The 120,756-nt window shown below is 64.4% G+C and overlaps 2 protein-coding genes across 9 annotated transcripts; one reads left to right on the top strand and one right to left on the bottom strand.

Annotated features, from left to right (window-relative positions):
* The first annotated feature begins 4,587 nt into the window (after positions 1–4,587).
* Positions 4,588–46,320, top strand: CERK (ceramide kinase). The gene is made up of 13 exons (XM_051828131.2): positions 4,588–4,846; positions 25,674–25,787; positions 26,005–26,127; positions 29,442–29,567; positions 30,604–30,667; positions 31,253–31,398; positions 36,794–36,868; positions 37,697–37,849; positions 39,714–39,819; positions 41,362–41,438; positions 41,982–42,187; positions 44,312–44,520; positions 44,769–46,320. The coding sequence occupies exons 1-13, from the start codon at positions 4,705–4,707 to the stop codon at positions 44,839–44,841; spliced, it is 1,614 nt and encodes a 537-aa protein (XP_051684091.1). The 5' UTR covers positions 4,588–4,704; the 3' UTR covers positions 44,842–46,320.
* Positions 46,321–48,067: 1,747 nt separating this feature from the next.
* Positions 48,068–119,853, bottom strand: GRAMD4 (GRAM domain containing 4). Of its 8 annotated transcripts, none has more exons than XM_070053056.1 (19): positions 119,633–119,853; positions 84,232–84,442; positions 80,702–80,822; positions 66,433–66,553; positions 62,434–62,501; positions 60,603–60,735; positions 60,159–60,184; positions 59,633–59,724; positions 57,883–57,974; positions 56,958–57,006; positions 56,121–56,192; positions 55,796–55,839; positions 55,597–55,706; positions 53,436–53,590; positions 52,106–52,250; positions 51,460–51,553; positions 51,130–51,214; positions 50,353–50,421; positions 48,068–50,023 (listed from the first exon to the last, which is right to left on the bottom strand). In XM_070053056.1, exons 1-19 carry the CDS (start codon positions 119,638–119,640, stop codon positions 49,919–49,921), a joined length of 1,800 nt encoding a protein of 599 aa, XP_069909157.1. In that variant the 5' UTR covers positions 119,641–119,853; the 3' UTR covers positions 48,068–49,918. The 8 variants fall into 8 exon arrangements, with proteins under 8 accessions (XP_069909157.1, XP_069909156.1, XP_051684087.1 ...); XM_070053055.1 differs by lacking the exon at positions 119,633–119,853 and adding an exon at positions 119,509–119,527; XM_051828127.2 differs by lacking the exon at positions 119,633–119,853 and adding an exon at positions 118,829–119,009.
* Positions 119,854–120,756: the final 903 nt, after the last annotated feature.

The following is a 120,756-nucleotide window of genomic DNA, read 5'->3' as shown; positions in this document are numbered from 1 at the left end:
GCTCTCCGCGGCTCCTGTCCGGCGCAGTTTCTGGTAGTGAGGCTGTAAACTTCCCTAAGCCTGGATCATGTGCTCCTGTGCCTGCCAAGGTCGCATTGTCACCTCCACCCAAGGAACGGCGGGTGAGGCCCTGCTGGCTCCTCCCACTCAGCGCTCCAGGGCCCCTGGGGACCTGAGGGTGTTGGAGGAAGGGTTCATGGGGTCTTGCTCAGGTTTATCTCGTCTGGTTGTTGGAAGAGTTCATGAATGTCTCCACGTGGTTCTCCAGGTGCTGGTGTGGACACAGAAAGTGTGTCCACTCCCAGCTCCAGGAAGGGACTGTCCCTCAGGGCCTCAGGCTCCTCACCTGCAAAGTGGGACAATTCGCTTAATCCCCAAGGAAAGCTGCGAACTGAGTCCCTCCAAGAGGGACAAGGAGGAGGGCAGCAACTGCAGACAGGCCATCGTGGTCAGCCCGTGGGGCAATGGGGGTGCGTAGCAGCTGCAGGCAGGCCATCGTGGTCAGCCCCTGGGGCACTGGGCTGGCGTGGTCAGCCCCCGGGACACTGGGTGGGGGGGCTCTGTTTTCTGGCCGAGTGAAACACTTTCTTCTAGAGCTTCAGTTTTTTTTTTCCTTTAAGATTTTATTTATTTATGTATTTGAGAGGCAGAGTTACAGAGAGAGGGAGAGACAGTGAGGTCTTCCATCCGATGGTTCACTCCCCAAATGGCCGCAATAGCCAGAGCTGGGCCAATCCAAAGCCAGGAGCCAGGAGCTTCTCCCGGGTCTCCCACGAGGTGCAGGGGCCCAAGGACTTGGGCCACTTCCACTGCTTTCCCAGGCCATAGCAGAGAGCTGGATCGGGAGAGGAGCAGTGTCTTCCCACACCAGGATGGCCCTGTGTGCACTCGAGGACAGAGCAGAGTGGCCTGCTAGGTGCCCAGGAAGCAGTCCCCACTGGGGTGCAGCTGGGGCTCAGCCATCTTCTGATCTCCCCTTCCAGACTTTCCTGCAGTGGTGCAGCCCCTCAGCCTGAGCAGGCAGCCTGGAGGGCCGCTCGTGTAACAGCCTTTCTGTCCAACTGGGGCAGCTCACTTTCATCCCGTGGGTCTGGGGTAGATGATACCCATTTCCAGTGGTGACTGTCGGGGTCACACGGACAAGGTGGGATGTTTGCTTTGTCAATTATCAGCTCATTCTCCATTTCAGGCCCAGGACATTTCTTCCAGACAGTCGGCCTTGACAGGCAGGAGCTTAGAAGGCTAGAAGTTTCCTGCTGCAGGTAGGGGCAGAGGGCAGAGGGCAGAGGGCAGAGGTAGCATTCCTGGCAGCCAGCGTGCAGCTGGTGCTACACCCTGACTCCTCCCCCCGAGCAGTATTCTAGTTTTTGTCACCCTCAGGCAGGTAGGATTGTCACAGCAAATGAGGCCAGGGATCCCAGGAAGAGAAGGAAAGAGTAGGTCAGAGGCTATGGAGAGTATTCTAGAAGCTGTTGGTGCCAGGTCCCTGCTGGCAACCAGGGCTCTGTGGGCAGGTGAGGCTGAGGGGTCTCTGGCCTGGATGGTCCAGGGAGTGGGCCACTCAGGGATGCTGGGTAGCGTGGATGGGCCTAGATGGACCTGACAGCCCAGCACCCATGTGTGAGAGGACCTGGATGCCCGGGGGGCTGGTGCTGGCCTTGCAGGCCCCAGGTGGCAGCAGCCCCAGCCTGGAGACTGAACACACAGCAGGTGCAGGTGCCAGGGCAGAGCCTGCCCCATCTGTGCCCAAGCTGTCGGGGCTGAGCCATGCAGCTGGCTCACCTGGTGGCTCTGGACACAGGCAGCTCTGGTAGGAATGGAGCCAGCTGTGCCCAGGCCTTGCCTGCCACAGGCTGGGCCATCAGTGGTATAGTGGACAGGGACATGGCTGGACACGCCACGGGGTGAACTGCCAGAGGACTGTGGCGTGAAGAGACATGAGTTGAAGGAGTGTGATTTTGGCCAGGACCCAGCATGGGAGAGGACCTGCCCGGGATGAGGTGAGTGAGTCACATGGCTGGGCAGTCACTGGGGAGCCGGAGCGCGTCCTAACACGGGGCCCAGGATCCGGCTGCTCTGCCAGACGCCTTCACAGGTGCCTCCCAGCAGGTCCTCCTGGGCTCTCGCACACCGCAGGGGCCTGGCAGGGGCTCTGGGCGACACTGCTTCCTTCCTCCTACTCCCCCAGTGCTGTATCAGTCCTGGCACCACAGCCCCTACGTAAGGCCCGAGCCACATCCAGCTCACCTGCAGGAAATGCATCCTTTGAAAATGTGGCCTTTGGGGCTGGCGCTATGGCGCAACGGCTTAAAGCCCTGGCCTGAAGCACCAGCATCCCATAAGGGCTCTGGGTTCAGATTCGGCTGCTCCTCTCCCAATCCAGCTCTCTGCTATGGCCTGGGAAAGCAGTAGAAGACGGCCCAAGTCCTTGGGCCTCTGCACTCCTGTGGGAGACCAGGAAGAAGCTCCTGGTTCCTGGCTTAGGATCAGCACAGCTCTGGCCATCTGGGAGTGAACCAGCGGATGGAAGACCTCTCTGTCTCTCTCTCTGTAACTCAGTCTTTCAAATAAATAGACTAAATCTTAAAAAAAAAATGTGGCCTTTGGTGGTGTGGCATAGGAGGTTAAACCACCGCCTGTGGTATCGCCATCCCATGTAGGCGCTGGTTTGAGTCCTGGCTGCTCCACCTCTGATCCAGCTCCCTGCTAATGAGCCTGAGAAAGCAGCAGGGGATGGCCCAAGTCCCTGGGCCCCTGCACCCATGAGGGAGACATGGTTGACAAAGCTTCTGGCTCCTGGCCCAGTCCTGGCCATTGCAGCCATCTGTGGAGTGAACCAGCAGATGGAAGGTTCTCCCTCTGTAACTTTGCCTTTCAAATAAAATAAATCTTTTCCTTATGGCAGTGGCACCATCAGCACCTGCCTCGCGCGGGCCTGCAGCTCTCAAGGATGCTTCCTGTCCACATTTCCCCAGGCTCGGGAGGCAGGAGGCAGGCGCGGTCACTGCTGTCCACCTCCTGCTGGGAGATCAGGTCTGGCTTGCCCAGGGGTGTGGCAGGGACTCTGGTTGGGCCCTGTGGAGGCTGCAGGGCTGTTTGGCTCTCCAGGCACCTCAGGTGATGGGGGCTGGGTTCCCAGGGAGGAGTGACTCACGGCTGTCCCCACCCTGTAGACGGTCCCAGGAAGCTGGCAGGCTAAGGCCTGGAAGTGTAGCCACCTGGTACCAGGCACAGCAGTAGGGCCACGTGGACGCAGAGGGCCCCACCTCCAGGGCTGGGCAGGCAGCTCTCAGGCCAATCCTGAAGCCAGACCTGGTGTGTGTGTGTCTCTGCTCCATCCTGCTGGAGCCCCGTTCTCCCAGGCAAGTGACTTCTCTCCCAGGCCCACGTCCTGTGCTGATGTCCACCTCACCCTGCAGCCAAGTGCGCCCCACCTGCAGGGCTGCTTCCTGCACAGGGGACAGCAGTGTCCTCGGGGGCTTACACAGAGGGGGACACACAGGCTCCGAGAGTAAGGCTGGGGTCTCACTGTTGGGGGGGTTTCCTTAGCTGGGTAACCCAGGGGCCTCTCCGAGGGTCCCCCAACTCTGGTAGCAGAGCCCTGGGTCCTCGGACCTGCCCATGCGTGGGCTCAGCTCTGACACTGCCCCTCTGGCCACTGTCGCCCTGTTGGTGCAGGTCAAGCTCTCCCAGGCCCCCAGAAAGACCCCTGGCTTCAGGTCCCTTCCGCCTGCACTTGCCAATCTGCTGGAGCCATGACGCCCACGGGGAGGGCGTGGCCTCTGCCAAGCCCTGCTTCAGCCACCGTCAGCGCCTAAGACGGGCCCCAGGAGCTGACCCCCACTGGGCCTTCTACGGACTCCCGGACCTCTTAGGGGATGCAGCCTGCCGCCCAGAGAGCACCCCTGGGCACTCCGACCAATCTCCATCGCCCCCTCCCCCGTCTTGCTCCAGGCCCCTCTTCCCTCCCTCTGTCTCCCCCTCCCGGCCCCCTCCTCCATCCCTAACCAGGTCCCCCACCTTCCCCCCTCCCCCTCCCCTCCCTCAGCCTCCCCCGGCCCCCTCCCGGCCCGGCCCCCTCCCCCTCCCGTTCCCTCCCCCTCCCTTCCCTCAGCCTCCCCCGGCCCAGCCCCCTCCTCCTTCTAGGGAAGGACCAGGTCCCCCACCTTCCCCTCCTGCCCCTTGCTCAGCCTACCCCAGCCTCCCCTGGCCCGGCCCCTCCCCCCTCCCTCCCCCTGCCTTGCCCCTCCCCCAGCCTCCCCTGGCCCGGCCCCCTCCTCCTCCCCTCCCGCCCCCTCCCCCGCCCCTTCCTCAGTCTCCCCGGGCCCGGCCCCCTCCTCCATCCCTAACCAGGTCCCCCACCTTCCCCTCCTGCCCCTTGCTCAGCCTCCCCAACCCGGCCCCTCCAGTTCTCTCAGCCTCCTTCTCTAAGTCCCTCCTCCGACCCCGGGACCCTCGGTCCCCGCCCACTCCGTGCTCCCCGCCTCCTCCCGGGTTCCCCCCGCGGCCCCCTCCCCTCTCCCCGCCCCCCGCCCGCGCCCGCGCCCGCGTGCTGCGTGCCCGTGACGCAGCGCCGCCTCCCGCCCCCCGCTCCCGCCTCCCGCTCCCGCGCCGCGGCCGGGCGACTGCAGGGGCCGCTAACGGTCCCGCGCCCCTCGGCGTCCGCGCGCCCCCCGCCCGGCGGACGCGGCGGCGCCGGCGGCGATGGGGGCGATGGGGGCGGCGGAGCCGCTGCGCTCGGTGCTGTGGGTGAAGCGGCAGCGCTGCGCCGTCAGCCTGGAGCCCGGGCGAGCGCTGCTGCGCTGGTGGCGGAGCCCGGGGCCCGGCGCCGGCGCCCCCGGCGCGGGTGAGTGAAGCGGCCGCCCGGGCTCGGCCTGCGCCGCGGGAGCGCGCTGGGCCTGGACCGGGGAGGCGGGGGGCAGCCCGGGGAGTGGGAAGAGGCCGGAGTCGGGGCTTGGGGAGGCGGGGCGCGGCCGGGGCGAGGAAGAGGCCCGCAGGGAAGCGCCAGGGCCGGGCAGGAGCCGAAGGACCCGGGGCCGAGGCCAGTGGTGCGGGCTTGGGTCTGGGGCCCCACCTGGACAAGGCTGACGGGATGGCTCCCGGGGGTGGCCGGCGCCTCCCCCCATCCATTTCTGTTCCGCTCCAGGACTGGTGCTTTCCGAGGTGTCTTGGAAGTTTAGGGGCTCCTGGGATGTGGTGGCGTGGGCTGCTTGCTGCGGGAAGGGGCGTGATTTGGGGGCTGCGGAGTGGCCGCAGGAACCTGAAGTGCGGTTGATACAGCCCCCGCAGACGCACCCCTCCCTGGAAGGCCCCGAGCAGGGCTGGGCTGCGACCAGGGTGCCCATGTGGCTGTCCTGAGGCCCTGGAGCAGGGCTGTGTGGTGGCCCTAGCTTAGGAAGGAGGTGTCACTCATCCTGGGAGGTGGGAGGGGTGTTCATGCTGACCCAGGGTGGGTTCCGGCTCACTGCCTTGTTTGCAAGTTTTTATGAAGTGCCCGGTGGGGATGGTTCGGGCGATGTCCCTGACAGAGTCCCCTCTGAGAGAGGGAGTGGAGGACTGGGGGGGGGGGTATGTCTGATGTGCAGGCAGGTCCCTGTGGGAGCTGGGAGCAGTCCTCAGGCACACGCTGGGGTCTGACCAGAGACCTGGAGAGAGGCTGGACGCTGTGCCCATCAGCAGGAGGCTGTGTGGCGGTGGGGTGGGGGATGGGACCCAGGTCCCCCTTAGCTTTGCGGGGAGGTGGGGCCCATCCTTCTGCTGTGACTGGCATGAGAGCCCGTGGAGGGTTTCCTGAAGCTTGGTTGTTTTGAAGGACTCCTGTGGCCTCCGCGAGGAGGACGGAGTCCAGATGACTGCTGGTGGGCACTGGGCATTGTCCACTGGGGCCGGTGCCCTGTGCGGGGAGGGGGTCGTACTTGGTGGTGGAGATGAGGTTCTGTGGTGAGTCTGGGGTGCCTTGTGATCTTATAGGCAGGAGGGTTCCACGTGGTGCTTTCTGACGCTCAGCTGGGAGGCTTTTCGGGTGGGGTGAGCTTGGGGGCCCAACCCCGCGGTTTCTGGACCGAAGGTCACCTTAGCCTTGTGTTCAGGAGGCCTCCTGGGGCCCAGCCAGATCTTTTCCTGGCGTCCCCTTTGGGAGAAACGTCATGCCTCAGACATCAGCCTCGGGCCTCCTGGTGCCAGGTCCCCAGCAGGCTTCTCCTTGCCCCATCCTGGCCCCCCGGGGGTTGGAGCCCCGCTCCCCGCACATCCAAGGCTCGAGAGTGACACGACACGGTGTCCTGGAACACTTCCCCGAGCTGGGCACCCGCTCCTGTCCTGCGTTGTCCTCTCCCCTGCTGGGTTCCCGAGGGTGGACTGAGCTCCGGGGCGTTTGCATCACAGGTGCAGCCGGGCTTGGAGGCTTAGTGGGCCCGACCGCAGCTGCTGTGCGTGTAACCCTGGGGCAGCGCGGCCAGGTGGATGCCCTGCCTCGCGGGATGTCCGGCAGGGAGGTCACGTGGTGCCTGCTGTCAGCGCCGGCACCCTTGGCCAGCTACTATTAGGGTTTCCGGTCACCGAGCGCGCGGGTGTGGAGTGGCGGCGGCATCCAGTCTGCTTGTTTTTGCTGGAAGCCGGCGGCTTCCTGGCTGCTGTGCTGTCTGTTGGAACGGTCATTGTTCCACTCTTCCGAAGGGGAGGCGCCCTGGTCTAGTTTGTCCAGAGCCACAGGCCCGGGGAGCCCGGAGATAGACGGGGCCCTCCTGGCGAGTCGGGCTGCTGCGGGGCTGGGGCTGCGAGTGGGCTTCCCTCAGGAGGCACAGGTGTGGGACCCTGTGAGCAGCACCTCTCTCTGTGTTTTCCTCCTGGTATTTCAGCCCTAGAAGGAAGGGGCCCGGGGTGGATCATTTTGTGGTTCGAGGTCAGTAGGGTCAGTTGGGTGGAATATGAGCCAGCTCACAGGACGGTTACCTTGGGAGCAGGTGCATTCCCAGCCCCCGCTGCTCTCCAGGTGTGTCTGGACACACCTGGATTGACTGGGCCCGGGCAGTGGGAGGGGGAGGATTGTGCAAACACAGGCTCCCTGAGGACTGGCTGAGGAGGCAGAGGGCAGCCCTGGGACTTGAGGGGGCAGGCGGGACTGGCCAGGGCCAGCTGCTTACTCCATCTGCTAGCACTCCTTCATTGTCTCCTCTTTGCAGACACGAGACCTGGAAGCTTTGAGTTGGCAGCGCCCCCCCCCCTCCTGGGGGGGGGGTGCCTGTGACGCACAGCAGGGAGCTGGCTTTGCAGCCAGGCCCATAATTTTCCTTGTGGGTCACCATGCTGGGGAAGTGTTAAGTGCCCAGAGGCCCAGACAAGCACCAGATATGGGGGGAGGGGGTGTCTGCGCCTGGGGAGGCCGCTGCTCCCAGGCCGCGGGCGGGCGGGCAGAAGTGGGGCAGGCCGACTAAGGAAACCCAGGGAGGCGTCTGCAAGTGGGTCACAGCACTCGCGCTTGAACCGGCTGAAGATGCTCTCTGGGCTGACTTTCTCCTTCAGAGTTGGGGGTCTGGGGCTGGGAGGAGTGCGCGTGTGTGTGTATGTGTGTGGTTGAGGGGTTCCAGGAGGGGTGTGGGACCACTGTGGCTCCCCTGTCCTGGAGGACCCCCTTCCTCCGCCAGCCCCCACCTGGGATGCACCAGCACTTCCTACAAGGGGCCCAGCAAAGCCGCAGGAACTTTAACACTTTTTTTTTTCTACTTTCAAAAGTAACTGGTGTTGACTTAATGAAATCTCCAGGTGGGCACACAGGGAGAAAAAGTCAGCTCAGTGGTTCACTTAAGAAACGAGCCCTACTGGGTCCTTGTGGTTCTGGACCTACACACGGAAGAAAAGCGGGGAAATGCGGTGCGGAATGTTCTCCACACTGCTCTTTCCCCGTAGACGTCATTTTAAGAGGTCGATTTTGTAGGGGTCTGCTTTGCCATCCCGAGAAGGCAGCTCAGGGAATTTTGCTGATTGTGTGCACCTGTGTCAGCAGCGCGGGCCGGAGAACCTCCCCACCAGCAGCCGGTGCCTGCTCTGCCTTCTGGCCGGCGGGCGGGCCAGTCTGGCTCTGCACCTGCCGCTCGTCTGTGCTGACTGCTCATGTCCTTGGTTTTAAAGATTCATCACGTATCCGTGGCTCGTTGTTTGAGAGAGCGAGCAGCGTTGCATTGTGTGAGTTTACAGCTGACCTGCTGATGCGCCCCTGGAGTGCTTCCAGTTTGGGGCAGTGCGGACAAGAACACCACGGTCCCTTGGATGCACGTTTGAGAGCGGGAGGCTGGGTCAGGGGACAGCGTGCGTCCGAAGATGTGCGCGGTACTGGTTGTTCAGTGTTCTGTTGTACACACATTACTGATGCCTGTTTGTTGATGAATGGTAGAAAGGGCCTCATAATTAGTTGCAGTGGATGCAAGCCTTTCATGTGAAAATAAAATCTGATGAGACTGTACAGGGAAACTCACAGCTGTGGATGGGCAAAGACCTTCCTGGCCTAGGGTGGAGTTTAGAAAGAATATGTAGAAGGGTAGATTATTTGACAAGATAAAAATTTAGGCCGGCGCCGCGGCTCACTAGGCTCACCCGGCGCCGGCACACCGGGTTCTAGTCCCGGTCGGGGCGCCGGATTCTGTCCCGGTTGCCCCTCTTCCAGGCCAGCTCTCTGCTGTGGCCAGGGAGTGCAGTGGAGGATGGCCCAGGTGCTTGGGCCCTGCACCCCATGGGAGACCAGGAAAAGCACCTGGCTCCTGGCTCCTGCCATCGGATCAGTGCGGTGCGCCGGCCACAGCGCGCCGGCCGCGGCGGCCATTGGAGGGTGAACCAACGGCAAAGGAAGACCTTTCTCTCTGTCTCTCTCTCTCTCACTGTCCACTCTGCCTGTCAAAAAAAAAAATTTAAAAATTTTATTTTGCTAAAAGACTATACATTCAGAAGGTGATGGGGAGGGCTGGATGTTTGGCTTGCCTGCATCCCACGCTGGAGCGCCTGGGTTGATGCCCGGTTCCCGTGCCTGGCTCCAGCCTTGCAGGCCCCCGGAGGCCGCAGTGACGGCTCAGGCTCTCAGCCGTGACCCGGCCCAGCCCTGGCCCTTGCAGGCATTTGAGGACTGAAGCAGCAGATGGCAGTTCTCTTTTCCTCTGGGATTAAAAAGAACAATGATAGCAATGATATTTGCTGCAAACACAATAACCAAAGGGTTACACTTGTGTGACAACGTGAACATTGATAGGAGGGCTGCAGACGCTCGTGGGAGACGTGACAGCCACGTGCACCGTCTGTTGCTGACGGGAGGAAACAGCTCAGCGGGGGTGATGAGCACCCCGCCCCTGCCAGTCAGGGCTGGGGCAGTCGCGGCGCCTCGGGGAGTCCCCTGGCCCACAGCCCGAGTGGGTGATTCTGAAAGGCAACAGGTGGATCGTCTGACACTCAGGACTGCGCGGCGCCCCAGGGAGTGAGGCGTCTTGGTACTTTGGAGGATGTGTTTTCTGTTAAGACGCTGCCAGTATTTTTTACTTTCTGCTCCCCCACCCAGTGTAGATTCTTGCATGGCAGAACTTTCTGGAGCGCGCGGTTGCTCTCTGCCTGTCGCGTTGGTTACTTGGTGACCAAGGAGCTGGCCCCAGGAGAAGCAGGGTTCAGCTGGCTGTCTCGTCCTGACCTTGCCATCTCGGGGGACCTGTCCTGACACTTGGTCGTCTGTGTTGATTTCCCTCGAGCGTTGGCTCCACATTTCTAACTGGAGACACTCTCTGGGCTCTGCACAGCTCACGCCCTCCCCCCGGCCAGCTGCCGTGTCCTGGATGGCCCAGCTGCTTCCGACCTCGTGCCCCGCGACTCTCCTGGCAGCTGGACGTGGCTCTCTTTTTGCCACTGCCCTGCCCCAGTCCTCCCCTCCACCCGTCCTCTCACTGGTCAGTCTCCTGAGATCTAGCACACCTCTGAATGTTGACCCCTTGGTGGTCAGGGCCCAGGTGTGGGGCGCACGTCCAGGTGGAGACCTGCCTCTGAGCTCCTGTCCGTGCTGAAGCCCCACACCACGGCAGTGCAGCTTTGCCCCGCGCTGGGCTGCTGCTTGCTGGCTGGCCGGGCTCCCCACGGTCTGGCGCTGACCTTCCCCGTGCCCTTGGCCCACCTGTGCTGCTGCTGATGTGCCTCTGCGCACCTATGCCTTCCACCTGCTCACCGTGGCCCCCTCTGCTTGGAATGTCTGCCTCCCGTTTCTTCCTGTCCAGCCCAGAGGACTCACCTGATGCCTGGCCCTGAGGCCACCTTTTCCTTCTGATTTTCTGCACAAACCTTTCTGCTGGCCATTTCTTTCTACTTTGTGTTATAGGTGGTTGTTTTTTTTTTCTTTTCTTTTCCCGTGTATTTGTTCCGTCTCTCCTGCCTTCCCTGTGGGGCAGAATCCTTGTTGGATTCTCCCTTCCTCTCCATTCTCCGGGAGCTCCCCAGAGGGAATTGAATAAACTTCCGAATGGGTGAGGGTGTGCAGGGCAGGTCTGGCCCGCCCTGGCTGGGTGCTGGCATGAGAGAGCCAGGCTTGGTGTGCGGAGGGCTCAGGCCGATGACGCCAGCCTGTTGCCGTGAGGAGCAGGATCGAGGGGCTGGGGTGCTCTTTAAGCACCTATACTTTTCTCTAAAGGGATGTGGCCTGAAGCTGTGGGAAGTGGCAAGCCAGCCCCGTGGTTTGTATAAAGCCCTCAAATCCTACGTGATCCTGTGAGAAGCCCACAAATTCTCAAGTGTTGCCTGTGCCATAGGCATCTGCCATGTGCCCTGAAATACCTACCCGCTGTGGGCTGTGATATACCCACTGTGGGCTGTGACACCTGTTGTGGGCTGTGATATACCCACTGTGGGCTGTGACACCCGCTGTGGGCTGTGACACCCACTGTGTGCTGTGATATACCCGCTGTGTGCTGTGATATACCCACTGTGGGCTGTGACACCTGTTGTGGGCTGTGATATACCCGCTGTGGGCTGTGACACCTGTTGTGGGCTGTGATATACCCACTGTGGGCTGTGACACCTGTTGTGGGCTGTGATATACCCACTGTGGGCTGTGACACCTGTTGTGTGCTGTGATATACCCACTGTGGGCTGTGACACCTGTTGTGGGCTGTGATATACCCACTGTGTGCTGTGATATACCCACTGTGTGGTGTGACATCTGCTATGTGCTGGGACACCCGCTGTGGGCTGTGACAACCACTGTGTGCTGTGACACCCGCTGTGTGCTGTGATATACCCGCTGTGGGCTATGACACCCGCTGTGTGCTGTGATATACCCACTGTGTGCTGTGATATACCCACTGTGGGCTGTGACAACCACTGTGTGCTGTGATATACCCGCTGTGGGCTGTGATATACCCACTGTGTGCTGTGATATACCCACTGTGTGCTGTGACACCTGTGGGCTATGACACCCGCTGTGGGCTGTGACACCTGCTGTGTGCTGTGCAGTACCCACCCACCATGTGATGTGAGAGTTTTGTTGCTGCCCCATATAAAGTCAGTATGAACAGACAGACCGTGGAAAGCTAGCGGCCTGCCTGTCTTTGTACGGGGGCAGCTCTGTGTCTGCTTAGGAAGCCGATTGCAATCCTGTTTCAGACACAGCCCGAATCCCCTCCAGATTTGCATCAGAGCCAACCGAGAAAGGAGAAGTGGGCGGCCGCCTTGGGCTGTGGTGTCAGAGGTCAGGGCGCCACGGCCCTCCCTGTGGCGTCTTGTTAGGCTTTTTCCTTACTGGGAGCCGACATCATTCAGCAGGAGTTGAACAGGGTCATAAAACATTGTAATTATCCCGACTTGATTCCAAGGTTAACCTTTGTTACCGTGAAATGGGTCAGCAGATATTTTCTTAAAGGACCAGCTGGCAAATATCGCAGGCTTCATGGGCTGCGTGGTCTTTGTCACAAGCGCGGAACCCCGCTGATGCAGCACACCAGCACTGGGAGATGGCACGCAAGCAAACGAGCGTGGCTGTGTGCCCATAAAACTTCGCTTACAAAGGCAGGTGGCTGCTGGCTTTAGCCCACGGGTTGTAGTTGGCTGGCCCCTGCTCCCAGGCGTTACTAGTGAGGACAGAAAAACAACCTGACGTATTGTAGAAGCAGCTGTTCCACTTGGCTAAAAATATTTTGACTTTCCAAAAACTGAAAAATAATCCGGCATCTGGAAGCATTGCCGCTGTAGTTGGGGAACAGGCCCGTTTGGAAGCCTGACCCTGCTATGCGCACGCCTGCAGGACGCCCGCCAGGCAGGGGTGGGCGTCAGCCCCTCTGTGGAGCGCTGTGCACATCTGTCACTGACCAGCTGCCTCGGGAGCGGCCCAGGTCATCTCTTTAGAACCAGCCTTGTAGCAAGCTGCCCATGTCACCCAGTGCGAAGGTAGCTCAAGACAGGACACGCGTGTGGCAGCCACGTGGCCGCTGGGAGAGCTGCGTGATCTGTGGCCGTGTGGCCCAGGGTTCTGTGTGCCGATGGGGCCCTGTCACTGCTGGTGGTGTCAAGATTCTCTCCCCCCTCCCCCCCACCACAGCTGGTGTCAGAGAGAGGGGGTTAAAATGTCCAAATATAACTGGACTTAGGGGTTTCTCCTTTGAGTTCTACTGGCTTTTATTTTTTATTTATTTATTATTTTTTGACAGGCAGAGTGGACAGTGAGAGAGAGAGACAGAGAGAAAGGTCTTCCTTTGCCCTTGGTTCACCCTCCAATGGCCACCGTGGCCGGCGCGCTGCGGTCGGCGCACCACGCTGATCTGAAGGCAGGAGCCAGGTACTTATTCTGGTCTCCCATGGGGTGCAGGGCCCAAGTACTTGGGCCATCCTCCACTGCACTCCCGGGCCACAGCAGAGAGCTGGCTTGGAGGAGGGGCAACCGGGACAGAATCTGGCGCCCTGACCAGGACTAGAACCCGGTGTGCGGCGCCGCAAGGCGGAGGATTAGCCTAGTGAGCCGCAGCGCCGGCCACTGGCTTTTATTTTTAATTAATTAATTAATTTGAAAGAGTTACAGAGAGAGGGGGGAGAGAGAGAGAGAGAAAGAGAGAGCTTCCATCCGCCAGGTCAGGCTGAAACCAGGAGCCAGGAACTTCAGCCCGGTCTCCACTTGGGTGCGGGGGGCCGTCCTCAGCCGTTTCCCGGGCGCACTAGCAGGGGCTGCTCTGGAAGTGGAGCAGCCAGGACTCAAAGTGGTGTCTCTCTGGGATGCCAGCACTGCAGACCGGGCTTAACCGGCTGCGCCACCGCGCCGGCCCCCTCTCCTTCCTCTCTGTGGATGATTCAAATGCTTCTGAGGATTTCACTTCCATTTCTCTGCTTTTTAACCCCCACGTTAGTGTTCAGACTGTGTTAGAGTAGCCGATGTCTCTGTTCACAGTCTGCCTGTGCTTGCCGTGCGTGTCCCCTGACCTGGGAGGGGCTCGCCCAGCCTCTGCGGTGGTGCTGGAGTGCAGCACGGAACCCTCGTGTCCCCGTCTCGTTTATTCCTTCTACGGGCGCTCAGAACCGCATCGGTGCTATTGTCCACAGCCCTCGCGCCTCGCGTGGAAACCTCCGGAGGTGGCGGAATGTCTGGAACACCTGTGCTCACCCTGTGCCACGTTTCCCTCCTCCAGGCTGCCTCATCTCCTCGTCTTTCTGTGTCCAGTTCTTGAGCCGTTCCCCTGGGCGAGTCTGCTGGCCACAGGTTGTCTTGATTCCCTTTGTCTGGGGGACATGTTTGCTGGAATTAGGATTCCAGGGGGACAGTTCTTCCCTCACCACTTAAGGAATGAGCCACTGCCTTCAGGGCGACACAGGGGAAGAGAGAGAGAGACAGAGATCTTGCAACCATGATTCACTGCCCAAATGCACAGAGCAGAGCCCAGAACTCCATCCTGGTCTTCCACGTGGGAGGCAGGGGCCCAAGCACTTGAGCCACCACCTGCTGTGCCCACTAAGGGGGGGGGTGAAAGAGCAGGACCAGGGACCAGGCACTTGGGGGCGGTGCAGGGACTAGACACTCTGGGGGCGATGCAGGGCAGGGACCAGGCACTCGGCGGGGCGGGGGGGGGGGGATGCAGGGCATGGACCAGGCACTCGGCGGGGGGATGCAGGGCAGGGACCAGGCACTCTGGGGGGGGGGGGGGGATGCAGGGCAGGGACCAGACACTCTGGGTGGGTGGATGCAGGGCAGGGGCCAGGCACTCTCGGGGGGATCAGGATGCCCTTGCAGCATCTTCCCTTTGTGCCACAGTGCCAGCCCCAGGCCCCATCTTTTCTCCAAGCTGGATGATTTCTGCTTTCTTGCCTTCCGTCCTTCCATGGAGCGCACCTGTCTGTCCTCTCTTGGCTTGCTGCATGTTTGAGTCCTGAGCCTTCGGCTTGCTCTCCCTGCCATCTCCTTTCTTTACCTGGCCTCTCTGCGAGGCTTGCTGGCGCCGACCTCCATTTGTTTCAGGTGGATTTGCCATTGCTTGTGAAGCACGTTCCTGCCGGAGAGGGCCAGCGTCCTGGCCACCGTGGTGTAGCGTCCGCTGCTGGTGACCTTCCTGGTTCTGGGTGTGGTCACTGATTTCCTACTGAAGTCTGGACGTTTGTAGAACGACCTGAGACTCCAGCTCTCACATGAACCTTGTTTCAGCTGCGGTCTGTGATGCCGCTGCTCCCTAGAAGAGGGGGCCCTGGCCTGGCGGGGGTGGGGACTGGCTCCCCGCTAGGCCTCCATGCCTTGTTGCTGCTCCCCAAGGTGTGGTGGTGAAAGTGCTGAGTCTGCGGGGTCACCCGGGGGAGGAAGAAGGGAGGGAGAGTCCAGGCTGCCCTTTGGTGCCCACTGACACCTGGGGAGGGAGGAGTGAGGCCTTGGCCGGCTGCTGACTGCTTGGCTTAGCACAGCCCTGGCAGGGGTTGTCGGGCGTCTCAGCACAGCCTCTTGAGGGTGGGGCTGGGCTACAGCCGGACGTTGCTGACAGGGGCGGAGGGAGATGGGCCCGTTGCTCTGAGGAGGCTGCCCCTTTCCTGGGCCTTGGCTCGGGACAGCAGGTGCTTGCTGGGTCTTCTGTTTGCACCCATTGGCACTGGGGGACTTCAGGCTGCTTCAGCTCCAAATCCAAGACACATGAGGCCAAAGGAAACCCAGGGCACCCGCACCGTGTCCTCTCTCAGGTCCCCAGGTCCCGGGGCAGCTGCCTCCTCTCCAGCTTTGCAAGTCTCGTGCTTGTTTCATGAGTGGCGAGCACGTGGTCCGTTTTCTCAGAAGCAGTCCCTGTGCATTTAAGACACTGTTTTCCTCTGTGTTGCTCAGAGTGGAGGAGAGGATTCCGGTTCAGCCCGGCTGCCCTTCCTGTGTCTGCTCCAGCGCGGAGCCCGCCCAGCGATCTTCATTTCAGATACTGACCTTCCCAGCCCTGAGTTTCCATTTGTTTGTGTTTTTGGTATGATTTGTTTATTTTACTTGGAAGACACACACAAAGAGAGATTGAGATTGTGATCTTCCATCTGCTAGTTCACTCCCCAGATGGCCGCAGCAGTGGAAGCCAGGAGCCTGGAGCTCCATCTGGGTCTCCCCTGGGTGCAGGGGCTCAGGCACTAGGCAGTCCTCTGCTCTCCAGGGAGCGAGCTGGCAAGTGCAGCAGCTGGACTGTAAGGTGTAACATGGACAGCTGGCCTGACAGTTCCTCTTGTGCTCCTGAAACCTTGTATCTTTCCGTCTACTTTGAGGATACCTAAGTGAGCAAGTTTGCAACAGTTACCTAGTAACAGACACCTAAGCGAGCATGTTTGCAACAGTTTTTTTGAAGGTTTTATCAGATATGGCCAACATCCAGGTCACCCTAGGTTTGTCTGGTGCCCACTGGTTGTTCCCCTGAGAGTGTTAGTGTTTTCCGGCTCTTGGTGTGTCACTTAACTTGGAATTGTATCCTGGACAAGACAGAATCCTGTTAAAATACTTCAGAGAATTTTCCTTTTTTTAAAGCCAGCACTCAGCCAGGCTGGGCAACAGTGGCAAGTCTGGTGCCGGGAGGGAGTCCCTGGGTTTCTCTCCTTCTCGGGGGCCCTGGCCCTGCCGCTGTGCCGCCTTTGGCCAGGGGAGTGGGTTTTCTGTTTTCCACGGTCTGTACCCGCTCTTCGTTGCCTCTGCTGCCCGCAGCCCCTGGTGGAAATGGAGGAAAGGAGCAGCCCTGAGACTCGGAGCCCCGCCTTGCGGCTCCTCCCCGGTGCACCTGCCACGGCTTCCGTGTCCTCGGCTGGTCCCCTGTTCTGTCTTGTGCAGGGTTGCTGGTTGTGTTCAGTGGGAGAGAGGCTGGCCAGGACCGGAAGTCCAGGATGCCGCTGCGCAGGCCGGCACGGTGCCTGCAGGTGGGGTGAGGAAGGAGCATACCATTGAGCAGGGCTCAGCCACGTTCCCCGCACAGGTGGCCTGAGGCACTGAGCCATGTGCATCCTTGGGCCCCGGCCCGTGTGCGGGATGGGAAGGCTGGGCAGGATTCCTGTGGTCCGAGGTGTGAGGGCAGCCAGGTGGGTGGGCTTTCTGTCAGCCGAGGTGCCAGCCAGCAGAACCTGGCTCGCCGTGTTAGAGGCCAGCACGTGACTGACAGGCCTTCTTCAGGATCCGCCCTGTCCTCTGGAACCTTCCAGCTGCGAGAAGGCCAGCCCTGAGGACCAGTGGGCCTGGTCCGCATGCCACAGCCCTCCCCCGAGAGGTGGGTGATGGCCTCAGGTCCAGGCCCTCTCGAAGTCTGCGTGCTGATCCTGTCCTGGGCAGAGGACGGGGCTGGTAGGGCTGGCTGGGTTTGGGCTGGCGCAGGCTGTTGGAAGTCCAGCACCTTAGGCGGCCACTGAGGGTTATCCTGGAAGTGTGGAGGAGGTCCCTGGTGCTGCAGCTGGCCTGAAGGCACAAAGTGCTTTTGAAAGCTTGCAGGAGGAGCCGGCATTGTAGCACAGCTGGTTAAGCTGCTGCCTGCAACACCAGCATCCCACTGGACTCTAGTTCGAGTCCTGGCCGCACCAGTTCTGATGCAGCTCCCTGCTAATGCTCCTGGGAAAGCATCAGAAGAGGACCCAAGTGCTTGAGCCCCTGTACCCACGTGGGAGGCTCAGATGACGCTCCTGGCTCCTGACTTCAGCCTGGCCCAGCTCCAGCTTTTGCAGCCATTTGGAGGAATGAGCCAGCTGATAGAATGTCTCTGTTTCCCTCTCTCCCTCCCTCTCTCCCTCTGCCTTTTAAATCAATCAATCTGTAAAAAACAGAAAAAGCAGCTGAGTCAGAATGCGTCCTCCTTCCCCCGGGGCACCGGTTGGGGGGTGTTGACCTCTGCCTTCCTGCAGCTGAGAGTGAACTGACAGCATCGGGACATCTGTCCCTCCTGCTGTCCCTGCTCAAGGGATAAGTGAGTGTGTGGAGGTTTCTGGGCTGAAAAGTGCCAGCCCCCAGCCACCCCCCCCACCTTCCCTGCCCACTGGCTGTTCGGGCGTCCCCTGACAGTCCACTTTGCTTTAGTGACAGCCTCGGACTGCCTTCTGCTTGGGAAACAGAGGGAGCAGCAGGTTTGTGGGGCTCTGTGTGCCATGACACATGTCTCACCCCTTCCCCGGGCCCTCCCTGCACCCCACCCCTGCCCCAGCAGGCTGTCCCTGGAGGGGCTGAGCATCGGAGCAGTTCCCTGCACAGGGTCCCTGGTTGGGGCTGCAGGTCCACGCAAGCGGCCTCCTGTGTTCCTGTTCTGCCTAATGGTCTGACACCAGCGCCCAGGCTGCGTGCATCTGCAGCAGCTCGCCCCGACTGTGGCTGGAGCGTTTCCCCGAGACCTGGGGGAGGTGGGTGGCCCTAGGCCTCGGTGCCTGTGACTCTCAGGGGTGTATGCCTTGAGGCGCTGGGCTTGGCTTGGCTCTGCCCTCCTTTGGGCGCCAGGGCTGGCAGGCGCAGGCTCCATTGGTTTCCCTTCCATGGCCTCTGGTGCCTCCCGCAGGAGAGGCAGAGTCCAGCCCTGCATTCTTCAGGCTCCCGCCCTGACTCATCCTCTGGCCTCACCCTTCTCTGCGCCAGTCCCACTTGGCTGCTTGGGCTCCTGAGCCTGGCAGAGGCCTGGGGCCTTGGGGACTTGGCACTGCCTGCACCGCCTCTGAGCTCTTCCCCGTGACTGACGGTTGTGCACCCTGTACCTGCCCGCACACCCCCAGCCCAGTCTGGGTGAGTTGTGAAGTCAGCAGTGGCACTGCCCCCTGGTGGGGGTGCTCACGGCAGGAGGCGCAGCTCCCTCCCCGTCTACACCCGTCTGCCCAGTGGATATTTACTGAGTGAAAGGTGCTCACTGTGTGCTGACGGAGTGGAGGCTGGGCTCCACTGCCTGGGATGCTGTCTGAGCACCTCGGGGTCACTCGGATCCTTGTGACTCACTTCAGAGTCCCCCCTAAAAGCCTGACGCCTCTGATAATCAGATGCCCTTTCATAGGAAAGTACATCTTGAAACATTGGCATGAAAGAATGCCTAGAATGATCTGGAAGGGTGACGCGCGAACTTGCCGCCCACGGAGTCTCGGTGTGCCCTGGGGTGCCCAGTCCCCGCCCCCTCATCTTGCACAAGAACCTCGCCGCAAACCTCACTGCTGCCTGTGTCAGCGCTGGCTGGGCTCTGCCTTCCCTCCACTTCCTCCCGGCCGCCTCTGCCTGCCTCCGCGTGAATTCTCTCCGAGAGCAGGTGCACTTTGTAGCACAGTGTCCCACGTGCACAGTTGAGTCGCAAGGCGTCGCTGGCCTGGGTGAGAGAGCGAGTGGTGCCGACAGCGAGCTCCAGCTCTCAGCACGTTGCCTGCGATGATCCCTGTAATTCTCACGCGTTGCCCTCTTGCAGACAAAGTCACAGAGGCACGGAGAGACCAAGCAGCCGGCCCAGGGTCGGACGGGGGAGCAGTGCTGGAGCTGGGATTCCAACTGCAGCACTGTGCTCCCATGGGGCTGCAGTGAGGGCAGAGGGCTTGGCTTCGGGAAGGGTGGGGAGCTGCGTGCAGGTTGAGGAAGTTGAGGCAGAGGCTGTGAGAGACAGTCGTCCTGGCAGGGTCCATGGGCATCTGCTGGTGCGCCACGGGGACAGGCAGAGGTGGGCAGGCCACAGGACCCCGTGCTGGTGTCCTGGGGAGGGGCTGCTTTAGGGGGAGGAAGGCTCTCTGGGGAATGGACATCGTGTCCTCAAGACACGTGGAAGTGCTGCCTAGTGGTGTATAGGCAAGGGTCAGAGGTCACAGTTCCCTGGGAAAGACAAGTGCACTGCCTGTGGGAAGGACCCCCTGTGAGTGGCAGGGGCTTGGGGGCTAGCGAGGGTATAGCCGTGGCTTTACTATTAAAACAAACCACTAAGGAAAAGATGGTTCCAGCCGGAAACCTGCCCATGCAGAGCGCGACCCGGAGGCAGCCCCTCTTCTAGCCTAAGCAGCGTCCGCCGTGGGCGGGTCTGGCGGCTTTGTGGCTGTGTGTGGTTCACAGCCAGTGACAAGGAGCCGTGTGCCTTTGTTTGCTGATGGAAATCGGATCTTGTCTTCCGCCCTCTGTGTCAGGGTGGGTGGGGAGCGTGGCTGTGGTTGGGGCTTACATGTCTTTCGACCTCTGTCTTTCTGGTCAGGCTCCCGGGGCCAGGAGATAGTTCCTTGTCAGACCTGCGCGGTAAACTTTCTTCTCCTCATTGAATTGTAGCCGACATTTTTAAAAAGATGTCTTTCTTTATTTGAGAGGCAAAGTTAGAGACAGAGAGGTCTTCCATCTGCTGGTTCACTCCCTATATGGCTGCAACGGCCAAAGCTAGGGCTGATCCAAAGCCAGGAGCCAGGAGCTTCTTCCAGGTCTCCCACGTGGGTGCAGGGGCCCAAGCACTTGGGCTGTCTCCTACTGCTTTCCCAGGCCGTAGCAGAGAGCTGGATCAGAAGAGGGACAGCCAGGACACAAACAGGCATCCATAGATGCCAGTGCCACAGGCAGAGGCTTTAACGTTCTGTGCCGCAGTGCTGGCTCCAGTAGCCAACATTTTAAAACCAGAAGATTTTACGTAAAAATCCAGACTCAGGGCGTGTCTTTGTGTGACCACATCGACGTGCAACCCGTGGTATTCTCAGTGGTAACCCAGTGGGCCCGGCCCTCGGGTCGCTGCACCTGGTACCACCCACCCACCCACCTGCTTTGTGGGAGTACAGCTCCGAAAGTGGGGGCTGCTCGTGTCTGGGGAACTTAGGGTCGAGTCTGGGTAACACTGAGAAGTAGGGCAAGTGTGTGACTGAGTCGGAGCAGTGTTGTAGAAGCTCCCAGCACAGTCTGGAGGCATGCAGTGGCGCTTATGTAGTGCTGGCTCCCCCACACCAGGGGCTGCCTTCCCAGGTGGGTGCTTGCCGAGGGACATGGGTTGTTCACATTGGCAGGGTCCTGGTGCCTTTTTGGAATCAGAAAAGTACTTTGTGCTGTAGGTGACGCCCCAAGAAGCGAGGGCCCTGCCAGACCCAAGCGGGTGGTGATGAGTTTGAGGAGGCCGTGGCGACACATCAGGGCACCCCAAAAAGCTGCTGCTGCTCCTGCTGAGGTTGGGTCGAGTCGGCTCCGCGCCTGGGGCAGCCGCCCCTCGGTGCTGAGCCGCTGGCGCCACGGGGCGTCCCTTTCCCACATCCTGTTGTGTCTGTTGTGCGACAGATGAGTGCTGTGCCGGGTGTGTGGCACGCATAGTCTGCCCGCCCCCAGGCCGATGGTTTTCGGCTTGGTATTTCTGAGTTCTTCATGCCAGGTGTGGGCACAAATATGGGTTTTGGTCTTTCTTTTCTAGGCAAGTGCTTACCTTTCAATTCTCACCAACAGCAGGTGTTTGTACAGCCGCTGTTTATGGAGCAGCGTGTTCCCAGGCTGTGTGCTTGTGTTGTGTGCAGCCACGGGGGAGCTGGATTTGCTGCAGACGCAGATCTCTCTCTCTCTCTCTCTCTCTCTCAAGATTTCTTTATTTGAAAGGCTATTAGGGAGAGATTTTCCATCTGCTAGTTCACTCCCCAAATGGCTGGAGCTGGGCCAGGCTGAAGCCAGGAGCCTGCAGCCCCATGCAAGTCTCCCATGTGGATGCAGGGACCCAAGCACGTGACCGCCCTCTGCTGCTTTCCCAGACCGTTAGCAGGGAGCTGGATCGGAAGTGCCGCAGCCGGGACTCGGCTCTGAGCTCGGGGGTGCTGGCACTGCAGGGGGCAGCTTAGGCCAGTGCACCCGATGCCTGCCCCGTCTCGGATCTCCAGGGGTCTTCACTGGTCGGTGCTCGTGGAGGTTGGGCATTTGGGGTCACAGCAGCCTTGTCGTCACCTACCAGCACCCGTGGGGTGGGCCATGACCACCTCTCTCCCCCAGCCCCCTCACCCACTCCCCCGGGACGCTTGTGGGTGAGAAGTATCATGGGGAACGGTCGCAGCCGTGACTGAGCTGGCTTAGTCCCACGTCCCTGCCTGGGGCCTCCTGGTGGCTGTGGGAGGCCCGGCTGGCAGCGCTCCACCGCCTCGACCCCGGCCCTGTCCTGTGTGTGGGTTTGTGGGAGACCTGACCAGGTGTGTGCAGGTGAGGGTCGGCAGGTGGGGGCACCTGAGTTAGGCAGGCTCTCGTTGCAGGGGGTTCCCGGGAGCCGGCCCCGTGCTGCTCTTCTCCGACTGTGTCTTGGACACATTGTTTTCCTGCTGAGTCTCTTCCTCCCGGGTAACAGGAGCCCTTGCTCCTCCCTCACGGGTGTCAGGCGGACGTAGCACAAAGCTGACCCTCGCATGTGGCCTCTGGCAAAGCCGGTGAGGCCATGTGCGAGCCACGTGGCCGGCAATAAGGAGACCAGGGCTGGACTCGGGGCTGGCCGGGCCCTGGTGTGAGGACATGGCCAGGGTCACGTTCACAGCTCTGAGCAGAGTGGGCGGGGCCCCTCTGAGGTCAGAGAGAAGTGGTCCTGGAGCCGGGCGGGGTGGGGGCCGGGGCTGCAGGGCTCTCAGAGCTGGGACCGTGTTTGGGGGTCTTGGGGCTTCAAGATGAAGGCTGGGGGTTGGAACAGACCCTGGGTGGGGGGCTGTGTGACTTGCATGGTGAGTGGGACACTGGTGCCCTGGGTGGGGTGGGGGGACAGGCAGACTTCAGTGGGAGACACCACTCACTGACAGACCCAGACAGGGGTGACATTTGTCACCCACGTTTGTGTTCTGTGCATGCGCTGGGCTTGCGAGGGGGCATCCTGGGAGTGGGCGCCAGGGGAGCGCTGGGGGAGATGCCCAGGAGGGCGGGGGCCCAGTGTGGGGCTGGTTCCCCCTGAAACTCAGTTGGTGTTAGGTGGGGCCTGTAGAGGGAGGAACCCAGTTCCCTTCTCACGAGGTGGCTGCCGGCGCCGGGCGCGGGGGTGCAGGAGGAGCAGTTCCTGCTGGGGCCCCAGGGGGGTGTTTACACAGAGAAGCGTGGTGTGAGGAGCTTGTGGGCTGTGTTGGGGCTCCCAGGCCTGCTCAGGGACACGCCACACCCGGAGAGGCCCTTCCTTCCCCATGCCACCGCGTGTGTCCCGGGACTGGCCTTGCGTTTGCGTTTGTGTTTCTACTTAAATAAGGGGTTGCTAAGTACACATGGTCACTCCTAATATGATTGCTCTTGACAAGGGGGGCATGAAGCTGCCCCCAGGAGACTGCCGACCCTGGCCATGTCGGGGAGCTGCCGGTGCTGGGCGGTAGGGGCCAGGGCTGCTGCTCAGCCTCCCAGGGTCCAGGGTGAGCTGGGGCGTCAGCGGTCTGTGGTGCTGGGGTGAGAATCCTGGTCTAGGCAGTGTCCTGGGGTGTGGGGACCCCACCCCACCAAGAGAAGAAGAGCATCTGTCGCCAAGGTTGGCTTAGATAAGCTCGGCAGGTTTATTGATAGAAGAAGGGCACCCCCAGAGCTTCAGCCCCTGCACCCTCTGTGGACAGACACCACCAGCCACGCTGGGGTCAGAGCTGGCCACGACGCTGCCCTCTGGACAGACACCACCAGCCACGCTGGGTCAGAGCTGGCCATGACACTGCCCTCTGTGGACAGATGCCACCAGCCATGCTGGGGTCAGAGCCAGCCACAATGCTGCCCTCTGGACAGACACCACCAGCCACGCTGGGTCAGAGCCGGCCATGACACTGCCCTCTGTGGACAGATGCCACCAGCCATGCTGGGTCAGAGCCGGCCACAATGCTGCCCTCTGTGGACTGATGCCACCAGCCACGCTGGGTCAGAGCTGGCCATGACACTGCCCTCTGTGGACAGACACCACCAGCCACGCTGGGTCAGAGCTGGCCATGACACTGCCCTCTGTGGACAGACACCACCAGCCATGCTGGGGTCAGAGCCAGCCACGACGCTGCCCTCTGTGGACAGACACCACCAGCCACGCTGGGGTCAGAGCTGGCCATGACACTGCCCTCTGTGGACAGACACCACCAGCCATGCCAGCGTCAGAGCCGGCCATGACACTGCCCTCTGGGGACAGACACCACCAGCCACGCTGGGGTCAGAGCCGGCCATGCGCTGCTCTCTGGGGGCATGCTCGGGGAGTGCCAGAGTAGAGCCAGGAAGCACAGACTGTTTAAAGCTGGCCCTGCCTTGGGACTTTCCTGGATCTCCCCCCACCCAGCAGGTGCTCCCTGGGTCCCGTCCCAGGGGTGTGGAGGCAGCCTGCCGCTAGGGCAGCTCACCTTGTCCCTGCACTTGCAGCTCTGGTGCTTGGGGCCACGTGGCACAGGATGCAGAGCTCAGAGAGACGTCAGTGCCCCTGGCTCCCGCCTTCGCCCTCAGCCCTGCGGGGTGTTCTTCCTGTTTCCTGCCCGGGCCTCTGCCTGTGTGCGTCCAGCTGACTGGTGGAGGGCAGGGTTCTTGGGCCTCGGCGCCCCCTCCCCACGGTGCCCATGACCTCATAGGAGACAACCTGGGCTCTTTGCAGGCTGCCAGTCAGTGGCCCCTGTACTCCCCACCGTAAATTCTGTTTTCCTGGATTCCTGGTCTGGTTCTTGGTCTCCCACTGAGGACTGAGGGTTTGGGACTGAAGGGGGCTTCGTGCCTGGTGCGCAGTTGTGGCTCGAGTTGTGGGAGTGAGCGCCTTCACAGTGAAGGGTTCTCCTTGGGGTAATGAGGGGCTGGGGGGGCGGGGGAGGCAGAGTCTTTATGATGGGACAGGAAGTGCTGCTTAGGGAACACCTGTCGCGTGCTTGAACCCTTGGTTTAGCTTTCTTTTCTCTCTCTTTTTTGAAAGACAGAGTTACGGGGGAGGGAGGGAGTAGAAAGAGAGCGAGTGAGCTCTTCCCTCTGCTGGTTCACTCCCAGATGGCCACAACAGCTGGGGCTGGCCAGGCAGAAGCCAGAAGCCAGGAGCTGCATCCTGGTCTCCATACGGGTGCATGAGCAGGGAGCTGATGGGAAGTAGAGCAGCTCAGTTCCCTTTCTGAAGTCCCCGTCAGCTTGGGGCGACAGTGAGACCCGGGTTCCGCCCCTGCCTGCCGTGTACGTCTGACTGCTTGTCAGCCCTGTTGAGTTCCCAGCTGAGTCGGTGAGGACGGCGTCTGTCCTGGGCATCCCCCAACGGGCGTAGTCACAGGGTTTCCAGTGCTGGGGATGGGGAAGGCGAGGCCAGCATCTCAGGCAGTGACGGTGGTGCCGAGAAAGAGCTATGCCCAGCAGCTGGTGGCGGAGGTGGGCAGGTGTCAGGATGCCCAGGGTCAGTGCCCACCTGCAGGCAGGGAGGATGTGGGCAGGGCTGCAGCCTGGAGCTGTGGGTCTGGGCTTCTCAGGGTGGGGCGGGGCAGGGAATAGGAACTGGGTGGAAACTGCATTTTGGAAAAACAGTGACAAGACAGGGAGCCCAGGAGGGAGGCCCCTCTGCCCTCCGTCCCACACCTGTGTGCACAAGCGGGCTCTGCACAGCTTTGTGGATCACCTGCCCTGGGCAGCTGGACTTCCTGCCCCTCCACGGAGGACCCTGACCTCCCTGCAGGCATCGGAAGCCCAGTGCAGGCACGGCCTCCCCAGGCTCCGTGACTGGGCCCGTGGGCAGCGACTTTAAAGACGGTGCACAGTGACCACAGGCGCACGGCGGGGCGGTGCTTGTTTCCATGTAGCCGTTGCAGAAAGAGCCTTAGTGACGTTCGGCCGTCACTCCGGGAAGCTAACGGCGAGTTAGTGTTCACAAACGCAGACACAAAAGGCCCTGCCGGCAGCTTTCGGAGCTCGGCCGTTCCCAGGGGTCCTCCCGGGCTCCGGGCGCAGCCTGTCATTCCCACGGCTGCCAGGGCGACCGGGGCCGAACCTGCCTCCTCCTGGGTTCCTGCCTTAGACAATGTCGGGCGCTGTTGTCCCCTGTGCTCCTCTTGTGTTAGATCTTTCTAGAAACCATCCCTCATCCCCGCTGTGGTTGGGCCCTGACTCTGATGCGCGCCCCCCTTGCTGTCCTGTCAGGGACACGTCTCCCCAGGTGTAGCACCTGTAGCCGGCCTGCCTGGGGGGAGGGGACGTCGCACCTGCCTCTGTTGGGGAAAACGCCATCATCTGGAACCCCGGGGAGAACGCCGGCCAAGGGCCCCCTTGCGTGGTTTTCGGTGTCCGTGGGGACGTTGGGCAGGGTGGGCCCTGCTCCTGGTGGGCGTGTTTCTCCGTGAGGGTTCTGACGGCCGTCCCTGAGGCTGTGCTGTCTTCACAGATGCCTGCTGCGTGCCCGTGTCGGAGATCATCACCGTGGAGGAGGCCGAGGTGCGCGGGAGGCACCACCCCAGCGGCCGCTGGCAGAAGATGGAGAAGCCACACGCCTTCACAGGTGGCGGGGCCCCGCCTTCCCCAGGGCTCCTCGCGGTCACGCGCTGGGCTCCGTCTTCGCGGGATCTTTTCCCAGGACCCCCTCTCAGTTAACCTTGTGGCTGCAGCCACCTCTATTTTTCCCGTGGCGCAGAGGTCTGAGAAGTAGTTTCCCGCTCACGGAGGAGCAGGGGGCGATGGGGGCGGGGCACCGCGCTCACGGCCCATTGTCTCTGCAGTTCACTGCGTGAAGAGGGCGCGGCAGCACCGCTGGAAGTGGGCGCAGGTGACGTTCTGGAGCGCCGACGAGCAGCTGTGCCATCTGTGGCTGCAGACCCTCAGGGAGCTCCTGGAGAAGCTGAGTATGTGTGGGCAGCGGGGTGCCGGTGACGAGGCGGCTGCTGTATGGGACAGCACGGGCTGCTTGTACAGCTGCTGCCGTGGGGACAGCACGGGCTCAGGCCTGTGACCCGGCATCGGGCCGTGGGGATGAGGCAGCACCTGAACCGTCCCGGCCTCGGGCTCCTCTCCCGAAGGCGGGGGCGGTGTGCCTGTGACATCTGTGCCGGTGAAGGTCCTGTGGCAGGTGCACGGAGGGCCACGGCTCTCACGTCCGCGGGCGGTCGCTGTGTACTGAGTGGACGGCAGGTGCCGTTCATCCCATGTCTCCCACGTTGCACAGGTGCTGGGTTGGCGGCTCAGCACGGCTGAGGGAGGGAGGTAGTACACGTGTGTTGGGTGACTTTGGTGTCTGAGTTACTTTGGCATCTGGGTGGAACGAGCGAGTGGCGATGTATCCGGAGAAAAACGACCTCGCTTGGAAGGCACTTCTGCTTTCCGCCGGGGCTGGAGGACCTGGCTCCCGGCTCTCGGCTTGCCCTGTGGAGCTGGCGTTGGCTGCCTGCTGCCGTGGCAAGCCGGTCCTGCCGTGCCCGCTGCCCGGACCGCAGGGCGCCCACCCTCCCTGTGTCCCAGCAGCAGTCTGCTCGGAGAGCAGCCTTGCTTTCTCCTGCCCTCCTCTGGGTTCTCCCCGCCCACCTGCACCTGTCGGGGTGGTCATCGTGAGCCTTCCGGGTGTGGGGTGCGGGGCCGCTGGCTCTGAGGGTGCAGGTGTGTTTCTGTGTGATTCATAGAAAAACTCGCAGTGTTGTGCACGAGCCGTCATCTGCTAAAGATAGAAGGGTGTTATTTCTGCTTTGCTGGCTGAGGTTGTAGTGAAATGGAAGCGGCACAGGGCAGTGACTTCTCACACCGAACTCCACCAAGCTGCGGGCCTGGTCGTTGCTCCCCAAAGGGCAGCAGCCGTCTGACCTCTAAGCAGGCCGCTTTGGACTCTGGTGCGTGTGGCTTCGGGGCCCAGCACCACGTTGGTGTCGTCCGTCTGTGGCATCGCGTGTGGCTGGCTGTAGGTTGCTCGTGGTTGGCTGCACGGTGTCTGGTTCCTGCCGATGGCCAGCGGGTGAGCGGCCTCCTGGTGCGCCGTGGCGAGTGATGGCTGCTGCAGGCGCTCTGATGCGTGTCCTGGACGCGTCTCCATTTCTGTCAGAATCTGGGGGCTGTAGAGTGTGCCTGTGTCCAAAGCCAGTGGCCAGTGCCAGGCTGTTTGTTGAGGGCAGCGCCAGCCGACACTGCAGCCGCGTTCTGGGCGCACGGCAGACCCAGGCCCCTCACTGCAGCCACTGCGGGGCGCGTAGGTTGTTCTACGCGATGGCTTTAATTCGCATTTCCTGGATGGGGACACACTTGGGAAACGCACGTGTCTGTGGGCCGTTTGGGGCCGCTTAGTCTTTCAGCCGCCGTGGTGGTCCCTCTCCTTAGTGATGTGTGAGCTCTCACCCCGTGGACCTCCGCACCCACTGAGCCTGTGAATTATGGGTTGCTTCCCTCCCCTTGGCTTGCTCTTCATGGTCTGATTGGATCAGCGTCTTGTGATGAACACTCTTCATTTGAATACAGTTCATTATTTAACCCCGTGGGTTAGACGCCCTAAGACATCTGCCCACTCCGAGGTCATGGAGGGGCTTCCTTCTCTCAGCTGCACGTCTGACCGTTCACGGTTAGCGCCGCAGCGCGCTCCGCCCGGATCTTGGCTGCGCGGTGAGTGAGCCCTGGAGGTTTGCTGTCTTGGAGCATGGGCATCCCTGGGCCTTGTGCCCGGGTGGGCCAGGCCGCCCTTGTCCCCGCTGTCCTGTTTTCTTGCTGGGATTTTATATTTCATCTTGCAGCCAGTACCTTGCTAAATCCACTTCCCGTTTCTAAGAGTTTGACAGTGGCTTCTCAAGCGCGGTCCTGTCGCTGGGCACGGCAGCCCGCTGCTTCCGGTCAGTGCTTCCTTTCACAGCTTTTCTTACGTTTTGGTTGGATCATCAGGGCGGCAAGGACAGATGCCGCATCTTGTCTGCTCCCGACCCCAGGGGAGAGTTGCTAACGTTCTGCCCTTGAGAATTAGGTCTCTTAGGTTCTTGATAGATTTTTTAAATCAGGTTACAAGAATTCCTTTCTTCTTTCTTCTTTTTTTTTTTTTTTTTTTTTTTTTGAGGTTTATTTATTGTTATTTGAAAGGAGTTTGAGAGAGAGTTCTTCCACCCGCTGGTTCATTCCCCAAATGGCCACACAGTTGGGACTGGCCTGGCTGAAGCCAGGAGCTTCTTCCAGGTCTCCCACGTGGGTGCAGGGGCCCAAGGACTTGGACCATCCTCTGGTGCTTTCCCAGGTGCCTTAGCAGGGAGCTGGATTGGCAACTTAAACTGCTGCTCCACAGTGCTGGCCCCTGCTCCTGGCTTTTTGAGAACCCTGGATTTTTACTCCGAGTGGGCGTGATAACGGCCTCCTCATCTTCACAGATGGCTGTGAGGGTCTCTTCTTTGAGTGGGTGCTTTGAAATCCTGGAGCGAGCCCCTCTGGGTGGAGCAGTGTTGCTCCCTGGATGCTGCTCGCTGATCCTTGCTTCAGGGCGTTTGGCCCCAGGTTCGAGAGAGGGCTGGGCCCGTGTGAGCCTCGTGGTGGCTCCTTGTCTGGTTCTCCTCCCCAGCTGCAGTGGCCTCCCCCAGCTCAGAGGAGCTGCGGCCTCTCTGGGCCCCAGAAGGGCTGGACGCTCATCCTTGAACATTCAAGAGGGTTTGGAAGTGGAGACTCCAGGCCTGGGGTGCCCGCTGCCGGCAGGTTCTCACTCACAGCCTCCCTTGAACTGGCCAGAATGGAAATGTGGAAGTTGTTATAAGAAAATAAGGGTGGCTGCCCCAAGGAGCCCGGGTGGAGTTCAGCAGGGCCTCGGCAGGGACTGAGACCAGGACTGGAGAAGCCTGTCTCTGCATCTGTCTGTCCGTCTCTGTGTCAGGCCCTCTGCTAACGGGCCTGCCTGTCCGTCTGTCCTCACACTCCGTTCCATGCATCCATTTCGCCGCTGTTCTCTGAGCGTGCAGAAGCGCGAGGCTGCCTCGCAGAGTTTACCCCTGAGGCAGCCCCGCGTGAGCCTGTGTCGGCCGGCAGGTGTGCAACGCCTCTTCCGTTCTGCCCACCTTTTGCTTTTTACTTCTCGTGGATTAGAAACTCCTGATCAGTGTTCTTCCCGATCCAGAGACCACGCAGAATCCTAAAACCCTCGGAGCGGAGTTTAATTCGAGGATCTGATTTTGTGAGACGTGGTGACTGATGCGTGGTCGTTCTTGCTCTGCAGCGTCTAGGCCGAAGCATTTGCTGGTTTTTATCAATCCGTTCGGAGGAAAAGGACAAGGCAAGCGGATATACGAGAGGAAAGTGGCGCCGTTGTTCACGTTGGCCGCCATCAGCACCGAGGTCATCGGTAAGGGGCACATTCCCCGGCTTCTCGGTCACGTTTGCAGGGGTCAGCCTGAGCGTGGTCCAGGTGCTCTCCCTGGAGGAGGCTGAGTTGCACAGTTTTTTTTTTGTTTTTTGTTTTTTATATTTTTGACAGGCAGAGTGGACAGTGAGAGAGAGAGACAGAGAGAAAGGTCTTCCTTTGCCATTGGTTCACCCTCCAATGGCCGCCACGGCTGGCGCGCTGCAGCCGGCGCAACGCACTGATCCGATGGCAGGAGCCAGGTGCTTCTCCTGGTCTCCCATGGGGTGCAGGGCCCAAGCACCTGGGCCATCCTCCACTGCACTCCCTGGCCACAGCAGAGAGCTGGCCCGGAAGAGGGACAACCGGGACAGAATCCGGTGCCCCAACCGGAACTAGAACCCGGTGTGCTGGCGCAGCTAGGTGGAGGATTAGCCAAGTGAGCCGCGGCGCCGGCCAACAATTTTTATTTTTTTAACTTGAGATGGAGAGGCAGAGACAGAGCGCGCTCTTATCGGCTGGTTCATTCCCAAAATGTCTGTAACACCCAGGTCTGCACCAGGCCAAGCCTCCAGGAGCTGGGAACTCGGTCTGGGTCTCCCGTGTGAGTGGGCAGGTCCCTGAGCACTCAGCCGTCACCACTGCCTCCTGGGGTGTGCCACCAGCAGGACTGGAGGCGGGCCTGGAACCCAGGCACTCAGATACGGGGTGCAGGCTCCAACTGGCGGCTCAGCTGCTAGGCCACCTACCTGCCTTGGAATATTCTAAAATTTTGGAAGTAATTCCTAGAATAAGGGAAGACCGTAAGATAGAAGCTGGAGTGGCTTTCAGAGGCACCAGTGTTTGCTGGCATTCACACGCCAGAAGGTGGCGGCTCCCGCGTGGGTGCCCCCCGTGGAAGGGGGAAGCAGGTGCAGTCCCAGAAGGGACTTCTTACGGGAAGTCCTGCTCGGGGGCTTCCAGGGCCCTGGTTTCTGGGTCGTTCGCATAGGGATTCGCAGGTGTGAATGAGCGTGTGCTGTGCTCCTGTTTCCCGCAGTCACCGAGCGTGCCAATCAAGCCCAGGAGGCTTTGTACGAGATGAACCTGGACAAGTACGACGGGTGAGTCTGCTGTCTTGCACCTGGGTCAAGAACGGCACGTTCCAGTGGGATGCCATTCGTGTCCCTCCCGGCCCTTGAGTTTCTGCTGGCCAGACGGTGACCCAGGGACACTGACCGCGCACCCACCTCCGTTGGAGCGGGGCAGGTGCCGCACTGTGCACTTTACTGAAGCTGCTTTGAAACCACAGCCCTGCGGGGGCGGGCCGCCCCGGGGCAGGGCGCAGGCGTGGAGGGCACGGGGTGGAGCCCGGGCCCCACGAAGAAGCGTGTAGGTGAGACCCTCACCCCCAAGACTGCCCCGGCACCCACACAGCTGGACACGCTGACCGCCTCACTCAGATGCCAAGGCGCCCCTCGCCCTGCTCGCCTGTGGCTGAACCCCCGACCCCGCCTGCCGCCTCCCTGCTGGGCTCCGGGTTGCCACCAGCCACGAGGTGTCCTGTGAACCCGAGACCTGCCCTCTGCTTCCCCTCCACGACACGGGGGACGCAGCTGTTTCCGTGCGGGTGTGCACTCGTGGGCGCCCCGGGGCAGGGCGCAGCCTGCAGCCTCCGCGCCCTGAGCGGCCCGTGCTCCCCTCCGCAGCGTCGTGTGTGTGGGCGGGGACGGCATGTTCAGCGAGGTGCTGCACGGCCTCATCGGCAGGACGCAGAGGAGCGCCGGCGTCGACCAGAACCACCCTCGGGCCGCGCTGGCGCCCATCGCCCTCCGCATCGGCATCATCCCCGCCGGTACGCCCCGCCCCCGCTGTAGCAGCGCTTACCTTCGCGTGGGTGAGCCCTGGGGCCGCTCTGGGGCAGCCATCCTCCGTTCCCAGAGATGGTGTCCGTGAGGGACCTGGAGCCCGGCCCTGCTCCTGGGCTCTGCAGACCCCGCCCCCAGGGGCCTCTGTTGGGAGGAGGGGGCGGGCCCTGGGGCCCAGTCCTGGGTCAGGAGGTGCCTGGTGCCCCGGGTGTAGGCTGGTGGCTGGTCAGGGTGGGTTTCTGGAAGAAGTGACCTCAGCTGATGAGCAGGAGCTGGGAGTTGTGGGGCAGAAGGAAGAGCAGGCCTGGGGTCAGGGGCGATGGTGAGGGGTCGCAGAGGGACAGGCAGGTGCAGAAGCTGGGGCCGGGTCCTGCTGCCCGCGGGGGCCGGGCTCCTCCCACACGCGCTGGTTTGGCCAGATTGTTCTTGGCGGCTCTCCAGGAAGCACCCAGTTCTTTGAGAACCCAGTGTTAAGTCGAGCAGCATGAGGCCTGGGTGTTGCTGGTGCGCGGCTCTGAGGTCCCCTTGGCGAGGGGGAGGCACCTTCCTTCCTCCCCCGCCCGCCTGCCCAGGGGTCTGCACCTGACCAGCAGCGAGCGGCTGGCGCCAGCTGTAGTGGCTCCGGGCCACCTCGTGGAAGCTGCTCTCTTGACTGCGCTGTGGCGCGAGTGCCACACTACCCCCACTCGTGATTGAAGACAGGAGGCCCGGGGGGGCAGAGGGGACCCAGAGGTGCAGCCCAGAGCCCACTGTGCCTTGTCAGGGGGGCCCGGAGGTGCAGCCCAGAGCCCACTGTGCCCTCATCAGGGGGACCCGGAGGTGCAGCCCAGAGCCCACTGTGCCTCGTTAGGGGGGCCCGGAGGTGCAGCCCAGAGCCCACTGTGCCTCGTCAAGCTGCGCTGTTCCGCCCTGTGCTGCCCCAGCTTCTGCACCCTGCCCTGTCTCCCACAGGCGGTGCTGCTGGGAGCATCACTCGGGTCACCCTGTGCACCTGCCCTGTGGACCCCCAGTCAGTGACGGACCTCATGAGCTGTGCCACAAGGCCGCTGTGGGGCTCAGTACAGAGCCTCGCTTTTAGGGGGCCGGCGTGACGTAACAGCTTGGGGGTCTCAGCACAAGCAAAGAGGTGACCAGGAGCAAGGTTTTTTTTTTTTTTTTTTTTTTTTTTTTAAGATTTATTTATTTATTTGAAAGTCAGAGTTACACAGAGAAAGGAGAGGCAGAGAAAGAGGTCTTTATCCGCTGGTTCACTCCCCAACTGGCCGCAATGGCAGGAGCTGCACCAATCCGAAGCCAGGAGCCAGGAGCTTCTTCCAGGTCTCCCATGGGGGTGCAGGGGCCCAAGGACTTGGGCCACCTTCTACTGCTTTCCCAGGCCACAGCCTAGAGCTGGATCCGAAGAGGAGCAGCTGGGACTTGAGCCAGCGCCCATATGGGATGCCGGCACTGCAAGTGGCGGCTTTACTCGCTACGTCACAGCGCCGGCCCCAGGAGCAAGGTCTTAATGACACACCGAGGGGCACTGTCTGTTCTGGGTCCCTGTGAGGCCCTCAGCGGGAGCTCTGATGCGACGGTCTCTGAACCATGGCTGCCGGGGAACCTCGGCGCCCGAGCCCCGAGGGAAGCAGTGGCTCTTAGCAGTCATGAGGACCCCTGTGGCGGGGTCCCCACCGACGCCCTCCTCCGTTGTGGGTCTCCCGTGGTTGCTGACCTCTCAGAGAAGGCAAGGGCAATGGGAGGGGTCCCGGGCCCCGGGTGACGCCTGTCGGCTCCCGTCACAGCGGGGAGGCCCCACCCTGGCATGGGTGCCCTCGGTGGTGGTGGGGTGAGCGGTGATGGCGGCTGTGTGAGGTGCACAGGCTGTGCCGGTCTTGCTGGCTGGTACGGGTTCGCAAGGCCTCTGTCTGCCGACAGCTCCTGTGCCATGGGGAACGAGTGGATCCCCCACTGCCCCTCACATCTGTCCCCCGTTACTCTGCTGTGGCTTCCACACTTGCTGAACACATGGGCATCTGCAGGGTGGCCCTCGGGGGCTGCATGCCATGGTTTCCTTGGGGTTCCCTGATGTGGGGTCTCTGGGTACGAGCCCTCCCACACAGGCCTCGACATGGGGTCTCTGGGCCTACAAGCTCCCCCACCCACACAGGCCTCGACGTGGGTTCTCTGGACCTATGAGCTCCTCCCACATAGGCCTGATGTGGGGTGTCTGGGCCTGCGAGCTCTCCCACATAGGCCTGATGTGGGGTGTCTGGGCCTGCGAGCTCCCCACACAGGCCTCCTGGAGCCTCTGGGCCTGCGAGCTCCCCACACAGGCCCCGTCCGTGTGGCCCACCACGGGCAGCGAGTCTGCGTTCCCTCCTCTCGGGTCTGGTGGGCAGAGCACCTGCTCGCTCTGTCTCTGCGTTCCTCTGCTTACCCTGAGACTGCTATGCCTCCACAGATGGCTGCTGCCATCCGTGCTTCGGTGACCCTGTTTCGGCGCCTTGTCTTTTCTGGGTGAGGGGTGGGGGTGGTCAGGTTGGTGGCCACGCCGTGCAGCCTTGTTCAGGTTTGTCAGCCCTTTGTCCCTCCACCGTGTGTGTGGTGTGTTGTACTCTGGGGTTGGACGTCTCCATGTCTGATCCATTTCTTTTTTTTTTGACAGGCAGAGTTAGAAAGAGAGACAGACTGACAGAGTTATAGACAGTGAGAGAGAGAGACAGAGAAAGGTCTTCCCTCCATTGGTTCACCCCCCAAATGGCCACTACGGCCGTTGCTGCGCTGATCCAAAGCCAGGAGCCAGGTGTTTCTCCTGGTCTCCCATGGGGTGCAGGGCCCAAGCACTTGGGCCATCCTCCACTGCACTCCCAGGCCACAGCAGAGAGCTGGCCTGGAAGAGGGGCAACCGGGACAGAATCCGGCGCCCCGACCGGGACTAGAACCTGGTGTGCCGGCACTGCTAGGTGGAGGATTAGCCTATCGAGCCATGGCGCCAGCTCTGATCCATCTTTCCTTCATGGCTCTGCCTGCCTTTTAGCAGCATTCGCCCGTGGCCAGGCCGGCGCCTGCGACGCTCAGCTGTCAGAGCTTGGAAAGCGCGCGCACACGTGGGGGCCGTTTGTGGTGAGACCTCAGCCCGCGGCCTGTGTGCAGGGGAGGACGGTGGACCCCCTCCTCCGCCCCGGGTATGGGTGCCGCCAGGCGAGGCACAGGCGCCCTGAGAGCTGGCGGACGGCGCTGCCGCGGTGACAGACGGACTCCGAGCTTCTGAAGGGCCGAGGCCATGCCTGGTGTTCCCGAGTTCCGAGTCTGCGGTGGCGCCGAGTCTGGGGGGCCCTCTATCAGGCCTTGCCCTGAGTGCATCCTTGCCTCTGAACTCCAGCTCCAGCCGCGTGAGTGAGGCACAGTCTGTGGTGTGAGGACGCTGGCTGCTCTGCTCGCCTGGTGCTCAGGGAGGGTGGGGTGTCCTCGGGGCTGGGAGGGGCTGGGAGGAGTGGTGCGGGCTGCAGGAGGGGCAGGGGCGACGCCACCCCGCCCGGCTCTCGGGGACACTGCGTGTGGCCAGCACCACGGCCAGCTCTGTGCCTGTAGACCCACGGGCATCTGAAAGATGACAGTGCCGTCCGAAGGCCAGAAGAATGGGATGAGATGAACTTGGGAGCGGTCGCTGTGCATTCGGGGACAGCCTGGGCCTCGGGACGAGGGCAGCAGCGAGGGTGGCCCTGGGTTTCTGGGAGAGTGGGGCCTGTGGCGTGCAGGTAAAATACCCACTCTGTGGCCTGCTCTTCCGTCCACAAAGACCTGAGCCTGGTGGAAAGCACAGCTTCGTGCCGCAGCTCTGCCCGGCGTCCGCGTCGTCCTCAGCCCGGCGGCCCCGGCCCTGCCTCCTGCACCTGTGCCCCGTGGCAGGCATCTAGCTCCTTCCCACGGGGTGAACTTGGGCTGTGTTGGTCCGAGCCCCGGCCCCTGTGCCCCAGTCCTCCCAAGCCACAGTGCCACGGGGCCGTGGGACAGCTGGTGACACTGGCCGCTGGTCAGGGCCCTCCCGGCTGCAGCTGTACACCCAATGGCTGTGAGCAGCCGTTAAGGCAAGGCTGGGAGCGGTGGCTTCCTCCAGCACTGAGCGCTGGCTCGGGTTCCTCTGTGACGCTTTGTACTTCCCATGGCATCTGTGTGAGAGCCGTGAGGTCCCAGTCAGCTCCTCCTGTGTGGCCTGGGCTGCAGGGACACAGGGCGGGAGGAGGGGAGACCCCCGCTGCATCGTCCTCACTCGGGGGCGTGGCTGTCTCTGCTGCCAGAGTTGGCGGAGTGTAGGGGTCACGGCCGACCAGCAGCAGAGGACGTGGGCCTGGAGGTGGGTTCCGGGGCTGCGGTCAGTGGGCCCTGGACACAGTGAGGAGTTCTGGGGCGAGAAGGGCTCGGGGGGGGGGGGGGTATGGGCGTGGCTCAGGCAGTGAAGCAGCTCCCGCTGTCTGCTCAGAAATGCTGACCCCTGTTGCCTGGGAGCCCTTATAAAGATGGGGCCGCGGTGACACCACGTGGCCTTCCGTGGACACGCTGATGGCACTCTAAGAGCTCATGGAAGCCGAGAGGCCCTCAGCGGTCGCCCGTGCCTGGCAGCCTGTGGACTGTTCTGGGGCTTCTGTTGCTGTCAGCACCGGTGGCTGCTCCCCATGCATGGTTCTGTGTCCATGGCGGTGTTGTCCGGTGTAGACGTCACCACCTGGTCTATTCCAGGGGCCCCTGGCCAGGGTGGGCTGAACTCAGCGCCCCTGTTAGGTGGTCGGCTGGCTCAGAACAAGCGCCTCGCGGTGTGCTCAGTCCACTAGCTCCATGTGACCCACGGGAGACGCGGCTGCCGGCGCTCACTGCCGGAGGCCACGCTGCGGTCGCCCCCACTTGACCGACAAGGAAGCAGAGGCTGGGGGCTCCGAGTCCCGTGGCGGCCAGGGTGGCGGCTGGGGATCCGAGTGAGTGCCGTCAGCCTGCATCTCCTTGATGCTGCTGAACGCGGGTCCTCGTGGGAAAAGCCTGATGTTTCTCCCGTGGCCTCCGTGGGTGGCCTCGCCTTGGGCACTCTCCCCGCAGGCTGCTCTGTGTGCATTCCCGCGGCTGTCGTGGTCGGGGCCACAAGGTGCACCTGCCATGAAGGGTGTGGCTGGAGCTGCCCACGCTTCTCCGTGGCCCCACCCCAAGGTGGGCTTCCGGAATGGCCTCTGACGCCAGCGGGCTTGCCGAGAGCAGCCCTGGAAGGGGCCGTGTGGTGCTGTCTGCAGGCCAGTCCCTGTGCTCCTCCGTGTTCCCTCCGGGGCCTGGGAGAGGAGGAGGAGCGGATTTCCCACTCGTGGCCGTGCCTGTCCCAGTGCTCGGTCCCACAGTGACGTGAAACCTTGTGTCCCGCAGGGTCCACGGACTGTGTGTGTTACTCGACAGTGGGCACCAATGACGCCGAGACGTCAGCTTTGCACATCGTGGTGGGTAAGTCCCCGCTCGACGAGGCGGCCCTGTGAGGCCCCGAGCCCACCGCCCCTCTCTGTCGCACCTGAACAGCGGCGTGGGCAGTGCCTGTGACTGGCCAGGCCTCGGGCCTGCCTGGCCTGGTCCACGTCCCTGGGCCCTGGCTCCAAGCTCCCACCCTGAGAAGTCATCTTCACTCAGCCTGGCTCAGCTCCGCCGGCTTCTTAGCACGGCCCTGAGGGAGGACGGGCCCAAGGTGGGGACGGGGCCCCCTGGTGGGACACCAGGCACCTGTCCCTGCCGTTCTCTGTGGGGAGTCTTCCTGTCTGCCAGGCTCTGCTCACATCACCTTGACTTCGCGGCTCCCCCTCCCCTGGGCGCCCAGTGTTTCTCGCCTGGGTGGCCAGCAGTGCTGGGGCCACCCGCGTGGCCTCTGCTCTCTCTGACATGCCCGCCAGGCCAAGGGCGTTGACCCCCTTGGGCGAGGGCCACCCGTTCCCGGCCCGGCCTTGTGGTGTGACTGCTGTCCTGAAGTCACACAGTTTGACTTGGAACGGCCGCCCCCTGGTGCTTTGTGTTTCACACCCCCACCCCCACCCTGTGCCTTTGCTCCTCTCCCCAGCCCCCCACCCCCACCCTGTGCCTTTGCTCCTCTCCCCAGCCCCCCACCCCCACCCTGTGACACCGCCGCAGCCTCACGGGCGCACTCTGGCGCCACCTGCTGGTGCCAGGCCTGTTTTAGTCCAGTTGTGTGGTTTGAGTGGAAGGGCCGGCCCGTGGCCGAGGTCTGCCCAGCGCTGTTTCCCGCGGGTAGGCGAGGCTTTGACTCCGTGTCTGCTGTTCCCGCAGGGGACTCGCTGCCCATGGACGTGTCCTCGGTCCACCACAACAGCACGCTGCTGCGGTACTGGGTGTCCCTGCTGGGCTACGGCTTCTACGGGGACATCATCAAGGACAGCGAGAGGAAGCGGTGGATGGGTCTCATCAGATACGACGTCGCAGGTGACGCGGCTCTGTCCTCACGCACACTGCAGCCCAGGCACGCCCTCCCCGCATGGCCGAGGGCTGGACTGAGCCTGCACCGTGGCGGCACAGTCCCAGGCAAGCGGGCTGGACGCTGCCGACGGACAGGCACACAGCACACTCCAGGCTGTCGGTCACCTGATCTATCAGGACGGAGTCAGCTGCCTCAGACAGCTGCAGGTTTTAGCCGGAAATCAGTCTGCACGTATCAGTCCGAGCGACAGGACCCTCAGCCCCAGGTGTCCGTGCGAGGGCCTGGCCCCAGCGAGGCCTCCCGTCACCGTGCTGAGGTCAGCGGGAGCTTGCATTTGCCGAGTCGGGCCTTGCTCTGGATGCGGGGCACGGGCCAGTGACCCCAACAGGCAAGACCCTGTGTCTGCGAGCCGGGGCTGCTGTGGCTGTGGGGTGGCCGCGGGGTTCACTCTCCGCAGCTGAGAAAACCGGCGCCAGGCGGCTCCCGCACTCACCCCGTCCGAACTCACCTCGTTCTGGGTCAGCACGCAGACTTGTGTGGACACCCACACCCTGTGCATGGGGGCGGGGTGGCTTGTGGGAACCCAAACCTGGCCCCCCCGGAGTTCCTGAGGCAGAGGTGTGGTGGGCCTGGAGGAGCACATGTGTAGGACTCCCGGGCGCAGGTGGCGCCCCTGAGGCAGGCAGCTCTCCTTTCCCTTGAGCCCAGAGCTGGGATGGAGGAGACCCGGTGCCAGCTCGAGAGGACGGCGAGGACGGCGCCCGCACAGCGCAGGGCGCGCTGCGGTTTCGTCCCACCAGCCTCCGAGGGTGGGGGGGACCCTGCAGAGACCTGGGGTTCGACATTGTTGCTCGGATGAACGCCTCTGCTGTGTCGTCTCAGGATTTGTGTTTATGTGGCCTCTGCTTTTTATGGTTGGCTTTTGAGTAGACCTATTGACGAGAATAATTCCAAATCCTAAAACGTTAACACTTTGCTCGTGAGAGAGTGGAATGGTAACTTGGGAAGCTCCGCGTAGCTCTAAGATCCGCTTACATTAAAAACTGCAGTGTGAGGTGGAAATTAAAACAGGAAACGCCGAAGTCCGCTGGCCTGCCCAAACCTGGAGTGGGAGCAGGGGCCGAGGGGCCGGGACAGCTGTGACCCCGGCAAACCTGTGCTGCCGTTCCCTGGCTTCCCCCACAGCACCGGTGGGCTGCGCTCTGCCAGACCCCGGGGAGCTGCCCTGCGCCTTCATGCTCTCGTCTGTCCCCTGTGGGTCACCGGCACAGAGCTCGGGTCTCTGCCCCGCACCCGCCTCCCGGACCCCAGTGCGCTGTTGCCGGGGACAGGGCGGCAGCGGTCAGGAAGGAGCCGTGCACAGGGTGCTCTGAGTCTGAGGCGGACAGAGCAGCCCGGGCCCGTCTAGGGGCACGCAGAACCGGGGACGGTGGGACGTGGGAGGGCGCCTCCGGGGGAAGCAGCCAGCCCTCCCCACTCCCTGGTCCGCTTGGTGGCTGTCCCGGTCCAGCAGGCCAGCTCTGTGTGCAGGGGACACGGGGCGCACCACGGGCCGCCCAGCACAGTGGGCCTGAGGGACAGCCTGGTGGGGCCACGCACTGGGGCAGGCGGGGCCATTGTGATGACCTTGAGCTGCGGGAATATGCAGGCTGTGTCCAAGGCTGTGTCCCTGACCCCAGTGGTGACCAGTGCCACCAAGCCCCCAGCCGCCCCCTGGCCACTGGGTCTTGGGAGGGGCCGGCACTGGCACCATGAGCAGAGATCCTGCCCGCCCCCGCCCCGTGCTCCCGCGGGTGGGTTGATGCCGCGTCGTGGTTTCAGAACCGAGCAGTGACCGTGGCTGTTTCTCGGGCTGCGGCCTGTCCTCAGGTGTGAAGACCTTTCTGTCGCACCACTGCTACGAGGGGACTGTGTCCTTCCTCCCGGCGCAGCACACGGTGGGGTCTCCGCGGGACGGGAAGCCCTGCCGGGCAGGGTAAGCCATTCCTGTGGGCGGGGCTGTTGGGGTTACTCCTGGAAGCAAGGCGAGTGCAGAAGTCACCTCGCAGGCAGAGGCTGAGATGGCGGCGGCCTGCGTGAGCCGCCTCCGGCCCTGTGACGGGAAGGGCAGCCGCGCCACACGGGCCATCTGGGCCATCGGCAGGCTGCTCCTTGTGGGGTCTGCTCTGCCCTCCGGGGCCTGACGGGTGCAAGGAGGAAAGGCCAGGCAGCCATGTCATCAACCGCGGCACTGGGGCCACCGCCCGGAAACGGCCCCGTGCAGCTGGACTCGGGTCCGAGTTCTCGGCAGGAGGTGGATGTGGGGCCCTGGTCCCACCCTGGCAGAGAGCGTGCCCACTCTTGCCGCACGCTGCAAGGCGGAAGCTCTTCCTGGGTCAGGAGAGCCCAGGAGGGGACAGAGAGAAGGTGGCCCCGTGGGGGAGGGGAGTGAGCAGCAGCCCAGACGCCCAGGACCCTGCCCTCGAGGCTGCTGTCAACCTGGCCAGGGCGCTCTGTGCGGGTGGGGGCTGACAAGGACCCCACCTCCTATAGCTGGGGCCTCCCCCCAGTATCCGAGCAGTCTAAGGATCACAAGTAAATCCTAACCTCCACTGCCCTGGGCTGTGTGGCCATGCCGCTGACAGTGGAGATGGGACAGTGGAGACAGTGATAGTGGAGATGGGGACAGTGGGGACAGTAGAGACAGGACAGTGAGGAACAGTGACAGTGAGGAACAGTGACAGTGGAGACGGGACAGTGACAGACGGGGGACAGTGGGGACAGTAGAGACAGGACAGTGAGGAACAGTGACAGTGAGGAACAGTGACAGTGGAGACGGGACAGTGACAGACGGGGGACAGTGGGGACAGTAGAGACAGGACAGTGAGGAACAGTGACAGTGAGGAACAGTGACAGTGGAGATGGGACAGTGACAGACGGGGGACAATGGGGACAGTAGAGACAGGACAGTAGGGACAGTGACAGTGGAGAGGGGCAGCAGTCTGCGGCTTGCTCGCCGCATCCTTTCCTTTAAAACTGGGCGGGCTCCGTAAGTGAGGAGGCCGTGACGTCCGAGCGCTGGCGGCAGGGGCTGTTGTCCGCAGCCTGAGCACTTGCGCCGTCGGACAGCGTGAGGATCTCAGTCCCTGGGCCCAAAGCCGCGCTGCAGCTGCCGGCTGAGTTCCGAGTTGTTCATTCATCGTTACTGACAAGGACGGACAGCTGTCACGTCGTTTATCTGAAGTAAATGAGCGTCACCCAGGCACCTGTGGCTGGAGCTGGTGCCGAGCCGCGTGTCCCAGCGGTGCCCTGGCCGTCTCCAGGGCGACACGCTCGTGTTTGAGGGGGACGTGGCGACTTATGTGAGGGTGAAAGTAGGCCGGATTTGGAGGATGCAGCTTAGCATACCCAAGCAGCACTTTCGGTTGAGCCTCTGGCATGGAAATCTATCACACGGAAAGAGTGTCGGGACCTTCCTGTGTGCCAGGCCCGTGCGCCGCACGGTTAACCAAACGGCGGTCGTGTTCCTGTCTCCCAGGTGCTTTGTGTGCAGGCAGAGCAAGCAGCAGCTGGAGGAAGAGCAGAAGAAGGCGCTGTACGGCCTGGGAGACACCGGTAAGGCCACGCAGCCGTGGCGGCCCGTCCCCTCCCTCTCCTCGTCCTGCCTCGAGTCCCGCGTCCGCTTTCTCTCTGCTCCGGGCAGCACGCGTCTGTGCCACTGCCCAGGCATTGGCGGCGCGGCCACCCTCCTGCTCTAGGGTGCGGGGTCGGCGGAGACCCCTCCGGCCTCCCCCTCTCTGCACGGCAGCTGCGGCCCCGTGTGCAATATGTAGATGAGCGGTGAGGCTGCCTGCCCTCAAAACCTTATTTCTGGATACTGAAATCTCAGCAAATTTTCAGAAGTTCTTGTGACTTCTCTCAACTGTTTAAGAACGTGAAGGCCGCCTGGAGCCCTGAGCCCTGAGCCCTGAGCCCTGAGCCCTGAGCCCTGACGCAGACAGGCGGCAGAAGTGGCTCGCGGACTCCGCGCGTCATGCGCCGGGGCAGCACACACGAGCCCGCCCTGGGCAGCGGCCCTGCGTCGGGAGCCCTCAGGTCCCCACGGCACGAGAGCGCGCGCCCTGCTCTGTAACCGCGGGCCTGCTTCTCTCTCCTCAGAGGAGATGGAGGAGTGGCAGGTGGTCTGCGGGAAGTTCCTGGCCATCAACGCCACCAACATGTCCTGTGCCTGTCCCCGGAGCCCCCGGGGCCTCTCCCCGGCTGCCCACCTGGGAGACGGGTCCTGTGACCTCATCCTCATCCGGAAATGCTCCAGGTTCAACTTCCTGCGGTTCCTGGTCAGGCACAGGAACCAGGACGACCAGGTGGGTAGGGCCCGGCCGTCCCCAGCTCCTGGCCCCTGGATCCCACAGTGCAGTCAGGATGGAGCTGTTCGCTCTGCTGCTAGTCAGTGACTCCCGTCTCTGCCCACACACACACACGCAGGGACGCCCCCTTTCCATCGGCCAAAATGTCAGAGAATTCCAGAAACAGTTGGGTACAATGAGATGGAGAGACAGACTCAGATGGCGCCTGTTCTAGCATGCTGTCGTCATCATTGTCACAGCCCCTGCAGTCACCTGGGAGAGACAGACCCGAGTCCAGTAGCACGGGGGGCTGGGGCTGTTTTTCATCATATATATATATATATATATATATATATATATATATATATATATATATGAAGTTGTTTTTTTTTAATTTTATTTAAGAGAGAGCTTCTATCCGCTTAAATGGCTGCAACAGCCAGAGCTGGGCCAGGCCAAAGCCAGGAACCAGGAGCTTCTTCCGGGTCTCCCACATGGGTACAAGGGCCCAAGCACTTGGACCACCTTCTGCTCTCCCAGGCCATAGCAGAGAGCTGGATTGGAAGTGGAGCAGCCGGGCCTCGAACCAGCGCCCATATGGGATGCTGCAACTGCAGGTCGTGGCTTTACCCACTACGCCACAGTGCCAGCAAGCTGAAATTTGTGATCACAGTTTAATTTTAATGAAGCTTTGCTCTTTAATCATTTATCTGAGAAGCAGAGAGCAAGCTCCCTTCCAGGGGCCGGTGCTGTGGCGTAAGCAGGTAAAGCCACTGCCTGCAGCGCCTGCATCCCATATGGGTGCCTGTTCGAGTCCCGGCTGCTCCACTTCTGATCCAGCTCCCTGCTAATGTGCCTGGGAAAGCAGTGGAGGATGGCCCAAGTGCTTGGGCCCCTGCACCGACACGGGAGACCTGGAAGAAGCTCCAGCTTTGGACTGGCCCAGCTCTCACTGTTGCGGGAATTTGGGGAGTGAACCAACGGATGGGCGATCTCTCCCTCTACCTCTGCTTTTCAAATAAATAAATACATCTTTTTTTTTTTTTTTTTTTTTTTTTTTTTTTTTTTTTGACAGGCAGAGTGGACGGTGAGAGAGAGACAGAGAGAAAGGTCTTCCTTTTGCCGTTGGTTCACCCTCCAATGGCCGCCGTGGCCGGCGCACCGCACTGATCTGAAGGCAGGAGCCAGATGCTTCTCCTGGTCTCCCATGGGGTGCAGGGCCCAAGCACTTGGGCCATCCTCCACTGCCCTCCCTGGCCACAGCAGAGAGCTGGCCTGGAAGAGGGGCAACCGGGACAGAATCCGGCGCCCCGACCGGGACTAGAACCCGGTGTGCTGGCGCCGCTAGGTGGAGGATTAGCCTATTGAGCCGCGGCGCCGGCCAAATAAATTCATCTTTAAAAAAGGGTGAGCATGGCTGGTGTGTGGCTCACTAGGCTAATCCTCCGCCTGCGGTGCTGGCACCCTGGGTTCTAGTCCCGGTTGCCCCTCTTCCAGGCCCGCTCTCTGCTGTGGCCCGGGAAGGCAGTGGAGGATGGCCCAAGTGCTTGGGCCCTGCACCCCATGGGAGACCAGGAGGAAGCACTTGGCTCCTGCCTTCGGATCAGCACAGTGCGCCGGCTGTAGCGGCTATTTTGGGGGTGAACCAACGGAAGGAAGACCTTTCTCTCTGTCTCTCTCACTGTCTAACTCTGCCTGTCAAAGGGTGAGCAAACGAGCCCTCATGCACTGGTTCATTCCCGAGATGCCTACGGTAGTGAGGGCTGGGCCGGAAACCAGGAATCCCACGCAGGTGTCACACGTGGGGAGCCTTCATCTGCAGCCCTTCAGGGAGCTCACGAGCAAGAAGCTGGGGCCAGGTAACTGCTAAGTGCCTGCCCCCGAAAGCTTGGGGTTTTTAACCTGTATTGTACTCAGGGTGTAGTCCAGTGTTATTTTTTGTGGCTTTTAAAGAAGTGCTTGATTTAAAAGATGGAAAGCCATACAGGTCACTAACTTACAACCAGAATTCCGTGGAAAGCGCTCGGCCCCGTGGCTGGGCAGTGGTTTCCGGAAGTGTCGGAAGCGGCGTGGCGAGCGCCTGGCGGGGGGCGCCCTCCCCGTGCCTCCACGGGCAACCGAGTTCCACCCTCTCCCCCGCAGTTTGACTTCACCTTCGTAGAGGTTTACCGGGTGAAGCGATTCCACTTCACGTCGAAGCACGCCGAGGGCGAGGACGGCGACCTGCAGGAGCGGGCCAAGCAGAGGTTCGGGCCGCTGTGCAGCGACAGCCCCGCCTGCTGCCGCTCGGCCGCCAAGAGCTCCTGGAACTGCGACGGGGAGATCCTGCACAGCCCCGCCATCGAGGTCAGGTGAGCGTGCGCCGGCCCGAGGCCCCGGGCTCGCAGCCCCTCCGCTCTGGGTGCTGCTCAGCCCCCGGGCTCTGCCCTGGCAGTCCCTCTCTCGTCCTAAGGATCTCAAAACCAAACCGATGGAACCTCTCAGGGGTTAGGAGTGCGTGTCCCTCAGTCGGCACCTGCTGCCCCCCCCCCCCGCCGGGGCTTGAGGTCAGCCGTGCGGGGGGAGGGTGCAGGCTTTAGCCAGGGCTCTGTCTCCGCAGGGTCCACTGCCAGCTCGTTCGGCTCTTTGCCCGCGGCATCGAGGAGGAGCCCAAGCGAGAGGCGCACAGCTGAGACGCCATTGCGTGGCAGGCGTGACGGTTACCAGGACACCGACTGCAGCCCGATCACGGCGATAGATTCGTTTAAATGTAGAAATTTATTTTTGATAGCCACATCTCCGTTTTAGGAAAAGTCCCTTTTGTCAGCCGCTCGCCGTCCCTCTCGGGCTGTGTCACGCGGGCTCAGCCCGGCGGTGGCGTCCCCGCGGTGATTCTAGGGACTTTAGGCCGAGACCCACTGTGTGACGGCTCGGGACCAGGTTCTGGGGAGGAGCTCGACTGCCGTCCTCCAAGCTGGCGATCCTCACTGTGGGCTGCAGCACCACCAGCCACACGGGGACGATCCGGCTGGGCGGGGGCTCCCGAGACCACAGGGGGAAGGGTTGTAGCAGAGCTGGGAAACACAGCCGCGTATCCATTGATCCATCGGGAGAGAGGGTGAATCCAGTGTTGGCGCCACGCCTAGCCCCCACGGTGCGGGGAGCCCAGGACACCCCGGGCAGCCCGGCACTCAGCACGCCCGCCCTCGTGCTGCGATTACTGACGCCTCGCTCCTGGAGATCCGAGTCGTGTACGCGGTGTCCTCGCTGCTGGCGCCGTCTCTGCTGGTTGTAGACTGATGCGTCCTGGGCACTCAGAGATGCCCGTGTTACACACATCACAGAACACGCAGCTGAGGCTCTGGTCCGCAGGGCAGGGGCGGGGAACTTGACTGTTACGAGAGCAGCTGCGGCCCGTGCAGCACGCGCCGTCTCCCGCCTCTCCTTCAGAGCCACCCAGGCGGGGCAGCCTGCACGTGGTTTGTTACCGAGGGAGGCGGGCTGGTCGCCAGTGGCTGCTGCGAGGGGGGTTGGCCCGGCTGCTTCCCTTCGGCGTTGGGCCTGGGTTGGAAGACCACAGACCCAGCACCTGAAAGGCAGTGTAGCCCACGGGCCCGCAGCACCGCCCTAGGCTGCACCCCTCCCAGGCTGCTCCCGTGGGGTGGAAACCGGGCAGCTTCATTTGTACGCTTTCCCCAGAGACCCCTGAATCTGCCCTGGCCCTGGGGAACGAGGCCCACGCTCTGGTCTGTCCCGAGACCGCCGCCGACTCTAGAGGCAGGGACCAGGCAAAGCAGGCCCCCTGCGCCTGTCAGAGTTGCACGCTGGTGCTGTCTCTGGGGCCCCGGGGATGTAGGTCCCGGGCAGGGGGCAGCACGCACGCATTCCCACGGAACCTCAGCTCCTGAACCTCAGGGTGCTGGGGACAGAGGTCAGAGGTGCTGGTTGGGTGGTGAGCATGGTCCCAGCCGGTGCTGGGACTTGCCTGGCGGCTCGCGGCACACTGCAGGCGGGCAGCATGGGTCCCAGTTCGGGGTGGGCCCCCTGTGTGACTGGGAGACACCGAAAGGCTGGATTCGTTCTCTTTCTAATCTTGCTGGTTTCAAGATTAGAAGGTGGCATATTTGATCTGAAATGTTTGAAAAGACAAAATAAAACTACTTTGGGCAGAATTTGGCATTTTCTTCTTCTACACAGTCCACGAAAAGGCACAGGCTCAGCTAAGGCACAGGCTCAGCCGGGCCCCAAAGCTTGCGCTGGGCCCGGGGCCCCGTCACCTGATGGCCGCTGACCCTCGAGGGACCGGATGTTTGCTCGAGTGTCCAGTCGGCTGAGACAGAGGTCGGCTCCCAGGTGGAACAGTGAACGCCAGGGCCAGGGCCGTCAGAGGACGCAGCCTGGCTTGTGCTGCAGGAGGCCCGGTGTGGACTTAGCGCTGTCAGGGCACAGTCACGAAGGCACGAGGACCACGCAGGCCGCCCCACAACGCCCGTGCCCACGCCCTTACCTTCTGTTCACCTGAGAGTTGGGCCTCCCACCTGCTGGCTCGCTCCCCAGGTGCCTGCAGCCGGCAACTCAGTCCCTGTCCCCTCCATGGGGCGCCCCCCACCCCGGAAGTAGCACCTGGGCGCTGGGCTGCGCGTCAATCAGGCTTCAGCCTGCCAGGCCCAGCCCCCACACCTGCCGGGCTTTATACCTTCCTCCACCCACTCGTTCATTGCAGCCACCAAAGCCTACATCCAAGCTGCAAGGAGACTCTGTGACGAGGGCTCCAGGTCCAGGAGCACAGAGCTTGATTTTCCTGTGTGCTCGGGTCTGACCCCCACGCCATGGTGACTGACCTCTCTTGCGATCTGTAGCTGGAAAGGCCCCAGGGCCTCTGCTGGAGCTGGTAGCGCTGCCCTCGCCACCAGGCAAAGCCAAGAGAAGCCCTGGGAGATGCGTCCCGGGCTGCAGGGGAGAGGTGCTCTGTGACACAGGCGGGCACAGGCTGCCTTCCTGACAGTAAGCCCAAAGCAAGCAAATTGCAAGGCGCTTAAAGCAGGCTGAGGGCTGGGCGGAGGCGGGAATGCCCACCAAAGTGTCCCGCGTGGGGCCTGGGAGCCTCTGCCGCCCCCAGCCCCCGGACCCCGCGGCACCTGCTGTGTGCTCGCACCCCTGCAGCCTCTCCGCCTCCCTGAGCCAGGTGAGGAAGGCAGCGAGGATGGCGCAGGGGCGGCCCTGTGGCTGAGCAGGGGCAGAGCTGGGGCCCAGGGGGATGAGGAGACAGAGGAGGGCGGGACAGCACGAGTGTGTGGCACCCTTGTCCCTTCAGGGACACGGCCCGGCATCCAGCGCAACCTGCAGTGGACGGACGGACGGCCGCGCAGACGGGTGGTGGGTGGGTGAACAGGAAGAGACTGCAAATGACTGACCTTGCAAGGCTTGCCGCCTGGCCCGGTCCAGGCCTCCTGGGGGCTCCCGGGGGCTGGGGCTCAGGAGGCCACGCCGCCTCAGGTGCACCTGACCCCAGCGACTTTGGAAGGCAGGCAGATCCAGTGCTGACATCTTCCCTGGCTGAGCCACAAGTGTCCCTGGGCAGCCTCAGCTGGGCAGAGCCCAGGCCTGCACCACAGACCCAAGGCGCTGCCCCGTCTCCAGAGAACCCACCGCCCCCAGCCCAGTGCCAACCCTGGGCACGCCTCCCTGCCCTGCCCTCCGTCCTGTGGGACCCAGAGCCTGCCTCCTGCCCCCAGACTGGCAAAGCCTGTGCCCAACAGTGTCCCCCTCGGCCCCACCCAGTGCCCACTGCCCGGGCACCCACTTGCCTGGCAGCCATGGTGTCTGGACCCCTGGCACTGTCCAGCGCTGGTCACCACAGGCACCCCAGCTGCCCACAAGCCTCACATGACCATGCCAAGCAACTGGAGGGCCCTGAGCCTTAGCACAAAGCATTTTAGGTTTATTTAAATAAAAATTATAATTTATACAAGACTTTTTCTTTTAACAAGGTATCCTTAAAAATGTTACAGAGGTTTTCTTTGTTTTTTTTATCGGTTCTTCAGAATTCTGTTGAACAGGAATCACACTGGTAACAACTATGTACAGATCCAAGACAGACCAGCGCGCCAGCCTTGGCCAGACATCCACCCTAGTTCACGATTAGTCGCAGAATGGAGTCTGCCCGGTTCCCGCCAACGGGGCCCTGCTCTGCTCCTGGCCCCCTGGGGCCCCGAAACGGGCCTGCTGCTGGCCAACCTGGGCGGGCCCTGCCGCCCCGCCCCCCAGTGTGTGGTCAGTTTTCATCTCCCTTTCTCCTTAAAGGGACTCCAACGTAACCACCTGCCCTGCTGAACCCCCACCCCTGTGCTTGGGACAGTTTAGTGCCTTACCAAAGGCACAGACCCGGAGCCCCCGGGCCTGGGGAGGAGCGTCACCCTGGCGGCCATCCCTGGGGACAGGTCAGGCCCACCCAGGGGCTTCCCGGTGGGCTGCGTCTCCCCCAGGTGCACCGAGAGCTGACTCGCCGCTTAGCCAGGGTCCCACCTCCATTTACGAGGCTGATGTGCAGAATCTGGAAGACTGGCAGCTGCACGGCCAGGACGTGTGCGCCCCCCCATCCCTAGCCCTGGTGGGTGACCCCCGGCCCCTGTGAAAGGCTGACCTGGGCCCGCGCCACAAGTCTCCCCCACCCTGGATGAGGATTGGAGCAAAGGTACAAATCACATCTGAAAAATGATACAAAAATAAGAAAAACAGCTCGCTCTCTGTAAAAAATATAATCTTCTGTTTCTTCAAAAAACAACAATCTAGTGACACCCAAAGGACTGGGGACAAGCGGAAGGTGTGGGAGGGCCCCACCGCGGAGACGGGCAGAGCGGGAGGTGCCCGCGCCAGTCTCCACCCGGCTTCCTGCTCACGGCAGAGCCACCTGCAGACGCCCCAGGATAAACCCGTCACACGTGCTCCCGCTAGTGGGCATCCCCCAGCACTCGGCCACTCCCCAAAGCCCGTGGGGAGGATGCTCCAGCCCCCACCCCAGCCACCCCCAGGGCTGCTGCCGGGGGCGGGGTCACTTGAGCACAACCAAAGCTCAGAGCACCCCAAGAGCCCCTCAGTGTCCCCCTGGCTTGTCCAGAGAGCACAGGGGACGAAGCTGTGCTTCCACCCTTCGGCCACCGACTCCAGGGTCCCATCTGGAGAGGCCGGACTGGGGGAGGGCGGGCCACCCAGCATGCCCAGTGCTCCCAGCAGCCTCTCTGCTCCCGCAAAGGTGCCCCGCCCCACCCCCACACCACGAGGACAGCCAGAGGAGGGTTGGGCTGACGGAGGTGGGCTGGCTCGTCTCTTGGCGGGCAGTCAGGGCCTCCGTGGGGCTGCTCGCTGCTTCTTAACCCCAGGAGGAGGGGCCCGCCACGCGCCTCGGCTATGGCTTTGGTGGCGGAAGAACTTCTGGCCTCTGGAGGGCCTGCAGGGTGACCCTCCCCTGCCCCCAGGCTGGGCCGGAGGACACGGTCGTGTGCTTGACAAGGCCAAGGCAGTGCGTGGCCACAAGTCCCGTGGACGGCCCTGGGGCTCCTCTGCCCTGGTGTCACTCGGGCGCCTGCGGTGCCATGCCCGGGCACCGCCGTCGGGAGCCCCAGGCCCCTCGTGCCAGGTCCGCAGAACGCAGGGATCGACGCAACCAAAACCGCAGGGCAGGGGAGTTATTGCCGAAGGTCAGGAGGATATCCACGGTTCTTCCACGACCGGAGTGTTTCAAAGCCCCCGCCACGCCCCGGGGAGTCAGTGCTAGCTGTCGCCACCGGCGGCCGCCGCTGCGGTGATCTTCATGTACTGGCTGAAGATGGTCTCGAACGCTTCGTCCCTGTGCACCATGGCGCCGAACACGAGCGGCTGCCAGGGAGGGAGCGCCGGCGGTGAGCGCCACAACCGAGCCCCGGGCCAGCCGCAGCCACGCGGGCTCTCGGGGCCAGACGCAGTTCCCACCCGGAAGTGCCCTCCTGAGCCCCCCCACCCCCCCGTCACCCTGGGCCTTGCCTCCCTGAGGGTCCCATGACTGCAAGCCCCACCACCACCACCAAAGGCTGCGATCTCGACACGAGGTGGGTGTTGCCACAAGGGCCGGAGGGGGCTGTGCCCAAGCTGCCCGGCCTCTAGCCCCGAGCTCGTCCCAGCCAAGCCCCAAGCCACCCCAGCCCCTCAGCCACCTGCCAGGCACCTACCTTCTGGGTCGATGGCGTCGACACGGCAATCCCCATGCCCGAGCCCGGGAGGACAGACAGGACTTTGTACTGGAAGAAACGTCACAGCCGTCAGCATGGGTCTTCCCGGCACGACCCAGAGGGCCTGGCGTGCAGAAGAACCCGAGTAACCTCGCCCTTCGGGCTGAGAGCGCAGAGCCGCCCGGGGCCTGTCCCGCCCTGCGCCAGCTGCCAGCCTGAGCCCAGGGAGGGCCGACCCCCAAGGACACCGCATGTGGGGACGCCCACTCCAGAGCCTGGCGCCCATGGGGCACCCTCAGTGCTGCCAGCGTCCCGACCACGAGTGCGCACCATTTCTCCACAGGGGGAGGGAGGGGTGGTCCCCCACAGTCCAGGGGCGGGCGGTGGGGGTGCACCCACAGGCATGTTCCTTGTGCCGAGCCACACCGGAGATCGGCTAAGCAGCTCCCGGAGCACTGGCGCTTCCGTGCCCCGCTCTAAGCCACACCGTGGCAGCAGCCTGGGCCCTGGGCTAGCAGGGTGGTGGGCACAGCGGAGCCCACCCGTAATGGAGACACAGACCTCACTGCCCCGTCTCCTCATCTGTACCACGGGAGCCACAGTGTCACCCCACACGGACGTGGTGCCCCGAAGGGGGCTCCATGTGAGCCCTCCACAGATGAGCCCTGCTCCGGGCAGCAGCAGCCTCCAGATGGCCCCCCAGCTCCAGGCCGCACTGCACCCTGGGAAACCCTCACGCTCCCCTCCTGCAACCCAGCAGGGGTCAGCGGCGCCCACCTTCTGGATGTCGGTGATGTCCAGCAGCTTGATGACCTTGTTCCTCTTGGAAGACCCGGATTTGGAGCTTTCAAAGCACAGGTAACTAGGGGGGGGCGACGGGAAGGGGACAATGCAGCGAGCGAGGTGGGCGTGGCCCCGGCCCCCGTGGAGGACCCCCCCTCCATTTCAAAACCACCGCTCGGCGGTGCTGAGCTAAGACTGGCTCTCGACATTGGATCTCCAACAGGAGACGCGGGAGTCCCTGAGGCCTGGCTGGGGGTCTCCAGGCACAGAGGGAGGCTTCCCAAGGCGCTGGGGCAGGCAGCCCCCAGCCCACGCGACACTCACTTCTCCGTCACGTACAGGACCCCGTTCCTGATGTAGTCGGTCGGCATCTTCCGGTCCCTGTTGATGAGGCAGCAGCGCCAGCCGCTCTCACACACTGCCCGGGAGAGACCCAGCCTGTGACGTCGGCCCCCCTGCAAACGCCCTGGAGCCCATCAGCACGGGTCTCCCCGCCACAGAACGTCCCGGCGCGAGCGCAGGAACCCATGGGGGCCTGCCAGGTGCTGGCTTCCTTGTGGGAAGCTGAGGTCGCATGGCGGTGCCCGACATGCCACACTGCAGCCAGCAGCCGCCGTGGCCACCCGACCCTAGGCCAGCCCAGAGCATGGGGGCACAGCAAAGCACAGGTTCCCCACCCCCTCAAGCTCCAAGTCTCCCGCTGCAGGGGGCAAGGCAGGAGTTTCATGCGAGGCCCTTCCTGGAAGACAGGCCACAGACCACCTGCCACGAGACAACAGCTCTAGCGCCACAGAGGGCCAGAGGGCCAGGGCCTGTCTGGGCTGGGCCGCAGGCCTCAGAGCTGACGCGGGGCTCCCTCCAGCCGCTGGGCATCTGAGTGTCTGCTGGGGAGGCAGGGAGGCCAGGGTCGCCCAGGCCGGCCTCCACCCTGTCCCCGTGCCCGGCCAGGCCGCAGGCCCACCACACACACCTGCCAGTGGCCGCTCGTTCTCGGTCAGGTTAAAGATCTCGTGGAAGTTGCCCTTCTTGGTGGTGTGGCAGCGACCGGACTCTTCGTCCTTGCTCAGGCCAGCCGGCGCACTGGACACGTAGCTCCGAGACGTGGCCGTCTGCAGCTGCCCACAGCACATGAGGCCCCAGTCAGGCCCTGGGCAGGGAGACTGGCCCACAGGCCCCCCCAGCCACACTGCTGCCACTTCTGGCCACTGACAGACACCAACGCCCCTTGTGCAGGCTCTGGGCCAGCCCACACAGCGACACCCCGCCCCCAGCCCCGCCAAGCCCACGTGGTCCTCGGGGAGGCCGTGATGGCTTCAACGTTTCAGGAATCAAATCCAGCCATGGGACAGGCCACAAAGGAAACCACAGCACAGCACAGGCACGGCATCGGCTCACAGCAGGCCGAGGGGCTGCACACGGACACCGTACCTTGTCATGCCCAGACAGCTGGCCAAGAGGGAGACAGCAGACACACGTATGACCAGGACAGGACACAGAGCGGGTGGGCTCGGGGGCGGGAGGGCGGTCAAGTGGGAGGAGCCTTGCAGCCTGGGGGGGGTGCCTCGGCCCTTGCTCTCTCCCCACCTCGGTGGCCTGCACTAAGCAAACTTGAGCCCCGGGAAAGACCCTGCCCGAGCCACCCCAGGGCTGACTGGCCCCTTGCCTCCTCCCTCACAACGGGCTGGGGCAGGGGCTGCCTGACTCTGGGGCAGCGTCTGTCTGTGGGCCAGGCCATCAGGCCAGCTGGGCTCAGCTTCCCGACAAGCTCTGCTGTGTGGGACCCCCAGGGGCACCCGTGGGTGGGTCCTAAGAGGACACCCATACACAGAAGGTGCTCCAGGCCCCCTTCCACCTGGAAGCCCTCCTGGGCCTTCCCAGGAGCCCTGCTGGGACCAGAACTTCCCCTCCCACCTGAGGGACCCCAAGATCTCCCACATCCTGGCTCAGGGCCCTGGGCCCAGCGCCACAGGACTCACGACTGGCCTGTAGCTGGCCTGCGCCCTTCTCGGGGGCTGCTCGCCCTCAATGTCTGAGCCTCTCAGTCAGGAGCAGAGCGAGGTGGGTACCCCGTCCCCAGGCTCCGGCTCTCAGCAGCACACCCTCCTGCCCCGAGCTGGCTCCGTGGGGACCCCCAGTCCAGCCCAACTGCCGCCCGTGGCAGTGTGGTCCCAGCAGAGGACCAGAGATGGCAGGGGACAGTTTCTCAATGCTTTGAGTTGGTGGTTTCAAGGCCACCCCCCAAAATACGAGAGCTGCCCACTTCCCAAGGTGCCGGGAGGGACGGGTGGGCTGCGGCTCACCCTGCGGGACACGGCGTTGCCGGAGCGCTCCTTGAGCTGCGGGTCGGTGGGCAGGCTCTTCCAGATGATGTAGGGCGTGTCGTACCTGGCGCGCAGCCGCGGGCAGCGCTTGAAGATGAAGTCGATGAGGAAAAACTTGATGCCCGCGTAGAGCCCTGGAGGGGACAGAGTCCCACTTTGTCCCGAGCTCCACGGGGGACAGGGAGAGGCCAGGGCCCCTGAGCAGACGCCCAGGGCAGGTGGGGCTGGGGCCAGGGCCCTGGCGTCACGCATGCAGACATGCTGGTGCACGCCATCTCCGCGGCCCTGAGGTCTGACCCCGCCACAGCGTGGGAACTCCCATGGATTCCCACCGCACCGCGGTGACAGGGAGCGCACCCCGGTCAGTGGCTCCGCGCCGGCCCAGGTGCCCGTAGGTGCTACTGGCACAGGTTTTTGTCTTTGTCCCCACAGTGCATGGGCCCCCAGCCTGCTGCCCCCCGGGAGGAGACTGAGGACCCCTCAGGACATGGGGTGGGGGGGATACAGCACTGGGACGGGAGGCCGCTGCCCCAGTGTCCCTGCTCGGGCCCAGCTGGGACACGGAGTGACTCGGGGCACGCTGGGTACAGCTCCCTGGGGATGGACCGCGACCTTGGCCTCATGGTTCCTCTCTTAACTTCTTAATGTGAGCAGGGCCACCCAAGGGGCTGGACACAGCTAAGCTCTCTGCTTCCCCACTCTGCTGAGGCCCCCTGCTCAGAGCTTGGGACCTCTCCCCACGCCGGGGTCTCGGGCCACTCCTGCAGTGGGATCACAGCCGCCGCCCCCAGCTCAGCCCACTCCAGCCATGCTCCAGGGGCTGCTAGGTGTTCCCACTCACGCAAGCCTGCACCCTCCACCACCCCCTCCCCAGCCCCACCTCCCCTCCCCGCCAGGCCACCACCCGGGCTCCCCGTGGCCTCTCAGCACCCGCAGCCTGAGCCCAGTGCAGCCAGGAGCTCCCAGGTGGGCTCCCAGCCCCAGCCGCAAGCTCCCAGACGGTCATCAGCCCCGCGGGTTGAGCTTCCGGGCGAGGGCTGGGTCCTGTGCATTCAGACCCAGGGCAGGCAGCACCACTCTGCACGCCTGGCCCCCACCCCCGCCAGAATCAAACCATCATCTCCCTCAAGCCTCAGCTCACCACTGGCACCCGCCTTGGGCGCCACTGCCTGTGCAGCAAGCCAGCAGCCCCTTAACCCCTCCCCCTTGCCCATCTGCCTGCCTGCAAACCCCTGGCTCTGCCTTCCCAGCAGCTCTGACCCACGGCCAGGGCCCCTCCGCCCCAGCACACCCACTCCCACAGGCCACACCTGCCCTCGGTCTCACCCGCCAACAGGTAAACCAGCAAGAAGCACAAACCCAGGTAAGTGCCGGGAAGGGCACGTGTCCAGTGATGAGATGGAAACGAACTCTGGCATCCAGTCTGGGTGGCAGGGACGGAGCCACAGGAAGCCACCAAGAGGGCCCGTCCACCCGGGACCTGCCACCCACGAGCTCCTGCTGCCGCTGGAACTCGGCTCTGTGATTTCCTTGGGGACTGTCCCTCCTGCTGCTGTGGGGGCAGGGCTGGACGCTGAGCGAGCCTGCAGAGCCTGGCCTGGCCTGAGGACTCCGGCACGCAACTGCCCCCCACCCCCCACCCCCGTCTCCACTGCTCATGTCCTGGGAAAAGCATCCTTTGTGAACCCCGCAATTCGACCTGGCCCAGGAGGACAAGGCCCGCAAGGCCCAGCTCCTGTGGTGTCCACTCCCAAGCTCCAGGCCCCACACATCACGGTCCTCCCTGCCAGCTTCCAGGAGACCAACTGGAGACACAAGTGCTTCAGGCACACTTGAACTTGGCCTCACACGGCAGCTACCACCCAGCTCGCTGCACCTCAAACCGGGCTCTCGGCCCCACCCAAGGCCCACAAGCGCTTGGAGACTCCAGCTGCAGGCACCCAGCGTGGGTCCCCGAGGGACGGGTGGACGGGTCCACGGGCACGACAGGAGCCAGGGGGCGCGAGAAGCTGAGGACGGCGCTTTCTGCGTGCCTCTGGCTTTCCGGCAGGCTCTTCCCCGAACACTGGCAAACAGCAGAGGACGGCAGGCCAGGGTGAAGCCGGGCCCCTCCGAGCCTGCACGCCGCACCGCGTCTTACCTACAGCGAGCCCCACCAGGCGGTAGGGGAAGAAGCAGGAGGCCAGGAAGGCAGCCCACAGCGCCACGTACAGCTTCTGTGTGATCTCGGGCTGGACCCACATGAACAGGCTGTGGGGAGATGGGGAGGTCAGGCAGGGCGGGGCGCGGCGGGGCGGGGCGGGGCGGGGCAGGGGTGTGTGTGCTCATCAATCACTCACTTCTTGATCTTCTCCAGGATGTCCGCCATCTTGCCAAACAGGTTCTGTGCGAAGAAGAAACCGGGGACGGCCGTCAGTCACGGCGCCATGCGGGAGGGCCTGGGGCCCCACTCACTGGAGACCCAGGCCACGTCTGGATTTCCGCACAAGGCCCGGCCCACCAGCCAGATTCCACCAGGAGAGCACCCTGCCCCTCAGGGTCGCTGGTGATGACCGCCCGCCAGAACGGAGGAGTGTCCAGGCCCGGAGCCCAGGCGTGCCGCCCGGGCCCACCACGGGCACTGGACAAAGCGGGAGACACCGAGGGCCTGGCCCGGCGCGGTACCTGAGCTTTCTGGGCCACGTCCAGCACCAGCTGGAACTTCTCCGACACCGTCAGGTCCTCCTTCGGGGGTTCCTTTAATCAAATGGGAGAGAGAATTTTCCACCGGAATCTAATGGCACGCAGGCTCCCAGCCCCAAGCACCTGTGGTCGCCCTAATGTCCCCGCATGGCTGGGAGAGTGGGTGCCCAGAGGCGGCCCTCGGGGGCTGAGCCAAACTCTGACTCATTCTCAGGGCACCTGCGCCCCCTCCCCCTTACAGGCGGGAGACCGAGGCCCACCCCATCCCGATGCGAGTCACTCATTCAGCAAGCAGCGCTGAGCAGGCTCAGGGCCGCGGCCGTCCCTGCCGTCTGCACGTGGACGACCTACTCAGACCTCGGATGAGGCTGGGACCCGCCCCACTCGGCCCTGCCCACCCCCCGCCCCCGGATCTCCCTCTGGAGCAAACAGCTGCACAATTTTTGGCTTTTCCAGCCGTGCAGCCTGAGTGCAAAAGCAGCCACGCCAGTGTGCAGTGTGCGCCGAGCAACCACTGATCAACCGGGCAGTGGGGAGGACGTGGACAGAGTCTTGCGTGAAAACACAGCTGCTCGTCCAGCCCTGCTCGCCTCCCACCTGGCCCCTCGGGTCAGCACGGCCAGCCCTGCTGGGGAAGGCAGCCAAGGCCGCCCGGGCAGGCCACGGGCTTCGCCTACAGCCAGGCTTGGGCCGGAGGTGATGCACCCCCCACCCCACCGGCCAGGGCTCCTGGTGGGGTCCACACAGGCTCAGCTGAGACCTCCGTGAGGCCTGACCCAGCAGAGATGGGTGAAGGGACCCTCTGCCTCCAGGACTCACCACGGCCTCGGACACCTCCGGCACAATGCTCCACTGTATCCGCCAGCCCCTGCCAACGGAAGCACCTGCGTTTTAACAGCAGCGCTGTCTGCACCTGCGCTCCCTGCCTCAGCGCAGGGCCCACGACGCCGGGCAGACTCAGAGAAGGGGCTGCTGGGAGCCCCTGCCTTTGGCCTCCAGCACCGCCAGGACCACTCCCAGCTCCGAGTGGGGGTTCTGTGTCCCTTCCCCAACAAACCCCTCCCCTGGAGACCCCCCGGTGGAGGGCACAGACCTAAAGCAGCAGGAGGTGCACGGGCATCAGCTGAGACGCCACGTGTGTGGGCGGGCCCTGCCCAGGACTGGGGCTGCCGACCCGTCCAGGGCTCTGAACGTCGCCCCTTCTGCAAAGTCGCCCCCAGGAGCCGGGCACGGAGCAGGCTGGAGGAGACCGGTGCAGCTGAGCGAGCACCAGTACCAGGCTCCCCGCCAGCCAGGGGTGAGCTCGCTCTGGGGCAACCGCAGGACAAGGGTGCATCCCAGCGTGCTGGCTCCCCGTGAGCCCCTCCCACAGCCTCCAAGGGAAAGGGGTGCTCAGAAGACCCGTGGAGTGGCGCAGACGTTGACTGGGGCCAGTGCCTGCCAACGTGCGGCACACAGGCTGCCCTCCCCAGCGCTCTCGCTGCACCCCAGCACCTCCGGCACGCCCAGCAGTCACACCTGCCCCCTGCTGGGTGACCTTGACTGCGGGTGATTTGGGGACTACCCGCCAGCAGCTCCAGACAACCAGGGCGGGTGGCTGTGCTGCCTAGGGGTCCTGGAGCCTACCAGAGGACACCTGCAAATGCCAGTGCCTGGCACATCCTGTGTCCTGGTGGCGTGACACAGGGAGGCGGCACAGCCAGGCACACGGCGGATGAAGCGGCTGCAACACCTGCTCACCTACCTGGCGATGAGGTAATTGAGGGACAACCTCAGAATTGCCAGAAATAAGAACATGGGGATGGCCCAGCCGTGCCACACGGCGTTCATGTACACCTGTGGGTGAGAGCGGGCAGGGGAGGTTAGGGCAGCGGGCCTTTGGTTCAGGGCAAGCTACCGCCCTCCCGCCGCTCCCTCCACTAAGAGAAACCATGGGGCTGGCGCTGAGCACAGTGGGCAGAGCTGCCGCCTGCAACGCCAGCATCCCATCCGGGCACTGGCCCGGCTACTCCATTCCTGATCCAATGGCCTGGGAAAAGCAGTGGAAGATGGCTCAAGTGGCTGGGTCCCTGCACCCGTGTGGGAGACCCGGATGAAGCTCCTGGCTCCAGGCTTCCACCCAGGAAGTGGGAGTGAACCAGTGGGTGGAAGCCCTCTCTCTGTCTCTCCCTCAGCTGGGATCGGAGGAAGAGAGCAAGACCCCCGACCAGGCGTCCCCCCGACTCCAGCTCAGCACCAGTGAACCTGCAGGGGGCCACTTCAGTCCGGCCCACCTGTGTCAGGCACGGGGCTGAGGACACACAGCAGATGCCTGGAGGGGCAGGAGCTGTGGCCGGGAGGTGGGTCGGAACTGCACGCAGGGCCTGGGCCCAGGCAGCGCTGGCCTCAGGGAGTGGTGTATTGAGGTGGCAGAAGGCACTGGTGGTCAGCTAAAACTGGCATCTCCTGCCACACCCGACCAGCCAGTGTGCAAAGACCCGCTCTCCCAGCCAGACCGGCCTGTTGGGGGAACTGCCCAGGGACCCGGCCTATTCAGGGGACCTGCACCCCGGGACCCGGCCTGCTGGGGGACCTGCCCAGGGACCCGGCCTGTTCAGAACACCCGCCCAGGGACCCCGCTTGTTCGGGGGACCTGCCCAGGGACCCCGCTTATTCAGGGGAACTGCCCAGGGACCCGGCCTGTTCAGGGGACCTGCACCCCGGGACCCGGCCTGTTCGGGGGACCTGCCCAGGGACCTGGCTTGTTCGGGGGACCTGCCCAGGGGCCCGGCCTGTTCGGGGGACCTGCCCAGGGACCCGGCTTGTTCGGGGGACCTGCCCAGGGACCCCGCTTGTTCAGGGGATCTGCCCAGGGACCCCACTTGTTCGGGGGACCTGCCGGGGATGGTGCTGCCTCCTGGAGCTCTGTGGTGCCCGAGAATGCAGGGGTGGGGGTGGGGGTGGGGGTGGGGGCAATGTGCATCCTGGTCCTTCTCACACCACAGTGCCTCCCAGCCCTGGGTCCCGGGGCCCCGTGGAGCACCAGGTAGGGGAGACAGAGAGGAGCAGCTGGGAGCTGCTGCAGGACTGGCAGGTGGCCGGGCCTCCTGTCTCCAGAGCTGCCAGCAATGCCAGCCCCACGTCCCCCTGACCCTCCCAGGTCCCGTGGCTCTCGGAGGCCAGGCCGGGGCCCCAGGGTCACCGGGCACCTGTCAGGAGCCCCCTCGGCTGCTCCCGCAAGCTGGCGAGCAGGCCCCGAAGACCCCTCCCGGGAACACTGCTGCAGGGACCTGCCTCTGCACACAGCGACCACCACACGCGTCCAGGGTCCCAGGTGCCACACAGGACCACACCCAGCAAATCCGAGCTGGTCCTCCAACTACAGCAGCTCCGCTGTGCCCACTTTACAGGTGAACAAACTGAGGCTGCGACTGTCTCTGATGCTCAAGGAAGTGCGGCTGGGGGCAGGGGTGGGGGGAGGGTGGCTGCAGGGCCCCACCCCGGGGAGCACTCACGGTGAAGGCGATGGCAGAGGTGTAGATGGAGTACCAGTCGGACAAGGCAGACAGGTTCTTCACAAAGTTCGTGACGGGCTTGGCACCGCGCTCTGGGGACAGAAAAGGCCGCAGCGCCCAGTGGGTCAGCCGCACAGCCTGCTGGCTGCACTCGGCGTCGGGCCAACTCCCCGCCCCCGCCCCTGGAGGGGACGGAAACCAAAGCAAGCAACCCAAGACCAAAACTGGCATCAGCCAGCTCCCGCTGTGCCGGGCCCCGGCCTGGATGCTACCCACTGTCCCCGCGGGGAAGTGCCCTCTGACCTCACGCCCAAGGGGAGGAGTCACGGCAGTGACCACTGCCCACCCCAAACACCGGAGGACACACTCTGCACTGACCACAGGGCAGCAGTGGCCAAGGAGGGCCCCACCCTTCCTCGGCCCCCAGATACAACGGGCTTCCTCCCGGGGTCGGGGCGGTGGTCCCAGGCAGCTCAGGACCCTGCCCCCCCGCTCCCGCCCACAGCGGGCCCGGGCCTGTACTCACTTAGTCGTCTCATGTTTTCAGTTAGCCTGAGAGAGAGGGGAGAGACACGAGTGCCCGGGTCAACTTGGCGGCCAGCTGCCCACCCTTGACCCACAGCCCCTGGCACCTGTCCACCTGCAGGCAGGGATGGCCCTGGCTGGGGCCTCCTGGACAACGGGACCACCCTCTGGCCTCCCACCCGTGCCCTGCAAGACGGCGCCACGTGTAGGCGGCCCGGATTTACCGACCAGACCCCTGAACCCCAAGCTGCCCACCCAGTGCGGGGGTGGCCTCTGGGCAGTGGGCGCCCGGCCTTGAGCCTGCTGCGCTCGGGCAGTGACAGAGCAGGCGGGGCGTGGCCGAGCCGGCTCCACAGCCCCCGGGAGCCGCGCCAACAGCTCCGCATGCCCGGTGAACACCGAAACCTCGGGGCAGGGGCTCTGGGCGCCCTGGCTCCCCCGCTACCTCCGGGCACTGAGGGGCTCCTCTGTCTCCACGGTGCTCTCCTCGGGCTGGAACCTGAAGTCCTCCACGTACTCCCCAAACTTGTCGTAGAACCACTTCTGGACGCGGGAGGGCACCCCCTGGCCCCGGCGCTCTGTGGGGACGAGGCAGAGGCCCGCGATGGGGTGGGTCCCAGGATCTCGGGGCACAGAGAACTGAAGGCGCAAGTGCAGGCCAGAGCCGCGGACGCCGCGCGCGCCCGGCCAGGCCTCTCCTCGGCCCCCTGCGGTCCACGTCAGCCTGCCTTTGTCTCTGGTTTGTCTGGGAAGCGGCTGGGTGGGCTCAGCACCCCACACCCTGTGGACGCTGAGGACAGCCAGGGGGAGATGGAGGAGTGTGTGTGGGCGTGTGCACACGCCCAAGCCTGTGTGAGGGAATGAGTGTGCAAGCATGTGTGATGAGTGCAAGTGTGAGGCTGAGTGTGTAGTGCAAACGAGTGTGTGACTGTGTGCAGGTATGTGCATGCGGGGGGCATGTCTGAGAGGTGGGGGACGCACGTGTGTGTGTGCTGTGTGTCTATGCGTGCTTGCTGTGTGTGTACGAGCGTGTGAGCCTGTGCACATGCGTGTGTAGAGGGCACATATGTGAACATATGCACTGTGAGGGCGTGTGCATGCTGTATGTGTGGGGACGTCTGCGCACGTGTATGAGCGTGCGGGTGTGTGTACACGCATGTGCTGAGTGTGCAGTATGTATGTGTGTGCTGTGAGCATGTGTGTACACGTGCGTGTGTGCTGTGTATATGTGCACTGTTATGTATGCAGTGTGTGTGTGAGCATGTGTGCTGGGGTACACATGTCTATATGAGCATGTGGGTGTGTATACATGTGTGCAGTATGTGTATGTGTGTGCTGTGAGGGTGGGGTGTGCATGAGCGTGTGGGTGTGTGTACACGTGTGTGTGCAATGTGTGTATGTGTGTGCTCTGTGTGGGAGTACATGTATATGAGCATGTGTGGGGTGTGTACGTTTGTGCACGCCGTGGGGGGTGCATGTGTATGAACATGTGGGAGTGTGTACATGCGAGTGTGCTGAGGGGGGTGCGTGTGTACAAGTGTGTACATGTGTGTGTGTGCGCCGTGGGGGGTTGCGTGTGTATGCATGAGCGTGCATGCATGGATATGTGTGCGCCCCCTGTGCGGCTGCGTGTGCATGTGCACACGTGAGGGGCTGCGTGCTGAGCAGGCAGGGCCCAGGGGGCACAGGGCCGGTGCAGGTGAGCTCATGGGGACCCCAACCCACACCACCAGGGAGGAGCCCCCGCACGTGGTCAGGAAGTCCTCTGGTTGCCCCCACCATCTAAAAACCGGGAAAGATGTTAGAAACGTCAAACTCTGCCAGGCCACGCCCTGGGAGAGGTCCAGCCCCGCCCCCAGCCCCGCCTCTGTTTCCCGACTCCACACCAGGTGGGGCCAAGTCCCGGGACCCAGGGCCCTGGGCTCGGCTCTCCAGCCCCTCCCAGCACAGGCAGGGGTCCCCATGAATGGTCACCACGGGGAGGCAACGGGCCTGCGGCCGAGACACTCCCAGACCGCAAGGCGCGCAGTGCTGCACAGGACGAGCTCAGCGCCAAGGGCTCCGCTCCGTCCCGGGGCTGAGCCACGTCCTGGCCGCAGCTCCCGGCCGCCCACTCAGGCCCTTTGCCGGGGACCCAACGGCCGCCGTTTGCTCTGAGGACCCGGCAGCTCGGCAGCTCGGAGAGAAACGCAGGCCCAGCTCCAGACTCCCGGATGTGCACGAGGTCCTGGGAACAAACCCACCCCACCGCCCGCCCGCCCGCCCATGGCGCCTACCTGCCCCGTTGCTGACCGGGGCCTGCCCCTTCGGTGCCTGCGGAGACTGTGCCGTCTGCTCCTCGGTTCTTAAAGAGACGGAGAGAGGGCGAGAAGCCGGTCAGTCCCACCGACGGCATCCGTCAGGCAGGCCAGTGCCGCACGCGGGCTGCGCGCCGCACACTGCTGGGGTCAGCCGGCTCCCCGGCCATCCCTGGTGACGGCGGCAGGGCCCGCACAGAGATGTCTGACGGCACACGCGCTGTGTTTTCACCAACAAGTGAACGGTGCGAGCTGCCAGAGGCCTCTCTTTCTCGCCAGGCTCACGGTCAATGGCTGACGACGTCCATCGGTCTCTTAATGGAAAGACACGACACGCACCCCGCAAGGCCCAGGCTGGACGACAGCCCGCCAGCTGCCTGTGCCTACGTCCCAGCTCTGGGAGGGGCCGCCTGCGGAGCGCCTGAGCACCTGCCAGACCCTCCCCAGCGGTGATCCAGACCCTGCCCTCAGGTGCCGCGGCCTCCTGTAGCCAGCCGGCCCAGGCCACCGCACCGCAGTGCCCTGGGCGACAGCTGCGGCACAGCCGTACCGGCTCCCCACAGACCTGGGGGGGGGGCTGGAAGTGGCACAGAGGGACCAGGAGGGAGCGTGGCCCCCCTCTGCTCACGTCGCAGGAGCTCACACCACAGCCCCAGGAGCCAGCTCGGGCTTGCGCCTGTCACTGTCATCTGTGGGGACACAGCGGGACGGACAACATGGACAGCGGTGGGCAGGGCTGGCACCTGAGTAGCAGGCGGGGGTGGAGTCCCAAAGTGGGGAATCATGTCGTGAGGAGGGGCCAGGCCTCCACGCGCCCACCCGAGGCTGCTCAATTGACCACGCCCAGGGCGACCTGCCAGGAGGCGGAGTCGCCGGGGACAGGACCAGGGACCAAGGGCGCGCAGGAGACTCAGCAGCCCCGCTGGCTGCCCTCGGCTCTTGGGCAGGTGGGCCTGGATGAGCTGGGGGTTCCGGGTGAAGCAACTCAACCAGGAAGCACGAACACTGGCTCCTGCCAAACCTGGGCCGGTGTCACAGCGAAGACGTGAGCGCGACCACACCTAAGCCACAGTGGTCCTGGGGGTGGGGGGGGGGACGAGTGCCGAGCCGTGGCTGGCCCGGCTTGCTCTGTGTGCAATAACAAGGCCCGGTCACTGCTGGGTGAGCCTCGCCAGCACAGCCACCTGTCGGGGACGGGCACCTGGCCATGCAGGTGCTCGAAGGGGCCTGCAGGGGAGGGGCTGCCCCTGGGAGCAGGTGCTGCAGCTGCAGGGGCGTCTCCCTTCCGCAGGGGCCCAGCACAGGTGTGTGCGGCAGGCTGGCTTCTCACAGAGAGTGACACGCTGAGAACAGGAGGTCCGGTCACCCAGCAAGCGGGCCGTCAGAGTGCACAGGCGTCTGGGAGCCACACACGCTTACCTGGCCTCGATCAGGGGGAAGACCAGGAGCTGAGCTTGGCTCAGGCCTGCCTGGAACCCAGGGCCTGGGGCTGGGGGGCACCGACAGCCGGCAGGGTCTCCTGGTTCCCACACTTGGCCCCTCCTGCTGAGGCCCTGACCCTGTGAGCCCGCTGAGGCAGCCAGACCTGGCCAGCTGCCCTCTGGTCTCCCCCAACCTTCCCAGCTCTGGGGCTGTCAGGGGCAGGGGGCCAAGAAACCACGGGGGGGGGGGGGTGGTGACCCCAAGATGGCCCAGGCAGGTACTGGGTGTGGCCGGACCAGAATTGGAGAAGGCCTGTGCCGCTAACAAGCAGGCTTGACATGGGGAGATTTTCCAAATAAAGGTTCCGAGTGTGATGTGTGTAGATGCAAGGGCATGTATGTGCATTGTGGGTCCTTGTGTGTGCGTGTGTTATGCACACACATGTGCACATGCAGTGGGTGCGTGGTGGGAAGTCTGGGGTAACTGTGTGCATGGTATGATGTGTGCATGTGTGTGCACGGTATGACTGCACATGTGTGTGCATGGTATGGTGTGTGCGTGTGTGTGCCTGGTATGGTGTGTGCCTGGTATGATGTGTGCATGTGTGTGCACGGTATGACTGCACATGTGTGTGCATGGTATGGTGTGTGCGTGTGTGTGCATGGTATGGTGTGTGCATGCATGTGCATGGTATGGTGTGTGCATGTGTGTGCATGGTATGGTGTGTTCATGTGTGTGCAGGGTATGACTGCGCATGTGTGTGCATGGTATGGTATGTGCGTGCGTGTGCATGGTATGGTGTGTGCCTGGTATGGTGTGTACGTGCGTGTGCATGGTATGGTGTGTGCGTGCGTGTGCATGGTGTGACTGCCTGTACCTGCAGGCATGTGAAGTGGCCCACAGCCTCGCGGACGGGCACCAGGGAAAAGCAGGTCACTCCACCGAGCCTGCCCCTCCCTGCACCTGTCCTTCAGGCTCCAGAAGACCCCACACCCTTCCCGCTTGCTCTTTGCTGCTCAGCCCAAGCGGGTCCCAGGGTGGAGCCCACACAGGACAGGTCCCTCTGCACCCTCAAACTGACGCGGGCCAGGCACGGCCTCCACACTGGCACTGGTGAAAGGCGGTCCACGCCCAGGAGCCCGGCTGCGGGGGCCGACAGGCAGCAACACAGTCAGGCTGAGCACGCTGCCCGGCGCCACCAGGGGGCGCTCAGCCTCCAGGAGAGGCGGCCACTCCGGGCCCTGGCCCTGGGCCCAGCTGCAAGGGCAGCGCTCGGCTCTGCCTCTGTGCCACGGAACACAGAGGGCCAGCACAGGAACCCTGCCCCTAAGGCCTGGGCACAGAATAGCACAGTGCAGCTGCTTCCTCCCCGAACAGGTGGAGAGGCCCCCTCCAGGCGCTGCCGGCTTCTCGGAGCTGCTGACCAACAGGGAGGACCCAACAGGGAGTGGGAGGCCGGCCCAGGACACAAAGGAGCCTGGCTTTCCACAATCAAACCCGCGTGGGTGCGCTCACTCAGTGTTAGGCCAAAGGCGGTGTCCACACCCTGAAGGCTGGACACTCAAAGCCCTAACAGTGAAGACCTGGCTCCCAGGTGTCCAGAGGCAGCAGCAGCCAAGGGTCCTGGCGTGATCGGGGTGGGGCTGCAGCTGCCGGGCCCAAGCCTGCGGTGCCGCTGTGGATGCTGTGCAGAGGGACAAGGGGCCTGTGGGCTTTAGATGCAAGGGCATGTATGTGCATTGTGGGTCCTCGTGTGTGCATGTGTTATGCACACGCATGTGCACAGGCAGTGGGTGTGTGGTGGGAAGTCTGAGGGTAACTGTGTGCATGGGTGGTCTGCGACTTGCCATATGGCTCAGGAGGGACCTGCTTCCTGCTGGGGGCATGGGGCAGGGGCGGGGTGAGCGGGGGGCTCAGGGTGCTCAGGGGTCACCGCCCCCCAGGAGGGGTCCTGCTAGGATGAGGGTGTGGCCAAGGCAGGGACGTCCAAGGTCACTGCACACGGTGGGGAGTGGGGGTGCTCAGGGTAGGGTCCGGGTGGGCCACAGAAGCCCCTGCACCAGGAGACCCCGAGACACAGGTCTTTCCCAGACCGAAGCCACAGGCAGGATTCGAACCCACGACGCAGCCCCCCTTGAAGCCCTCTGGGACCGAGAGCAAGGCTCCCCAGGCGCCATGGGTCCAGCCCAGGCTGGGGGTCGGGCACGGTGCCCCACCGTGGGCCTGAGCAGCTCGCGGGGCCCTGCGCACCTGCGCGGGGGGAGGGGCCCCACCGTGGGCCTGAGCAGCTCGCCGGGCCCTGCACACCTGCGCACAGGGACGAGGCCTCACCGTGGGCCTGAGAGCTCGCTGAGCCCTGCGCACCGGGCATGGTGGCCCCACCGTGGGCCTGAGCAGCTCACCAGGCCCTGCACACCTGTGCGCAGGGAGGGGGCCCCACCGTGGGCCTGAGAGCTCGCCGGGCCCTGCGCACCTGCACAGCGGGCACAGTGCCCCACCGTGGGCCTGAGAGCTCGCCGGGCCCTACGCACCCCTGCGCGCGGGGAGGGGCCTCACCTGGCCCGCAGCACCTCCTGCACCTTCTGCTCCAGCTCCGCCCTGCGCTGCCGCTCCCGCTCCAGCTCCTGCCGCAGCGTCTCCGAGTTGGTTTCTTCTCGCAGCTTCCGGAGTTCCTCCTCTGCAGGGGGAGAGGCCAGTGCCCACTGCACGTCCGCTCTGTCCCCAGGCCAGGCGACCACCACGCGTCCACTCCCACCAGCCCAGGTGACCACTGCACGTCCACTCTGTCCCTAGGCCAGGCGACCACCACGCGTCCACTCCCCCTCAGCCCAGGTGACCACTGCACGTCCACTCTGTCCTCAGCCCAGGCGACCACCAGGCGTCCACTCCCACCTGCCCAAGTGACCACCGTGCGTCCACTCCCCCCTCAGCCCAGGCGACCACCAGGTGTCCAGTCCCCCTCAGCCCAGGTGATCACCGTGCGTCCACTCCCACCAGCCCAGGCGGCCACTCCACGTCCACTCCCCCCTCAGCCCAGGCGACAACCAGGCGTCCACTCCCCCCTCAGCCCAAGTGACCCCTGTGCGTCCACTCCCCCCAGCCCAGGCGGCCACTCCACGTCCACGCCCCCCTCAGACCAGGGGAGTGTGTCCACTGTGCGTCCACCCCGCCTACAGACTCAGAGTGAGAGGCGAGGGTGCCCAGGAGCAAACAGCCCCAGCACCTGGACCCCGCGGGCAAGCCTGGCCCCCAGAGCAGGACACAGGCCCTGCCGGCAACACCCCCAAATCACAGCAGAAAGCAAACAGGAGCCAGACCCCTGCTGGAGGAGCCGGGGGAGGGCCTGGGCTCCGTGCAGGGGAGGGGCAGGATGGGGGCGGGCCAGGACAGCTGTCAAGGCCACCTGGGGCCCCCCACCAAGGCTCCCAAGGGCAGGGGGTGGGGATGGGGGTGGGGCGGGGGCTGCAGGCCAGCCAGGTCCAATTCCCAGGTGCACACACAGCACGGCAGGGCGGGTCCTGCCCCTCCTCCCTGGGTCCCGCCAGTGCACGCTGGGTCACCTGTCCACGAGCCTGCCGCCCCCTTCTGCCCTCCCTCACACTCCTCAAAGGCCTGCGCAGTGACCTCTGCCCCCAGCAGGGCTACCCAGCTCCGCTCCACAGTGGACAGCTCAGGCAGCCAGGGGTCACACACCCGCCCGAGCCAGCACGGGGACGGAGGTGGGGCCGGGGGCCTGGACCCCCTGAAGGAGCGGTCTCCATCGCAGCCAGTCCCTCTGGGCTCTCCACACCCCACCCTAAGAGACAGCCCAGGCACACGGGGTACTCACCTCTGCCCACCCCACTCTTGTCACCTGGGGCCCAGCACTGTCCCGAGCAGGTCACACAGGCCACGCCACTGCCCAGAGTGTGAGATGCCCAAGCACCTGCTCTGGCCCCGCCCTGGTCTCCAACTGAGCCCACCTCGACCCGGGAGGCACCCAAATCCAGCCCCACGGCCACGTGGCTTCAGTGACCACCCCCAGGACAAGCACGAGGTGGCCTCATGTGCCAGGCACTCTGGACACTTGGGACATGGAAGTGACCTGCACAAGGCCAGATCTCTGGGGAAGGAGACGGCCACAGGCAGCCCTGGAGCAGAGCAGGTGTCACAGGGCAGATGAGGGGCAGCGGACATGGAGGCGATGTGGGGAGGGGCACCTAGGCCACAGGGAAAGCCACAGCGTCCGAGCTTCACCTAAGGAGCCCACAGGCCACTGCGGACAGAGCTCTCCTACTCGGGGCTCGGGTTCTGTGCCTTCCGGGGGCCCTCTCACCCCAGCCAGGAGCAGTGAGCTCTCAGCAGCACCTGGGCCACAGGTGTCCTGCTCGCGGGCAGGAGCCACACACCCCCAGCCAGCGGCGCCTGGAGCTGCAGCAGATCCGGTGCTCCCGGTGGAGCCCCCAGGAAGCACTGGTGCCGGCACAGACAGGAGGGGAAGCCCAGCTCTGAGCCCCACCGCTGCGACCTGGAGGGGACACAGGAAACACAGGGAGTAGGGGCAGCTGAGGGCCAGGACCCAGGCCACCACCCCATGCTCCCGTCACAACCTCGAGAGGGCGACGGTGACCCGGGCAGAGCCCATGGGCAGCGCCCCCAAGGCTCCTCCTCCAGGTGACAGAGGCCCCATGGCTCAGGCAGCAGCCTGCAGAGCAAACACCAGGCAGGGCCGGGGTCGGGGCTGGGGCTGGGGCCGGTGCAGGTGGAACCAAGCCTGGCTCGCCGGCAGTGGTGCCTACGAGGACACGGTGGGGTCACCTGAGAACTGTCCCCACCCAGGGTTGCCCTGGCTGTGCTCCGAGGTGGCGGCTGTTCCAGGTGCCAGGCACGTTCTGGTCAGCCTGGTCTCGGCTGCACAGGCCACCCCGTCACCAACTGGAACCCGGAAGAGACAGCCACACTCGCCGGGGTCTCATCACCACTGACACCTGCGGGAGGGGCCGGCCCCTTGCTGGCGGGCCGGGTGAGACCCTCCCTGGCTTGGGGTCCTTGCTCTCAAGGGGACGGGGCTGCTCGGGGTGACCACAGCGGCTTCGTTTCCTGTCCTGGCCACCTCACCAGACCTGAGGGCACGGGGCCAAGCCCGAGACCACGCAGCACAGGCCAAGGTGCACGCCGACTTGCAGGAGCAGCTGCCCACAAGCCGCAGGGGACCCCGTCCAGGCAGAGAACAGCTGCGGTGGACCCAGGGAGAGGCCAGGGGTCAGGAAGCTCTTCGGAAAATATTTAGCCTTGCTGAGTGCCGGGCCCCTCACTGAGTAAATATTTGGAGTGCCCGGGGCCCTCCCACACAGCCTCCGCCCGCTCCCACCCTCAGCTCAGCCCGCGGTGCGGCCGGCTCATAGATGCTCCCCAAGGGACGGGGACGCCAGGCCAACCCCACAGGGAGGCGCCTCCCGGGATCTGAACCACAGTGCTCACCACAGGCTCCATCAGGCCGTGGATCCTCCCAGCCCACGGGCCTTGGCGCCCATGGGCACAGGGTGGTAGGATGAGGCCAAGAACAGCCGCCCAGAAAGACGGGCTGGGCACACGCTCACCCAGGGACCGTGGGTGCCTTGGGAGCTGCCGCGCGGGTGTAGCAGTTGAGCAGGCTCCTTCCCGGACGTGCCGGAGCAGGTGGGTCAAGGCTTAGGGGAAAAGAGGGGTGCGGTCCTCAGGAGACAGCGCAGGTGCACAAGGGCTCGCAGGTGTGACCTCCCGGGACCCAGCAGGTGCAGGAGGGAGGACCCACGTCACCACCGTGTCTGCTCCAGGCCCAGGGAGAAGCCAGAGAGAATGGGGGACGACACAGCAGGGGAGCAGCCACGCCCTGCAGTGGGAAGCCAGCAGTCCCGGCCACCAGAAGGGTGTCCACCCAGACACGGAGCTGTCAGCTTCAGCCTCATCCTGGGGGCCCTGGGGCCCCGCCCCAGAGGACTCGAGGCCCTTGGGGTCCTGTGGGTGACAGTCCTTGTCCACACAGCACATTTGGGGAGCACAGAGGCCAGTCCACGAGCCCCGATGCCCACGGGACCTGCAGCAGGCGGCCACCTGCAGCCCCCGGCCCACCTTCATCAGGTGCCCGAGTGTTGGGGGCACCACCCCGCCAGGATTAACTCCCGGGGCTTCCCCAAGGGCAGATCCAAGATAGTGGCCCCCAGGGGTGACCCCAGACGCTGGGCCCTGCCTGGTTCTGGGCTCTTCAGTAGGGACAGCCACTTCCCCACACACAAGGAACCCATCACCTCGGGGCACCTCCTCCGAGAGGGGCCACGGCCCTGGGCCTCCAGGCCCCCTCCAGAAAACCTGAAAGCAGCCGGCCTGGCATGGAGCAGGGGCTCAGCCCAGGGCCAGGGGATGGACCGACTGCCCGCCAGACTCCACAGGCACGCTCAGCCCACCTTCAGCGAGCAGCTCCACGCGGCTGGCTCGGGAGCCAGGCTTGGGCAGAGGCCCGGAGCCCAGGAGCTCCTCCCCCTGCCGCTCCTGTGTCCCCCCCGTAAAGACGAGTTTACGGCGTGGGAAAAGGGAGGTGGGAGACTGACACCGCCCCGCTGAGGTGTCACTCATGCCCAGCTCCGTCACAGGGCAGAGCCGGGGCCACAGCAGCCGCTACCAACTCTGGGACAGACGCGGACACAGACCCCTTCCCCAGGCCCACAGGAGGCACCGTGCCTATTTGCTGGCACCCTACCTGGGGGGCGGAGGCGAGTATAGGGTGCTCCTGGCCTGGGTCTCCCTGACAAACGCCCCTCAGCCCTGCCCCGACCCCAGCACCCCCACGGCCCAGGCTGCCTGTGCCTCTACCCTGAACCTGCCCAGGCTGGGCTGGGTTCTCTGTGCAGCCCCTAGGGCGGGTGACATGGACACAGCCTGTCACGTGCCCCGGGTCAGCCTAGAGACAGCCTCCCAGGCTCTGCGCCTGCTCCTGGTGACACCTTGGTCCAGAGCCCCAGCTGGGGGCCCTGACTGTGCCTCTCCCACCGGTTCTCTGAGCAGACGGCTCCCAGCAGGACCAAGGGTGTGCCCCAGACTGAAAAGGCAGCCAGATCCACACACGGGACACTTGGGGCGGCTGCAGGGAGGGCCTGGACACCTCCGTCCACAGCAGGAAGGCGACTGGGTGCTGGCATCGGCTTGTCCTCCTCCCTGAGGGAGATGCCCCGCTACAGAGAAAGGCCCATGCTCGCATCCAGAAGACAGACCCCAGAGCCGTCAGGGCGGAGGCAGCCCTCCCACCAGAGCCGAGAGCACGGCACAGTCACCATCCCCAGCCACCTCCGGAGTGCTGAACCCAGGCCCTGAAACCGGCCGTGGCCCCACCAAGGCCCTGGGCTCCCTCAGACCCCAGCACAGGACCTCCTCAACCTCGAGCCGCTCACGGACATGGAGGATGGGGCTCCCCTCCCACGCCTCCCATCAGGCACCTGCTGGGACCACGGTGCCCGTGCTCCGTGCCTGAGTCACAGAGTCCACACTCACACTGCAAAGCCCCCTGTGGCCTCACAGTCACAGGTTCTGGTCTAGACATGGACAGAGTGGTCACTCTCTGCTCTCCCCAAGATCCATGCAGGTCGAAGGGCCACCCCCGACCCGGCCCTCGGAGTCCAGTGGGCTGGGCTGCTCCCTTCTTTCCACCTGGCCCACAGCGCACTTCCGGCCCCGGCATTCCCACGTCCCAGCCAGCCCCCTCCTTGCACCGCCCTCCGCACCCTCCAGCGACAGCCCAGACAGGGGAGGCAGCCCTGATAAGGAGTGCTCTCACCAACCCCTGACCATCAGAGCCCGGCTGGACGTTCCCCGAGCCACCCACAGGTGCACCGGGTGGCTGTGTGACCCTCTGCGCTCACAAGCTGCGGCCGCTCTCCTGCGGTCCTGGAGAGCTGCACGCATCCAGTCAGGACGCATTACTCCACACCTGCCTGCCGACGGGTCCCAGGCTGGACACAGGGACGAGCCCCGAGCCAGCCGGGCCCCCAGGAGAGTGCTCGGTGGCAGAAGTGACAGGGAGTGAGAGGGAGGCGGCCCAGGGCCGACCTGGGAGCCCAGAGTGGCCCTCACACCACGGGGGCGTGTGCAGCCATCGGTCAAACAGGTGAACTTCCAGCAGGGCGCTCGGGGCCCAGAACAAGCGGTGTCCGGATCGCACACACAGCCCCACGTGTCCATGGGAGTGCTGGCCACAGTGCTTCCACGGCCGCCCTGAAAGCAGGAGTGGGGTCGGGCGTGGCACGGCACCCGGGGAGGCGGAGCGCACGCCCGGGCTGTGCCCACCCCCAGCCCCCGGCCTCCGCGAAGGGAAGTTACTGGGAGGAGGGAGACCGGCTCCGCGGCTATTTTTAAACCTGCAGAAGTGGAACGCTCACGCGGAACTCCTCTTGGCACGCAGCTCACCAGGCCCAGCCTCAGCCAAAAATAAAAATCAAGTGACAATCCTCAGATAACGCTTCTTCCCGCCCGGCCCGGCGGCCGCCCGCACACCTGGAGCACCTGGAGGCCCCGCAGCCCCAGCTCTGCCGCTCCCCTCCCCCTCTGGAACCTTCCCAGCCTCATCCGCCCCTCCTGTCACCGGGAGACCCTTCTGGAAGATGACGGATCAGGTACACAGCGCCAGGCCTGCGGTCACTGTCAGGGACCCGTCCACCGCCTCCCTCCGCGACGCCCTGTGCTTGGGAAGAACTTGCTTTCATCGTAAACTTCTGTCTGCGTGTCTCCCCGAAATTCACGGTGGCCCATTCACTGCTGCACACAGAGGCCATGCTTACGGCGCTGTCACCAACTGCACACTGCCTGGTGGCGGGAACACGCCACCTCGACGAGGCGGGCCGCCGAGGGACGCGGGCGCGTCCTGCTGTGGTCTCAGGTGCACTTCAGCGACTGTGGAGGCAGGGGGGACATGCGGGGCATTCAAATTGTTCCCATGCATTTAAGAAAAAACAAACAAAAGACCCTAGGATTCCAGCCAGTTTCCACCCAGGATGGCTTTCGCCCCACAATGAAACAGCTGAGAAAGGCTCTCTAGCAACAAAGTGGCCGATTTGGGCCCAGGGCCCTGGAGGCCCGGAGTGCAGGGGCTGCCTTGGCGCTGGCCCTGGTCTCTGGTCTCTGTCTCTTCTCAGTCACAGGCCCCACCCACAGGCTAATCTCATCTGATCTCTCCCTGGGGCCCTGCTTCTAAACACCACCCCCTTAATACCATTAAAGTAAAGCTTAGAGGATTAAGCTCCTCCCTGGGTCCCCAGGACAAACCATGCTCAAGCCACAGCTCTCCGCTCAGCAGCGTGAGACTGCTCGGAGCACCTGACCACCGGGGGTGGACCCTGGGGCCCCCGCCCAGTACTGACCCAGGGGACGCATGCGTTTGAAACCCGTGTTCCATCACCCACCCTGCAACCCAACCAGCACTCGGCAGCCGACCCCTGCAGACCCCAGTCCTCTCCCCCAGCAGCAGAGTGAGGGGGCAGGCAGGGAGTCCGCCTCCCCCTTAGGCAAGGTGGGACTGAGGCTTGAGGCTCTCGGTGGTGTAGCCCACTGACAAAGTGCGTGCCTGGGGCCAAGCACCAGCAAGGAGGGCAGCAAAGGAGGCACGCTGGAGAGCCGGGGCCCAGGCAGGTGCCCAGAAGGACCCGCAGAAGGCCACGGCCCGTCCATCGGGGTCCACCCACCTCTTCCCGATGCACCCCTCCACTGCCCGCAGACGTGCCCCGAGTACCCAGCGGCCGGGGCTCACAGCTCGCTTCACGTGCTCTCGGATGAGTCCACTCAGCAAAGAGACCACAGTGGACAAGGCAGGCCCCCCACGAGCTGGGCCACGGGCACTGGTGAGGGCGGCCCAGCTCTCCCCACGCGCTACGGGAGCCCTGGCCTCTGCAAAGGGGGTTTGCACAGCAGGGGCCGTGGGGACGGGGCAGAGGACGGGGCGGCTTCCCCGCCAGGAAACCCCTCTGACCACACACCCTCTCGTGGCCCAGGAGGCTGCAGATGCGCCCATGGTGGAGGGGGTCACGGGACCGAGCCGTGGCCCCCAACTGAACACTTCCCGTGGGATGTGGCTCTGTCGCCATGCACAGCACCCGTCCCGGGACTGGGAGCAGCAGGAGGCCCAGCGCCAGCAGGATGCGCCCAGCGCCAGCAGGATGCGGGGTGAGTATTTCCTCTGACGTGCGACGGCGGGGATGGGGCAACCAGGGGCTCGGCTGGGGGGGGGTCAGCTCAGCCCTGCCCAAAGGCCCTTGACTCTCAGAGCCAAACACATCAGCGATGAAGGAGATCTCACCAGTGCACCGAAGTCTAGAAACGAGAACGTCAGGGCCTTGGGACACTTATTTTCTCAGGGGCCGATCCTGGCTTTCCCTAGACAAGTTCTGTGTGACCTGGACTGGTCCCCTCGCTGGCTTCTGTCTTCAAATTCTGCTCACCCCTCCCCTGGTCTGGCACATGTGTCCACTGCCGGCTCTCATCTCCGAGGACAGGACCAGACCACCCCGTCTCTGGACTGGGGAGTGTCCAGCTCTACATCACCAGACAGACAGGAAGAGCAGACCCCGCCCCCTTACCCCAGGCAGAATGCTGGCTGGTCAACCCCAAACCTGGTCCCGCCTCCAGCAGTGAATGACAGATGCTCCAGCAGCAGGCAGCGTGCAAGACCCTTTGGCTGCCAGGAGACACGGGTGGCGAGGAGGAGGAGGAAGGTCCTGCCCGCCCCAAATCGCCCAGGTGGGCCACCAGGACACTTCGCTGCCTTCAAGGCCTCTCCATGGGGTTTGCACGCACAGGACGGTTCCTTGGCGCCAGCCTGCCCGCCCACTCTCCTCCCTGACCGGCTTCCTGGAGGAAGCCCCCATGGGGTGAGCACTACACTGACCCCCAGTGAGTCACGGCAGCTGCAGGCCCCTCCCCGAGTCCTGTGTCCAGAAACCACCCCGGCCGCACCCAACAGGAACCCGTATCTGGCATGGGGGTGTCAGAGGCCCAGAGGCGGGCCTGGCATCCTGACGGACATCCTCCAGCTGACCCAGGGAGGTGCCTGCAAGGCTCCATGACGCGGGAGGAAGGGGCTGGGGCACGCGAGGGGTTCTGCAAGGCACAGCCCAGCAACCAGGAAGCCCCCAGCCCCCCGCGGCTCCCAGAAGCACCCTCCTCCCCACATCCAACTTCCACATCAGTTACTCTCGCACAGAGGCTGTGCGTGCTTCCAGCCTGGTGCACGTCCCTTCCAGAGCCCGCCCCCGGCAGGAACGCGGGAAGTGCACGCTGGCGGCCAGGCACCATGGGCTCCAAAGGCACCGCGGAACCCAAAGGCCAGGGCAGCCGCCGCGCCCCGGGGCTACAGGGAAATGCGGAGGCTGTCCAGTGATCGATGGCTGCTTTCAGACTCCAGCCCCGCCCCCGGCCGGGCCGCACCGCATTTCCACGTCCCCTTCTCGCCCAGCAACATCTGTGCTCGTCAATATTTGATGACTCCAGGCCATTTCCTCCCGACTGTGGAGAGCGGGATGTCAGCACGGTCCAGCTCAGTGCCTTACGGGCGGGGGGAAGGTGGTGAGCGCCCAGCCCAGCCCAGCCCAGCCCAGCCCGAGAAGCCTGGCTCCCACCCTCGAGCTCCCACACTCGCAGCCCCTCCCACGGAGCTGGAGGCACAGGGACAGCCAAACCTGCCAGAGTGGGTTCGGTGACAGCCGGCACATCCACAGCCCTGGGACCACAGAACGCCAGCCCTCACACGCGGTATGCACCGGGTGCTGAGACATGCTAGAACGAGCAAGGTGATACAACAAAACCCCAGTGGCACCCGGCTTTCCTGCAAACTCCTCCGCTCACGGAGCTCTCGCCGCCTCCAAGACATCACACTCGGGCTATAAAATGAGTTCTGTCCTAATCCTCGCTCAGACACACAGGTAGGAACCGCCTGCGACACCAGCATCCCTATATGGGCACGGGTTCAAGTTCTAGCTGCTCCACTTCCCGTTCCGCTCCCTGCCTAGGAAGGCAGCAGAAGCAGCCCAGGTGCTTGGGCCCCTGCCAGCCGCATGGGGGACCCGATGAAGCTCCTGGCCCAGCCCTGGTGGAAGCGGCCATTTGGTGGATGAAGATCTGTTCCTCCCTCTCCTCCTCTGTGCAATTTTGCCTTTCAAATAAATAAATCTTAAAAAAAAATAAAAAAAAACACTAGAACTGCATGTGGCAATCTCTAATGGCAAAAGGCAGGCGACAGTGCAACTGTCCACCCACAGGGACCCAGCCGAGTAAACCAGGCCACAGCCACACCACGGACGACGTGGGTGCCAAACAGCCGGGATTGTCCCCGCGCACCACTGCGCAGTGAGGGCCAGGACGGGGGCGGGGATGGAGACAGCGAGGAGAGGAGAGGTCAGAACACCGCCCTTGCAATCAAAGAGCAAACATCACCGTGCAGTTAAAACCGCGGCTCAGAGCTAGAATCTGGATCTTCCAGGAGGCAGGTGAGTGCGACAGGACCCTCTCCGGGGGTGCTGGGCAGCGGCTGGGAGCCCAGCTCTCGCCAGCCCCCCGGGTGCCAGGGAAGCCACCCGCACCCTCCCGGTGCCAGCCGCTGAGCTGGGCAGTGTGGGAACTGGCCGGGATCCCATGCATTGTCAGTTTGCAACATTTTCAAATCAGGTTTACGCAGACACACACTGAGGAGCACCCCTACTGATGCGTCTGCAAAAAAAAAAAAAATCAGTAGAAAGACACAGCGAAAGAGGAAGGAAAACGGCGTGGGGGTGGGCGGCAGGCAGAGGAGCTCAAGTTTGCTGGAGTGGCCTCGACTTGGGAACCAGGTAACCAATTCCAGAGAGAGAGAAGAAACTTATTTAAAAAATAGCCGGGGCTGGCGCTGTGGTGTAGCGGGTAAAGCCGCTGCCTGCAGTGCCAGCTTCCCATATGGGCGCCGGTTCACGTCCCGGCTGCTCCTCTTCCCATCCAGCTCTCTGCTGTGGCCTGGGAAAGCAGTGGAAGATGGCCCAAGAGCTTGGGTCCCTGCACCCGTGTGGGAGACCCGGAAGAAGCTCCTGGCTTCAGATCAGCCCAGCTCCAGCAGTTGAGGCCACTTGGGGAGTGAACCAGCGGATGCTAGACCTCTGTCTCTGTAGCTCTGCCTCTCAAGTAAATAAATCATTAAAAATAAAAACCAACCCTACACCATGAGCAATGGGACAAAATGACAAGGTGGATAAGGTGCCCGGCGTGAGGCACCCAGGACAACCGCCCCTGGCACAGCTGGGTGACCTGAGGCTCCTGGTGAGGACACGGGACAACCCCAGCACACCCTGCCCTCTTCCCAAACCCCGACTCCAGGGACACAAAGCCAGGGGGCGCTCCCGGCCCGGAACCTTCTACGACGGGGAGCCCGGGGAGGGTCTCAGACTAGACAGCAGCCTGCCACCTCGGGTGACGGTGCAGTGGTCAGATGCGGGGCACTTTCGCTTCTGCCTTTAGGAAATACTCGGCAGAGCAGGTAGGGCCATCGTGTCTGCAGCATGCAGATGGACAGGGGGGTGGACGGAGGCCCGGACAGACACGTGGAGGGCGTGCAGAGAGGTGGAGGGCGGACGGACACTGGGACGGACGGATGTTTGGGTGGGTGCGTGGGATGAGGGTGGATGGGTGGATGATTGCTGGGTTATGGATGGACGCATGGATATGTAGGTGGAAAAGAGACATAAATGCAGTAAAAACTTAACTTTTGAGGAATACTTGGGATGAAAAACATGAGAATTCTTTGTACTGTTGTTACAACTTTCCTGAAATTGTGTCAAAATAAAAAGTTAAAGGAGAAAAAAAAAACTTAAAAACAAAAGTTAAGAGAAGCAACGGAGCCAACCCCATCCCGCGGACACCGAGAGGCTTGGAGAAACCCGTGCAGAGCCACGCTCAGACCAGTGAGTGGCGCCTGTCAGCGGACGCACCTCCCGCACGAACAGAAACAAACCCAGACCCTGCACGTCAGCCTGCGTCTGGACAGCACACTGGCACTGGGTTCTGAGACTAGCGAGCACAGGGAAGACACCCAGGAGTCCTGGGCCTGACGCCAAATGAATTATCCGCGTGAACCCCAGGTGCCCCAGTCCTGCCACGGAACAGGCACAGGCAGGATGGCCAACCAGCAGCCGCACGCAGCCTCTGACGCCACCTCCGGCGGGTGGGCCTGGCTTGCCGTGAGTTAATCATAGTCGCGGCACAGGAACTGTGTGGGTGCGGCCAAGGCCGAGGAAGGACCCAGAAGCCCAGAGGCAGGACTGTGCAGGCACCGATTCCGTGAGGCACGGTGACTAGCACACAGCAAATCCCTTCAAACCTGTCTCAAGATGACACCACAACGAAAGACTCGGGAAAGCCCAACCCCTCCTCGGTCACTTTGCAGGATGCCCAGGGCAGAAAGCCCCGCCCCTGGAAACTCGAAGATAAAGGGGCAAACTCCAGCGTGCGCCCAGTCCTTCCTCGGTGAACCACACCGGGGGTAACGGAACCGTCGGCACAGCCGAGCCGGCTTTCAGAAACACGTCCGCCGTTACACGGAGAAACGAGCAGAAGTGAGAATGACCATTTCCCAACGTCTCAGGACAGGGCCCGAGGTCATGCGCTGGACAGCACGCCTGGACAGAGACCCTCAGGGCAGGGCGGCTGGAAGCCGGGCGCCGGCGACAGCTGAGCACAGCTGCAGGGCTCCAGCTGGGACACCGGACTCGCCGCCTGGGCTTTCAAACACAGAGCCACCCACTGACGTTATTTACAGACGGAAAAAACCAACGCAGCCTGGGATTCGCTCCAAATTACCGCGGGGGAGCGGCGGGGGTACAGGACAGCAGGCAGAGCCGACCGTGAGCTCCCCAACCCGGCCCTACGTCCTCACACTCAACCCCCTCCAACTCCGAGACCCAGCCCACACGGCTCCCCACCCCCCGGCTGCCCAAGCTGGACCCCCCAGTTTCACTCCCTGAAGCACCCTGGGGACAGTCACGAGCGCCGGCCGAGGACACCGCAGCCATGTCCCACGGCAGGGACAGAGGCCTTCCCTGTCGAGATCCCGCCAGCCCTGTGGATCTCTCCTCCTGAGGTGCCGCTTGGTCAGAGCGCAGGAGTGGCAGGCACCCGCCCACTCCTGCCCTGGAAGCCTCCCCATCCCCCGCCTGTCGGGGGCTCCCGCTAGGCCCCTCCCCTTCACGGATCAACCCTGGCTCTGGGGGTTCATCCAGCACCATGAAACTGCCCACTCACTGCTCTGACCCACAAAACGGAATCCGACTTCCCCAGGGCCTGCCCAGACCGACCTCCAGGGCCAGCCCCCAACAGCAGCCACCCAGGGACGGCCACCTCGTCCCTTCAGAGGCCTGGCAACCCCACAGCCCTGCATGGCAGGCGCTCAGAGCAGCCACGGCCACAGGCGGCAGGCACCACCAGGCACCCTGAGCAGCCTGGGTCCTCGCTGCCTCTGACCCCGGCGTTCAGAACACAGGCCAGGCGCACACGCATGCACAGCACGGTTAACCACTCACACGCGTCCACACGCACTCCTGCATACGTGGATTCTGGCCACACACGTGAACAGTTACCCGCTGCTGCCCATACACACTCAGAAGTGCTGCTGCACACACACTCCGACTGCCACTGCATACATGCGTGTGCACACGCACGCACACACACACGGCTCACTACTGCTGTCCAGGTTGTCACCAGACAGAGCCCTGGGGCCCACCCCTTGAGCACCAGGGAATCACGGACGCTGGCAGCCAGGCCCCCGACACCAGGCCAACAGGTGGAAGCCCCAGGTAAGTGGCTGTCGCTCCCTACCTCACAGCAAGAGGCCAAGAGCAAGGCCCAGTCCCTGCACCGTCCATCCAACGGAGAGGCAAGGACTCTCCCTCTGGGACACCAGCAGTACTTGGCAGGGGAAACCCACACCCACCCGCGGCTGCTCCCCTCCACCAAGGGCTTCCCGTGCAGGCCCCGGGCCAGGAAGCAGAGACCCCGGCCCAGCCTGCAAGACGCAACTGGCAAAGGTGCAGTGACCGAGGCCCACACGCTTCCGGCACAGGGGCATCTGGGGCAGAGCAGGGGCGACACACGGGGGAGGTGGCCTGCCTGTGGGGCCCTCAGCCCTGCTCACGGCCGAGGGCTGCCCCTGCCTCAGGCCTGGCGTTGCTCCTCAAAGCAGAGCAGTGACGGCTCCAGGGCTGGGTTCCTGGGGAAAGCCACCGCTCACAGCATCAGCCGTGAGAGTGCCCTGGCAGCTGGCAGGGTTGTGCGCACCCCCGGGGTCAGGGAGCTCCGGCCTCGGCTGCCTGCTGTGACCACTTGACCCCAGGCAGGGGCCTCTGCCCAACAGCAGGACGACTCGAGTGAGCCCTCCGTGCCTCAGTTTCTCCATCCACAAAACATGCAGGGGAGGAGAGAGCGTCCACAGAGGTCAGAGCTTCCAGAACATTCTCCACCATTCACACTGCCCAGAGACTAAAACCCCAACAAGCAGGGAACACGCAGTGCAGGCAAATGGACGACAAGGTCCCACTGCTCTTCCTCCCTCCTTGATCCATAAACAGAGCAAATACAAATGTCAGATTCTTCCTTCTGGTCATTTCTGGGCCAGCTCGTGAAAATGACCCAGCCTGGCCGTCACCACCAGGACTTCCACACAGCATTCTATTCTTGCAAAGGCTGGGCTGGGCGCAGGCGGCAGCAGCAGGGAGGCACGGACTGGGGCCACGTGGGCACTCCTGAGCCCACAGCCGCGGCCACAAGGCCCCCACCCCGGCCCATCCTTCCACGAGCACAGAGCGGCACTCACGCAGGAAGTGCTTTTCCAGCAAGGCGATTTCCAAGTGACCTTTGATCTCGTTCAGCCGATCAAACTCCGTCCGGTTAAAGTCCTGGACACCTGAGGCCATGATGAGAGTCCCTGGACCAGCCTGGAAGAGAAACAGCAGGCCCTCAGAGGAAGTGGCCGGGGCACCCCAGGTCCACGCTCAGCTCTGCAGAGGGCACGAGAAGGCCTGGGGAGAGAAGCTTTGGCCTCTAGGACATGAGGATGGCACCACGGGCTGCTGGGCTGAGGGTCCCACCCGGCACCAGCTCGCACCCGCGGACAAGGCAGAGGCTGGGCCCACCCACATCAGGCCACCTGGGGGCCTCAGGCAGCACGAACGTCCTCAGAGGCCTTGCAGAGCCGACTTCCCATAAACTCCAGCCGGGCCTCGACTTCCCGGCTCCGTGGAGGGCTAATTAAACCACAGCCCCATCCCCGCGAGCCAAGGGCAGGCTCCAGTTACAGGCAGCCACTGCCCGTGCCGCGAGCCTGGGGGCTGGGCACATCCTGCTGACTGGAGGAAAAGGAGACAGGCTCCACCCGGCACAGCCAGGCCTGCTGAGCCCCACGGCTGCATCCCGCTGCTGACCTGGCCGGGACTGGCACACAGGGGCCATGCCGCTCCCTTTGCCCTGAGCACAGCCAGGGAAGGGGCGGCTGACAGAGGCAGCCGAGGCTTCTGGGCCACACCCTCTGCGCCCTGACCTGGTCCCAAGTGTCAGCAGCTCTGGCTCCCAGGGGACAGGGGCCAGGCTGTGAGCCAGGCAGGGTGGCACAGAGACCAGCGGGTGGGACAAAGACAGGGCAGTTCCCTGTGCCCGGCCTACCTTGACCAAGGAAAACTAGCCAGAGCACCTGTTCTAGATGATGGGGGTCCAGGAGTCCACAAGCGTCCACCCAGGAGGAGAGGCTCTGGGAAGGCCTGGTCTGGGTCCCAGGAGCCAGGCCACACGGGCCCAGGCAGGCCTCAGGCCTGAGCATCCGCGAAGGCGGCTCCAACACAGCCAGGACAGACTGCCCCACACGGCTGGGGAGAGCCTCCCCAGAACCCTGCGAGGCCCTGACCCACAGCCCAGCTCCCACACAGGGCCCAGTCCTCAGCCCTTGTCTTCCAGAGAGGACGGCCAGAAGCTGGGGGGCTTCCTGGACACCGAGTGTGAGGGGCTGGGGACCCAACTGGACAGGAGGTGGCGGCAGTGGCGCGTACAGGTGCGGGGCACTGCTGGGTTGGGACCTTGCTCTCGCCACTTTTTTTTTCTTTTTAATCCCAAACAGAAATTTCAGGCTGCCTGCAACCAGTTCACCCCAACCCACCTGCCCTTGTATACCCTGGGCAGCTCTAGGCCACTGACCGAGGACCCTGGCTGGCACCTGGCTCCTGTCTGAACCCTCCTCATCCCCACCTGGCCCTCTCATCCTGGGCACACCCATTCCTTCGTCTGGTTCCGGGGCAGGCACACCCCTCTCCTCATCTCCATCCCCCCTTGTCTGCAAGTTTCTCTCCATCCCTTGCGTCAGAGTCAGACCCCGCCACCTGCCCTGGCCAGGGCAGACCAGGCCCGCAAGAGCCCGGGCCTGTGTGGAGGGGCAGGTGGCCATGAACGCCGAACCAGAGAGAGACCTCGGCAACCCTGCTGGCCCCGGAAGTGCCTGCCATCCCCGCCCCCAACCTGCTTCTCCCTGGGGGTCCCTGCGGGAGAATGTGTGTTATAATCAGTGCACTTGCCCTGCGCACAGCGCTCCTGCAGGAGCACAGCACAAAGCCGCAGCCGGGCACCGCAGCCTGGTCCCCGCCCCACCCACCACAGACCCTGCGCAGGGTGAGCCTGGCCCCAGGCTGGCCCCAGGCTGGCCCAGGCCACCAACGTCCTGAGTTCGTCAGGAACTGCCTGACACAGCAGGCAGCACGCAGACAACCTGGAGCCCTTGGTGCCACCACGCATCAGACAGAAGACACGCGTGCAGGCCAGCCCAGGCCAGCTGCCTGCAGCCCGTCCTGCCCGGGGGCGGCTGCTGGCTGATCCTGGACATTGCCTCAAGGGCTGCTGCAGAAAGGAACCCCCCCACCCCCCACCCCCACCCCGCTGACAAGGCAGTGGCCTCGGCTCCTCCCACTCGGGGCCCGGAACAGTCCCCACACAGCCAGGCCCACCCCGGCAGAGAAGACAGGGCCAGGCCCCGGCCCAGGCCAGCGTGTGCTGCCCCACGCTCAGCCCCTCTCCTGTGTGGCAGGAGGGGCTCCCAGGCAGGGCCCTGTGACTGACTCCAGGCACCAATCCTAACAGGGCTGTGACCGGGGCAGGTGTCGGAGGGGAGCCCCAGAGCCTGGTGGGCTGGGGAGAGGGGGACAGTGAAGGCCAGGCCCCGGAGCCCCACACCCGGATCTGGCTCTGCCACTGTCTCGTCTCGTGACCTCACGTGTGACTAAGGCCCCCGAGCCTCTTATTTGCCCAACGGGGGTAAGACCCTAAAAATGAGCCCTGGGGCTGTGGGCACCCCAAGGCCCACACGTGGGGGCTGCCCTAGCAGGGCCAAGGCACATAGGCGGGCAGACCTGGGGCCAGCTCCGGCCGCTCAGCCTCCACAGGACTTGTTCTCAGGAGCCCAGGGAAGCCAGGGTGGGTGGGCCCCCGCCCCCTCAGACACATCACACCCAGATGGGAGGGCCGGCTCCAGGCCCAACCTCGGCCTCCACCTAGATAGTGGCTGCCCTGTTATAGATGGACGGACGGACAGATGGAGTGGAAGCCAGGACAGCCCAGCTTCGGCCTCTCTGTGGGACCCCAGTCACCACTCGCTGCGGAGCTCAGAGCTGCCCACGTGTGGGGATTCCCGAAGCGCCACGGCAGCCACAGCACACTCAGTCCGTAGGCTGTCACCAGACCACACCACTGCAGGGCGGCACAGCAGGTGCAGGAGCCCAGCACCCACCACCTGGGGCGAGCGGCCGTGCAGTGAATTATTAATTCCGGCCAGGCGCAGACACACAGGAAGGACGGCACTCACGGCCTGGCTCGGGGGCTGGGAGAGCAAACAGCAGGGCGGGTCGCCCACACCTGGCATGCGATGGCTTAGAGAAGGCAGTGGGGAAGCCTGGGGTAGGTGTGCCCACAACAGTGAGCCCAGGGGCCACACCTGGCGGGGCAGGGGCCACGGCCCACCCATGCTTCAGTCCCGTCGGAGCCGCAGGTGCTCAGCGGGCCTCTGCTGCCACCGCAGGCAGGAGGGCCCAGCCGGCCACCCGGGTTGGTGACCCGCACCCTGGCACAGCCAGACGGGAGCCAGAAGCTCCCAGACGGCATGCTACCTGCGGCCACTTCCGCGCCAGCCACAGAAAACCAGGGAGTGAGGCAAAACGCAGGCACTAGATGAACCCCGGGCAGGGCAGAGGCTGCGGCCAGGGAGACCCGGGGGCGGGGCGGGCGAGGGCAGGCAGCAGGACCAGAGGAGGGGCGAGCAGGCCCGCAGCTGCGTCTGCCCAGCCCAGCCCGCCAGCCAGAGCCGGTACTCACAGGGTCCCGGAGCTCCTCGCCGTCCCGGGGCGAGGTCCGCGGGACCTTCAGGGGGACCTCGTCTCCGCATTCGGTGTCTGAGGCATTGGGAGACTCGGCCAGATCGAGGAAGTCGTCTCTCTTGTGACCTCTGAACCTGATCTTGTCCAGCCTCCTTAGCATGGTCAGCACCGAGCCCCGCTGCTTTACCTTAACATGACGGGCGGGGTCCCTGGAAGGGAAGGAGGGACCTGGTCAGGCGCCCGCGCCGGCTCTGCACGCGGAGACCCCACCTGGCGCCCACCAGCCCCAGAGCTCCTCCCGCCACTGCCCTTCCTCCCACGCCCCCATCGGGGTGCTCCTGCCGGGCACACAGCCCAGCCTCTGCCTCCCCACAGCCGGCAGTGAGAAAGAAGGCTAGACCCGCCCCCACCCTGCCCCACATTCTCCCAACAAGCTGTCAAGGACGGCTGCACGCACTGCCGGGGACGGGGGCCCAGGCCTGGAAACCGCCAGGGGGTCCACACTGGGGCTGCCCCGACGGCTGCCCTGCGGGTCCCAGTGGAACCCGGCCTCACCACGCCCCCACCAGGCTGTCCCCCGGGGACTCTGCCTGAGACACCGTCCTGCTCACAGCCCATGGCTCGGCCTGCAGACTTGGCTCAGGCCTCGCCTCCTCCAAGAAGCCTCCCCAGGGACAGGCTGCATCAGAAACCCCCAGGCAGTACAGGCCTGGACCCCCCCCAGCACCCAGGGCAAGGGCCCAGTGTGGGGACACACATGTGGGCACCGAGGCAGGGATGTGCACTGGGGTGTCCCCGACACCCCTGGCCTTCTGCCACCAGCCCCTCCGCCCTGAGCCAGGGTTTCCACCCTGAAGCGGGGGGGGACCCCAACAAGGCTAAAGCACCCTGGGGGTTTGAGATGGCAGAGCCGAGGAGAGCCTGACCCCAGGCGGCTGAGGGGCCTTCTCACTCACAGCGGGAGGGCGGAGAGCCGGGCTGGGCTGGGCCATCTCCCGGGAGGCCCAGAGGTGGAGGTGGGAAGAGGGGCAGTGTGGGCAGGGACAGTGACCCCTAAATGACAGCCCCACGGCCCTCCCGCCCGACTGGTGTGGCTGCGGCAGCGGGCCCCTGGAACAGCAGGCAGCCCACGGCCTGCTCGGGACGTGGTGGAACCTGCTCCGAGCCACGGGCAGCGAGGAGGCAGCGTGGCAGGGGAGGCCGGGCGCCTTGCTGAAGCGAGACAGGGGCTGGGTTCCTGCAAGAGCGGGGAAGACGCCTGCCCGCTCCTGGGGCTCCGTCACGAAGACGAGTGCAGGACCCCTGTCCGTCGGAGACAAGCCCCGAAGCCCGTCCCCGCCCGACGCTGTTGACTGCACAATTTCTCTACCCAACCCCTGGCTGGTGGCCGTCCCCATGTGTCCCCACACCCTCACAGACCATCAGAAGTGTCAACACCCACCGCCTGTCATCCTCTAAACCAGCCAATCAAAGAGCAAGACACTCTTCTTGGTGCCACTTGGTGCAACAGTGACCTGGGTACCTCCTCCCTTGGGGCCCCGCCTCCCGACTGCTGCTCCCTGCTTTCATCAACGCCGGGCCCCAGCCGTCACACGGGGGACACCTGAAGACACGCGACCTGTCGCTGGCCCCGGTGCAAAGCGCAGAGGTGCCAACACCCCGCGTCCCCTGGGGCCCCAGGAGTGGGCACACGGGGAGGCAGCTGTCCACAGCTCCCAGGGCGGGGGCCCAGGGAGAAGACGCCGCCCACCATGAACCAGGAAAAAGCAGAACTGGGCACTGCGCGAGTCCCAGGGGAGAAGCAGGAGTCCACAGCGAGAGACAAGAACATCACAAAGCAGAGCAAAGCCCAGCAGGACAAGCCCACGACGCTAACAACTTGCGCTCGTTAGAAAGAACAAACCACACAGGCAGCAGGGCACACAGGTGGCCAGCAGGAGGGCAGGAGCAGTACCTGTGCCGAGACGCCTGAGTAAACTGAAAATAAATCGCACTATCGCGTGCAGGAACCTTCCAGTTCACGCAATGGAAACGGAGCTGAGTGAGGAGGCAGGAGGCGGGAGGGCCGGGACACAGGGGCCCTCCCTTCACCCCAGGGCGCACCCCAGGGGCGGCCAACATCCGCCCTGGTCCAAGTCGGGGAGGGCCGGGCAGCCGGGAACACCACAGGGGCCTCACATGGGTCGGCGGCTCGGCGAAGGCTGGGGACATCACCAAATGCTACTCCCCGTTGTGCAAACACGTGTGCGGAGGCCCCTGCACGCCCAGACCGGGGGCCTCGACGCCCCACCCAAGTCTGTATTATGGTAGAATACACACAACGCAGAGCGGAGCTGCTGAGCCGTGTTGAAGGGCCCAGCTCCGTGGCATTAACACGTCCTCCACCTCTGAGCCTTCGCCTCGGAAAACTCAGCTCTGCGCTCGGCCAGCACCCACCCCCAGCCCGCTGCACCCCATTCCTACTGCCTTCTTCACGGGGAAAAGCAGCACACACCAAGAGGAGGAAGGGCGGCCGCACAAAACCTCCTCCTCACTTCTCTAGGTGCCCGGGGTTCCCCTCCCTGGAGCAGCCTCTGCGAAGCCGGGGCCTGGGCAGGGCCCGAGGCTGCCCGGGCTCCTCACAGGGCTCTGGGCAGTCGGCTCCTCCCGGCCAGGGACTGTCGCCTCCCCTGGGCCTGCCTTTGGCATTCAGCTCCAGGAGAACAGAGACAAAGGCACCAAGCGTCCAGCTGCCACCATCAGAATGCAGCGTGCGCCCCGGCCGCGGCACCCACTGCCCACCGGGGCCCGTCCTCCCACCGCGGGCTCAGTGCCCAGACACAGCCCACAGGAGCAAGGGGGCCCGGGGGCCCCACCACCCTCCTCCTGGGGCTCCTCAGAAGGGGCAGCCTTCACACTGCCGTCTGCAACCACGAGCCGACCGGGGACAGCCACCCCGGGCACTCAGGGAAGGACGCCGCCCATGCCCACGTCCACACCCCTGCACCGCCTAAGCCAGGACCACCTCGGCTCAGCACCTCTACAGAGGGGACCCCCAAGTAGCGCCGCACAGGCAGGCTGCAGGTACGTGCAGATCTGGGGACACCAAAAGACGGCCGGATCTGGGTGACAGGCATGACCCCCCAAAGGAAGCTTTTCCCACCAGGCCCAGGTCAACCCCTTCCAGCTCCCCAACTCCCAGCTGCCCATCCCCCACTGCCCACAAGGCCCGCCCTCTCAGGTGGCTGGACCCTCCTCACAGGACCCCTCGGGGCTGTCCTAGGTCTGGGCTGAGCAGTGGGCTGCACAAGGGAGCACCCCTTTCAGGAGGGGGCTCTAGAGGACCAGCTCTGGCCCGCAGAGGGGACCCCTCCTCCATACCTCCTCGTGGACGCTGCGCTGGCCGACGCCCCTCAGCTGCGGCTACTCCAGCCCCTGCTCCAGGGCCAGGCCTGCTCCGGACGGTGGCCACGTGCCCCCAGGAGCTCAGGGGGCGGCACCTGCGGCCTGGGGCCTGAGCAGAGCAGGCAGCGTCCAGCCAGGCCCCAGGCCCCAGGCCCCTCTGCACCGGGACAGAATCCAGCCCAGCGCACTGCTTTAGAAACCCACTGAATCGCTCCGGGCACAAAGGAGGCAGTGTCTGAGAGCCCTGGGCCTGGAAGCCACAAAGGAGTTTGGCCCCCGCCCCAGCCCAGAGTGGGGGGGAGCAGTCCTGGCCCTGAGCGTTCCCTGAGCCGCCGTCCATCCATACCCCGCCCCGCAAAAGCCCCTTTCAGAGTTCCAGGAGGCCCCCCAGGAGCGCCCCCACCTCCTGGCTGCCAGCGGCACTCTTACCGGTCCCGGGAGAAGCAGAGTCTGTCTCCCAGGAGATGGCAGCCCAGCTACCGAGCAACTCTCTGGAGACTCACGGAGGCGGCCGGGGAAGCCGGCCGGGGAAGCTGGCCGGGGAAGCCGGCCGGGGAAGCCGGCCCCTCTGCCCCAGCTCAGGGGACACACCTGGCCCTGGGCTGAGGCCACGCACAGCGCACAGGAGGCCTGGTTCTAACCAACACCCCCCCACACACACCTGGAGTCACGCGCTGCACCCCTCAACTGCCCACGGCCTGAAGACACACATGGCTCCCAGGCCATCGTCAGGCAGCGGGCTCCAGTGTGGCCCTGGCCCCCTGCTCAGGACAAGCACGGATGACCTGGGGGATTCCCCAAACCCGAGGCTCTGGGGGAGCTGCCTCCCTCCCCTCGGATCCATGGCTGGGGCCGGGCCCAGCAGTCGGGGGACCCCAGAAGCCCCGCTGACTCAGCTTGGCGCCCACATGGCTCCTCTCGGGACCGTCACAATCTGCCCTCCCACGTGACGGCACTGCCGTGGCGGCTTCTAGAGCCAGAAGCTCCAGGGGCCCCGTACCACGTCCTTCCTTACTCCACGCCACGCCACCCCGGTGCCAGCGCCGGCCGCAGCACACCCAGCATCAGTGCACTCTCGCACCCGCCCTGCTCCAGAGCCCCCCCCCCACTCATCCCGGGGGGCACCAGCCACAGCTGCTCCTGCGATGGCCCCACCTGCTGGCTTTTTTTTTTTTTTTTTTTTTTTTTTTTTTGACAGGCAGAGTTAGACAGGCAGAGTTAGACAGTGAGAGACAGAGAAAGGTCTTCCCTCCATTGATTCACCCCCTATATGGCCGCTATGGCAGGCGCACTGCACCAATCCAAAGCCAGGAGCCAGGTACTTCTCCTGGTCTCCCATGCAGGTACAGGACCCAAGGACTTGGGCCATCCTCCACTGCACTCCCTGGCCACAGCAGAGAGCTGGACTGGAAGAGGAGCACCCAGGACAGAATCCGGCGACCCGACCGGGACTAGAACCCGGTGTGCCGGCGCTGCAGGCGGAGGATTAGCCTAGTGAGCCGCGGCACCCGCCAACACACTAGCTTCTGAGATGTCCCCAACACAGCTCCTTCGCCTCCAAGCGGCCCCTCCCCTCAACCCACCATCCTGCTGGGGGGTGGGAGGCTTCGACTGAGGTCCTCAGAACCTCCCTCTCTGGGGGCTTGTGCCTCTGCCCACCCACTCCCCTGGGCTGCCTGAGGAGGGCAGGGCTGGCTCTGGCTGGAGCTCAGAGCTCCAGGTGAGACCCCAGGCCCTGGCCCCGAGGGGCCTGCATCAGCAGAGAACGGTGAGGCACGGGGAGCTGGGTTCAGAGAGTGGGGGATCCTACCCAGAGCCTGGAGCGCCACCAAGAGCCCACGGCCGCTCGGGCTGCCCCAGCCACGCTGGGCAGCTTCCCCTGGCAGGGAACTCAGCACAGCGAAGTCTGTCCAGAGTGGGCCCTCGAGGGGGCCCTGCCCCAGGCCAGCTCCCAGACAGGCAAAAACTCACGGGGAGTTCAGCGCCGAGGACCAGCCAGCACCCGGTCTCTCTCCAGGAGGCAGCCGGACTCTCTTCCCTTGAGGAAACACCTCTGGGGCTTGGGTCCAGCAAGGGTCAGGCCGAAGCCCAGAGGCCAACAGGAGAGCTGCCCGGGGGGCCCGCGGCAAGCCTGGGTCTTGGCAGGCGCCCTGACCCCATCACCAGATGGCCTGGAAGGGCCTCCACTTCCTGCCCGGGGCCTCGGGGAGGGGCAGGTCACTGTTTAACAGCAACACCTAAGGTATCATCAGTTCACTGACACAGGCAGCAGCCACGCTTACGACAGAGTGCAGGAAACACAAGAAAACAGCACTGCTCCCCAGTGCAGATTCACAAGAGCCCACAGTTCCACCGGACTCCCGCACCCACTCACCCTCGGCTGCGCCTGACAACCCAGCGTGGCCCCCGCTGGCGCGGCTGCTACGGTGAAAAAGGAAACAGGTCCTTGTGTCCTTCCGCGCTGGCTGCCGTAGGGAGCTCCGAGAACGTCCTCCCGCTGCTCTCCCTAAGCCTCAACAACCAACAAAGCAAGAGGGGAGCCCTGGTTGGTGACCCCCGCCCATCCCCTGCGTGTAAATATCCCGCCCTGGCCAGTGGCCAGCATCCCCTGGTGTGGTGTCCCCGTGGCCCAGAAGCCAGCCTCCGGAGCCCCCCCAATGGCGGTCAGTTCCAAGAACTTGTCTTCAGTCCGACTTCCCTGGTTGTATTCATGTCCTCTCATTTGACAGGCAGGGAGAGAGCAAGTTCCCACCTAATGGTTCCCTCCCCAGAAGCTCAGCAGCCAGGGCGGGGGCCAAAGCCTGGGTCTGGGGACGCAGCCCAGGCCTCCCGCGTGGTACTCGGGGTCTATGCAGGCCGAAAGCTGGGGTCAGGAGTCACAGCCGGACATCAGCGCGGGGACCCCCACACTCTCCTTTTTATTACTACCCAGCTCACAACAAAACATCAGCGCTTAGAACCCAGCATGGGCTTGACAGAGGCGGGCAGGTTTGTGAGCTGGAAGACCACATCCTCCCACGCCCCTGTGTGATCCCATCCCCCTACGACCCCACTTGTGTAACCACGCCCCTCCGGAGGTGGAGGAAAGGCCTGGAACCCAGGCCCTGCCCTCATTGCCCTTTGCTTCTCCTGTTGTCCCTCGCCTTCGGGGCATGGGGCCTCCGGGCGCCCGCTGCATGTGGCTCTTGGCCTGCCCTCTGCTTAGTATGGATCCCAAATCAATTTTTTTAGAGACTCATTTATTTATTTGGAAGTCGGAGTTACACGGGGTGGGGGGCACAAGAGAGCGAGCAAGAGAGGGGTCTTCCATCCGATGGTTCACTCTCCAATTGGCCACAATGGCCAGAGCTGGGCCAATCCAAAGCCAGAAGCCAGGAGCCTCCTCCAGGTCTCCTACACGGGTGCAGGGACCCAAGGACTTGGGCCACCCTCCACTGCTTTCCCAGGCCATAGCAGGGAGCTGGATCGGAAGTGGAGCAGCTGGGACTTGAACCGGTGCCCATATGGGATGCTGGCACTGCAGGCAGTGGCCTTACCCACTACACCATAGCGCTGGCCCTTCAATTTAATTTCTAGACCTTTCTTTCTTAGATAGAGCCTTCACTCTCCTATGCATTTCTCTCCCTGAGTAAAATCCTTAAGCCTACCATGCTGCCTGGTCTGTTTAGCCAGTGTTCAGAATTCTGCTCTGAATCCGTGGCAAGAGCCCACACAGTTGATTCATTTTGGAAATATTAATAAGCAAAACGGTTTCAAGCTGGCTCCACACTGCTCTGCCCCGAGCGCCCACAGCCAGGGAGGGAGCAGTGCTGCCGTCCTCACACCAGGTAGGGGTGAGGCAGGGAGAGGGAGCTAACGCACACCACCAAGTCCCACTGCCCAAATCCCACCCACCCCCCTTCACCGCAGCAACCTGCTACCGATTCAGCAGAAGATCCAACAAGGCTGAAGACTCGGCACACCCACTCCTCCCCCACACAGCTGGGCCGCACTTTCCTGGAGACCACCTACCACCCCCAACCTGCTACTGGGGCTCTCATCCCCACAACACCAAGAGACGCCCCCGGCCCCGAGCGCTCTGCCTGGGCCATCCCCTCTGTCCACACAGCCTGCTAGCCACCACCAAGTCACCTGTGCCCAGGTTAAGTCACCGCACCTGGGGGCACACAGTGGGGACGGGCTCCTCTGCCTGGCACCCGGGTTTGCTTCTGAGTCCTCACTGGGCCTCCAGTACCACGTGGGGCTCGAGCCGCAGCAGCCCAAGTACACAGAGGACCGTGGTGGGTGGGAGAAGTAGCCGGAGCCAGACCCCGGCTGCCGTGGCTGAGTGACCGCATCTCAGTGCCCCCCAGCTGTAAAAGGACAGCCGGGCCCTGGGCTGGTAGAAGGCGACCTGAGTGGTGCCCAGGACTGAGAATGAGCCTGGCCAGCAGCAGTGACAGCGGCAAAAACGCAGGTCCCACTTCCCACCATCAGCGGTCAGCTCCACGTGCTGACCCCAGGTGGCCTCGGAGCCCTGCGGGGACTCTGCACCTGTGCGGCGGGTGAGGGGAGGGTCCAGGTCTGCCCCAGGACGCCCGAGCTATCGGGAGCTCCTGAGCAGTGGCCTCAGAGAGGGAAGGAAGGGCGGGGGGCGAGGGGGACACGGCCACACACAAACAGGTACAGAGGCTACTGCAGGACACACAAGGCCCCTGGCCCGAGTCGGTCACCAGAGCCGGGCCTTGTCCCGGACAAACCCCAGAGTGTTGGCAGTTTTCTCGGGCCAGGCTGCCCTGGTCAGGCCCAGTCCCACCTCCTCCTACCCAAGCCTCCAAGCAGAGGTGAGGAGGGCACCAGGTACACGTGTGAGCTCTGCCCACCTGAGGACGTCTCTGGACCACCCGGGGCCTCAGCCCAGGCCCACACCTGCCTGGATCCCAAGGAGAAGCCCCGACCCCAAGGGCCAGCAGCACCAGCCACAGGACCTTCTCAGGGCCCCAGCCCTGCACCCCCAAAGCCCGCTCAGGGCCGAACCCTCCCGACACCAAGGACTGAGGCCATCGCCCGAGTCCAGGTGCACGGCGAGGCCTCTGGTCAGGATATCATCAGAACCCCCGCCCACGGCCCAGGACAGCTGCACGGGAGGTGGATGGGGAGGCAGGCGGAGGGGCCGCACAGACATTCACTCAACAAAAGCAGCCATCCGCGGCCAGCACTGCGGTGCAGCAGGTGAAGCGAGTGCGGGTGACGCCGGCATTCCATGTCAAAGTGCCGGCTGAGTCCCGGCTGCTCCGCTTCCAGCCCAGCTTCCTGCCAGTGAGCCAGAGAGCGCGACGCACCTGGGCCTCTGCCACCCATGTAGGGGGCCCGGATGGACTTCCGGGCGCTGCCTTCAGCCTGGACAAGATTTGGCCGTCACAGGTGAACGAGCGAATGGAAGGTCGTGCTAGCTCACTCTGTGTCACTCTTTCAAAAAATAACAAAATAAATCTTGCAGGAAAAGAAGCTAACAAGAAAACCTAAGTTTCACGTTGGCAGATCAAACCCTTGGGATTACATAAGCCTCGGAAACACAGAATTCCTCTCCAGTGGGAGTGCTGACTTTCACCTCTTTCCATCACTCCTGGCAACCAGGGCTTGGGAAGAGCCAGCCAATGAGACGGCTGCACGGGCTCCGTCTTCCTGCCACTGCCCTGCCGGCACGTGGGATGCCGGAGAACGGCTGGAGGAGGGGCTGTCCTCCAGATGGGGCGCCACCCGAGCCGGCCCGCCCCCAGCCTGTGCTGCAGAAGGCTGGGTGCAAAGGAGGCCTGGGTGACCCTCAGCCCCTGGGCAGCCCCACCCCCACTGCCGGGAGCCGGCCGGCACCAGGAAAACTTGAGGGAGAACACCTTGGGAACAGGTGGGCGGGGCTGCCCATCCTGCCGCAGGACAAGCGGGCTCAGTGGGCCCACTGCCCATCGGGCAGATCCCAGGGGCCTGAGAGTCCCTGGCTGAGCCCATGGGTTCCACGCTCGGCAGCCTGAGTATCACACACTCACACGTGGCCCGGGCCACTGCGGGGTCTGAAAGCCCCTGGAGCCGGAAGCATCCGGGGGAGGGGATCTCACATCCGTGCCAACACACTCCTCACCCCCCATCTCCTCTCCCACCCAAGGCAAGCAGGCCAGCAGGGAGGGGGCGGCCCCCAGGACCGCCGGGAGGGGAGCCAGCTCTGAGGAAGCCTGGTCGACCCCCGGCAGTGGGCTGGGCCACCTCTCAGGGCCCAGGGAGGTGCCCCTCACTCTCCAGTGACAAACCAGGGATGCTGTGAGAAGCCCACAGGAGACCCGGGGCCCCAGTCCCTGCGGCGCAGGCTGCCACAGGAGGAGAAGGCACCCCTCCACGCGGCACCCGTGGTTAGCGCTGAACGAACAGGAGAACCACGTAGGTGGCAGAGTCACCCCGGTCCTGGGCAGACCCAGCACGGGGCGGACCCACGCAGCTTGAACGGTGCAGGTGAGCCAAGTCAGCCTGCGAGCCACGGCCGCCTCCCAGCAACACCTGTTTTGTTAACGTGGCCCAGCTGCGGTTGGCACCCAGCCCAAGCCCCAGGAAACTAACAAGGCCAGTCTGGGCTGCCAGGCACAAAACCAGGAAACCTTCCCACCGCGTATGACAACACAGCACGGGGACAGCTCCTGTCCCGTCCCCAGCTCCTGCCACTCCAAGGCCCCCACATGTGTCTTTGCTGCAAAACTGGGGGCCCATGGTGCCGTGGCACAGGTTAGGCCTCCGTCTGCAACGCTGGCATCCGTATGGGCGCTGGTTCCCATCCAGCTCCCTGCTAACGGCCTAGGGAAAAGCCGCGGAAGATGGCCCAAGTGCTTGGGCCCCTGCACCCACATGGGAGACCCGCGTGTGGCTCCTGGCTTCAGCCTGGCCCAGCACCGGCTGTTGCAGCCATCTGGGGAGTCTCTCCTCCTCTCTCTGTGACTCTGCCTTTCAAATACACACACAAAAATAAACCTTTAAAAAACAATGCAAGACCCAATGACCCCAACGAAACACAGAGCCCAAGCCCTCCAGGCCACTGGCACCTGTCACCCAGGTACCACTGCCGGCCCCAGCAGGCTGAAGGCTCACCCCACTCCAGAGCCCACACTGAGGGTGCGGCGGCACCACAAAGCTCCCTTGTGACTCAGCACAGCTTCCATGGGAGCCGGGGCTGGTGGGAGGAGGGGCGGCCAGAGCCTTCCGCGAGGGGCCTTTGGCACTACCGGGACAATGAGCCTCCTGAGGAGGCTTCAGTGAGCGCCTACTGTGTGCCCGACTGGGGCACCGAGGGGACGAACCCAGGGAGGGTCCTCCTGGCCAGGGGTGCTGCCCTGGCCTCCGAGAACGTGCTAGGCTGAGGGTCATCAGAGCCCAGGGCGGCCACGGCTGCAGGGGGGCGCCCAGCGCGGGAGAGGCATGGGTGCGTGGGGAGGGCGCTGAGCGCCAAGGCCCCCGCAGGTGCCTGGTCCTACCTGAACGCGGGGTGGAGGGGCACCCGCTGCGCCGTGGGGTCGGACTTGGATGTGGGGAGCAGGAGCATCACCAGGAGCCGACAGCCAAGGCAGAGGGAAGGGGCGGCAGGCGGTGGAGACGAGGATTCACCTGGGTGGGGAGGGCCGAGGGCAGGAGCCGCAGGGGCGCCCATCCACCCGCCCCGCCCCACGGTAATCTGCTCACAGCTGCCCCTCACTGGGACCTGTACCTGCTGAGCGTGGCCCAGGCCTCACGGGCCCTCACACACCAGATTACCAGCAGCTGCGTTCTGGGCCCTCCTTGCTGGCCGCCTACGAGTACCTCAGTGCCCGGGTTAGGTCAAGTGGAAGACGTGGGAGCAGCAGCTTAGGAAGCAGGGAGGCTGATCCGGCTCACGGTCGGAGAGTGGGCGGCCCCGTGTCTCAGGACCTGCAGGCTGGGGCCCGAGGGAGAACCACGCATGGAGCCTGGAAGCAGACAGGGACCAGGGAGAGTCCACCTCCATGGCCACGGCTCTCTCCTTGTAAGGACGCTGGTCGGCACGTTCATCACGGGGCAGAAGGAGCACCCACAGGCGTGCAGGGACCAGGGCAGCCGGGCTGGGAGGGGAGGCGTGGGCTGCAGCCACACCGCAGGTTCCCTGAGTGGACCCCCAAGTCCACGGCCAGGGAGGGCGGGGTTACCATAGGACCCAACGTGGTCCGGCTGGGGCACCGAAGCAGACACTCCCACATGCACGTGACCACCAGGAGGCAGGGACCACCCAGCACCCACACGCAGGCTGACGGGGCCACAGTGGGCAGAGTGTGTGGTTCACGCGGGAAACCCTGCCACCCACCTCCTCGCAGATACACCTGGAGGACTCAGCTCCGAGAAACACACCAACCACAGAGAAGCAAACACTGCGCGATGGCACTGGAGCCAAAGGCAGGTAGCCAACACCCAGTGCCAGCCGCTGTGGGGGTGGGGGGAGGGGCGGGGCGTATGTCCAGTGCTAGGCGGAGCCTCCAAATGCAAGATAAGGAAGTGTGGAGACCCACGGGGTCACACGAGGGGGCCAGGGTGCTAAGGCCGCCAACTGGACACTTGGAAATGGTCAGGATGGTAGATGCCTTACTGCGTGGACACACAAGGTAAGGGAGCGAGGACAATGACTGCAGGGCCAGCGCTGTGGTGCAGTGAGTAGAGCCTCCGCCTGTGACGCTACCATCCCAAAGGGGTGCAGGTTCGAGTCCCGGCTGCTCCACTTCCTATCCGGCTCCCTGCTGATGCACCCGGGAAAGCAGCTGAAGATGGTGGCCCACGTGCTTGGGCCCAGGAAGCTCCTGGCTGCAGCCTGGCCCCAGCCCTGGCCTGCTGCACTCATTCAGGGAGCGAACCAGCAAGATGAGAGATCTCCCTCTCTCTGTAACTCTTTCAAATACATGAATAAATCTCTAAAAATAAAATACCGACTGCCCTAAGCAATAACAAAGGTTTTAGGGGAAGCCAGACAAGCCAGTTGGGAAGTTCTGAGAAGCCAGAGTGTCGCAGGGAGACCGGGCTCTAGCGCACGCAAAACACAGCAGGGCCACAGTCATCCGCAGTGTGCGGGTGGTGCCAGGAACCAGGGACAACGCACAGGAAGCGACCCAGACCCCACTGTGGCCAAGGCCACCTGACACAAGACAAAGAGAAATTACGCCCCAACGCCTGGGCACCCCAATGCCTGGGCAGCTGCCTGGAAGAAGACAGGGTGGCCCCACAGCCCCCACCTGCCCAAAGTCACAGCACACGGAAGGTTTGAACGTAGACTCACGAAAGCAAAACACAGCCATGGGCCTCTGGGACTGGACAAAGCTGTTTCTCTTTTGAAGATTTGTTATTTGAGAGGTGGAGCGACACAGGGAGAGAAAGACAGAGATCTTCATCAGCTGACTCCTTCCCCAAGTGTTTGTAACAGCCAGGGCGGGGTCGGGCTGAAGCCAGGAGCTCCGAGCGTCTCCTGGGTCTCCCACGTGAGTGGCAGGCGCACCCTCTGCTGCCTTCCCGAGCGCACTAGCAGGGAGCTGGACTGGAATCGGAGCACCCGGGGTTCAAACCCGTGCTTGGATGTAGATGCTAACCCAGAGTGTCACACCGCCAGCTCTGGACAAGCCGGTCAGAGCAAGACGGAAAGCCCAGTAGAAGATGGAGGACAGCCAAAACAAGCTGCCCAGTGGCAAACACCCCACAGGTGGTCAAAAAGAAAGAATAATCTTGGAAACGCACAGGGTTAACTTGATCTAACATTGGTCAACAGCCCATGAGCTAAGGGGCAATTGACAGAGAGAGATGGGGGTGTGGCTTCCCCCCACGCCTCCATCAAGGAGGTCCACATCAGCCAATGGCGCTCAGCTCTGAATGACGCCCAAAATGCAGTGGGTGGTGCCTCTGATGGACGGGTTCCTGAGGAAGACGGTGCCGCATGCTGGTACCGGTGGGTGTGCTGCAGGGGGCCCAGCGGTGCCTGGAGCCTGCACTGCTGTTCCCCACCAACGGTGGGACCCCCAATGTGCCGCTGAGCGACCAGGAGACGAAGGCATGTCCCTCACGAGACAGTGTGGCTTTGCTGGGTTTGCCAGTAAGCTGGGTAGGTCCCAACCGCCCATACACACATCCAATGCCACACATAACACAGTGTCCCTGACCCTGGGAGTGTATTGATTTCTCATTAAAGGTTCAAAAAAAAGTCGCACTGAGAAGCTGGGGTCCCAGACGGGCAGAGAGGGCTGGCATGGGGCCGGGCACAGCCTCTCCTGCTTGACAGTGGCATGGAGGGCAGATGTGAATCCAGCAGCCCCTCCTCACCTACGCAAATGAGCCCTGGGCAAGGGCCGATCACTGCAGCTGGGCGCCGCCTCCAGGGCCACAGCAGGGGACAGCCCCACAGCAGAGCCCCACAACCTGAACCCCGGGCCCTGCTACCCACAGCTAGAATGAAGCCTCGGGGCCAGCGCTGTGGCACAGTAGGTTAATCCTCCACCTGCGGTGCCGATGTCCCATACGGGCACCGGTTTGAGTCCCGGCTGCTCCTCTTCCCATCCAGCTCTCTGCTATGGCCTGGGAAAGCAGTGGAGGATGGCCCAAGTCCCTGGGCCCCTGCACCCGCCTGGGAGACCCAGAAGGAGCTCCTGGCTCCTGGCTTTGGATCAGCTCAGCTCTGGCTGTTGCGGCCAACTGGGGAGTGAACCAGAGGAAGGAAGACCTCTCTCTCTCTCTCTAGCTCTACCTCTCTCTCTTACTCTGTCTTTCAAATAAATGGAAGGGAGGGAGGCAAGGAGGGAGGGAGGAGCCTTGGGCCAGCGAGACAAAGACAGAGCTGCCCAGAGAGAAGGCCAGGCAGGACGGGCGCCAGCTGCACCCGCAGTGGCCCCGGAGACGGGCACCAGTGCTGGAGCCATCAGAGTTCTGAATCCTCAATCCTCAATGCATGAACTGACAGTTCATTAGACTCTACAACTGAGTTCTAAAATAACAGAAATAAGGAGGATTTAAATAAAATGGGAAAAGAAAAAAAAACCTAGGTCACCACGCACACAAGCTCTCCTAGTGTCTCAATCCGCAGTTCTCAAAATGTGGCCCAGCAACCTTTGGGGTCCCCCAGGCCCTTTCTGGGTACCCACGAGGTCAAGACTATTCCAGGAACCAGCGCTGTGCTGTAGCGGGGTAAGCCGCCACCTGCAGCCTGGCATCCATGTGGGCGCTGGTTCCAGCCCCAGCTGCTCCACTTTTTTTTTTTTTTTTTGACAGGCAGAGTGGACAGTGAGAGAGAGACAGAGAAAGGTCTTCCTTTTCCATTGGTTCACCCCCCAGTGGCTGCTGCGGCCAGCACACCGCGCTGATCTGAAGCCAGGAGCCAGGTGCTTCTCCCGGTCTCCCATGGGGTGCAGGGCCCAAGCACTTGGGCCATCCTCCACTGCACTCCCGGGCCACAGCAGAGAGCGGGCCTGGAAGAGGACTGCTCCCCTTCCAATCCAGCTCCCTGCTAATGAGCCTGGGAAAGCAGCGGAGGGTGGGCCAAGTGTTTGGGCCCTGCACCCACAGGGGAGACCCAGATGGTGCCGTTCCAGGCTCATCTGGAGTGAACTAGCGGATGGGAGATTTCCATCTCTGCCTTCCAAATAACCAATGAATCAGGGAGGAGGAGGAGGAGGACTGTTCGAGCCACAATCCTGGGTGCTGTCTGCCCGTTCCCCACTGCCCTGCAGGCCCAGAGCCCCCAGCTGCCCTCAGGAAACGGGCGCAGCAGAGCGCGGCCGTAACGCCAGTGCCTCCTCGCCGTCTGGGCTCAAGTAAAAACACGCCACCTACATTAGTTACCGAGTGAAGGGTTTCCAGCCGGCCCCTCTCGGTAACTTAAACACTGTTTCTCATTTCGGGGTCCTAACGTCCCAAACACTGCCCAGCGGCGAGCACACGTCACCCCCACCGCGGCCCTCGGGAGCCGCCGAGGCTGCAAGGGCTCCATGGCGAGGCCAGTCTGGGAGCGACCCCGAGCAGGACACGGGGACTGGCTCGGCCTCTCAGTTGGACCCTGGCCCTCAGTCCACCCCCTGGCCAGCCCACCAGCAACCTCACACCATGACCCAGGCTCCAGGAGGCCAAGGCTGGGCACCAGTGTGGAGCCGTGTCCAGGCAAAAACCACGATGCAGGTGTGGGGCGGGAGGAGCCAGGACACCACCTCCTGTCCACGGGCAGCCACCTGGACTGCAGGCCGCAGCCATCACCACCCTGACCGCACTGCTGCTCCCTAGCCCAGGGGCCTCTGTCTCCATGGCACCTGCCCAGGGCCCTGGCTCCTCACACTGTGACCTGGCACCACCTCTGCCAGGCAGCAGCTGGGCCTCCCACCACACAGGCCGAGCCGGGGGGGCCAGGAAAACTGGGCATCGGCCTGGGGGCCAGCAAGAGGCCCGCGTCTGGCCAACTCGGGGAGGAGGAGCCAGGCCCGAGCTGTGCACCCTGCCTTGACCCACCGTCACGGCCGAGGACGGCAGAACGGTGGCCACAGGCTGAGGGCCTCGTGCTCACACCTCCAGCAGGTGGACATCACCGCCACCCCCTTGACAGACGACAAAGCTGAGGCACGAACACTGTGTGGCAAGGGGGGGCGGCGGCTCCCAGCAGCAGGGGCCCCCGCCCAGGGCCAGCCTGGGTCTCACACTCCAGGCACAGCGCACCCGGCCCCGCCCTTGACGTCACATGCCCTGCTGTTCTGCAGCCCCCCGTGGTTCTGCCCAAGGACCCGGCTCACATCCCTGGCCCCTCCCCCAGTCCCTGGGACTGTCTGGGCACGGATGAGGCAGGAGACAGGATGGGGACCCCTGCAGCCTGCACTCCATCTGCTTAGGGAAGCGTGGGGGGCCCTCTCCCCTCATACTGGGACTTCGGGGACACCCTCGACGAAGCAAGACGAGGGTGACAGCTGCAGGCATCAGTTGGAAGCCAGGGCGTTCTCTCCAGGGAGGGCCTTAAAAAACCACCTGACTCGGTTTCTCCTCCTTGTAATGACAGAAGGCTCCCTGCGGAGAGGAGGGGCTGGTTTTGGCTCTCGGTTCTGGGGTCCCGAGGTGGCACCCGTTTCTGTCCCTCTCCTTACAAAGCCACCAGGAGTCTACCCTGCCCTAATGACCGAATCCAGTCCAGTCGCGCCCCAGAAGCCCACCTGGGAGCTCTGATTGGATCACCCTTGCTTGTGCTTCGTCCCGCTAACGTAAGACTGGCGCCAAACTCCAGGGTTCGGGGCAAAGTCTCACGCCACGGCAGGGCGCCACACCACCCATTTCCCACACAGCCACTTCGGGAGGGGCTCTAGCTCTCTTCCATCTCACGACCCTCGCGAAGTCACACCGAACACAGCTCTCCTATGGCCGCAGGTGAGGGGAGACCCTCCCTTCACCGCCCTGTCCCCACAGGATGGCCTGCGCGTCTCTCAGGAACAGGGGTCCCCGTGGGGCAGCAGCTGAGACCCCAAACGTGCACGTGCGGGGGCTCCCATGGTGGGACGCGGGGCTGCACGGGCTAGGCCATGCGCTCACCACCGCCGTGCAGGGAACAGCGAGCACGCTAACGGCACCTGCTGGGAGTTCTGCACCTGGTCACTGTAACTCCTAAAAAGCAACAGGGGCTGGCAGTGTCCCCACCCCAGGGTGACCGTGGCGCGGCGGCCGACGTGGAGGTGGGGAGAGCATCACAGCCCGCGGGTACCGGACAAGAACGCGGCCATGCACCCGGCCTCGCTGCGGGGACGCCCAGATGGGAGGCGTCATCCCGAGGGCCAGTGCCGGCCCCTGAGCACGGCCACTGAGGCCACTGGCGCCAGAAAGCGGTTCCAGAAACCCTGAGCCTGGACACGGCCCACTCCGCAGAACGAAATCAGGCTGTTTTCCCACTCGAAAACAAAAACAGAAAACCCAGTGACACCCCAGAACACGACCGAGGTCTGAAAGGGCAACGCCGCCTGCGAGGTGGCCGGAGAGCGAGGGCTGGGCCTCGGCCACACCCAGGCTGCCCCCACCTGTGCACCCAGGGGCCAAGCCCCGCATGCTGGGGGGTGGGTCCAATCCCACTGGGCCTTGGCCACACCCAGGCTGCCCCCACCTGTGCACCCAGGGGCCCAGCCCTGCATGCTGGGGGGCGGGCCCAATCTGACTGGGCCTTGGCCACACCCAGGCTGCCCCAACCTGTGCACCCAGGGGCCCAGCCCTGCATGCTGGGGGGCGGGCCCAATCCCACTGGGCCTCGGCCACACCCAGGCTGCCCCCACCTGTGCACCCAGGGGCCCAGCCCCACATCCTGCATGCTGGGGGGCGGGCCCAATCCGACCCTCGGCTTACTCCCTGTCCCGCCTGGCCTCCAGGGCATGCAAAGTACTGGGGGGGGGGGGGCAATCCAGATGTCCTGGCCCAGCCCACACCCCACACCCTCCCCACCAGGCCTCTGAGTGAGGCAGGGGCTGGGGTTTCCAGTCCACCCCTCCCCTGCACCTCTCCTGGGCCCCTGCTCCGGCTCATCCTGCCGATGGAGGCAGCAGGTGAAGCCCGCTCAGCGCCCCCAGGGCCCAGCAGGCTCCAGCTCTAGGATCAGGTATATCTGCCCCTGCAGGAGCTCACGGCAGCAACCACCCGACCACAGGGCCCCGCCCTCCTGTCCCATCAGCCTTCAGAGCAGGCTCCTGCCCCCACACAGGCCCCCGCACCCCTCAGTCCACTTCCAGAGCCATCGACCAGCCTGGATCCGGCAGTCACCACAAGCAAGCCAAGCACCAGAGAGCAGGCCTCAGACAGCATGGGCCGACGGACACAGGAGGGGCTCCAGGCCGGGACCAGTCCTGACACCATCCCGTGCCTTCCGGGGTCAGAATCCTCCAGCCAGGAAAACCGAGGTGCGCCTCGGGACTCCGCCCAGCTCTCCCCCCACACTGTCCTGCCCGCAGCCACAGCTCCCGACCCCACCCCGCAGCGCAGCAGGAGACCCCAGACTGCTTGCCAGAATTTCCATCAAAGTTTCACCCAAAACCCTGCCATTGAAAACCTCATGGACCCAGAAAAAAAAAAATTCTGCCTGCATACTGCAGACCGCAGTAAAAAAACAAGCCCCAAACCCCAACCATGCACGTCAATTTGCCCCCAAAATAGTCGCGGGCAAATCAAGCTGCACTTCTTGTCCTAATTAAAGCCACGCCAGAACAACACCTGAAACTTGAGTGCGCCAGAGAGGAGCGAGAACCAGCGGCGAAGTCCGCCTGGGACTGGCGCACGCCACTCACATCTTCATCCCCGCACGCCCGGGGGAGCCCCCGCATCTTCTCCCCAGGAAGGTCGCGCTGCTCCGGCAAACCCGAGCCCCCAGCAGCCCTGCTCGGGGCGGGCCTGCCAGGCTGCGGCCAGCTCAGCCGAAGGATGCACTCGCTCTGCCCGGGTCAGCGGTGGATCCCCAGGGCGGGGAGGGCGGGCTGCCGACCTGGCTCAACCAGACGGGCAGGTTGATGGGTGGGCGGCTCCCAAGCTCCCAAGCCTCCCTGGGGAGAGGATCCCGCAGCAGCCAGCAGAGCCCTGAGCAGTGATGACACAGGAACCAGGGTGATGGCTGCCTCTCGGGCCTCATCTCCAAAAGGAAACAAAACCTGTCCACCCGACCAGCTAAGCAGAGGCACAGACCACCCCAGCCCTTGCCAGCCGCTGACCGGCCCACAGCCTGGGACGGAGGCAGCAGCGTCCACCCTAGAGGGGACAGTGGCCGAGGTTTCCTGAGTCCTGTGCCACATGGCCTGCCTCTGCGCTCCTGGCCACCCACGCACCTGCGGAAACTGCTCACTCAGCCTCATAAACGGGACGGAAGCAGACAGGACGCCAGGCCCCAGACCACAACAGGCTCCCGAGGAGCACAGCACAAGGCCCTGCTGGGCTGCGTCCCCACGGCCAGCCCAGGCAGAGGCAGCAGCCAGTCTGGGAGGCAGCCTGGGACCAGCCCTGATGGTGCTGGTGTGAAACTCCGCACAGCGAATCCCAACTACGCACAGGGCACCACTCCGAGGAAGCAAACCCACCTCTGGGCCGGCTCAGCACTTCCAACGTGGACGGCGCCCGCTCCTTCCCCAACGCTAACCCCCTCGGCCTCCCTGGGTGAGCTGGGAGGTGTCCCAGGTAAGGGAAGGCACGAGACTGCAGGCCGGGGCCCGGGAGACCCCGTGTGGGAGCCAATGATGCAACCCCAGACACGCGTGCATCCCTGCCAGCCCTGAGCGCACAGGCCACAGACCTCGGCCGCCAAGCCCACTCTGAAGCCCCCTCTGCCGGGGCCAGGGAGCCCACCGCCTCCATCTGCAGCCCAGACCGCCTGCCCCCACCAGGACCAAGTGTCCTGAGAGCGCGCCGGCTTCTCCTCCTGGACGTCTCTGCACCTGGCACTTCCTGAGACACCTGCCCCACCTGGGGCGCAGCCTCCTTCCCCAAGCTCCTTCCTCGCCCTCCACTGGGCCGGGAGCCACCCACGCCTCTCCAGTTCCCCTCTGGACACTGGCCTCCCCCACCCACCCCAGGCATCCCTCACTCAACACCTGTCCCTCACACCCATGTGCTTTCATACCTGCCCTGCCCTAGAGAGTTCCTTCCCCCGCCCCCACCCCACCCAGTCCTACAAGAGAGGACTGGGGAGGAGGCTGCCAGACAGGTGGAGGAGGCTGTGGTGGACAAGACGCCGAGACCCCAGCCCGAGGAAGGGGTACCAAGGAGTGGAGAACACACGACACGGGCAGCTGGAGCCCCAGCCCTGGCCGGGGGTGGACGGTGGTGTGGCCAGGCCCACGCTGCTGTCTCATGAGCCATCCCGTGCCCATATGGACCAAGGCTGGCGGCCCAGGTGACCTATTTGCTGTGCCTGGCCTCACCTGCCCAGCGCCACATCATCCGCCCCCAGGCTCCCGCAGGGCTGCCCGGGGCTTCTGTCCCCCCCACCTGAGCGCAGGTGAGACGGGTGGGGCAGAAAACACCGGCAAAGCCAATCGCACGCAGGGCCCCTGTGCTGCCGAGGCAAACACAGCGGCACAGACGAAACCAGCCCTCCGTTGTTTGTTCGAATGCCTGCTTTTGGGGAGATCCACGTGCAGAGAGTTCTAGTTTAGGTTACGCTGGTGCACAAAAAATAATCACAGAGTGGGATTTCTATCTGCTAATTATGCAGAATTTAGGACAAAATCTTCACGCAGCGACTCTGAAACACTTGATAAATAGGTCACAGGGGCCCTGGGTCGCGCGAGTTCTTTACAGCCACGCAGCAGGTGGACCGATCTGCACAGGGGAAGTGGCGCCAAGGCAGGGAGCCAGGGGTTCCCTCCGTGACGCCGGCCACATCCTGACGTGCAGGGTGTGGGTCCCAGCCAAGAAACCGCCCTGACGCCAGCGTCTCAGAGCCAACTAGAGGGCCCGTCCCCACCACAGAGCCCCGCAGTTCCGAGTCTGCAGGGACATCTCGGCTGTAGGTGCACGCGGATGCGAGCGCGCCCTCGCCAGCCGCGGGCTGAACACACCACACACGGCTCTCGACAAGGAGCCGGCACCTGGCAGCCACGCTGGGCCCACTTGCTGTGACTCAGTGCACACAGTACAGCAATGTTTAATCCTACAATGAAGTAGTCAGTTATTAAAAAAAAAAATACATGCCCATCTGACCTGGGAGGATACATATTTGTCAGCTGAGCCAGTCAGGGCGGCGGCAGTGGAGTTTGCTCTCATTCTGCCAGCTGCCACCTGCAGCACCACCTGGCCCGGGCCCCGGCGAAGCTCCTGAGCCAGGCCGTGGACTTGGCACGTGCGCCCGGGTGCCTGGCGTCGCAGGCTCTCCTCAGACCTGCCCTGCTGGCCTCCGCCAATGGTAGGGGCCACGGTGACGCGGGGAGGCCCCGCCCTGTGCGCCTGCAGTTCTGGGAGGGAGGGGCAGCCACACCAGTCTCGGGGGAGGGCCGAGCCCAGTGTCCACCAACACCGCGTGACTCTCTCCAACCGTCCTGTGCCACACTAACTGCAGAGTGCCCGGGGCAGGGCCCAGGCCTGGCCGAGGGACGCCACCAACGCTGCCCACCTGCACCTCGCTAGCTGTCGTAAACTCCAGGTCCAAAGCGCCACACCGCAGCTTTCACACGCAGCACAGAGCAGCCCTGAAATCCCTGAGGACTCCAGGGTCCTGGCGGCCGGAGCAGGCACCAGGGCTCCGCCCTCCTGGGCGTGGCGGGGCTCTCCGCCTCCGGGGTCACTGCCCACGGCTCTCTGCGCCAGCCTCACCAGGTCCCCAGTGGGGCGAGGCAGTGGAGGAAGGTCAGTGTGAGGGGCGTCTCCCTCATCCACACACACCACGGGCTGTGGCGGGTGAGCCGGCTGTGGGCTCAGGCCCGGTCCGAGAGGTGCAGAGCAGGTGCTCACCGGGGCCTCTGAGCAGCTGGCGGGGTGCCAGGTGGTCGGGGGACGGGTCCGGGCCGATACAGATGGGTCCTCAGGCATGCACACGGGGCAGGGGTTTGCCCAGCAACCAGAGGAGGGCTGGGCTAGAGGAGTAACGCCCATGGCGGTCACGGCACAGGACAGCGTGGATCTGCACACGCAGTGTCCCCCCCACAGTGGGCCCGGTGACAAGGCCCTCCCAGACGCCCACTTCCTCCTGGGCCCTGCAGGTGGGCAGGCCACAGAGGCGCCCACTGACCTCGCCGTCCCAGGCTCCCATCCAAACACAGCGGCTGCACCTGCTGCCCGCACAGGATCGGTGCGGGCCTTGCGAAAGCTTAGCAATGGCTGTGACCACAGGCCGCCGCCCCTTCTGTTGCCTGCTTTGCCCTCGGCTCCGCCCATGCACACAGCACACGCTCAGCCCGAGGGGCCAGGGCTGCCCCGTCCGGCCCCGGGGTGCCAGCTGCTGGTTCCCAGGCCCAAAGGCTTCCACCCCTTGGGTGATATAGGACAGATGATGACCTCAGCTCAGTGACCTGCTGACTACAGGCTCTCGCCGGCCAGGGCAGGTGGAGAGGCCGGGCGGGCATGAGGATGGTGGCCCCTCCATCCGGGCACCCTGCCTGGCAGCGGATGGGGGCTGTCTGCCTGACCCCGTAGGGCCTGCCCACGTGAGATTCACAGTGCTGCAGGCCTAGCACGAAAGACTGGGACAGCTCAGGCCAGCCCAGCAGGGGCCCCTCCCCACTCACTTCCTGCCTAGACCCCTGGACCCGCGCATTCCTGGCTCCACCCACCTGCACCCTTTGGACCAGGCCCTAGTCTGCTCACCCGCAGGCCGGTACCCCTAATCGGGAGATGAGACAGGAGGCTCAGATGGCTGCTGGGAGGTGAGGACAGCAGCTCCCCCTCCTCCCCGAAGAGGGCTGTCCTGGCAGCCCCGCCCACTACCATGGGCTGTCCTGGCAGCCCCGCCCACCCACCACCACCATGGGCTGTCCTGGCAGGCCCGCCCAGGAGCCCAGAGCTGCAGGTCTTGGCTCATCTTTCACTTCCTCCCAGGCACACAGGCTGCAGGGCCCGACACAGGCAAAGGCACCGGTGTGGGGCCTCTGAGGACCCGTGGTGGCTGCCAGCAAAGGCCCCTCCCTGAGGCTCGATGCTGGGGCCAGGCCCTGGGCCTCTCCCCCCACCACCACCACCACACCCCTCCCGGATGCTCACAAACACTTCTGAGTGACTCACACGGCCCCTGCCTGCTGGGGCAGCGGCTGCTGATGTCACCTTTCTTCCTGACCTGGGATGGGCGCAGACGCCGCCGCAGGATCCCGAGGGCAGGACACGACTGACCGCCGGCCTGGCACAGGGCTGGGAGGCAGGCTGACCGTCACAGGGTCACCCCCAGCTGGCCCCTCTGGGCCCAGCGGGAGAAAGACGACAGACACAAGGGACTCGTCCCCCTGCACTGCCAGGCTCCCAGGCACCTGCGCCTCCCCGCCCCCACCCCACACCTCACTTTTGAGATGATTCACCCACAGCCCAGGGGGATGCGCACGCTCTGCCCTTGGCTGGGGGCGCCTCCTGGCCAGGGGCCCTAGACAGGACAGGAGTGACCGGCACAGAGGAAGCATGGAGACGCACACCCCGGCGCCGGCGGCCTCCAGAGCCGGGGTCCTGTGACGGAAGGTTTGTGTGTGCGTCTGTGTTGCTTTTTAACTGCTGCTCATTTATATTGACATGAAAGACAGAGAGACAGAGAGCTCCACTCACTGGGTCACACCCCAGACGCCTGCAACACCAGGCTGGCCCAGGCTGAGGCCAGGAGTCAGGAACCCAATCCACTTTTCCCTTGGTGGTGGCCGGGAGCCAGCTACTTAGCCGTCACCTGCTGCCTCCCGGGGTGCGCATGAGCAGGAAGCCGGAGTCCGAGCGGGGCGGGAACTTGAACCCAGACACTCCTGTATGGGACGCGGGCTTCCCTAATGGCATCGTAACCACCAGGCCAAATGCCCATCTGCTTTTGTTTTTATTATTACTATTTCTTAGGTGGTAGAGAGACAGAGAGAGAAGCAGAAAGAGTTCTCGTCTGCTACTGGGTCACTCCCTCAACAGGAGTGGCTGGGCCAGGCTGAAGCCTCGAGCCAGGAACTCCATCTGGGTCTCCCACTTGGGCGGCGGCGGGAATGGAAACATTTGAGCCATCACCACTGCCCCCAGGGTCTGCGTTAGCAGGAAGCTGAGATTGGGAATGGAGCTGGGACTGAAACCCAAGCGCCCCAGTCTTAACCAACGTCTTAGCCGCTATCCTAAACGCCTGCCCTGTGTATGCCTGGTTAGCGACTCGGAGTTTTAAATAGCAGGCTCTCCGCGCCATGGGCCAAGGCTGGTGCACACCTCCCTGTACTGGACCCCCAGGGTCCCCTGGGCTGCAGGGCCTCAGCTCCCTCCCCCTTGGCGGTGGGGCAGGCTCACCCTGGAGAAGCCAGGACCCCACAAACACACGAGGCTGTGCAGCCAGAGCAGCGTCGCCCCGCCCCTGCCTCTGACCGAGCAGGCCACAGGCACAGGAAGGAGCCCACATGCTCCAGCAAGGCCAGGGGCAGGGGCGGGGAGGGGTGGGGCGAGGGTGGGGGGCCAGGGGCTCAGCAGGGTGGTGGGTGGGCAGGTGGGCCTGGGCCTCAGCCTCACTCCCAGCAGGGGACACACCTCCTGCAGCGGACAACAGCACCCCAAGCCCAGGGCTGTCCAGACCCTCAAGCCCCTGCTGTGGGCTCGGCCCAGCTGTGGGGGGTCAGACCTGCTGAGACCTCCACCCACAGGACCAGGAAAACTGCTCAGCACCCAGGGCCTTCAGCACTCAGCAGACCGGGAGTGCACAGGGAGCCCCGTGTCCCAGCACGCCCACCTCGCCAGCCCGCCCAGCACACGCACTGCCGACGCAGAGGTGGACGCCACCAGGAGCCGAGACCCAGAGCCCAAGTCCCTGTCCCCTCTCCGACCTCCGCGAGCTCTGCCGGCAGGACTGACATTTGCCAGGAAGGCAAGCGGAGCGCTTCAAAGGCGGCCCCGGCAGGTTCAGAGCAGGAGGGCCGGAGCGGCCTGGCTCCGCGTCGCAGACGCTCCGCGCTCCGCAGCCTCCCTCCACCAGCCTGGCTGCTGTGCCCCCGCAGGGCTGCATTCAGAGCCAGCCCCACTTCCACGTTTCAAAGGCAAGGCCACGGCAGAGCCCAGTCCCGGGGTCAGGCGGGGCGCAGCAGGGAAGTCCCCGTTCCCCGAGTCTCTGCCTCCTTCCCTCTCCCTCCCGGTCACGGAACCTTTCCAGCGGAGGCCTCCGCTCAGCCCCAGCCCGTGTCAAGTGCATCAGCCCCCCCCCGCCCCCGCCAGCATCGCTGCTCCCAGGGGTACGTCCAGGACAACTTCTGTCCCACCAGACACGCATGCTGCTAAGTACGGGGGGGGGGGGGGCTCCTGCTGCTCAAATGGAACCAGCAGACCCTTGCGGCAGGTGCAGAAGCCGTGGCCACGGCGTGCGTGCACACGTGGGTCCATTTCTCCCACGTTACTCGCTCTGCCCGCCGAGAAGGCCTAGGAGCAGCTCAGCCCAGCAGCCACCCTGAGCACCCGGTTCTTGGCTTCTGACACCGCTCTCCTTAGCAGGACGCCGGCGGGCCGGGGCTGGCGCCCACTCCCAGGCTGGGCGTGGAGACTCCTCGCTCAGGGGACAGCCGGAAGGGAGGAGACAGGTGGACAGCAGGTGCCACGAGGTGGCGAGAAGGGCCCCTCCGCTCTGCAGCCTTCCTCCCTGAACGGCCTCGCCCCTACCAACCTCCAAACAGCAGACCCAACAGAGGGGCGGCCGCAAAACCCCCAAGCAGCCCTCATCCAAGCCGCCCGGCTCACCAAAACCAACTGCAGAGTCTGGCACCCAGCTTCTGCTAACCCAGCCCTGGAGGGCAGCATGGATCCCTGGCCCGGTGTGGGAGACTGGACAGAGTTCCCAGGGGTCAGGCCTGGCTCCAGCCCAGCCCTGCCTGCTGCGGAGTTTTGGGGACAGAATCAGTGGGTGTCTGTCTGTTTCTACGTCTTTGCCTCTCAAATGCTTCCAAAAACACAGAGGACAGGGCTGGCCTCGAGGTGCAGCAGGTTAAGCGGCGGCCTGCCAGGCCAGCATCCCATGGAGTCCCCTGCTGCTCCACCTCTGAGAAAGCTCCCTGCTACTGCACCTGGGAAAGCTGCAAAAGATGGCCTGCCCAGTGGGAGACCCACATGGAGTTCCAGCTCCTGCTTTCAGCCTCGCCTGGCCCTGACCATTGCAAACATCTTTTAAAAAAGATTATTTATTTTAAGGGCAGAGTTACAGAGAGGTAGAGGACAAGAGAGGTCTTCCATCCTGGCTCACTCCCCAAAAGGCTGCAATGGCCGGAGCTGAGCCGATCCGAAGCCAGGAGCTTCTTCTGGGTCTCCCACGTGGGTGCAGGGGCCCAAGCACTTGGGCCATCTTCTACTGCCTTCCCAGGCCACAGCAGAGAGCCGGATTGGAAGTGGAGCAGCCAGGAATCAAGCTGACGCCCATATGGGATGCTGGCGCTGCAAGGGGTGGCTTTACCTGCTATGCCACAGCACCGGTCCCCACTGCAAACATCTGAGGACTCAACCAGCAGTTGGAAGCTCTCTCTCTCTCTCTCTGTCTCTTCCTCCCTCCCTCTGTCTCTCTTTCAAATAAATACAGACCTTACACACACACACACACACACACACACACACACACACACACACCTGAGAACCCTGAGGAGCCCCAGCAGACACGCGAGATGACTAAACGTCCTTGTGGGACCACGGACGTCAGGACAGAAAACGGACGCTAGGTCAGTCCAGGGCGATCTGAACAAAGTGCGGTTTGGTTAACAGCAAGGCACCCATAACAGCAGAGTCCACGCCGAGGGGAGCGCGCTGGGTGGGGGAGGATGCCCCATAGGAGCTTTGTGTTTCCCTGCAAAGCGAAAGCTGCTCTTAAAAAACCGTGTCAAAGACAGAGTCCCGGCGTGTCCCCGGGGCAGGGCGAGGGCTGTGGGCGCACCCACCAGGCCTGTGACCTGCAGAACACGAGGGCTGAAGAGGTGGCTTCCCCCAACCCAGCGACAGCCAACGGGGAACCGGGGGACAGAAACAGGGCTGGGGACAGACTGAGGCGCCCCATGGGCACCCAGGGCCCGCCCCGTCACCCCTCTCCACAGCCGGCCACGTTCACGCACTTGCCAGGGGCTGTCCTCAACTCCAGGCCTCAGAGCCCACGGGGCGGGGGCCAAGGCGGCCCTAGCCCTGCAGGAGTGGGAAGCCAGGAAGGCTTCCTGGAGGGGGCAGCCTGAGTGCAGCTCACACAGATAGTAAGCAGGAAAATGACTGCCTGGTGGTGCCCTGCACACAGTGGGGCCCGGGTGGTGCCCTGCACACAGTGGGGCTCTGGTGGTGCCCCGCACACAGTGGGGCTCGGGTGGTGCCCCGCGCACAGTGGGGCTCGGGTGGTGCCCCGCGCACAGTGGGGGCTCGGGTGGTGCCCCGCGTACAGTGGGGGCTCGGGTGGTGCCCCGCGCACAGTGGGGGCTCTGGTGGTGCCCTGCGCACAGTGGGGGCTCGGGTGGTACCCTGCGCACAGTGGGGGCTCTGGTGGTGCCCCGCGCACAGTGGGGGCTCAGGTGGTGCCCTGCACACAGTGGGGGCTCTGGTGGTGCCCCGCGCACAGTGGGGGCTCTGGTGGTACCCTGTGCACAGTGGGGGCTCGGGTGGTGCCCTGCACACAGTGGGGGCTCGGGTGGTGCCCCGCGCACAGTGGGGGCTCAGGTGGTGCCCTGCACACAGTGGGGCTCAGGTGGTGCCCTGTGCATAGTGGGTGTGCCAAGTGGTAAGGCAGCTGAACTGACAGAGGCACCCAGGCCCCAGGCAGGTAGCGAGACTGCCACAATCCCAAGACAGGGGCTGGTGCTGTGGCGTAGTTGGCTAAGCCTCCTCCTGAGGCGCCGGCATCCCATATGGGCCCTGGTTCATGTCCCGGCTGCTCCACTTCCAATCCAGCTCTCTGCTGTGGCCTGGGAAAGCTGCAGAAGATGGTGTAAGCACTTGGGTCCCTTCTCCCGCATGGGAGACCTGGAGGAAGCTCCTGGCTCCTGGCTTCAGACTGATGGGCGCTCCAGCCTTCATGGCCATTGAGGAGTGAACAGTGGAAGGAAGAACTCTCTCTCTCCCTCTCTCTGTCGGCAACTCTACCTCTCAAATAAATAAATAAAATCCTTAAAAAAAAAATAGATCCCAAGACAGGAGCTCCAGGGTCGCCCGGTGCTGGAAGAGCCGCCACACGTGCTCTGCCACCCATCGTGGCTCAGCGGCAAAAGGTCACCTGGGACAGCTCGTTCCACCGACAGTGACATCCAGACCAAGAATGGCAGTCCGGACCCAGAGTCCGGCAGGGGGTCTGGGTCCTTCTCTGGGGAAAATGCTGTCACAGGGGACAGCAGACCGGAAGCCAGCCAGGTGGGTCCCCCGCTGGGACCTGGGAACCACACCCTGATAAAGACATTGAAAAAGGACCACCCACTCCCGGCCTCGGCCCTCCCCAGCCCCCTGCCCCACACAGCTGTGGGTGGCCCCGGAGCCAGGGTCACCTGACCCCAGCTGCTGGGTAGGCTTCTGGGCAGCAGAGACCTGCCGAGGGCGGAGCAGGTGGCCCCCCGCTGGACACGAGGAAGATGGTGGCGAGCCCTCTGGGCTCAGGAGCCCACCGCACAGGCAGGCAAACAGGAAACCAGACAGAACAGAGTAGGGGCGGGGCTCACGGCAGGCCCTGGCATGGGACTGGAGCGGCCGGGCCCTGGGCTCCGCCCACAGGTGGGGGCTGTGCCTGTGTCAGGGCCGGGGTGCCCACTCGCTCCACCCCGCAGGGCACAAGCACACACCAGCCCAGCCCACTGATAACGGGGGACCCCAGGCACAGAGAGGAGCCACCTGCCCAGGCCCTTCTGTCTGCTGTCCTCCCACCTCAGCCACAGTGAGCACTGGGGTCCCCCCCCTCACAGCCACGGCGAGCACTGGGGTCCCCCCTCACAGCCACGGCGAGCACTGGGGTCCCCCCTCACAGCCACGGCGAGCACTGGGTCCCCCCCACAGCCACGGCGAGCACTGGGTCCCCCCCACAGCCACAGTGAGTACTGGGGTCCCCCCCACAGCCACAGTGAGCACTGGGGTCCCCCCCTCACAGCCACAGTGAGCACTGGGGTCCCCCCTCACAGCCACAGTGAGCACTGGGGTCCCCCCCTCACAGCCACAGTGAGCACTGGGGTCCCCCCTCACAGCCACAGTGACCACTGGGGTCCCCCCCACAGCCACAGTGAGCACTGGGGTCCCCCCCACAGCCACGGCGAGCACTGGGGTCCCCCCCACAGCCACGGCGAGCACTGGGGTCCCCCCCCACAGCCACAGTGAGCACTGGGGTCCCCCCTCACAGCCACAGTGAGCAGTGGGGTGCCCCCCACAGCCACAGTGAGCACTGGGGTCCCCCCCACAGCCATGGCGAGCACTGGGGTCCCCCCCACAGCCACAGTGAGCACTGGGGCCCCCCTCACAGCCACAGTGAGAACTGGGGTTCCCCCCTCACAGCCACAGTGAGAACTGGGCCCCCCCACAGCCATGGCGAGCACTGGGGTCCCCCCTCACAGCCACAGCGAGCACTGGGGTCCCCCCCAACAGCCACAGTGAGCACTGGGGTCCCCCCCACAGCCACAGTAAGCACTGGGGTCCCCCCCAACAGCCACAGTGAGCACTGGGGTCCCCCCAACAGCCACGGCGAGCACTGGGGTCCCCCCTCACAGCCATGGCGAGCACTGGGGTCCCCCTCACAGCCACGGCGAGCACTGGGGTCCCCCCTCACAGCCACGGCGAGCAGTGGGGTCCCCCTCACAGCCACAGTGAGCACTGGGGTCCCCCCCAACAGCCACGGCGAGCAGTGGGGTCCCCCCCACAGCCACAGCGAGCAGTGGGGTGCCCCCGCCTCAGCCTACTTGGTCTCGGGCCAGTGGCACGGCGCAGCCTCCCTTCCTTCGTGTCCCGAGGCACAGGTGGCAGCACGCAGGGCAGGCGACAGTCCCCGAGCTCCCCACACTGCCCCACACCGCGGGGGTCAGCCACGAGGGCCAATCCGAGGCCCTCACTCCCGGCCAGTCCTCAGCAGCCTCGCCCAGCACTGCCGAGGCCCCCTGCTCCTCACCAGAGCCCCTCTTGGGGGCAGTGGCCAAGCCCCACCTGTGGGAGGGGGTGCAGCCAGGGCCACCCCCAGCTGGGCCAGCTTTCTGACTCTGGCTTCTGTACTTGGGCTGCTTACAGGTGACAGGTGATCGAACAGAGGACCAGAAAGGTCAAGCACCTTCCCCGAGAACACACAGCAGCACAAGCAAGGTGTTCAGCTGAGCCCCCTGCACCTGGGCCCCAAGGGAGGGGCAGCAGCCTGGGGTGGCAGGGAAGTCACCCAGCCCCTCTGGGTCCCGCCCTCCGCATCTGGGCCACGGAGCAGACAACAGCACCATCCCCAGTCACGATGAAAATAAACCCCGCCCAGTGCTGACGGGCCGGTGGCCAGCCACGGACGCTGCCGGATCCCGCCGGCACAGTCCTGTCTCTCGGTGCTTCAGCACACGGCTCAGGTTTCCCTCGGAACCTCCAGAAACCAGACTGACACTTACGGGGAGGCGGGGAGGCTGGGGGTCACAGGCACAGGCCCGGGGTCGCCTCCCTGCTCTGCTGGGGGTCACGGGCACAGGCCCGGGGTCGCCTCCCTGCTCTGCTGGGGGTCACGGGCACAGGCCCGGGGTCGCCTCCCTGCTCTGCTGGGGGTCACGGGCACAGGCCCGGGGTCGCCTCCCTGCTCTGCTGGGGGTCACGGGCACAGGCCCGGGGTCGCCTCCCTGCTCTGCTGGGGGTCACGGGCACAGGCCCGGGGTCGCCTCCCTGCTCTGCTGGGGGTCACGGGCACAGGCCCGGGGTCGCCTCCCTGCTCTGCTGGGGGTCACGGGCACAGGCCCGGGGTCGCCTCCCTGCTCTGCTGGGGGTCACGGGCACAGGCCCGGGGTCGCCTCCCTGCTCTGCTGGGGGTCACGGGCACAGGCCCGGGGTCGCCTCCCTGCTCTGCTGGGGGTCACGGGCACAGGCCCGGGGTCGCCTCCCTGCTCTGCTGGGGGTCGCGGGCACAGGCCCGGGGTCGCCTCCCTGCTCTGCTGGGGGTCGCGGGCACAGGCCCGGGGTCGCCTCCCTGCTCTGCTGGGGGTCACGGGCACAGGCCCGGGGTCGCCTCCCTGCTCTGCTGGGGGTCACGGGCACAGGCCCGGGGTCGCCTCCCTGCTCTGCTGGGGGTCACGGGCACAGGCCCGGGGTCGCCTCCCTGCTCTGCTGGGGGTCGCGGGCACAGGCCCGGGGTCGCCTCCCTGCTCTGCTGGGGGTCGCGGGCACAGGCCCGGGGTCGCCTCCCTGCTCTGCTGGGGGTCGCGGGCACAGGCCCGGGGTCGCCTCCCTGCTCTGCTGGGGGTCACGGGCACAGGCCCGGGGTCGCCTCCCTGCTCTGCTGCAGAACTCACGATGGACTCGGGCCAGCCGCGTGGCCTCTGTGCCGTCGAAGGGGTGAACCGAGCACGGTGAGGCCACGGAGCGGCCGCCCGGGGTCTGCACGCAGACAGGGCGGCTGCCGTCCGCGGGATTCGGCACTGGAGCAGGCCAGTACGCCCAGGCCTCTAGTGCAGCCCCAGGGGCCCTGGACCTTGGGGCTGCGCCGTCACCACGAGCCTGGTCACGGCTCAAATGCCACACTCTCCCCACGAAGGGCTTCGGGGGGGAATGTCATCAGCAGGGCCCAGCAGCCGCCGGCCACGGGAGAGCGCAGCACGGCTGTCTCTGAGCCGGAACCCCTGGCCTCCTGGCCCAGCCCAGCCCTGCGCGGGAGAGAAGTGGCCCTGGCCAGCCCACCAGCCGCGGGCTGCAGGCCGGCCGGGCTGGGCTACGCCTCAGGCGCTCAGTCACCTCCGAGGCATGCCCGCTCCGCGGCCGGCGGCCGGACCCAGCTGCTGAGGGCTTAGACGTGCACCCAGGCTGGGGGCTGGCCACAGTGCTCACCACGGTGCCGCCCAGACGCCAGGGAAAGCAGACTACATGGCTATGGAGGCCCAGAGCCCCAGGCCAGCTCCCGGGGGGCCCAAACCAAACCCCCATGGGAGCCGTCCAACTGGCCCGGGCCAGCTTCCCGGGGGATGCCCATCTCAGGGAGCAGCAGACACCGGCCTCCCCAGGCACAGCTACGCCTCAGCACTCGCCGGTTCGTCACCAACACATCCACGCGCCACACACGCGTCACACAGGGCGGCTCTGCCACACCCATTCCCCCTTCCCCATCGGCAGCCACCACGGGCAGCCCCCTGCCCCTGCGCCCCAACAAGGCTCCCCACAAAGCTCCACAGGCCCAGCCTGCAGGGGACGGGGAGGAAACTCAGGGGGCACCAGGGTCTTCCTCCCCAGCCAGCACACGCCTGGAACAACACAGGAGCCCCCACCCCGACACACAGACAGCCAGACACCCACGCGCGGCGACACCTGCCCCCCGCCGGTCTCCCAGAGTGGGCGGCCCCCAGAAAGGAGCCCCTGGCCAGGGTCTCAGGTTCCAGAACAGGAGCCCCCACCCTTGCAAAGCTCGGCAGCTCCTGCTTCCGGAGGGAACCGCCCTGCAGCCGCGCGTGGGGAGCTGGCAGGGGACTGCGTGGGGTCCCAGGTAGGAGGGGGGCCCGGGTGGCACCACCCCTCAAATCGCGGATGCCAGCCTGGGATCCTCAGCGCGGGCCCCGGGGGTCCCTGCCAGCCTGGCTGCTGTCTCTGGGACATGTGTACAGAGGGGCCCTGGCTCAGACCCCAGAGCGCCAGCGACATCTCACCGGAAACGAACCACGCTTGTTTTCACCGTGCCTGAGCCACTGTTCTACTGTACGGCAAAACGGTGATTCAGGAAAACCGGCCCGAGTCTCCCTTCACTTCCCAGCCGGGGAAGGTGAGGGCGAGGCAAGCAGAGGCCACGACAGCCGGCTGGACGCCACTGGTAAGAGAGGCGTCCGGGCGCTCACGGCCCTGCGTGCGGACAGAGACCACCTGGCTCCTCCCTCAGGAAGGGCCCTCCCACCTGCCTGGGCAGGAGCCAGAGAACAAACAGGCTCCCAGGGCTGTGTCGAAACAGACCTCAAGTTCAAGACTGTCCCTGTGGTTTCCAGGAAATGGCTGTCCGGCATACAGAACAACAGATGTCATGGGACAGGCGGGGACAGTCATGCTCCCCACACCATCAGCCAGGCTGGCTGGGACGCTGGCCAGCTGAGACCCTGGACCCCCGCCTCCCAGCCACTGGGCCCCAGCCTCACCCGCCGCGTCCAGCCTGCTCAGACCCAGGCGAGTCGTGGCCCCTGCCCTGGGGTCACCGCCACAGCCGGGGCAGGACAGAGGCCAGGTAGGGGTCTCCGGCAGGAAGGAGGGGGCGGCCCTTGCTAGGGTGTCCCAGCTCACAGCCCAGGAATGTGGCTGCACCTCAACACAGGGCAAAGAACACACTCAACAGGCCCGGGCCTGGGACACGGTGGGGTCAGCGGCAGGGAGGGCCCCACAGTTCAGCTACAGCCGCCCCGCCTCACCAGCCCTGCTGACCCCTGACCCAGGGCGTGCCCAGCGGGTGGGGAGCCTGCAGCATCTCACTGAATGGTCTCCACTCACTGGGGAGAAAACCGCCTTGCCCAAGGTCACGGAGCAGGTACAGGTGCACAAGGGAGGCCAACCTCCAGACTCCTCCCCCCGCCTCTGCCCTCCACGTGGCCTCAACAGGGCCCTGGCCGTGACCCTGCTCCCAGACCCAGCACTAAGGCAAACCCCAGGGTTTGGCGGCAGGGAGGGGCTCAGAACTTTGAATTTCCTTCCCAGGCCACACAAGGAAGGCAAGAAGGGGACCCCAGCCCCCAGGAGGGCTCTGCCAGATGGACCCCCTGGAAATGCACAGATGTCACAGCCCAGGGTTGGCCTGTGGGAGGCCAGTGGGCTCCCGGTGCTTTGGGTGGAGGGTGCCCCTGATCCTCCCCCACGGAGCACAGGCCACCAGCTCCAGGCCACCCTGGGCTCCTTGCCCCCTGCACCTGCTCCGGGCAGGTGGGAGCCTGGGGCTGGGGGCTGCCACACTACAGCCCCCTCCCACTGGCACACAGGCCTGGGCCCCAGCAGAGCCCTGCCAGCCGAACAAAGAGTGGGGAGCCGGGGCAGAAAGGGGGTGCAGGGAAGGGGCGGCTGTTCACAACTTTCTGGCCTAGGCATTCCTGGGGTCGCGGGGCTAGGGACGCCCACCTCCTCTCCTGTCCGTCAAGGACGAGTGGGGCAGCAGGGCGACGCCACCGCACCCGCCTCAGTGTCCCCCACCCAAGCGCCCCAGCGGCGGCGGCGGCCCCCACCCCAGTATGGGCCCCGCGTCCCCCAGACGTCATCCTCCCGCCCGCCCGCCAGGCTAACCGGGACCTGCGGACGCCGCTGCCCGGGCGCGCGCCCCGGCCCGCGCGGCACCGGGGGCGTGTGCGGGGCGCGCCCGCGCGGAGCAAGGCAAGGAGGGTCCCGGGCTTCCCGCCCGCGAGGCCCGGGGTCAGGGCCCGCCGGTCCGGGACGGAGCACGGCGCGAGTCCGCCCAGGTCCCTGGGGTGTCGCCGCGCGCCGCTTACCCTGCGCGGAGCTCGGCGCCAACTCTCATCCACCCGCCGCCGCGGCGTGCCCCTCGCCGGCCGCCCGGCCGCGCTGCACCTGCCGCCCGCCCGGGAGCCCAGCGGCGCCGGGGAGCCCGGAGGAGGCGGCCCCGCCGGTGCCGGCCACGAGCGCGGAGGCGGTGGCGGCGGCGGCGGCGGCGGCGGCGGCGGCGCCGGGTCGCGCGCTCGCGTCCCGCTGCGCGGAGTCTGCGCGCCCCCGGGCCCGGCTGCGCAGCCGCCGCCCCGCCCCGCGCCCCGCCCGGCCCTCCCGGCTCGGGGCTGCGGGGGCGCGCCCGCCCGGCTGGGGGTGCGCGCGCGCGCGCTCGGTCACGCGGCGCCGCCTTTGTTTGGGTGGCCCACGTGGGTCCTGCCGCCCGCTCCCACGCGCACGCGCGGCCGCCCGCCAGCCGCGGCCACGGCCATGCCGCGCGTCCAGCACGGGCACAGGCGCGCAGGGGCACGCAGGCTGCAGCACCTGGCCGGCAGATGGGCCAGGGACGTCACAGCCAGAGGCGACCTGCACCCTGGGCGGAAGTGCTTGTCCCCTGAACCAGGACTGGGTCCCCGGACGCCAGTGGGTCCCGCCCCCCCACATCTCCCCGGGGAACCCACCCCGGCAGCTGCGCCTAGGGGCTGCTCCCCGGCTTTCTAAATCTCACCTTTGTCGTTCAGGGAAACTGCGGTTGCCCTCACCCATGCCTTGGCTCAGGCGCTGTGGTCTGGAGCAGGGCCCAGCCCAGGGGACCCTCTCAAAGTGCAGCTGCCCGGGGGGCCCCGACCCACCTTGGCATCAGGGCCAGGGGCTGCCCCACTCACAGGAGGGCGCTCCAGGATCAGGGCGAGGAGCATGCCCTCAGGGACCCCAGGCCTTCCTGTAGGCTGAGGATCTGGGCCTGACCCAGGAGCGGGGCGGCTGGGGCTGGAGTCCGGTAGGGGTTTGAAGGCAGAGAATCAGGGGTCCCGGGCGGAGAATCAGGAGCTGCTGCAGGGTTGTCTGAGCTCCGGAAGGGGTCGGGGCCCAGCCCTGCCCCCCAGCAGCTGGCCACCTGGAGAGGCCGCACCCTCACCTCTGCTTCCTGAGAGAGGCTCCGCCCCGACGCCTGCCCCTGTCACGCATGCTCTCTCGAGTGTACCTGTCTGCCTTTCTCTGTGGCATGGCAGCTCTGCACCCTAGCATGTCACAGAGCATGTCCCACGGGGTGCTCTCTGCAGGGAGGCCAGGACAGCCCCAGGACCCCTGTGCCCCCCGAGTTCAGTTCTGCCTGCTGCGTGTGGCCCCCGTGCCAGAGGCTGCCGGGTGGGGAGCAGAGCTGTGGACCAAAGCCAGGCGAGGGCCGGCCTGGTGGCCAAGCGTGAACCAGAATGGGGTGCACGGTGTTCCGTGGCGTCTCGTCACCCCCTTATGTAGCAGGACTGCCAGGGCTGGGCTGTGTACCCCCAAAATCCATGTATGGGAGTCCCAGCCCCTGTGCCTCCGATCTTCACGGAAGACATGCCACGTGATGTCGTGGGGCAGGCCCTCCTCCCACAGGCTGGGGACCTTGTTGGGAGAAGAGACTCCGACGCAGACACACAGCGACAGACGTGTGAGGACACAGGGAGACGGCGGCGCCAGCAGCCAGAGAGCTGCTCAGGGCGAGGCGGGGGGCACTGGAACGCGGCAGGTTCAGCCACAGTAGCCTGCATAGGCGTCCTGGCTCCCCCGCTCCAGCTCCCGCTGATGCACCTGAGAAGCAGCAGGTGATGGCTCAAGCACCTGTGGCCCTGCCACCCACGTGGGGACCAGGGCCGAGCTCCCGGCTCCCGGCTTTGGCCCAGCTCAGCCCTGGCTGCTGTGTGCACTCTGGGGAGTGAACCAGCGGATGGATGAGTCCTCCCGCTCTGTCTCTCGGCCTTTCGAGTACGTA

The sequence above is a fragment of the Oryctolagus cuniculus genome, chromosome 11 (genome assembly GCF_964237555.1).
Source record: "Oryctolagus cuniculus chromosome 11, mOryCun1.1, whole genome shotgun sequence".
Taxonomy (NCBI): Eukaryota; Metazoa; Chordata; class Mammalia; order Lagomorpha; family Leporidae; genus Oryctolagus; species Oryctolagus cuniculus.
The sequence above is the reverse complement of the archived record's forward strand: the minus strand, read 5'-3'. Positions and strand labels throughout refer to the sequence as shown.

Coding starts and splice junctions, on each gene's coding strand:
- CERK (XM_051828131.2), top strand. CDS start 4,705: ATGGGGGCGATGGGGGCGGCGGAGCCGCTGCGCTCGGTGCTGTGGGTG. Junction 4,847..25,673: donor CGCCGGCGCCCCCGGCGCGG/GTGAGTGAAGCG, acceptor CTGTCTTCACAG/ATGCCTGCTGCGTGCCCGTG. Junction 39,820..41,361: donor GGGAAGCCCTGCCGGGCAGG/GTAAGCCATTCC, acceptor CCTGTCTCCCAG/GTGCTTTGTGTGCAGGCAGA.
- GRAMD4 (XM_051828127.2), bottom strand. CDS start 118,857: ATGAGAGTTGGCGCCGAGCTCCGCGCAGG. Junction 57,007..57,882: donor CTCAATTACCTCATCGCCAG/GTAGGTGAGCAG, acceptor TTCCGTTGGCAG/GGGCTGGCGGATACAGTGGA. Junction 55,707..55,795: donor ATCCTGGAGAAGATCAAGAA/GTGAGTGATTGA, acceptor ATCTCCCCACAG/CCTGTTCATGTGGGTCCAGC.